Raw genomic sequence first — 140,798 nt, 5'->3', positions numbered from 1 at the left:
CCCCCCCATAAAAATCAAATGGTAGCTCCCTTACAAAAGTATGAATTTTTCGAAATACTAAGGATTTTTTCATCCAAGGAATAGATCACCTGAGCCGTATTTGGCAAAACATTTTGGAATTTTGGGTCCTGAATGCTCCTCAACTTTGTACTTGTTTGGCTTCATAACTACAGTATTTTGATCTGAGCGTCACTGATGAGTCTTATGTAGACGAAACGCGCGTCTAGCGATTAAATACAAATGCTGATACCTTTGATAACTATTTACACCACTGGGTCGATGCCACTGCTGGTGGACGATTCGTACCCGATGATATCATCAGCCCAGTAGTCGGCACCTCGGTGTTGACATGAATATCAATTATATGGTCATTTTTATATATTTCCTGTTGACAAAACTTGAACTGTTCGAAATACTAAGATTTGTTTTCCCCCAGGAATAGATTACCTTCGCCGTATTTGGCACAACTTTTTGGAATTTTGGGTCCTCAATGCTCTTCAACTTTGTACTTCGAAATTTAAATTATAATCCTAGTACCTTTGATAACTGTATAGATTAACATAGACGTATCTGGCACAACTTTTTAGAATCTTAGGTTCTCAATGCCTCAAACACCATATATATATGACCTGTTGTTTATAGTATCTTCGAAAGGATCTTACTACGAGAAGTTATCATTGATCAATGAACCATAGAAATGAGGTGAAGGTCCGATGAATACTGTCAGACAGACATATAAACTTACAATTATTCCATACATCAAATACATATGACATATTGCTTATAGTACAAGAGAAAAACCCTAACCAAGAAAATGTATCATTGACCAATGATTCCTAAAAATTATGTCAAGGTAAAATGAACTCTTTTAAACAAATACACCTTACAATTATTCCATACATAAATATAACCTATTGCTTATCGTATACAAGACAGACATAACCTTGATCACTGATCATTGAAATAAGGTATAGGTCAAAAGAACCCTGTTCAACCAAAAAGTAAACCTTAAAATGCAATTAAAGTTGACAAATAATTAAGTAATTATATCACTGATGAGTTGTAAAACACCCAAATTAAAAAGGATAAGAAACTACATTGTGCATGGTATCCAGAGAAAACATAGAGATATTGATAGATATAATCTGGAAGTCTAAGAAGCAATAGTTTTAAGAATATATTCTCATTAAGTATATAAGGGTAAATTCATAATTATTGTAATGTTTTATTAATAGGAAAAGAGCGACAGAATCAGGTCTGCGATATTAAAGACTCCCACTCATAAATTCAGTAATAATATTCTTTAATAACTAAAATTGCCATCACAATAACTAGAGTTAGCATTTTTGTCACAGGTCAAGGTTTTGCAATAATAAATGTGAGCATCAATTTCTGAATTTTAAGTAGATATTGGCATACACAAAAATGACAAATATGTTTTATTTTCTGTACTTGTTTTATTTCCATTTTGTTTTCAATAAATACATATATAAAGAAACATAAAAGTGATCAACACTGGCTAAAATTTAATTGTATAAAATCTACATTACACTATTACTTTTCATTTGTTTATGGACATGCACCAATTTCTTTTCTGAAACTACATATTGAAAACAATTTAATAAAAAATTACAAAACAATGTAAGTGTATCACTTAATTTCATCTGGATAATGAGCACCAAAGTAAAATAGTTCCCAATAAACAGAAGGAAAACAACTGAATTAATTTTTGTAGATCTACTATAAATAACAATATCACAAAGTAACAGATCTTAATCACATGTTTTGCCCTCTTATTAAATTTACAGAAAGCAGAAAAAACTAATTTTTACAACACCAAGTCCTTCAAAGCTCTTTTCCACATTAAAATCTGTAATTTCTAAAGTTTTTGTTTTCTATTTTGTTTGATTATGTTATTATAAAAAATAATGTTTTTAAACAATTTTTATCATACAATATTTCATAATTAATTTAAAACTATGAAAACGATCCATTGTTTTGTACTAATCACAATACTAAAAAAAACCAAAACCCTAAAACACTATTTTGTATGATAATTTGAGGTTTTTGTTTGACTGATGACACTAAAATAAAACAGAGTTTACCATAAATTCATACATTGATTTCCCTTGATGACTAATAACTCAAAACATTTGGTCCTGTAGGTAAGTGCCTTTTAAAATTTAAGGGATTCATCTCCATAATAAAACTTACAGGTGACTGCACAAATAAGGTTCTTAGTGTCTTTACACTTTCATGGCAGTGCAAAAAAATACAACCAAGCAAAATTAACCATATGGATTTTATAATCCTTTACCGGAAAATGATAGTATCCCAACCAAAAACATCTTATAACATATTCAATTAAGATAAAACAAAAACACATCAGATCTACCCATATGAGGTCTAATTTGATTTGAATAGTAACAGACAATATATTGCTAAGAAATGTCATGAAATGGGTCTTAAACATGAAATTACATATTAAAAAAAACATGATATTTAAACATAATGAAAATGGCAAGTCTTGGTAGCTCTAAATTTAGTGGTTTATTGCTCTCAAATATTTCTGCCTGAAAACAAGACATCATACAAAGGCTGGATTTAAGGTGTATGTGTAAAGAAATTGTTCAAATCCCTGAGGAATTTTTAAAAATTTGAATCTAGTTATCACCAGAAAATAAATTGAAGCGTAATCAGCCATTGTAATTTCCATTTGTGAAAAATAATACCCAGCAAAGATCTTTTAAAAATATCAAACAAGACATCATTATAAACAAAACATGCTTAGAAGTTTCTAACCATTCAGCATTTTATATAAAATAAATAATGAAAAATATGAACAGAAAGTTCATGTTTTGATTGGATTAATTATTAATTTTGATAATATATACAAACTTAGACCATGATGAGTGGGATATGACATTAATTTGATGTCACTGCAACATTGGAATTTATGAAACTGGAATAAAATTATAATTGCCTTGTTCATGATTGACATTATGTTGATTATTATTATTTCAACTTGAACCCTGAAATGATTTCATATTTTATATTTATCTCAATAAATTATGACACAGTTAGTAAACAAAATCTTCCAAAATATTGAACATAAGTTATGGAATTTTCTCTATTCCAAAAAAGATATTCATTAGTTTTGATGAATCATTACACTCTCACAGCACCTCCAAGCATTCTACAATTTATCAAATTATTTGGAACTGATGATTTAATTCAATGAAATGTTAGGTGAAGTTTTTCTGTAGTATTGGACAACATAAAACTTTATTCATGCTAATGTTTACTTTATTTGAAAATATTTCTACACAAGTTTTTAAAAATGGCACTTTAAACATTTTTTCCTTAATGAAACCCAACAATAATTTCTTAATAAACAGTATCCAATAGCAAAGGAAGTGATAATAATATAAACAAACAGGAAATGATAAACAAAATCTTCATAAATAAATAGATCAGGTTCTTGATTCTTTCCCTCACTCTAATTAGGTATCCCATTAATATTTTATACAACAATAATGTACTAATAAATGATATTTTTATAAACACAATGCTAAATCAGAGTAGGAAACATAAGTAGCAGCATGTGTTAACACAACATGGCATTTGATTCTGAAAAAAACAGTAATAAACAAATAATGTGATAAATAGGGTGGGAATGGGGTTTGATAATTGAGCGAGGAAAAAAGCTTGGAATTTAATGTGATAGGTTATAAATACATGCATAATTAATACAACAATTAATATACTGAATTTAAAAAAAACCACTAATGCAGTTAAAATAAAGTAAGAAAAGAGCCATCTGTACCCTGATAAAAGTTGGGATCACATATTAATATCAAATTTCATAACTTATTCTCTCAAATCCCTGCTTGATACAATGTAGGATTAAATAAATCAGCCCTCATGTGAAATGGATTTCCAAAGGAAAAACTTGTGACACATACAATTAAATTATTCTACATGTATTTTAATACAATGTATCTACATAAAAGAGTTGGCAAGTTATGCATATTAAATTAAAACAAAATCATGCAGGTATGTGGTCTAATCGATATAACAATGATAACGTAGGATGGTAAAGGTTTTTTTTTCGTGCAACATGTTTTGCAATTTTATTTCATGTGCAGATGTGAACCAGATGCTCTGCAGGGCGCAGCTTTATACGACCACAGAGTTCGAACCCTGAACATTGGGACAAGTATGGACACAACATTCAAGCTTGATACTTGTGATTAAATAGTTGACACAACACAGGTTTCTGACACATAATGAATGTGGTCTACGAACTTTAACTTAAAAACTTTAAATTTTAAATTGGACATTACCTATTATGGTGCAATATAAACTGGAAACCAAAAGTCTTCGAAAGCCGCCACCGCCGACTAGGGACAACGACGACGCCAACGTGATACCAATATACGACCAAAATTTTTTTCAATTTTTGCGGTCATATAATTGTTTGTTCATTGTGAGATGGCAATTTTATTTCACGTTCATCCGTGCAGATACCCCCCCCCCCCTTTTACGCCTCTCATAATGAGTTCAGACTGTTGTAGGACATTTAGCCAACTACATAAGACATTTGAGGAAAAAATTCAAAGTTTTATGGCCAAAGTAGAACTCGCTTTACTCTAGCATGCTATTTCCTTTCTTGATCTGATAAAATAGCGCCATTGAATAGTAGGTATTTGTCCTGTGACTGTTCTGAAATATGAAAATATTAAAAAAATATAGCGGATTTGTATACATGTAACTAAAAATAAACAAATCTGTGTGATAATAACACATAATGCTGCAGTTTTTATATCATAAGAAGTTAACAACAAAAATGAAAAAGGTGTAAAACAAAAATGAAAAATGTGTTATAAAAAATAATGAGAAATATATGTGATATTGTGATTATGTGAAAAACAGTGATTATGTGGTCATCAACTTAATTTCTCATCTGATAGCAGATACAGCACTGTAAAAAAATCTTGTAAATTAAAGTCCAGAAAAGTTAACAGAATTATCAAACAAAGCATTAAACAAGAATCTGATACACTAATTTTCAACATAATCATCAAACTTTCAAAACAATTTGTTAGGTCAAATTGTAGTGTGCTAAATATGAGTAAATGTTTAACAAAGTAGTCAATCATATTAAAAATTCTGTAGCAAATAATTTCATTTGTCCTCACAAGCATTCATAATTTGCAGATTCCAAATCATTGGAAAATAGACTACATTCTGCATTTTTTGTCAAAATTACTACGAAGCATATTATTTTACAACATCATGGCTACACTTATTAGGACCACTTTGATACTTTATAGATGCATCTGGTTTGTTTTCGTTTTTTTTTCATAATCTTAACCTAAAAATAGAAAAAAAGACATAAATGAAATCATAAAGGGGCACTAGCAGTCAAATTCATGTTCACCGATTCTAATCAAATTCTCATATTTGATTTATAACATTAAACAATATAAAACATTTATCCAAACTATCAAAAGTCTAAATAAAACAATAAACAAAGAACACGCATGAAAATACATAGCTTCGTTTCATGTGTATTTGAGTTTACTTATCGAGTTGACCTCAATAGTCATCCGATGACCATATAACAATGTAAACATGAATAAAGATATAAATAGATTTAGCAAAAAGGTGCTGTCGAATTATTCTAGGGCTATTAAATTTCATATTACAGATATACATTTGTTTTTACCTGTATTAGAATGGTTTATTTGTGGATCAAATCAGTCAATCAAATGATTTACCTTTGTTTCACTTTCAATGTTGACATTCTCTTTCTTTAAATAACTTTACACATACAATTCATATGTTATCCATCTCAAGCTGAGGGGTTAAATTAAGTTCACATGAATACGGATTCAATGAGGTCGAATTATTCACTTGCAAGTGAATAATTCATAATCCATGTTTTTTTGCTTATTTTGACAAAATTGAACCTTATTGGCTACTAAAAAGGAATTATTATTTCAATAATTGTATTTCATTACTGATTGTGTCAAAAAAATATATAATATATTACGTTTTTCATATATCCCTTTAACAAAGTAAAAAGTTTAAATTTCAGTGTTAAAATAGGCCAAAGGAGGCTCTTATCACATTCTGCTAATGGTAGATGTATGATAAATAAAAATACAATAGTAATTCCTAATACAAAAAACTTATTTTTGCTGATAATAAATATATGGTTTGCCCAATAATTTAATACATACATACTTAAGTTGACTAGAGTAGAGTATATAACATGTCATGGCATTTTCTATAACATTGAATTTTTAAAACAACTACATGCATTGCTGCCTATCTGCTTTAAAGGTATCACTACAGTAAAAATATATAGGATTTAAGAATGAAATGGACACAGATCATTTCCAATTTGAATGACCTATTCCATGCCACTTTTCGGATGTTAGATGGCACATCTTTAATTACCTGTTATAAATGGATTAAACTTAAAATTGATATATCAGTAATAAGCATGCATTCATCTTTTTGAACAAAGAAAAATATCATAATAAGAAGAAAAAAACAAATTAATAGAATGAAAAGATAATGCTTTAAGCAATTACATAAACAAAATATCATTCTAGAAATGCAAAGCATTGATAATAGTAGTTAGTCGCAACATTATAACCACACATTTCATTATAAATACAAAGCTAAACAATCAAAGTATGCTATGTGTACACATGGTCTTATGTTCTTAAATAAGTTGTAATTTGAATCAAAACATGTAATCTAACAAAATATATCCTAGTACAGTTACATTCTATTTTAAAGTATTGATTCTTCTATTCAAAATTCATATTCCTACAAATGTCAAACAGACTATTAGAAATTACATATGTTTATAGTTATTTATTTCATTAAAGGGTTATTAGCAGCAGTTACTTATCAATGTAACAACACATTTTCTGCTTTAAAACAATAAAAAAAAAGGTACAAAGATAACAAAATATAAAATTTGACATACAAATACAATGGTTTTAGTACTGTGCAATACTGGATATCTCATTTGAATTTCAGTGAACTCAGCACATGCAGCACTGTACATCAAACCATCACACTTTAGAGAAAGCAAAACATCTAAATGTGAGTCTGATTCTACTACACTAGTATATACTGCTTTTTACCTAACATTTGCTCATTGCATACTTATGTTTTTAACCATTTTTAACATGTCAACATAACGGCAGGATGAGATTCTCAAGATTTATTTTTCTTCCTTTTTCTTTGATTGAATCTCAATTCTAATTGATTGAATAATAAAAGTAGTTAGTGTGCAATTATAAGAGGGAAAATATGTTAAAATAATGTCTTAAATATAATATCACTTGAAAATTAATGACTTTTAAAAAATTTTCAAAAATAAAGTTAATCATACAAATATATATTCATGTAGAACATATATTGTATGTTGTACATGTTGTATATGTAAAGTTATCAAACCATGGCTTATCATTTAACAATGCAAATAAAACAACTCTAGAAACAAATTTTAATAACATTTGCCTATCTAATCACAAAGGAAGAAGCATTAAAAAATTTCAGATATGTGATAGACATTCATGCTAATACAAACTCAGTATGCATGGATACTAAAGATGAAGAGCTATGCTTCGCAGTGGCAGGTAACACCGCAAGATATAATTCAGAATCTAAACAACTTTAAAATGATCAAGATCTGCTCTGATATAATTAATTGGTAAATTTGGTTTTACCAGATGCTGGACAATAATTGAAAGCAAGAAATATGTATAGGTAAGTCAATGTTGAGAGTTAAACTGGTTCAAATAGAAATGAAAGTGATATGGATTGAATATCCATCGAGATTTTTTTCTAAAATCCAAAGGAGACGTTGGTTATTTTACTGAAAATTGAGGGCAACATAAACTTTTCCCTGATGCTTCCTTTCAGCGTAGTCAGGAATCCTAGGTCACTTTGCACGGTTTGGTGACCCCTGATTTATGCAGATATAAAAATTACTAACTATTAGAATACATGCTGCTAGTTCTAATTATTTTCACAGCTGAACACACATCAATAAAAAGTAAGCTTAAAATAATAACAGCACTGGGAAAAGGGATTTCATAACAATGGATACTTATAATATATAAATATAAAATCTCAAATAAATATAATATTCTTCAGTCACAAGATAAAAAGAAATACTAATGCCATAAACATAAGCAACTGTAACTATCTTTTACACTCTGTTGAAGGATTTATAATTGTATCTAATATGTACTCTTCTCTTCTTTAAAAATCTATACATTAATATCATCAAAACAAATATTGTACATGAAATAATAAGATATACACCACTTGGTGAATGTGTACTACTTGGAAGATATTCTCCTTCAGCTTTTGATTCGTTGATCAATTTGACTTTTATTTTATCACTTGCACTATCTTTGTTGTCTTTGTCAACATTGACATCTTTTTCATCATACTCATCATTTGTATAGTCGTCATGTTTATTTTTATCTTCATAGTAAGTATAGTCTGTATCATCTGGTTTTGGCACAACTTTTTTTTCCACCTTGTCTGCTAGGTTTTTTACCTTAAGGTTTTTTTCTTTTTTATTCTCATCGTAATCACCTTCATATCCATTTTCCTCATTCTGATGATCATCAAACTGTACATTTTTATTACCTCCCTTTTCATCATCTTCCTCATTTTCATCTTCATCTTCATCATTTTCATCAGCATAATAATCATCATCTTTATTATTGTCATTGATTTGAGCTGCTAACACATTGTTGTTCATTGCTAGTTTATTTACTAAGTTGCCATCCTGTGCTCCTTTGTAATCAAACTTATCAATGCCACTATCGTTAATATTAAGTAAATGTCTTTGTTGCAGCATTTCTTTGGTATTTTCTGCCAATGTTTTAGGTCCAGGTAAAAGTAGGTAACGTAGATATATCATTAAAGCTCCTGCTGCTACTGCAGTTTTATGAGCCAAACATCCATCTAAAATAGAAAAGGTTTACTTATATGTGCTATTGCATGAAGCATGTTGAACATTTGCAAGTCATAAAGAAAGAGAATGATTTATATGACATCACTATTCATTCATCATTACTGTTTGCCACAGAAAAAAACCTTTTCACAGATGATTTTTTATATATTGAAACTCAATACATTCTTATCATGCTTATCTCAAGGCAAGTCAGCGCTACAAATTAAAGTGTATGATAATTTTTTTCTCTTAAAACTGATTTTTTTTTTAAAGTTTTCTGCTGTGAAGTTCAACAAAATATACATAGAGATTACTTGTGTTGAAGAAAGGTTCTTGTTTCTCACTGTTTTCAGATAATACATATATATATATCAAATATCTACTAATCAACTCTTGCAGATTTTGAATGCAATATACAAATTAACCATAGACTTGTAAAATTACAGGAACATTTACAACACTTTGTATTCAGTATCAAAAACAGTTGTGTCAAGAGTGGAAGATAAACCCATTGTAACGATTTGAACTTAAATTGTTCCAGGAAAAAGATGGAATAGTGTAGAAAGCATTCAATCAGAAGTCAGTTAATTGACCATAAAGAAGATATTGCAGTAGAATATATTAAGGTGCAAAAAAAAGTGTAAAAAAATTGACTGGTAGAGCTTTTACACTCGGAAAAAGAACAATTAACGAAAAAGAACAATTAACAATTCATAAATCAGTTCTTCAAATTACATACTCTCCATTTCTTTTTCTGCTAGAAGCCTCCTCTGTCCATGTAATACTGATTTCTGTTCAATACCAGGTCTCCCTAGTTTTTGTTGAGAAAATGACTTTACAACATTTTCACTACCTTTAGTCACCAAATCTGGTCCATTCTGCATCACAACATTGTTTGTCATTTGAACATTTCCAAGATTTTTATTGGTATTAAATTCTCCTGCTAAGTTAAGCACAGGTGGTTGCACATTAATAGTATTTTTACCAAACTTTGTCATATTCTGAGAAAGTTTTCCTTGAAATTTTAATAGTTTATGAACAGGGCTATCCTCATAATCATAACTCGTTGACCCCAAATATTTTTTTAAACCTGCTGGGTTCTGTTCAACCTTCTTCATGAGACCATAACAACCCACATCTTTTTGCCACGATAAAATCTGATCCAAAAAGTCATCTGATAAAAACTGGTAAAATCCAAGGCTTGGACAAACAAATTCTGAAAGATACATAGGCTAAGTAAATTTAAATTGAAGACTAAGAGAAACAAAGAGAATGTCATTTCCTCTATTCAAAATAGTCACAAAATAAATAACTGAAATTCACATCTTAATACCGGTACTACAAATTTAATCAATAAAAAAACCTAAAAGTAGAAGCCATTATCCAATGAAATTATAGGCCAAGGTTTATGTTATATAAAAAGACATCAACACAATTTATAATAGTTAATTACTATGATATCTAGCATTATTTAAATTAAGTCTAAAACCACTATTTTTACCTGAACATGCTTTCAAAATGTTGTCTTGTTAAGATTTTAAGGTATTTAGAAATTGTCCTGCCAGTAAATTCAACAGTGTTCCGTCACTGTTAATGCATTGTTCAATAATAGCTGTTGAAAACTCTATATAGAACATATCTTTACTGTTCATTGGAGAAATGGCTGAACAGGCTAAAGATATGCAGTAGGTGTGTTTGAATATTTGGTTGTAAAAGACTGAACAATTATTATATATATCTTTATGTAGAGGATTCAGAAAATACAACAATTCTATTTCAAAATCTATGAACTAGTGATAATTCTTTCATAGCTTTAAAAATAAACAAGACTCATTTTTTGTACTCTAATTATGCCGTTAGTTTTCTTGTTTGAATTGTTTTACATTGTCATTTCGGGGCCTTTTATAGCTGACTATGCGGTATTAGCTTTGCTCATTGTTGAAGGCCGTACGGTGACCTATAGTTGTTAATTTCTGTGTCATTTGGTCTCTTGTGGAGAGTTGCCTCATAAGCAATCATACTACATTTTCTTTTTTTATATAAATTTTATAAAATCTTGTCATTATTCCTCATTTTCATGATTTTACAGTTTAATATTATTAAAAAAACAAAAATTCAAATTATCTGGAAAATTATTGTTGATCTCCAACTTACGCTGTTCCATAAATAAATCCTGAAACCTTGGAATGATTTGGCCTTTGAGAGTGCCATGAACAATATGCATCATTTCTAGGTAGTTGTTGGTACAGAATTCTAACTGTATATTATGTGTCTGTCCTCTACCATTTGTTACAAGTAAATTAGATAATTCCTCATAACAACCAGCCTGTAAAATTAAAACAAATAGTTTTTCCTTAGTTTTGTTGAAAGGAAAGCATTAAGTCAAAATAGGTGATACATGTACTGCTTTTGCTAATGAAGTATTGTAAGAAAAGTTTTGATAGGTTTTATGCTTACTTTTTATATTTCTTTAATCTGCATTTTATATTTGCATGTATATGTAGGACATCAACTCCCTGCATTAAAAGAACTAATTAGATTGGTTGGTGTGTACTATAACTTTCAACACTATTGTGCTATCATGTGGTGTTCAGTTTTTATTAGTGCCTGGAGAGAACCACCAACCTTTAGATAGGAAAACTTACAATCCTAGTCAACTAAGATTGGAGTCAAGTGAAACTGCTACACGCTCATAACCTCAGTTTGGACAGTCTAGTGATAGAAGTTTGATTACTTAAACCATGCCGCTACCAAGGCCCCAAAATAACTAAAGAAACTGTTATCAAAATAATGCTGATCAATGATGTACGATATTGAAGTGATCTATTAAACTTATTTACAACTTGTCTAGATTATGTAGATTTGGTGCATTTTAGTTTGACAACAGGTACCTGTATAAACATCTATCTATATAGATGACTGTTTCATTTTGATCTTGTGATGCTTTTTAAAAAAAATTACAATTGGTTAATGACATACCCTCGATTCCATTGTTCAGTTCTGTTTGTTTCAATCTACATTGAATATGTATTAAATAAAATTGAGAAAGGAAATGGGGAATGTGCCAAAGAGACAACAACCCGACTATAGAGCAGACAACAGCAGAAGGTCACCAATAGGTCTTCAATGCAACAAGAAATTCTCGCACCCGGAGGCGTCCTTTCCCTAGTATAAATTTTACAAAGGGGCATTAACATTTCTAGGTTACCAGATTTATATATAATACCTGTTCAGACAGCATGGTCCATAACATTTGATGAGTTATACCATATCCTGTCAAACCTTTCCTTGTCATCAGTTCTATACAGAAGGGACTGACACCACATTTCTTCTTTGATGGCTGGTACCCCATTATCTCCATCATACATTTATCGGATTCTTTCTCATTTAAAGAAGCTGTTAGTAATAATACAAATAAAGTGAATGGAATCCTAACTTAAAGACAATGATCAGGAATTCTGCAATAATTCATAATACTGTTTTTTACAATGTAAAAGTTAAAACAAACATGTTTATTGGAAAATAATGCTCAAATCAACAGATTTTTTTTATATATTATACATGTATGTTCTTTGTTGATTAGTATTAGTCTTTATGTCATATAATAATTACATAGATATAAGAAGATGTGGATGAGTGCCAATGAGACAACTCTCCATCCAAGTCACAATAATTTGTAAAAGTAAACCATTATAGGTCAAAGTAGTCTTCAACTCAGAGCCTTCGAATGCATATAAGTACTGTGAGTATTGCTATGAATCTACTTCATTAATATGAAATTAAATCAGTGCAATGGCGTCAAGAAGTTTTATAAATGCATAACTCTGGATGGATACTTACATACAGAACTTTTTTTATATACTTGTTGATCCCACAGTAACTGGAATTGCAAATGTTTGTAGTCCTTATGCAAAGACCAAGGATTACCAAGAAGAAACTTCATAGATTGAAAATATTCTTCATCATCCTTTCTAACGAAATCTAGAGCATCTTCACATGTTTTTGTTGACACAGTCTTCATAGATTTTAATTTCTCTATCGTATTAGGTTTTAATTGTTTTATTGTTCCATTTTCAACCTTCATAATTATTGCTGCTAAATGACCTGAAACATAAAATTCATTCAATAGATACTTTAGATTATTGTGTCATGTAATAAAATCTTTATATAAAATGTATATTTTGCAGTGCATAGCACAGCAGATGTGTGTGTTGTTTCTTTCGGATACATATAAACTTACACATCAATGATCATACTGTCCTACATTGTACATGTAATACATGTAATATGTACTTTAATAAATAAATGAATCCACAAAAAAAATATTGCGAGTTTTCTAGTGATGACTTCATTAATTCTGCACAAATCTTTTGTCACAGCTATAAGGTTCACCAGAAGCATCTTCCTCTGATTTGGTGGAGAGAAAAATCGTCACTGGTTCTTTCATAGTCATTGTCAAGCTCATTTTTTTTAATGGACATACAAAAGTAATATGGCATTCATGGTATTTAAGTACATAAAAAAAATCACGCCCGTTTTTTATTCATTTGATGCAAAATAATTTTGTTGGAATTTTTTTATTGTAGCAAAAAATTGGGCAAGATTGATTGTTTTTTATTTCAATATATTAAGATAGCCTTACCAGACGCGATTACGACTGGACGCAATTACGAACGATTTTTAATGTTTGCCCCCTGATATTATATTTATGCATGATAAGTTATAAATGTTTCTATTAAATAAAAACCCACAACATTACTTGTGTTTTCATGAAAAAAAAGTTCATGCACAGTTGGTTAATGTTGCAAACGATGAAAAATCCAATTTCGTAAATGTCAAAATAATGACTCCCTCTCTTGGAAATTACATGAATAAAGCACACAAGCTAGTGCAAATTGCCTTCTTTTGTCATTATATAGATAGAAAAATATCTCCTGAATCTGTTCATATGCGTGATGCCCTTTATCTTGCCCAAATAATCCAAAAATGAACGTTTTCTCAGACTCTGGTGATCCTAAGCAGTGTCAGAAGAAAATAGTATTTTTATTGAAAAGTCCTGAGAACTCCGAAAGTAAAGGTTTAATATAAATTAAAATCATAGGTTCACTTACTAAAAGGAGAATTCAGTGCGAAAGAACTTGCATAAAAACAAAAACAAAAACGAAATATTTCCTTTTCAAAGAAGATTTTTGTCACTAATTTCGTCTGCAACTACTGCTGAAGAATTTGAAGTAAAAGACCATTTTACACTTCTTATTTTCTTAGGAAATGTGTTTAAGATAAGATAAATGTATGTTTCACAAATTTAGATTGTTGTCATTGATTTCTTCTGCCAGATATATAAATTATATAGTGCCGTTTGTAATTGCGTCCTACTCCATATTGGGCTTGCTAGACCCATAAAACCAGGTTATGAAAATCTTACTAAAGTATCAGCGGCGGATTTAGAGGGGGGGCCCAGGGGGCCCGGGCCCCCCCTGTTTGGGAAAAAATTTGGTTGCTTATATAGGGAATCATTGAAGCGTGACTGGATCGGGCCCCCTCTTAGGTCAGTCAGTGGGCCCCCACTTATGAAAATTTCTGGATCCGCCACTGAGTATCCCAAAGTAAATAGAAAATTGTGTGTGTTATGATTCAAAATGAAAAGCCTTCATACATCTTTAATTCTATGGTACAAACAATTCAAGAAAAGTATTCTACAATGAAAAAAAATAATTAAAGTTCAAAATCGTTCGTAATTGTGTCCAGTGAGGCTAATGCCAGAATGTTTTAAGGCAAAAATTAAGTCTTAATTTAAAAAAAAAGTGCAAGTAAAGGGGTTGAACGCCCTCTACACCCAATCTGGATCTGCCACTGGATAGGGGCTTGGTCCCTCCACCTTAAAGTCAATAAAGAGCTTCATACATGATAAATGCAGACTTTTTACAAGTACATATATCACTTTAAACATTGGCTTGTTACGGCAGTCGGGGGCTCCCTTTTTACAAATTATGGACCTGCACCTAAAACTATCCTTTTTCAGGTTCTTAGAGGCTCATACGGAGACAAGAAGGAGTTAAGTTTAAGAAATCGGGGGTACATGTACAATGTGCAGCATAATATTAACTTTTTGGGCCTTTTTTGTAAATTATCTTTGGGGATTACTCATTTATTTATATTTATCTTCTTGTATTGCATAAAAATTAAAACACTTCATTATTATGCATGCAATTTAAATTAAAAGTGTTAAATTGTCCTATCTGAATTAATATGAATGAACTATACAGATAAATGTATGATCGTGTCGAAACAGCTGCTGACTGACCCTCTATAACTCTCAAGCCAAACAATCCATCCACGTTCAGGTCTTGATAATTGTTCTTATAATACTCTATCATATTATCCACAGCACCAATAACTGTATCGACATATAAAGGAGATAAAAATGCACATTTAGACAACAGAAGAAAATTTAGCAGAAAAATCCAAACGACCACCGCCATCTTTAGCTGGGCGGTATGTCTGAAAACCGTTACAGCCGCCAACCAACAATAGATTTATATTTTTTAGATCATGAAATCAACAAGGTCTCGAATAAAAGTTTGTAACGGAATTGTTTTAAACACATGTTGTTCAGTCTGTCCGTTCGTTCGTCGTCCAGCTGTCACGCTCCAGGTTAAGTTTCCCTATTTCGATTCTCAATTTTATTTGACAAGGTAGTTTTTGAAGAAGTTGAGGTGGATTATGTTCCCTTGTGTTGATTCTATAGAAAATACAACACAGCCTTTCCCCTTGTACTATCATATTTGGCAATAAGTGGCTTGATAGATAGAAGGTTATTGCATGCATTGCCAGCAATGATTTGGTTTAAAAAAAAATCTAAATGGACCAATTCGGCTAGTAAACCTTCTAGGCACCTCTTCACTGACTCAGCACGTTTTTTTTTTAATTATTAAGAGGTTATTTAGGAACTTTTGTAAACAATAAATGCTAGCACATCATAAAAAAATGCTTGAGTAATCTATGTTTAAAGTTTTATAACAAAAATCTATGTTTTAAAGTCTGTTGATTTTTTTTTTACAAAAATCAAGCTGGGGTTTTGTTGCCATTTTCTATAAAATACAATGAAACAATTAATAATAATGCTTTGCACGAAGTTCCTCCTTGGTAATATAGTATTAATGAATGGGTATTTTTATAATGGCCCTGTTATATGTCCTAGTTCTGTAATAATGGCCGAGGAAGTCTGTAATGGCCCGAGGCAACGCCGAGGGCCATTACAGACGGTTACAGACATCCGAGGCCATTATTACAGACCAAGGACATATAACAGGGCCATTATAAAAACACCCATTTCTTAATACATTTATTAACCAACTGAAAAAAGTGCATGTGTTGCTGCCAACTTGATGTACTCTCATACTCTTTTAATGACAGTTTAGTTTGAAAAAAAAATGTACTTCACCATGATCAAGCTTTAAATATACCAAATATCCAAGATATTAAGGCTATTAAGTTGAAAGGAGTTATAGTGTTGAAAACATGATGAACAGTGATCCCTTTATATGGTTCTTTAATGTTTGTTGCTGGTTACTAAATTAAATAAAATACAAAAAGGTATTATACTCTTTACAGCTTAATTTTATTAACTTTATTAAAAACCCTAACTGGGCTTAATACAGACAAGCTGGGCATTAATACAGGGCCATTACAGAAAAACAGGGCCATTACAGAAATAACAGGGCCATTACAGAAAAAACAGGGCCATTACAGAAAAACAGGGCCATTACAGAAAAAAAACAGGGCCATTACAGAAAAAACAGGGCCATTACAGAAAATATCTTATTTTAATAACCAGTCATTTTGGGCAATAATGTACTTAGTTGGTTTATAAATGTACATAATGGTGATTCCCATGGCGATAGAAGGGTTCATAAACCTTAACTTGAAACTTAGTACTCATGTGTCCCTGTGTTATGGTCTTTCTAATTTTAATGTCAAATTATAGTTTTTACCCCAATTTTACGGTACACTGAACATAGAAAATGATAGTGCGAGTGGGGCATCCGTCATTCATGTTTGCATTTACTGTTATCTGCTTTTCTGCTTCATTAGTTTGTATTATCCACCACTGTATTCAGTGTATGTAAAGTGCGGATCCTAAAATCATTTTTACTGTATATGCCATAAATGTCTAATGTAGAATGATAAATAAACAGACGAACTTTTTTTAATTTTTGAAGAAAATGAAGAAAATTAGTTGAAATGTATATATTCAGAAATACATAATACTAATAAAACAAAGTAAGAGATGCGAGCGGGGTTTTATCGCGCATAAAGCCATCCAGCTGTGAAATATATACCAAAATAGGTGAATATTTAGGACATTTCACGAACAGATCGTGCAGGTGCTTTATAAATAACATGTAAGATGTTGTTGCAGTAAAAAATATTCATTTTAATACAATTATTAAAGTTGTGTAACGTAGAATATGTTTTGTCATTCAGTTTCTTCATATTTAACTAAATTCCACTATGATGATTTCGTAATGCTAGTCATGTTGACTGTCGAATAATGATACTATTCTTTCATTTTCACTGTGGAGCGAATCATTAGTATTGTATATGCGGTGCATTTTTACTGTATACTTTTATTTTTTTTTTTATCTATTACAGCTCATTTCTTTACGCATGTAGAGCAAGACTTTAGTTGATTTGCTTGCCTTTTTTTTTATTGTATAATCATTATGATAACACCCAATTTAATTCAAATATTAAAAATACAGGTTAAACTATGCCTATTCATATTGTTTAAAAATGTCAATCTTATTTACAAAGCTTGTATAAACAATTTTACAAACAAAGCAAGTAAACCAACCAAAGTTTTGCTTTACATGCATTAGGAAATTAGCTGTAAAGCCTTAATTTAGCCGACTTGCTCAAACAATAGATAAAGTAAGAGAAAGAAAGATTTGATAAAATTTAACTTACGGAGGAAAGTTTGGTTTTAAAACACTCTAATAAATTCAATAGAAATAACATTTATTTCAAATGTATTCAATTTAGTTTCTTATAAAGCGTATAGGGATCTTTATCCTTATTTTTTTATTCATTTCACCACTATTTACGTACATCTTTATTTTCCCGTTTAAAAGGTTTTACACTGGAGCCCTTTATAACTTGCTGTTCGGTGTGAGCCAAGACTCCATGTTGAAGACCGTGTTTTGACGTATAATGGTCTACTTTTATAAATTGTGACTCGGATGGAGAGTTGTCTCATTGTCACATACGACATCTATATATGGCTCAAAAACGAAACGAGACGGAATGAAAAGGGATAAAAAAATCCACGCTACTTTTTTAATATATTTATAATGGGCTTAATATGAGTCAAAATAGAGTAAAATAGTGGGTCGCATTTGGGTATAAGCGTCACGCCGGATTGCCGATTTTTTGCAAGCGTGACAGGTGAAAGTCAAATGATTGTGTAGTGAAAAACGGGAAATGAAGTCTAGCGGGACACGGATAATTACAAAAAAATAGAACTGCATAGTATAAGCGGGATACGGGAATCTGACAAAACAATAAGCGGAATACGGGAATCTGCCAAAACAGTAAGCGGGATCCGGGATCAGAACCCCCTAATGAGACGCCAGAATGAGATATTTTTGTATATTCATCCCATTGTTACAGTCATGCCTTCAATAACAAACGTATCCGATGCATGCATTTTTTTTTATATTTTTGGTCCCTTTTTCAATTTTGTGGTGTCCAAATTTATAGACAAAAGTCCTTTAATATAGATATTTAGAATTCGTTGACATGCTGATTCTAACCTTGTATCTAGTTTGGGGATTTTTTGCCTAGTTGCTGAAATAGCCCACATAGAGTTCCAAAGGGTTTAAAATCAACAAAAATGAATTGTAGCATGCATTTTGTGTACAATAACCCAAATGTGCATGGTTTTACCTCTGCGGTAGTATCCATTCGAGGATCTAGAATTTTTCATAAGTAGGGGCCCACTGACTGCCTAAGAGGGCCCGCTGCTGTCACGCTCCAGTGATTCCCTATATAAGTTAAAATCAAGGAGAAACGTAATCTGAAGAACACAATATGACATTTTGAGAATCGCTTTTGTTACAAGTTTGAAAAGCTATATATTTGATGAAGAATGAATGAGGAGTTTGTATTTCAATTTGAAAATACATGTATCATAAATCCTAAAGTCATCAAATAAGTTTTTTTTTCATTTGTTGCAAGTGCATTTATCACATAATTCTACAATAAAAATTCCTCGCATCTTTGAAAATTCTACATTAATAATGACTGCACTAACAGTGATAATTCATCGCATCTATAGTTAAAATGGATCGCTTTCAATAATCGATATGCTATATTATGATGCTTTTATAACACTTATTTGAACTTTAATGCTATGTTTGTATATTATAAAGACATATCACAATGAAAATATGTTAAAACTTAACTTAAAATCCTTTAACTTGATATTTTCAAAACGTAAACAAATACAGTTTTCCCATGATCCTTTATTCTACAATAGACATACCCGCATATAACAGTAAAAATGAACTAGCTGGATTCGCACTTTATATACACTGGTATTGGTACAACCCAAAATGGTTAAACGTCCATTAGTAAAATGTATGGTCACAATATCAATTACACAAGGGTGAAGATGGTTGTAAAAAAATACCTTTATTGAAAAATAGCTGTAACACTGCCTATTTTTGGAGGCATTGCTATTTTGCGTGTAGAGAAAATAATTAGTATTTACAGAGGAAAAATAGTAATATTTCAAATCTGGGCCTAAGAAATTATGTACACCCTTAATATAATATAATCTCAAATATTTATGATTTGACATTCATTCATGTTTACTTTTATTATTTTTTAAGAAAAGGATGATCGTAACATATTTTATGTGCTCCTAATTAGACTATGTGGACTTCGCTTTTCTAGTGAGCACTTCATCTGTTTATAAATTTGAATGATTCAGAATCCGATAACAAAACGTTGCATGCAAACTCTATGACGACCTACGAAGTCTTATGTTGTAGGACTATGTTTAAACTGACACGAACCCCACCTAACTGGGATGCATTCACTGAGGTGCGTCACTAAGTATTTTAGATATACGACAAAAACTAGTATTTGACAATGTCACAAGAGAGTGCTAAAGAACGAAAATGTGTGATATGGCATATGGCATATATATTATGTCCTTAGTCATGCATCAGTGATAAAGTTTGATATTACCTAACACAATAAGGGCCAAATCATGGTGGTGTCCATAAACATTTTTGAAAAGATGACTTCATCTTTACCATGAAAATCCGATGGTGTAATAGCTTCCATGCATGCAAGTCGCGATCTGTTCAGCGGAATTATAAGTCATTCCGTTGTCTCTTTAGTATTGTGGTGTCGGATTTTTGGTTGTTATCAATAAGAAGATGTGGTATGGGTGCCAATAAGATAACTCTTCATCCAAGTCGCAATGTATAAAAAGTTAACAATTATATGTCATGCGAAGTACGTATGGACTTCAACACGGAGCATCGGCTCACACTGAACAGCATGCTATAGAGGGTCTATAGAGGTCTGGGCTGGGATACCATGTTCTTTATATTCCAATTCATAGAGGATATCTTTGATGATACATATCACTTAATTCATGTCAACTCTCATCCATCTGTTCTTTCAGTAAGGAAAGTATAATTTGTTGGGAAAAAACCGTGTAATTACCAAACATAATACTCTGAACGTTTACATATCATATTAAATTAATAATATCCGTGTACTTACACGATCCATACAGTAAGTAAGTTAAAACTTGTCCATTAATATGAGATGATAATGATCTAATTACTCTCTATACGAGAACACACTTTCCTTATCACAGGACCTACAAAATTTAAGTGGTATTTTTCATGATGATCGAAAAGGAAGAGGTGACATACACCGTATTTGTATCTATTGCAGAGAGTTAAATGATATCATTGTAAAAGAATATAACCCTCTTACTTTAGTGTGTTTCACGTCACTGTTAGTGCATGTTCATTTTTTATTTGACTTTTTCGAATAGTTAGTCGACTATTGCCGGCTTTTTTATATCTACTGCAACCGGAATTTCTCGCCAAGTTACAAGGCTGTGCCTATAGCTTATATATGAGTATCACTTTAGTTTTTTTATTAGAATTATAAAATCCATGTTAACCTGAATTGATCACAAAAACTGATTGAAGAATGTGGCAAATGTCTTGCGCGCACACTATAAAGTTGTGTAAATATTTTTATTTGTAGAAGACTTGATTTTTATTTCGAGGAAGATCTAGGATATAATATATATATTGACCGTTAGTTATTTTCTTTACAGGGAAGACGTACCATAATTTAAATGTTCTCTCTATTCTTAATGTCGCATTACTATATAAACAGTCAACTTTTGTTACCTATCACACATACTGTTTAAACATTTTTATATACCTACATGTACAGCCTTTTGAATTGGCTGCCGTTAATCTTCATTCTTTAAATGGTTAAACGTACAGTTGTGTAACATAGAGTTAAAAATCAATGGTAATTTGAAATGCACAGAATTTAAATATTGACAAAGTAATGGTTTCTAGTGAAAATGTATGACAGAACTACCCTTTTACTTGATATTTGCGGATTTATAGCACTTTGTTCCGGTAAGAACTTTCAAAAGTAAATTAGTGTGATATACTAACCGAAGTTTGAATGAGTGAAGACAAATATCCACATAATAATTAGTTTCTTTTTTGGCTTTGCTCTGTGTACATGTCTTTTGTACATGAATCTAAAATGTTTGTGTTAAAATGAAAGGATATATATATTTTTTAAAGAATCTTTATCTTGTTTCTATGTCGATATTTCAAGATTTGCGAGTGTCCATATTGTATCTGTGTGTTTAAAGTACATATTCATATATCGAATAGATATGTATCAGTCTTAGTATGTGTGTTTTATTATTGGATTTCATTATGAAAATGTCATATCTACCCGATTATTGACTGTGGTAAACGTTAGTGATGCCAGAGTTGACATTTTATTTTGAAGAAGACTATGATAATTCATGTTGTGATTTTTATTCCACCTATCTGAGTCACTGACCCTTGAGGATGTAAACAATTTGAACACGAGAATAAAGCCAATAATCCAAGATTAAAACATTTAAATAACATATACCCGTTTGATTTAAGAACATCCTTCACAATTTTATTTTCATTATTTTGGCTATTTTTTCCAGGAGTATCAGCAGCAGATATAGATGGCGATGGGTATGATACAGCCGACAACACGATACCTGTTGTTATAATTAGTATACTGTCTGTTTTGATTTTGATATCATTGGTGCTGTTATGTGCAGGGGATTCCAATGTGCAACACAATGATGCAGGTAAATCACTCGGGCATTGTCAGATTTCATGTTTTCAAGCCCGGGATTTCGGGATCAGGGCCCCTCCGACCACCTCTCAAATGAGCCTTAGTCATTTATACGAGATTCAAATCCTACCATTGGCATGTTAATAGGGCTCCCAAAAGGAAAAGAACTGATGGATTGTCCTAGAAGCATATTTTATAAGAATAATAATGGTCTATTAATTTAGCAGTTTCATTTATTTCATGTTTGAAGCGGTGCATTTTTAATATAATGTGACTTTTACCAAAAAATGCATTGTAGCAAAGGGGAAGAATAATTGTGGTATAAGACCAGAAACACGAAAATAATTGAAGGAAACAAATAACGAACTTTGGAAAAAAAGGGAGAGGGCTTTTGATACATTATATGAAATTCTCGAGTCATAATATGATCTTTTACAAAAATTCATCCTACAATAGTTTTACAAGCTGTATATGCCCGCGATTTCGCGGGTGTGTTCTAGTTGTCAATTATCTAACCCACGTGATCTAACCATCGTAAAGCCATTATAGTTACTGAAATATGGACAATGCCAAACATTAAGATATATCGTTTAGTCAGTATAGCTAAAAAAAGTTAAAAACACTGACTATCATATGCAATCGGTGTAAAACACAAATGACGAAAACATTAAATCAAATCCAAATGACATGACAAATATCATTTTTTTAAAGCTAAAGTAACTTGTGCCATACAACTAAACAAGGGACAAAAGTTTTTCAGTCTATTTGACATTCGGTACTGAATGGTCAATGATAATGTATGTATTTTTGAAATATGTTAACTTAAAAATCACCGATCCTGTAATATGAAATTTATATTTATCTATGTGACCTTTATCTTGTACAAATGCATTTCATATTAAATACGCATCATTTACGTTTTTTATTGCAGGAAATACTCAACGAAAATCAATAACATCTCCTGAAAAAAAGAAAAACAATGCATTTCAAGAAATAGAACTTTCAAAACCGCGTAAAATTAACAACGCACACATAACTAGTGCACACAATGATATAAACAAAAAATCGAGTAATCTTCAACCAAAAGGAAATGATTGGCCACCACTGAACGACAGAAAAACGTCCTTAGAACATCGGTCAAACGATACAACAAATATGACACATGTAAAACAGGAGGCGTCAATATTGGTGGTGGAGGATAATACAAACAAAGCATCTACAAGTTATCATAATGAAAATGTAAACAGCGAACTACGATTTTCTGGCGGAAGGTTTCAGGATGCACAACCGAACACCCAAGCAAGAACACGTTCAATCAGTGAGACACCAGATAGTCATATAGGAAGTATGAACTCAAACAACAGTAGTTCGCAAAGGGAAAGAATTAACACCATTAACAGACAAAATCGTGAGGACACTGCTGATGATATAGGTTATCATAGTGATTTTTCTAGAAGTATTAAACCCGACACAGAATCAAATCCTTTGAGTACATTTAGGTCATCTCAGCCACAATCAAACCCGAGGTCTGCAACAACAGGCTATGGCGTAGACGATGATGATGTCATCGAGACGTATCAAGATGACGGAGAGAGTATAGATTGGGACTGATTATATTTAAAACTACGTCTTTCTTTTAAGTTATTTGATGTAGCGCAGCAGGTCTGTGTTTCTGTCTCTTTTGTTTTAATAAAACACGTTTTTTTTTTTATGTTCTAACAAATATTTTTTGTGGTTTATTTCTAAATTCGGAAGTAAATTTACTACTTAACATATATTCTTCAGTATTGAGCAAAACTTAAATGTGTTTTTTTCGAATTCGACAGTTTCATCACATGTATTTATGCAAAACTTTAGCTTACACAGAACACCATGCTGGTCAGAATATAAAAGAATGTGACAAAGTTCAGAAGAAAGTACAAAATGTAAGATAACAAAAATATCGAACTCCATGGAAAATTCAAAACGAAAAGACCGTTATGCGAACAACCAAAAGATTTTAAAGGCGACATATTAAACATTTTTGAAATATTAGAGATTTATCAAGCACAGCAAAAATTGTCTCTGAAAAAAGGCTGATTTAAACGTATGTGAAACCGACTACAGAATTTCAACAGCTACTGCATTCAATATTACAAAAATCAAATCTTTCACTGTGTTGAATTTTGGTGTCGCTTGATTATAAGACAGAGAAAACTCCATATTTAAAAGAAAACAGTCACATACGAAGGTTGACAGTGGCGGATCCAGAACTTTTCCTACGGGATTCCCTATACAATCAACCAAATTTTTCCCACGAAAGGGGGACCCGCGCCCCCCCCCCCCCCAGCCCCCCTGGATCCGCCTATGGTTGAGACAAACAATATATCATGGCTTACAAAGTTATATATAAAACTCGGGCAGTGGCTAGTTTGCCAGCGCCGGCAATACAGAAAATGTGCTATTTTGTGGGCTCTACTAAAACATTATGTGGCGAATCAATCCTAAATTCGGCAAAATAGCAGATCGTAGGATATTTTCTATTTTGCCAGCCAAATAGCCACTGCCTTATATCAGTAAACCCCGCATATAACCGGGAATTAATTAAGAGGCACATATAATACGTAAATATATTATCAAGTATAGTCCCTCCCACATGTGAAAACAGGTAAAAATTACGTGTATTAAATTAGTCAGTCACTGATGATTACCCATAATTGATCATGATTTGTATAGACACAGCATTACTGTACAGATATAACAACATGACATTAAAAATTGAAAATACCATAGCACGATAAAAAAAAAAACAGCAGTTAGTAATCATCAAAAGTCGGATGGATAACGCTGTTTTTTTGTTTTTTTTAATTAAACTGTTCGAACTCGATTCGTATTCATATATAAATTTTGAACACAAATTCCATGTTACTGTCCCCTTTCTTAATAGAGCCTTTTTAAGTATATTTTTGTAGTAGAGTGGGGCGCTCATATTCGCCGTGGACACAATTTCGCCGTTTTATGATTTTGAGGTGTAAAAACTTCAAAGGATGGCTGAAATGGCAGAAATATGCCGATAAATGATATTTTTATAACAAATATGATTATTTTTGAAAATGAGACCAAATGTCGGTACTTACCGCAAAGGACCGAAAAACGGACTACGATTTTCAGCCAATTTCTTGAATGAAAAAAAAAATTTCAAAGAAGTATTTCTTAGTAATTCTTTGACTGATTGCCCTAAATTTCAGTTTTTTTTACACCTTCCAAGTGTCTGCTATTCATCTATAATGAAATTTATTTGATAAATATTGTTTAAAGCTGCAGTTATTTGGTTTTAAATAGATGTGTAAAAACGGCGAATATGTGTCCCCCGTTGACAACAAATCAGGAAATTTCAAACACCCTTTAATCCAACTTTTCAGATGATTTTTCTCAAAACAAACACGTTTTCAAGCTAAAAATATTTTGCATTTGAAGTTATCTTCATATAGAAATGTCAGTATACTTCAAAAACATAAAGACCTGAACATAAACTGAAGAAAACATGGAAAGATATGGCGAAAATGAGCACCCCACTCTAAGTGCAAACGTCCTTGGTGCAAACATGTCGAACTGAGACCAGGGGCGTAGCTAGAAAGAAACGATGTGCAAGCACTTTTATGCAGAAAAATGTGGTTTTTTTTTTTTCGGTTTTCGGTCATAGGACGGTTAAAAGAGGAGCTCATATGTAGATAAGACTTTTGAAAAATTTATGAATATAAAACTATTAATAAATCTTCTGAATATAGTAATACATAAACAACACATATTTCGATACAGAATTTACTCAAAATTGTCCAAAATCTGCTCTTCGGGTCTAGGCAGAAACAAACTTCTCAGGTTAGGGGAAGGGTTGTGATCCCGCTAACTTGTTTAACCCCGCCACATTATTTATGTATGTGCCTGTCCCAAGTCAGGAGCCTGTAATTCAGTGGTTGTCGTTTGTTTATGTGTTACATAAAATTGAGAATGGAAATGGGGAATGTGCCAAAGAGACAACAACCCGACCATAGAAAAAAAACAACAGCAGAAGGTCACCAACAAGTCTTCAATGTAGCGAGAAATTCCCGCACCCAGAGGCGTCCTTCAGCTGGCCCCTAAATATTTGTTTTTCGTTCATTTTTTTATATAAATAAGGCCGTTAGCTTTCTCGTTTGAATTGTTTTACATTGTCTTAATTATCGGGGCCTTTTATAGCTGACTATGCGGTATGGGCTTTGCTCATTGTTGAAGGCCATACAGTGACCTATAGTTGTTAATGTCTGTGTCATTTTGGTCTCTTGTGGACATGCAGTTGTCTCATTGGCAATCATACCACATCTTCTTTTTTTATATTCTCTATTACTTAATTTGTCAATATTCACACTGAAATCCTGATGAATATGCAGTAATGCTAGTGACTGTCATTGTTTATTGTTGATCGTACATTTGTTTTCAACATACGTAGTACACTGATAGATCCCCATGGTAGCACTCTCGAGATGTTATAAACCATCGTACGTGTTTGGCATAGAGCGACCTCCCAATTGAATTCGTTAAAATTACATGCCAGGTCAGTTTCGTATGTCTCAGACAATGTTGAGATTTGTTCATTTGTTATATTTCTTACCTTAGGATTGCCTACAACAATAAGAAGCAGATACAGCGCAAAGAGGCAATTTTCTGATAATACTAGACGCCACTCCACTCTTCAGTTCCCTTATCATATGGTCTATGAACGCAAAAATTAATGAGACTTTCCAATACTGTTTTGGCGTGTTTGCAGGGTGATTGGCTCCGGTAGTCTGTCGACCACATCGCCTCGGTATATGTTCAACGATATCGAAGGGTTCTGATTATTCTAATGCCGATTGGTACATCTCATTCCAAACTGATAAACCGTACACTGTAAAATGTGCTCCAAAACTACATATCTATTACAAATTCAAATCTTGTAAAAGATACAAGTTACTATCCGATTTTGTCATAATCTCCAATAAAACTTTTATTTTGAAATCAAATGCCGTTAATTAATGATATTTCATCAATAAAAAAAGTTACAACATAGGTGTTTCCTTTAACATCCAATTTATAAATTTGTATTTTGCCATTTTTTTTTTGCATGTCGAATCGATGTGCACGGAACTGCGTGTTAGCGCCTGGAGACTATTATATTATTATGAGGTACTAGAAATCCATTGGTAGATATATGTAAGAATTCAGGAATCGAATATAATATTGACAAAGTTGACTTGTAAACATCTGCATTACTAGTCCAAATAATTATGACGTCTGGCAAGGCTACCTTAATTTTTTTATTTTACGTTGTAGGAAGGCGTCCCAGAAAAAAATAAAATAGCCCTGCAAGACGTCATAATTATTTGGACTACTGCATTACTAGATAAACTTTGTGCTTCTTTGCTAAAACCAGAGACATATATACACATTTTTGTGATATAGGTCAACTGTAATAAAGAAATTCAAAACTGCATAGAAACCTACAAAGGGTCTGGGACTATTCATGTATGAAATACTAAAGAACAAATGTCAAATGCATCAACCCCCCTCCCCCCCCCCCCCTCATTATGACATTTTTTGGAGGGGTGGGCTTCCCTTTGAGGTCTGACACACAAAGTTCTTAGACCTGAAAGTTTTATACATACAGTTAAATATAGTGCATATAACTACTGATCATGTTTATTATTGAAATATGCAGGGGCAACAACTCTTTCCGGTTGCAGGTCCAGTTGAAGTAAAATAAAATAAAAAAATCGAAAATTTCAGATTTTTGGAGGCAAACCACCTTATTTACACTTGGTATACCCAGATCAGTTTCACCCGAACTTAGAACTATTGTTAGAAATATTTACACTGGGGTCCACACTCGAGTCATGCTTCAGTGATTCCCTATATAATCAACCAAATTTTTTCCACAAAAGGGCGGCCAGGGTCTCCCCCCAGGATCGGCCTATGCTTGGATGCATCTATTAGAATCTCTCATCATCCATGAGGTCAAGAAAAAAAATGAAAAAACAACAAAATTAACACTTTTTGCACATTAGGACATTGTGGTAAGTAGAAGATGCCTGCGAAATCACTTTACAATTGTGTTTTAACAAAGAGTTCTAAAATTTTGTCGGCAGTTGGTCTCTGAATTTCTATAGTTTCTCAAAAATTGACATTTTCTGTGGAATAAAGAATGTTTCAAAGACAAATGTCGGAAGTACAAATGTCGGAAGTACAAAACACTACATGTATACGTCATATCACAAATATTTCCAACTTTGTATGGTTCCATAGGGGTTATGGCTCAATAAAATCGTTTCTTTCTTTTGTAGTACATTGTATAGATATATTGGTAAACCGTATCTTCTTTATATTTAATTTGTTGTATTTTTGTTTTTGTTTTTTTTATAGTTTTAAAGCTATATATGCTTGATGTTATGGAGATAAGCAAGAGTTGTTTCCCCTTGATCTTGGAAATCTTCATATGCTTTCAGAAAATTGTAAGTTACAAAACAACCAATCACAAACCATCATTTGTTTATAGACCATAATGTTTTTATGCGTTTTGGTTAATTTGATCTGATGTACTATATGAAAATTACATAACTATTTAAAGTATAATAACTTTATCATTGATCTTCTTTTATTTATGTACTTCTACATATATTTAGAAATTAAAAAAATCCAAATCAGAAATTTGAAGCTATTTGTCATGAAATAATACATTCATTTTTTTTTTATATGAAGTGATGATTTTAACTTGATACTCGTCAGTTTATTTATATTAATTTTAAAAAACAAAGATTTATAGAATTTGTGTAGCTTATTTTCTTGATTAGAATGATCAATTGATTTAAAGACACTAGAAATTAGTTAAAATAGGAATTTTAAATTTTGAATTTAAGTTTATATATGTAATTTGAATCTTTTCAATGGATTGATTTACATGTGTATTAACTTAAATCTATTGATTTGAATGATTCTGATAGAAATAAGCCGGCATATTTTATCATTGTATATATCCGTGCAGTTTTATATAGCAAGATTTCATCAAAGAAATTTAATACAAATATTTATTACTTCTAATCATTACCCAATCAAATATGTTGCATTGATCCCCAAAATTGAACAATTAGTCCAGATTACGACAGATTAAACAAATAACCATAACATAACTTGTGGTAAGGCACATGCTTATAAATTAATAGTTAGAAATATTTGGAGATTTAGATCTAATTTTCGTTGTAGTTTAAAAATCTTGACAATGGATAATCTTTGATCGGCTGGAGATTGTCTAATTGGATTGAAGTACACTATGGCTGAATTAGACCCGTTGTTCACTGTTGGTGTGAAATGAAGTATGCCGTAAGTTTTTTGTTTGGTAAAAGTTTACTTACATAGTATGTCCCTATTGTCTTTTGTCTCAATTGTTTGTATGAAAGAGTTTATTGCATTTAACGTTAGTGAAAAGCTTTGTGTTAAGCAAGTCAAAACTCATTGAAATACTCCTAAGAGAGAATTTTGCATTTAGACACGACTACTGGATTCACAATGTATGTATAATTTCTTAAGCTATTTATAAAGGTTTGATATCAATGAATGTATTTATCTCATTTATATTTTAATATACCTTCCTAGTTTAGAAAATTTTACTTATACTTTAGATGTAAACAAATCAGCCAGAACTAAATTTTTCAGTTTGTGAAATAAATAAATGAGACTTGATCGTATATTAATATTATATATTTTAAGAATAATTGAGTATGCATTCTTGCATAGCCACATTATTAGGGTACATTTAGTATCAATACAGGTGCTGTTAATTGTTTATATATCAGAAGGTACGGTTTTATGGGATTGTTTTATCTGTAATCTTAAAAGTGTGACCACAAATGGGAATTTGAACATTTATCAAGAAAGAAAAAAAATCAAATTCGATTTGGATTTTTGCCATTGATTTTTAAAATTTGTTGAAAGGTGAGTAGCAATTTCTGTTATATTAGAAATCTGATATTTTATAAAACACTTGAGTTTTCATTTTTGTCTAAACAGGATTGACAGTCCTCTATGAAGCATTTATCATTATCAGCTGCAATTTACTGATTGTATCCTGAAATCTGCAAACTACTGTAGAGATAGATTTTAGATTTATTTGTGTAGTGAACAAATATCTTCTCCTGGTATCAATCATGCTTCTGTATTGGTAGTGTATTTTAGAGTTCTCTAGATGATAAACAGCAATAAAAGCACCATTTCTTTGAAATGTTGTATAGCCTAGTATATAATGAAATTGGTGTCTATTGTACATCTTCTCCATATTCTCTTTTCTCTATGTCAGTTGGTTTACTTATTATTCATGGGACTATCTAGATTCCAAATAGTCATGATGTGGTTCATACGTGTTTCTGAATTCTCGTTTTTTATATAGATTAGACCGTTTGTTTTCCTGTTTGAATGATTTTACACTAGTCATTTTGGGGCTCTTTATAGCTAGCTGTTCCGTGTGAGCCAATGCTCAGTATTGGAGGCTGTACTTTGGCTATAATGGTTTACTTTTACAAATTGTGACATGGATGGAGAATTGTCTCATTGGCACTCATACCACATCTTCTTATATCTATAATCAATTGGATTTTACATTTTGTTTTTTCTTACATCAGACTGATGGTTTTCTCATTTGAATTGCTGCAGTGGATGTTCAGTCAAGGCCTTTGATAGATGACTAAAGGTAATGGATCCAACTAAATGTTGAAGGTAACCTATCTCTGCTTACATCCACATAAATTGGACTTTGGTTGATAGTTGTCTCATTTGCAATCATGTCACATCTCCTTATTTTAATATATCAATCAATTGCAGATATATGAATGAGAAGGCTACTAAAGTTTACTCCTCCTGTCCAACAAGATTACCTTGAACTTTCCATCAATTAGCTTGTAGATGAAATGAGCTGACTTAATGTCAATAAGTGTCTAATACTTCTTAGTTTTTCCTATATGATTATATATAAGTGTCTACCTATAATTCTCTCAACTCAATCTATAGCCAATTATTTTGGGAAAATATTTAACAAATTACTGAACAAGTAATAATGATATGAGGCAAAATCGACAATCACTTTATAATGTTAGAGTGATTATCGGCTACAATCAGACCTCTTGTGATACAATACCTTATTGATGACATTTGAAATTTTCACTTTTGAATGTTACAGGTAGAAATCAGCTGATTACACACCTGTGTAGATCACTGTAAAAGTTTATTTACTGTCAGAATTATTGATTTATAACTTATAACCTGTTAAAGTGTTAAAGAGTTATTGTCCAATGGAAAATAATTTAATGGTTTGTGTCATCATAATATAAATTGGTCCTGAGACTGAATTGTAAGTAGTTTTTAAATCTTTGTCATGTAAAGTTACCGCACTTTGTAGTTTAGGTGCCTCAAAATCTACACAAGATTTTTTTTATGATTTTATATCTAAAATTTGGAAAAAATATTTTTTAGTTCAGCTGTTTTTCCCCCAAAAAAACATTGTTAAGGACATTAGATTTGTGTTTTAATTGTTTATTGCTAATCTTTTCTCAATGATATTTCAAGTCAATTTTTCATTATGAAAAGAATTAAGTTACTGAGAAATGAAAATATTGATTTTTTATTTGGACTTCTTCAAAGTGTCTGTGAAAAAAGTGGGGGATATACTGTTTTGCCTCTGTCTGTCCATCCATCTGTCAGTCCATCCCTCCCATGAATATTTTCGTCGCATTTTTCTCAGGGACTACTTGACAAGGATTTCTGAAATTTGGTTCCAGGGTTTATGTAATTCAGTTATACTGTGTGATGCGTTCTCAGATTCTTCAGTTATACTGTGTGATGCGTTCTCAGATTCATCACTCAACAACTTCCTGTTTACTGAACACTTGTATCATTTTACAAAAGATAGCCAAGTTTTTTCCATTCCTTGGCGTTCTTAGTCCCTCTTGTCCTGTGCTGTTGTGAGCTTTGCAGTGTCTGACTAAAATATCTTCTCTGTAACTGCTTGGCTGAATGTAAATGGACTTAAACTGGTTGATCCTTAGTGTGTAAAATACTATTGGGAATTAATCCATCAGCAAATATGGCCACTGTTGCTGAAAACTGACCAAAGGGGTCAACATAGATTGATAGTTTATATCTCTTAAACTATCAGAGAAATAGAAAAAAAAGCTCATCATCTTCAAAAATGATCAAGCAACCCCATTATCTTCAAGTGTTTCTGTTGAATATGTCAATTCTATTAGAGTTATTGCCCTTGAATGATGAATTTTACTCTTTTTTTTTTAAATTTTGCAAATATCTTTATTACTGTTATAGAAAAAGACTTATAAAGTAAAAACAATTTAAGAGGGAAGATCTACAAATATAAGGTCAAACATAGCTTAAATTTGTATTTGACTTCTTGTGTGAGTTAGTGTTCATAAATGATGAATCTCTAGAAAACAATAAACAGCATAAATGATAAACAACACAAGATCTACAAAACAAGTCAAATCTTACTGAAATTGGTGACTGAACCATTAGGAAATATTTTTTTTTTGGCAATTGCAGAACTGCCAACTGTACCTATTTGCAGAGGATTTCCCAGGCTCCAAAATGGAAATTTTGAAAGAGCAATTTTGTCCACAATTTTATTCAAAACAATTAATTTTTTAAAGGGCTGCAGGCTTGCAAAATTTATGCAGAAACCAAAAAAAAACAGATTAAAATGTATTTGAAGGACCCCTTGAATTAGATTTTGTAGGACTGAAAGAGTCATAAAACTATGAAACCCCCATGCGCATTTTGAAAAGTTGGCAGGTATGCAATTGTCTTGAAAGACAATCTCTACAAGAAGAAGAAGTGAAGGGATATATGACTTTTTCATTTTTGTTGGAATTGTTCTGGCTGCTGTGAGCCTGTAGTCTATTTATTTTTAAAGGGGGTGTAACTTGTAATATATCTTAAAAATAGTTTTACTGTTATAATACTCCTCAAGTCCAAAAAGTATAACTCAGATAAGAATTCAAATAGAGAATTAAGATTTTCGAAGGATGTTTAATCATTCAAAAACTAATCCACACATGTGTTAATATTAGTAAATATGAAATTAAAATGTTCTTAATAGATAAAATATGTAGTGTTTTCCATATTACAGTCAAATGATCCAAACCAAAATCTTGTACATACATTCAATTCTTTGGTAAAGACAAACAATTAGAAATCATGTAAGAAAGCTCCTTTAACTCAAAAGAGCTTTTTATGAAATATAGAATTCAAATTGATTGAATATGGTTAATATTTCAAAAGATGAAAGATGAAATAAGATATTGCTATTTTTCTTAATGCATGTATGAGTGATTGAAGAGTACTGTTACATATAAATTCAAAACAGCTTCAATGTCAATCCATTGTTCCAACAAAAAGAAAATCGAGATGGCTGCCAAGTTAAGTTTATATGCTTGTATGAATCAAAGTTTGTGATAGAAATAGGCCCATTTTTTATTAATTCACACCATGAAATAATATATATTCAACACTTTAGATCCCTCAATTTTCAACATAAAACATTTTCCTAACTTTTATTTGTAAGGAATTATTGATCTATACATGCTATATTCAGGTCATATTGTTATCAAATTGCTTTGAAATATTTTGAAATTATCATGGATCTTGGTGATGGATTTATTAACAAAATCAATAAATTAAATTAAAGTACATATTTGATTGTCCTTGTACAAAAATATAATGGTGAAACATTACTTTATAAAGTAATATTTATACTTCTCATTTTGCAAGTATTTGTAATTGGTCATAAAAAGTAATAATATGAATATTTTGCTATAAAGTGAAAGAAAATAATTTCAAATTAACTTTGAAATTTAAAATACTTTTAGTATTTAATTATCTATTTTAGGGATCTTTTCTCTTTGAAAATCATCAATAAGTACTTTGTCATCAAGGTGATTTTACCTGTTTTTATCAACAGGTGAAAGAGACCATCATAAGTACTATAGAGATAGCAAAATGTGCCCATTGTAGTATAATTGAATAGTTTAAGTACTCCATTGGATTTTGATTGTCTGGATTAAATCGACAATAGCTAGGTACTAGTGTCTTATTTTATTTGTTTTTCTTTTAAAATACTAGTCTTTAAAGAATTTAAACATAATTTGATATCACTTTTGTGACAGTTTATTGAATTGAAGTCTATCACATGTACAAATGGTTTATATAAGGTCGGTAATACTTTTAAATTCGTTTTTTAAAGTTTTTGAAAGGGGAGGGACAAGTTCAGTAGATTACTGGAGTTAGTAAGGAAATAATAAATCTGGAATGAAAATCTGGCTTGAAAATTGAAAAAAAAATCTTTAATGCCTAGGTTAAACCTTGGCACCCAGAAATTGTAACTTAAAAATAGGGTCAAGACTAAATCCTTAGAATTTGGAGCTGAAAAGGGCAAGCAACTTATAATCTGACACTAGAGTATCAACAGTAGATAAAAGTGAAAGTAGGCAAGTATTCCTAAATTTGAGAGCTATCTATTAATCAATTTTAGGGATATCTTATAATGATTTCATTTTACATTACTGTTAGTTCATGAAATAGAAGGAGTGTACTACAAAGTTCTAAAGTAGTTTATTTTAAACTACTTAAACTGTACAACATAAATTTAAATACATGTACATGCACACAAAGTATAGTTCACTGAAAATGTTGGAAGTCTTTAGTAAATATTCAGAACAGAAACTGAAGAGGGATCAAAAGTTCAAATCAAATTGTCAATAAATAGAACTTCTTTTGACTTAAAAAAAGACCTGTACCAGCATTTAGTTATTTTATACATTGCAAAGTAAAGCAGTTTTGTAAATTTTTTAGCAATCATTTTTAGAATTTAATAAATTATGCCTTACTTCATGCAGCAGTTTTTTTTAAAGTATTGATTCCAAAAAAAGGAGACCATTTTCAATGATTTTGTGATTCTTAAGGTCTTCTTTTTAAAGGACTTCAGGCTAATTGAGATTTTTTTAAGGATCAAAATAGTGTTTTTATTGAAATTTGACTTGATCAAACCTTTAATATACTTAAATGAACTGTTTACCAATAGATCCCTAGAGAGTTTTGAATAACTTCAATGATGCTAGTCAGAGTTTCATCTGATTGTTAGTAGCATTGATTAATATGAGATTTACCTATGTCACATTTACACAGGGTTAAATGAATATTGTATTCTATATGTTTAAAACAGTTTGTGTTATAGTGAATTTTATTTTGCAGGAAGATAACTCATCAAGGAGTAAAATGACCAACAGTTCAGATACTACTTCCTTCTCTACTACAGATCTATAAAGTAAGTACTAAAGACGCAAATACAACTTGTGTAATAAGTGTCCGTATTTTGAACAATAACACATTGTATTTTGAAGGCATTTATGGTTGGATTTTAACAAACCATATACAAATGTATTGAAAGACACAGAATTGTCGAAGTAAATTTTGGTTATTTGGTGATAATTTTTTTACAATTTTTATTTAGTTGCATGTAGTGCAAACTTCCATACAAAAATTAATGCTTTTGTATCATCTTAAATACAAATGCTTTGCCACAAAAATATGACTATTGAGTCAACCAATAAATCTGTGACAGTTCTGCTTCTGTTGTATCAAGTTGATTAAAATCTACCCAGAAATGACCTCACAATACTTTTTTTCACAAAAAAAAGTTCTATGCCAGAATATGTGAAAGATCTATTTATATTATGTCCATGACAAAGCCTACAGATATGCTCTTTAAGACTTCTGAATTTATTTGTACATACTTGTCAAGGAAAACATTGTTTTGATTTTGCCTGCAATGGTTCCGCTATTGAAAATAAATCAAATTGTTGTATCTGTATTCCATAATTACTCTTACCTTCTTCTTCCCACTTAAAATTGCACTGGTGCACCAGTTTATTTTAGTGTAGGCATCACCATGGACCTAAACTTATATGATATAAGTTAAAAGACCTATGACCAATTGCAATATTTTTAGAAAACCTGATTGAGTGTTTTATTACAGACCTTATTCAGCTAAACACAATTAAATTTACTTTTTCTTGTAGATGTAATGGATACAGATGATGAGACTGAAGTTTACTTACATCAATTAAAGGAAGTGTTTGATAGCTGTGATTCATTTGATAAAGGATATTTAGATAAAGACGAATTATTAAAACTTTGTTATAAATTACAACTTGAGGAGCAGGCAGAGGCTATAGTAGATTATTTAACAGAAGATACAGATGAAGCTAAGGTGATTATAATATTACTTTCTTAATGCTATCGCTAGTAGAAAAACACAGGAAATGGGGTATCCATCCATGACACGAAATCACTACATGCACAGCAAAAAATAGAACATGAAAAGCATAAGAACAGCTCTTTTATAACTGTTCATTGTCTCAACGTCACAGAGAGGCCTTCAACCCAGAGCAAAAAAAAATTTTCACTTCATAGCAAGTTTATGACAGCCCTAGCATTGGCTTGAGTGGAATTCATAGACCTGTATTCAGATAGAATTAAGTTAGTTGTATACTACTGAAAACCTATAGCAGAAGAATATTAGAAAATAACAGACTAATTTTTGTTCATGTTGATGGTAAGAATTCATGGCAATGCAGCATGACTTTATGAAATCTTTTGAAAAAAACTTTATGACATAAATTGGAATGCACAAGTTCTTTTCCCTTATATACATTTGTGTTTTCAAGATGGGGTAAAAGTGTGAATTTGTTAGATTGCATATGGAAAATTAATTTTATTGAATTAAACATTCCCGTAAAGGCAATATCTTATTCTGATTAACCGAAAACCTAGTTGTCCACATTTGAGCATGTAAGGCACAAGGTACTACTACTTGTTAATTAATGATATTGTAGTCAAGTGTTTTAACACATTACAATCACCTATGGTCCGGTTTTGTAAAGTAATATTCACAAAATTATCCCCCAGCAGAGATACCTTTTGAACTCAAAGTCTATTTGTTTCTCTCTTATGACACTCTTTAATAAAAACAATCAAGAATTGCTTTAAAATCTTCTAAGTGATAGAGGCATTATAAATGTTTCTTAAACTGAAAACAGCAGGCATTTCAACTTCTAAATTGAATTGTTATGTCATAACTTCTTAAATGAATTAATATTAAATGATTCTATTTGTTTTAGGATAAATATCAATTGCTAATTTCAGGACAAGGGTACTTCTTGTTATAATTACTGATTGGATAGTTCAAAAAGTATGGTCTTGTGTTCTTTTGAGTTATATTCCATCAGTTTAATACAAAAAATAAAAAGAAAATATAAAGAAAAACATGATGGTATTTTCAGCTTATGATAAAATTTGATATTTTTACAGGTTACCTTTGAGGCATTTAAAGAAAATTTTGTAGAAATCTTATGTCAGTCTACCATAGAACGTGTAGTTGAAGGAGATAAAAATGATAGTAACAGTCTTAATGTAGATGATGATGATAGCGAAGAGGAAAGCGAGGAAGAAACTGATGATGAAGATGAAGATGATGGAGATGATGAGGATGAAGTAATAGAGGAAAAGATCATTAGTGAAGATAACGATGTTGAAGGGTCAGATGGCAACCAGCTAGGTAGTTTTTATTATAATTTTTTTTTTTAAATGTATTGCTGAGTTGCTGTCTTGCTGAGATTTACCACATTTCTTAATAGTGGTGAATGTTTAAGCTACTTTTTGATTTATCAGACATTGAATTAGGCTGATATCCTTTCTTCTTTCTAAAGTTTTAGAAGTTTGACATCAGTGTTATTAGAATTGAAGAAGAATTGAGTTTTAGCTTCAGGAATTTCATTTTTATTTAGATGAAGGATGTCACATAAGGAGACTCTCTGTTGAATAAGAGTACACAAACAATTTTCTAATATTTTTAATTCTCATCAATATGTAATAAAATAATATTTTTCTTTTTTAATTTGTAATATTGTCTCCAAAATGTGACCAATTCACAACCAGTGCAGCTTGAAATTTTCTATGTTAACACAAAAAAAATGCTGGATAAGTTTAATTTTGAACTTTTGAAAAAAAATTGTGTTGTCAGTGTTGTTAAGAATGTTACCACACAAGTGTTGTTTCTATCAATTATGTCTTTTTATAATTCAATTTCTTTCTCAATTTAGATATATTGTAAATTTTAAATAATAATTTGAAGGAAAATTGACTATTTGAAGTATGTCTGATAATTGTTCAGACACCATTCATATGTTATATACTGAGCTGAAGAGTAAAACTGGTGAAAATATTTAATTGAAATAAATTTTTAAATGTCTAGATTTACAAAATGAAATCAGCATTAAGAAATATGGAAGAAAGTCCAAACCCCTGAGTAAAGAAGATTTTGAGGAGCTGAATATTCCAGACATAGAAGGCAAAGCAAACAAAATTGTGAAAGGCAAACCACCCATCAAGCCGAAAAAACAAGTAAGAATTCTTTATGTTGTTCTTGTATATTTATATCCTATTGAAGTCACAAATAAATTTTATGAGAGCACAAAGGTAAGACTTTTGAAATTCTATGGATTCATTTATTTTAGTGGATTGAGGAAAAATAGGTGTTTTGTGGATATTTGATATTTTGGTTTTGCCAAATTCTGCATACAAGCCAATAGAAAATTTGTACTTCGTTGAACATTTACCAAAGAAATCCAAGAACATTGGTATCAAAATAAAAATAAAATGAATCCACAATAGTCTATAAAGGGTATAGAATTATCAGGACTATTTTGATTTGCTGTGTTGAAATGTAACTGATATCATTGAACATTTGTATTGGTGGAAATGGAATATTTGAATTTGACCATAGCATGATTTTGAATCCCTATGTAAATATTGGCTGAGAAAAATATATATGTTGTGTGGGTATGGAATTACAATTGATTGAAATGATGAATGCCCTGAAAACAAATTTGTGATCAATTTTTATTTGACTACATTAAAACTTAAATTTATCTGTTTTCAAAAAATTTGTTTACCATTTTTATTGAGGAATTTAGCATATTTCCGAGGACACTTTACACTGATTTCATTTTAACTCTAGACAAATGTTTATCTATTTTATTGCGAACCCTATCATAGTTTTCCATAGATTCACCTGCAAGTTACCTGTCCATTTAAACTTTTGTAAGTTCTACTGTCCCATTGAACAAATACAACAGGTATTGTTCTCTGTATAGTTTATTTGATGGGACCTTTAAATTTCTTCCAAGAGAAATCTATCACTCATTGATTAATTTACCTGAGTAAAAAAAAATTCTTCCAAATAAATGAAAATACACTTGTAATTGTTCAATATACCCTGGTTGTTGTTTTTTACTCTTCATTCAAAACTTCTTTTTTTTTATGAAAGGATGTCAATAGTGTATTTATTAGGATAGAAATCAATATAATAGATGCCCAAGGTGTATGAATGGGTGTTTTTTGTTTATTTTTTCAAATTCTGTAAACCAACTTATTTTCACAAATAGTTATTCATTTCAACTTATTCCTTTTATAAATGTTGATTTCTCAGCAATGTACCTGAATAGATTAATAATTTTCTTGCTGTTTTTATGTAAGGGAAGACCAAAAAGTAACATTTGTACAATGATTTATTTGTACTCTTATTTTATAAAATCACTGTTATTTTACTTTTGACCATAAAAGAGCTGCAATATGTGATGCAGTTATAGATGGAATAACGCTTGAAAAATCTGAGAACATTTTTAAACACTGTGGATATATTCATTAAAATTATCTCCCCTGGTTATAGTTGAGTCTGACTGTTCATGTATTATGTAGTTCTTTTGATTCATACAAAGTGCAAATTTTGCATTGGATACATTATTTACACATTACATCAATTTAGATAAAAAAATATTTTAAGAATTACATGATTAATTTGATTAAAAAAAAAACGCTTTAATTTTGCATCTTGAATAATTTTGAAATCTTGAAAATGACTTTGAAATTTATTTTGCAAACTAACTTAAATAAATAATAGCAATGCACACTTAATATTTTAATAATTACATGATTAATTTGATTAAAAAAAAAACGCTTTAATTTTGCATCTTGAATAATTTTGAAATCTTGAAAATGACTTTGAAATTTATTTTGCAAACTAACTTAAATAAATAATAGCAATGCACACTTGGCTGAGATTCATTTTACTATCATAAATACTGAAGTATGAACAAACTAATCCCCCCTTAGACAAGCTTACCCTCCTATAGGTTATAAGCTTAAGGTTAATTATACAAAAGTTTGATCAGAAATCAACTTTTAATTTTTGAATCAGTGTTTATATTGAAACTATTAAAAATGTATTATTGATATTGAATAAATACAATGCCACATGCAGTTTTGCAGGAGTTCTTATTTATTATTTGTACATGTATATTAATCATTGACAGTTCAATTTTTTGTTCAGGTAAATTAATCAATGAGTGATAGATTTCTCTTGGAAGAAATTTAAAGGTCCCATCAAATAACTATACAGAGAACAATACCTGTTGTATTTGTTCAATGGGACAATAGAACTTACAAAAGTTTAAATGGACAGGTAACTTGCAGGTGAATCTATGGAAAACTATGATAGGGTTCGCAATAAGTGTTATTATTCAATCATATTTAGGAAAATCATTTACTATCCCTTGACCTTATAGGTGACCTTCATAACAGGTTTGTCTGTACTTTTCATTTGAGTCTGAATTATTTTTACACTTTTTTACACATTTTTACACTTAATGGATTATTCATTGGTAGCTGAATCGAGAGCTGTGTAAACAAATAATACAAAATACATGCTGTCATTCATTATCAGCCCCCCCCCATCCCCCTCCACCCCAAAAAGTATCTTTTTGACATTTATGATGTTTGTTATTTAGAAGAAGAAATTGAAACGACGTGTGTTATTCATTATCAAACACATAATGAAGAAACAAGTGAGTAAAGTTTACATTTGCTTTGCTGACATTTGTTGCTTAAGCTAACAAATTAGATAACAGTTTGCTTTTTAATGAATTTGTCTAAGTAATTTTTTTTTTTTTTTTAAATTACCGGTTTTATACTTCAAAAATTAGTCCTAAAGTGTTTTAAAATGAAATGCATATATTTATTTGATTGTACAGAAAAACACAACTGCCCTGGGATTTTTAAGCAATCAAAAACACCATATAAATGTATGTAGTTTTATATAAATTGATATTTAAAGGAAATCCTGTTCGATAAGTGGGATACTTATAAATATGTGCTTTCACCTATGTGAAATTAAAGAGGATAACACATCTGAGTTTGGTGAATTAGAATTTATAAAAAACTTGTTGAAAGATTTGCTTTAACAATTTTTATATCCTGTCTATTGGCAGGCTGTGTTCAATTTCACAAATAAGTTCAATCTATGAATATAAAAACAGCTCAGTTATAAGTTACCTAATTTATGGTAATCCTTATGTTTGATTCAAAATGAAAAAGTTTATGATGACTTTTAAAAATCAATAAAAAAAATAACCAAGTTGAATAGTTAGATTGTAGATATTATAGCGAACCCTATGATAGTTTTCCATAGATTCACCTGCAAGTTACCTGTCGATTTAAACTTTTGTAAGTCCTATTGTCCCATCTAACAAATACAACAGGTATTGTTCTCTGTTTAGTTTATTCAATAGGACCTTTAAATTTCTTGTAAGAGAAATCTATCACTCATTGATTAATTTACCTGAACAAAAAATTGAACTGTCAATGATGGAAATACATGTACAAATAAGTAATTATGAAACTGCATGTGATGTTGTATTTATTCAATCAAAAACACATTTTCAATTTGTTTGATATAAACACTGATTTAAAAATTTTAAGTTGATTTCTGATCAAACTTCAACATTTTACCTATTAAAATTTGCTTTTTTTTAGTCTGTTCATAAGTAAAAACTTGAAATGATAATGTTTAAGTAAAGGTCTTCATAACTGTTTTCTTTATAACTGAATAACCACAAAAAACATGCAAATTCTTTGAAACATAAATGCATGCAGTAGTTAAAAAAAATCAGAAATAAACTTTTTATAATTAAATCAGTGCTTATATTGAACAGATTGAAAATATATTATTGATATTGAATAAATACTGTATCACATGCAGTTTATGTGAGTTTATACATGTATTTCAGTGAACAAAGAAGATATTTTTTTGGTCAGGCAAATTAATCAATGAGTGATAGATTTCTCTTGCAAGAAATTTAAAGGTCCTGGTGAATAAACTATACAGAGAACAATACCTGTTGTATTTGTTCAATGGGACAATAGAACTTACAAAAGTTTAAATGGACAGGTAACTTGCAGGTGAATCTATGGAAAACTATAATAGGGTTCGCAATAACAGTTACAGTATAAGACAAAAAAAGGTGTATTTTTTCTCATTAAGTTTAAGGTGACTTTCAATTAAAAAAATCAATAAACAAGATACCCTGGTTCAATATTGGAAAAGTCTACATTCTCTTATAAATTGATGAATAAATATTGGATTGGGTGGGCAGAATAAAGTATTAAAATGAATTAATAGATAACATTGATCTTGTTGGCTATGTGTCATTGTTGAGGAGTTTTAAGTCAACACATTTCTTCATTTATATGAAGAGTTACACATGACAAATTTCCTGTATAACTGAGCTACTGTGTAATTGTATCCATTCATAATACAATGAATTTATTCAATATTCATTGAGTTTAAATTGTGGTGTAAAACAAGAGACTATTACAGGTGTATTGTTTATAATCACCTGCTTATCTCTGACCAGGTAAATCGTGTAGGACACACACCTGATGATGTTTATACTCAATCTAAAGTACTTAATGTAGTGAAAGAATTATCATTAAAAGAGGAGATTAATAAAGATAAAAATGTACAGAAATACTGAATGTACCTGTGAGAATTTGTAATGGAAGGAAATAAGGACATGAAGAGGTTATTACACTTTGGATTATTACATCAGGAAGAACATACTGGCCTTCAGGACAGAATCGATGGATTGACATGAAATATTAGAAAAAAACATTTATTTGGACTTACTTGCCAAAACATATGATAATAGAACTTTTAGGTGGTTTTCCATTAAAGAAATGGTCAGAAGGCGATATATCTTACTCAGAGTGCTGCCACCTATGGTCATATTTCTAATAGGAATACTGTGTTTGAAGAATTTATATTTAGGATTTCACAAAAGCAATGAGGATATACTAGATTCACTAGATTCAGATTATGTACCACAGAAACCTCTGGTTAAAACATTTGATTCAAATGCATATGTGCTGGATAACATGATGGCTGATGAAAAGGAGAAACTACATGACTTAAAGAATTCTGGAAATCATTTACAGAACCATAATAGGATTGAAGAATCTAACGTGCCGAAAACTGCTAGTTCAACAAATAAACAATGTCCAAATGAGAAATGCAACTTTGTATTTATTAAAACAATGAAATGTGCTACTGAAACTGTTGTGAGAATACTCCGTAAATACAGCTATGAAAATAATCTCAATATAATGCTCCCTCAAAAGAAAAGACTATATCTTGCATGGCCTTACTTAATGAATGATTTGGATTACCGCCTTTCTGACCGACCATTCAATGGTTTAATTGATCATGCAATATATAACAAAACAATAATGAATCGTTTCTTTCCTCCTGAGACAACACATTATGTATCTATTATACGTGAGCCACTGAAACATTTTAAATCAGCATTTAGTTATTTCAAAATTGAGCAGATAGCTGGAATATTTGCTAAACATCCGCTCACTGAATACCTAGAAAATATCAAATATTACGATTCAATTTATAAAAGTCATGAAGCAGCCCATTATCGATATTGTATTCCTGATGGATTTTCTGTGACAAAAAACTTAATTGCTCATTGTTTAGGGATGCCATTAGGGTTCCCGTATGGCAGACAAGACATCACTAATAATTTACCGGCTGTGAGAGAACATATCAGAAACTTAGACACAGAATTTTCTCTAGTGATGATTGTTGAATATTTTCATGAATCTTTAATACTATTCAAAAGACTTATGAAATGGCAATTAAAAGACCTGATATACAAGTTTGTTAACCGAGGAACTTACTACTTTTCATTGAGTAATAAAGAAAAACATAAGAAATGGGCATCCATAGATTATATGATATATGAGCACTTTAATAAAACATTATGGAAAAAGATTGCTATAGAAGGTCCTGACTTCTATGATGAGGTGAAACAATTTTCTCAAATGCAAAAACAAGTCAATCATTACTGCTGGGGTTTAGACAGAAATTTACATCAGAACTTAAAAATCTCAAGTTCACAATTCAATTTGGATTTTGAAATTTCTAGAAAAGATTGTGAGTCAATGAATATATCATGGTTAGAAAAGATAAAGGAAAAATTTGATCGAGATAATAAACATGTAATTGATACTCGTCCAACACTAAGGAGGCCAACTTGCTAAATGTTGAAATAAAATTTATTTTTTGTAATTTCTTGTTAGTTCTTTGTTTTGTATTAGAGTACTTATTAAACATTGCCTTTATATGGGCAAAAAGTTAAGTTACATAGTATTGTTTAGAGTTATGTTGCAGTGTTTTCAGACAAATGCCATACTAATCTTTAACATTTAGATTGCTATACACTGTGCTTTTTGTTGTGTTTTATTGGGTTTCATGTCATGAGGAAGCAAAAATATGACACCAAAAAATATAGCATATGTACGAAATACCAGTATGAAAAGACAGCCAGTTTATAAGTAATCATATTTTGAACCTTGTTTCAGTATATTTGTGAGAAAAATATGTAAATGTATCCTTGTAATGTTATTGTCTTTCAATTTGGTTTGATCTTTGTCAGTCAAGTCAAAACAATACAATTTCATATAGTCTTTCACAAGATTTAACTCTAATTCTTCATTTGCACTTTCACTGGCATGTTTATAAAATTAAATGTTGTGAACAGAACATATTATTTTTTACATTAGAAAACAAAATTAATATGCTGGGCATGACACCATATTATTTTCCACATTAGAAAACATAAAAACATGTTGAGCAATGACACAATACGATGAGTTGCAGGTATGTGTCATGTCACAAATTTTTACTGGAAATTAGATATCAAGTTGATATGTGACAGTGTTAGGTGCATGTTGTTTATCTTTGTCATGGTCATTCATATATATTTTTTTTCAAATAACAATAAAACAAAAACAATACAAAACAAAATGACAATATAGGAATATCATACTGTTATTACCAGATTAAAGTTACTTCCCTTTGTCTGCATTCTTTCAATCATACAAGGAAAACTTTGTCATGAAATTCTCATCGTAAGTATATGCAAATGCTCATATAAAGCATATGCAAATGGTCCTGGGCTCACTATACCAGACATGTAAACAACATAATACATCATTTTGTCTCATTGGCACTCATACCATATCTTCTTATATCTATATTTTTAGTGATTTTCAAAGAAAATTATGGTTAAAGAGAAGTCTTATGATAAAAACTATTTTTTATTAACAAATGGATTTAAATTATTAAAACATGACAGTGAATTATATTTAAAAAGGATCAAAAGTAATAATAAGACATTTCATGGAAACTAATACTTTCTAGCTGAAGTATTATTTATTTAACAAACATCAGTATTAACCAACTCAATAATCCTTATTGATTTTGTTAGATTCTAATGTTAAAATAGAAATAAAAAATTAAGAGAAAGAGATAAACTTTTTGAATATGCTCATCATTTTATTTTAGATAGTCTGAGATTGCTCTAAAAATCAATTTCCAAAATGACTGTGAGACTAATCAGAGCAATATTCAACTGTTAAGAGAGTGGAATTTTGATAAGTATTCTTTCTGTGATCAATTGAGAGCAGGTTTAATGAGGGTCGTAATACACCTTATCACTATTTGTCCGCCATTACTGGTTATCACAAAGGTTCCCGTAAAATTTTGACGTCATAAAACAAAATATCTGACGCCACACTCGAAAAGTGAATATGATGTCAATAGTTCAAGCGACAAGGTCAGCCGGGAATAGCTATTAGGTGCAGGGAGGTACCTTCATGGTAGCCGAAAATGACTGTTTGAGCCCTAATGTTAAAGCACATTACTAACATCTTTAATGCATGAAAGATTTTGTCAAGTTTCAGTATTAGATTTTTTATTTTACTATGATTATTATACAGCCACACTAAAAGTTGTGTCTGTTTTGTATTTAACTTGTCTATTAATTCATCCTTTTGGTTTCCTAATGGATATTTCTGTCACACTATTCTTAACTACCATTGAAGAGAGTGACTTCATATTTAGTCAGCAACTTTCTAGTGATGAGTTGTAATGTGTGAGCTCTTTTCAGGTCTGTAGACCTACCTCTGATTTTCTGATTCTGATATTTACCAGAGGGGAAATGCTAAGCACGACAACAAGTGCAATCTTGTTATATTTTTTTTTGGACTAGTTATTCGTCCAAGGCTAAACATATTTGCCTCAGGCAAAGTGAATTTTGTGAAGAAATAACAAGATTATATGTGTTGTCATGCTATCTTGTTATTTTACTATTGCACTAGTGAAAGTTCCAAGGCTAAACATATTTGCCCCAGGCGAAGTGGATTTTTGTGTAGAAATTTCAGTTTTCCATCGACATGTCTTTATATAATCAAATTATAGATATTGGCTTTGCTGTCCTTATAGTGATAACAGTATTGTAATGGTTTAACAGCTTGCCATAACATCTTACTGGCATATGGCACAACACTTAGTACAGCAAGGCAAGACATGCTTTGATTAAGACAGGATTTGTGTCGATATGTGCCCTTTCCTAAGGATTTAGTTTAAACATATTTTATTTGCTGAATTAAAGCAAAATGGATAAGACACAAGTAAATCATATTTATGAAGTCTTCTCCATAATATAGTATAAAATTACAATAATAGTTTAATATAATGGACATGCATATAAAGCAAACAGTTTATAGAATATAATTCTAGCTTGCATAGGTAAAAAGAGGAGAGAAAATAAACAGAGAAAAAGAAAATTTGAAAAGTCGTATAATTCTGTGACGATGACGTGTGTATTGATGACGACGATGACATTCCTTGCCAGTTATAATAATGCTCTATCAAGGCATAAGAAATCTGTTTGACCTTTTTATGAAATTTTGAACATGCTTGAAAATTTCAATATTTTGATCGTTCGAAAGTTCCAAGTGTCCGCAAATTAATAGTTTTGTATATAAAACAAAGTTTTCAGATAGCCAGTTAAGGTTATTGAATAAGGTTTTTCTACATAATGTGTATTTTGGACAAACGAAGGAAGACACGTCCACTATCATTTATGTTTTTTTTTACCGATAACTGCTCCAATGTAGATATAATTATGTATGATATGGAGGTAAATAAAAAAATTAACACAAAAATCTTATAAATCCTGATAAATTGTGATGCTACAAAATATATTAAGCTATTAATGTACAAATGTGATATATTCACTACAAAATATCAAGAAGATTATGCGCTATAATATTTTTTATAGTTACTTATACATATGTGGTCATAAATTTGTTGATATAAAGTTAAAACAGATAATCTTTATGGATTCTTCCATTAGAGATCATAGTATCTTCTATAGAAAGGAATATTTATAATTTGTAATAAATATTTGCCAGTAAATAATATTTTACAATAATATTAAAGAGCAATATGTTGCCAAGTCAGAAGGTTCTCTTTGTTTTTAAAAGACTATAAAAATTATGTTTTTGGAGCATTAATTGTACTAGACATGTCCCACATCTGTTGTTGGTTCAGTTTGTTATTTTAACAATATGATGAAAAGATGATATACTATTGATTTGAAATATCTTATATTATCAAATCTTAGTTATGGATTATAAATATAGCTGATGTATTTTAAAAAAAATGATCAACATAGGCAGAAAGTTTAAAAGAAGTTTTATACTTTTAATGAAGGCATTGCTTATAGGTGCTGGTTTTCAAATTCCGTTGTATTTTTATGTTGGAAATTTCACCAAAAAGGATTATATATCCACAGAAAACTCTGTAAGTTCTGAATATGGAATTGAGGTTTGTACTGAAAAAAGGAATTTTGTATTTATAAAGTGTATGAAATGTGCTACAGAGACAATGGCAACCATTATTAGGAGATTTGGATACAAACGTGTGCTTAACTTTGTCTTACCGGTTAAAAATAATATTTATCTTGGCTGGCCATACATCATGGAGAAAAGTGACTATCGGCCATCAAAATGGCCATATAATATCATCTTTGAGCATTCTGTATACAACAGCAGTGTTATGTCAGCTTTAATGCCTAATGATACAGTGTACATCACATCTATAAGGGAACCATGGAATCGGCTTGTGTCATCGTTTCAGTATTTTCGCATAGGAGATATAGCTGAAGTGCCTAAAAATAACTTCACAGAGTATGTTAAAAACATTGAAAAATACGATAAAACTTTCTCAGATCCTAAAAAACATAAATTTCGAGGTTGTATAGCAGATAACTTTTCTCTAGTTCAGAACCTACAAGGACACTGTTTGGGTATGCCACTTGGTTTTCCTAAAGAGAGGATGGATATTTCTAAAAATTTGACTGCGATAAAAGAGTATATCAATCATATAGAAAAACAATTTTCTTTGGTCATGATTGTTGAATACATGTACGAATCATTAATACTTCTAAAGAGAATGATGTGCTGGTCGTTACAAGACATTCTTCACCATTCCAGCAATGTACTAGGTGTCAAACAAACTTATGCAAAGGGAAATAATTACAACATTTATAAAAATTACAGTCACATAGATTTTATTATTTACGATCATTTTAATGCAACATTTTGGCGAAAAGTGAAAGCCCAGGGTCAAGATTTCTATGATGAATTGGATCACTTTAAATTGATACAAATGTTAATTAATCAATTCTGTTTTGTTGAAGGAAATACTAAACCAAATGGCAAGTTTCTAACCATTCCAAAATCTAGATTTAATAGTGAATTTAATTTCACATCTGATGAATGTGGTCTCATGAGTAGATATTTACTCATAGATTTGAGGGAACAGTATGATAGAGTGGAACAACCAAAGAAGGAAGATTTAACAGGCAAATGGGAAGAACCACCTCGTGGATGTTCTTATCCCATACCTAATCACTAAAATAAAATTTATAAGATAATATTCATCTTCATCTTTTTCTGTTACTTGTGACTAAAGTTGAATTGGGACTTATTTGTTATAGAATTTTTGTTTTATGCTTTATTTTATTTCTCATTTTCAGGAATTTTTTCCTCTGAACTCACTTAATTGAATCCAAGCTATGCTAGAACCATTTCAAAAAGTTGTATTGTTAAAGATACAACTCCTGAAACAATATCATAAGCAAAAAATACCAGCACATTTATTTATGTTCATCATCTCATCTCAATGTCACAGTGAGGCCTTCAGCATGGAAAAAGATCTAAATAGATATGAACTGATATTGATTATTTTTCATCTCACTATTTGTTGCAAACTGTGCTGATGATGTCAAGTATTTTTTTTAGATTGAAAGTTGGATGTCTGAAGTAAATATAAGTTGCTTAATTGTTAGAAATACTTTCTGTGGAATGTTTGCTCTTTTGATTCGTGGTTTATAAGTGATCTTGCAAGAGTTTTGTGCTATATAACTTTTTTAATGTATATTAAACGAAGCTGGTTGAAAAGGTACCATATCAAATTAATATAGATTACATCAGTCTAACATACAATTATTTCCAGTCCCTGATAGAATTTTACTGCCCTTCATCAGGGTGGACAAACAATGCAGCACCTAGATATTGGATTGCTGGTCCTGAATATGGGTGAAATAATTAGGGCCCCGCCAAAGGCGGGTCGCCCTATAGTGATCAGTCTGTCCGTCCGTAACACTTTGTGTCCGCTCCATAACTAGAGAACCATTATGATTTCATACTTTATACTTTACATGTTTATTAACCACCACCAGAGGGCGTGTCATGATGTATGTACAACTTCCTAGGTCAAAGGTCAAGGTCAAAAAACTTTGGTTTCAGTTGACAACCCTGTGTCCTGTGGTGAAGATTGTGTCCGCTCTATATCTTGAGAACCGTTATGATTTCAAAATTTATACTTGACATGTATATGAACCAACACTAGAGGGTGTATCATAATTTATGAACGACTGCCTAGGGCAAAGTTCAAGGTCAAAAACTTTGGTTTCAGTTGACAACCCCATGTCCTATGGTAAAGATTGTGTCCGCTCTATATCTTGAGAACCGTTATCATTTCAAAGTTTATACTTGACATGTATATAAACCAACACCAAAGGGTGTGTCATAATTTATGTGCAACTTCCTAGGTCAAAGGTCAAGGTCAAAAACTTTGGTTTCAGTTGACAACCCCATGTCCTATGGTAAAGATCGTGTCCGCTCTATATCTTGAGAACCGTTATCATTTCAAAGTTTATACTTGACATGTTTATAAACCAACACCAAAGGGTGTGTCATAATTTATTTACAACTTCCTAGGTCAAAGGTCAAGGTCAAAAACTTTGATTTCAGTTGACAAACCCATGTCCTATGGTAAAGATACAATTTTTTAATGCACATTATTCACAGCGGGGCCCACAGAGATGGCTCCCATCTCAATGATATCTAGTTTGTACTGGATTTTAAACAAACAATAATTAATCAATAAAAATTGTCTTTTAATAGATGAATTCAGCTTACCCATGGAATTAGAACTTCCCAATTTTCCTATATAAATTATTTATATTACTCATGCAACTCCACCTAAGGTAAAGAATCTCCAAGTTGCTCTGAGCAGCATGATCATTTATGCCTGATTCATTATGACTGAAGTAATTAACAAAAATAATAGAATCATTAATCAGTCAGTTCATGGAAGTAAATTGAATATGTAATATTTAAATATTACTTCCATGGTCAGTTAAAAGTGATTTTTTACACAATAGAATCTTTTGGATATCACATGTAATTGGATAATGATGGACCCTAGAGATTAGGTATGAAAAGTCCTTAGTAAAACACTCTGGAATGTTTTTATTTAAATTTCAATGAGACTGGCATTTAATTTTTAAATCGCTTGCTATTTATTTTCCTTCTTACCAATACACATTAAGGAAACAATTTATTTGATACCTTTATAGAATCTGAATAAAAAGATTGAAGTGACGAGGATTTCTTTTGTGTATTGCATTTATAAACAAATTTAAATATCTCCGTTTGTAAATATTGATCGTTCAGCAGATCAATAACTTTATTTTCCTGACTTCTGTGTCATGTTTGTGTGGGATGTTTTACTAACACTTCAATCAATGAAAATAACATAAACTCTGTTTCGGGAAAAGTTGACCACTTGATTTGGTTTTATTTGGAACTTTGGTTATGTTTTTTTTGTCAACCATCTGTTTTGTTGATAGGTGACTTGATAACATGTTGACATTTTCTATTGAGAGTGATATTTAAAGTAAATTTTGTGATATGGGGAGCCGAGAACAAAGGAGACCATATCGTGAAGCTTATCTTAACAGACAGGTAATAACTTTTATTTAGTGTAGAGTACTTCATAAAACTTCAATGAATGACCATATTCAAATGTACTTGTGAATTTATGGCCATGAAAGGGAGACTACTGTCAATAATATAAGGAGTTCCAGAAAACAAATGTTTCAATGGTAAGATTCTTTTACTTTTGTTTAAATTTCCTGTAAATTGGTTATTTGTAAAAAAAAAATAAACTGAAATTTGTATGGTCTTTTAATAAGATATGTCAAGGATCTAAATCAGAAGATTGTTTTTTTTTAATTCTGTAAACTAATTTCTTTTATGTATTTTATACACTTTAAACTACACATATTTTCTTATCAAATCCCTGTTTTCTTTTTTTGGAATTTGTTCTGAATATATTTAGGGTGCTTTATGTTTCAAAAATAAAAAAATAAAAATTATAGACAAAAGCAAACAATGAAGAAAAATATTCTGGTAACTCAGTGAAATAAAAACACCTTCAAATGTAGTTTAGGAACACAAGGAGGTATTATATACTAGTACAATGTAGTCCAAAAAAATCTGGTCTAAAGCTAGGTCACTGTTTTGTCAAAAATCTTTTAAAACAGATGTTTAGACAGACCTGGATTACCTTTAATAATTCCCCAGCAAGAAAATAGAGTCACATTTACTTCTAGTCAGCATGAATGGACTTCAAATGAATGACAAAAAAACACATATTGGTCAATGTTCACCGCTCAATGTATTGAAATCAAATTAATTAGACTGAAAATGACAATTTTTCAGCAGGGGTGGGTTCCAATCCACAAGAAAACCTACCACCTGCAACCCCTCTCTCCTCTCCCATGCCATTCACCCTTAATATCTCAATACATAGTTTGATAGATCAGCATCAGTTACAGTATTGAAAGTCAACTATTTTCTATATAATTTCAATATGTTTGCAAATTTTTGAAAAGCCTGTTATTCCAGTAATCTCTTGGGGTCAAATCAGTTAGACTCAAACATAAACTTCAGTTTTAACTCCAAAACTCCCCTGAAACCCTACAGAATTTAAATTTAATTTCTGGGTAAGAATAAAACAGATGAATATTTAGAAAGATTATATGGTCAAAAGCATGCCTTTGATTTTTGTGCTTAAAATTTTTATCATTTTGATACATATTTGTGAGTGGGAAATATTGAGCACACCCAAGTACATGTACCAAATGAATATTTACTTTGTGCATATTAGACAATCATAATAGTAAATTTGGTAATTATTTAGTTGGTATTTGCATCTATTTCCCTTCCAAATCTATTTAAATATTTACCTCAAACCTATGCGATATTTCATGAAAATATATTAAATAAAAGGATTGTGTGTGAACAGGATCTGTTTCTGGTTTTACATTCATTAGGTTCACCAGAGAGTTTAGGTGGAACACTTCAATTTTTGGTTCAAAACTTTACCTTAGATTCAATACTTTATTAAAGTCCTAAGAGCATATCTGATGAATGTGATAACAGGTTCACATACAAAATTTGGAAGCGTTATAATGGTTTTGTTTTACTTTTCAAAATCAGAGGTAAATAAACTAAAACCTAAACTTTGAAAAAACTAAAAATAAATTATAAAACATTTGAGAACACAAAAATCAAAAAAATTTAATAAAGGAATTGCAACCCTGGGTTAAGGACAACTATAAGTGGCTTTACCATGACATAATAACAACTTTATTGTGATGTTATGGGTCTTTAATCTTTTCTTAGTTTTGCATTACTGTGGATACTTCAATGCTGAGTGTTTCACCTTCCATGAAAGATATGCCCCCCCCCCCCCCAAAAAAAAAACAAAACCAACTAATCCACAGAAAAGTATGATTCAAACAATAAAACCATATAAATGTTGTATCACCCACTGTTCTTTGTATAACCATGGAAGTATTATATTGACAATATAATACTTCCATGGTATAATTTAGAGTGATAGATTTTAGTGTTCATAAAAGAGACATGTATAGCTAGTGAGTTTTTAAATGGGAAAATCATGAAAATTTTCTGAATGTTTCAACACTGTTTCTCTTTCTTTTGAAAGACTGAATCAGTTATGATGGCATTTCTGACTTTTCAATATCAAGGGTAAACAAACTAACAACACATTTGGCTTTGCTGTTTGTTTGTTAACATAAATATATAAAGTTTTAAATGTCATACCTCTGTTGATGGCATAGATAGAAATTTTAATTTGGATTTTATCTGTAATATTTACCACTATTATGTGGATTAACACCTTGATAATACTATATTTATTGTGCATGCAAATACTAATCCAGTAGACTATGTCCTAAGCATGTAAAATTGTTCAAATATCATCAAGAGCAATTGTTTGAATGTCATGTATTCGGTAGAATTGTGCGTCAATGGTTTTTTATAAGAGTTTAAAAAAAAAATTTGAATATTTAAAACTTGAACTTTTAATGCATTTGTTAAAATTTAATTGAAATAACATGCACAGACAAGGGCAGTACGTAATGATAGATAAATTTAACTTCGTAATGAATAGTCAGGGAGTGCTTTATTTTTAAAGTGGTCTTGAATTAAATTTGTAGATTAAATTTTCTATCAAATTTACGGATCATTCAAAATTAATTTAGTAGTCAGCACTAACAACTTATTATTAAAGGTTATGAAATCTGGATTAGAATAGTTCACCCGAAAGTGAACCAAATTTGAGCTGTATTATAAATGTTTGTCTTTGATGGCATAACACTAATAATAATCACTTTAAAACAGATTAGTAGATCACAAGGTCTTGAACAGAGATTTATATTACCTGATAAAGGGAGTTAATTATGTAACTAATTAGTGTACTGTGTGACTTAATTATGGAAAAACTTATCACAGTTTTGTGTCTATAATACAGTGATGGCTTTTGACAACAAGATTTTCTGTAATCATTAAAATTTTGTGACTTTACAAAGTGCTCTGATTCTAACCAAGACATTTGTGATATTTTTTCTCCACCTTATTGTGGTATCATATCAGACTGTGATAGGATGTTTACATTAGGGCATGTAAGTAAAAACAATTTAGTACTAATAAATATGATTATAGGTGTTTTCTTGCATCTTTTTAGAGACAATTCTTACATTGTTAAAAATTGTTCCATTTTGCTTCAGATGAGTAGTTAGATTTGAGTTGTATACCTAGTATATTTGCTATGCTTATACCTAGTATATTTGCTATGCTATACCTTGATGTAGCAATAAACTCCAAGAACATTCTTCACTTGACAGAAGTAATATAAGAATTGAATCAAACTCATTTGACACTTTTACATTTTGTAAAATAAGGATATTGGAAATATCCAATACATTCAAATGTAGTACATGTATCTGAAAATGTATCTCAATATAAAGAGTATTTAAGATATGATTCTCAGTGTATAAATGTGACTTATTGCAAAGAAAATCAGGAATCACAGTCAATTAACAAGAAAACATGACACATAGAGGAATAGAAAAAATTAGTTGACATTTTTCACAGTAGTAATATCAAAGAGCATGGCTTAGGGCAGAACAAATTTCTATGAAATAACATGTTCCAGAAGCATATCCTGTGTTTCTGGGTTAGAATTCTGAATACTCTGTTTATCTAAGTTTGCCCTTTCAGAATACCAATGGACCAAAACACTTTTTTGTGTAATTTGTATTCATTTATTTCTTATACTACTGTGTCTGATAACTTGTTGTTTGATTTCTCTAAATTCTTGTGAAGTAATTCAGTCAATGAAGTTTGGTGGTAAGAAATCTTTTATAACCATATGTCTTCTCTTATACTGACAACTACTTTTCCCCCCAGCAACATGTTTCCACTGTTGATCAGTTCGATCAGATGAATATTCAAACTGCAACTTGAGAAATTTCTTTTGCCTGTTAACTTTTGCAAAGACTAGGGGAAGCTTAGACCTCTGCATTCTAAACAAGTTTCATCTCATTAACATTTAACAGGCTATTATTTGAACTTGCAATTATTTTTAATTATGGAATTTGCTTGATTTCTTGCTTTTGAATTTTTTTTAATAAATTCCATGTTTATTCTGTACTGAAATGTTCTGTTCTGCGCACAGCCTTTTCTATTACAAAGAAAATAGTATATTTTAAATAGAATGTACTGTGCCGCGCACAACACTATCTTACCAAAATACATTGTATGAAAAGTGTTATTAACCGCTCAAAAGATTATAATACCAAATTAACATGGAATTTATTAAAAAATTTAAACACAAGAAATTATGCAAATTCCAAAATTAAAAATAATTCCAAGTTCAAATAATAGCCTGTTATTTTTAAATTTGAGAAAGATGATACAGCTAATCTCAATAACTGGCTTGAATAAATATCAATTGGTACTTACATATAATAAATTTATAAAAAACATTATTAAATGGTCACAATTCTCAACCTATAAACTAGGGGCCTCTGTGGTCAAGTGGTCTAAGTAGTTACTACTGTGATCCCTAGATAGTCAACACTGAGAATGTGAGTTGGAATCCCGCTCATGCCGGGTGCACTCAAGTCCAATCTTAATTGACAAGAATTGTCATTTTTCCTATAGAAAGTCGGTTATTTTCTCTGGCCACTCTGGCTTCTTTCACCAATAAAATTTGCACACCATGAAATAGCCCAAAAAGCGGTGGTTAAAAGTGAAGTTAAAACACCAAAATTCAAAATCAAAATCAACCTATAAACTTGTGGCATATAATTTCAGAATGAGGCAGAGATTCAAAAAAGAAATGAAGAACAATTTTCCTCTTTAACAGATAACACCTCTGATGAAGAGATGGAGAAAGAAACATTTGAAGATGAAGGTAAGAAAAGACAAAAACAAAAACAGTCTTTCAAATTTAATGTTCATGAGGATTTCTTTTTCGTATCTGTAGTTGAATTAAAATGACTTGTTAAAGTTCAGCTGTTTATACCCTACACAAAGTTAATTTTTTTGTTCATCCTTTTTCTGGTAGTTATATGTACATGTATATGAAAATGAAGAAAAAAAATGTTTACATCAAAACTTAAGTCAGTGCAATAAACTCAGTGCTTAACTGAAATTTCAAACAAGTAACTGAAGCAAGTGACGTTTAGGCTTGATCAAACCTCTCACTTTTGATTTAGTATTCAATCATATGCATATAAACATTTGAGGGAATGGAATTGATTTACTATTGAACTTTTAAACTATGTATGGGACACATATCTCTTGCATGCATACTCATAAATATACTACAGCAAAGTATATTTATCAGATGTAGCTGTTTTTTACTTGAAATTAAATTGACCAGTGTACTCAAAGATCATTTCTGAATTTAGAATAGACATAAAATTCAGCAAGTGGTTTGAAGTTTTGGAACTTCTTCAAATTGTGTTAACTTGAGGATGTCATATATGACCATTGAAAAGGATAAAAACATTTTCTCTCTTTGTTGTCTAATAAGGCTTCTTTGTAAACTTGTGTTAGTTTTGACACCAATATAGAGTTTATGGTTACCATAAACGGATCATATGACGTAAAGAGAGAAGTAACTTTTGACCTCTCATTAAAATGAACTTTTATGTTTTTATAAGATTAACATGAAAGGTCTACATTTTACCTTATATTTTAAAATTGTATGACCTAAAGTTAATTTCATGATAATAGAACCATTTGTAATGCCATTCGAATAAAGGATGGTAATTAAAGTGACAGAAAATATTTCCATATAATTTGTGACTATTTAAACAGATAGTAATTGGAATGTATCGACTGTCCATTTAACATTTTTACTACCTAAAACTTTAAAAAGTGTTTCCAATTAAGTGGTATCCTAGTTTACAAATATTTTTAAAACTATTTATGTTCATTGAGACATTGATTTATAACTAAACTTTGTTACACAAATAACTAAAGTGAAATATCAAAACTTTTCATAAATACTTTGTGACAATTGCAATTTATCAGAAAAGTTAACAGTTTCAAGTGTATTCCCAACTTTTTGGTGTTATGTTTGATTTTGTTTGATTTTATATTTTGTTTCAAGCCAATTCTACTAGACATTCCCTTCCTGTTTGTCATTATATCCATGCCAGTAGCCCAAGGTGGCATTAAGTGTTACCCTTGTCCTTCCATAGGTACTTATGTCCCAAAATTGGTTTCCATTCTCTAATTTTTGTTTGCCTCAACTGAATGTAATGAAACTTATACACAAATGCTTATTACTATAAAACACATAGATCAAGTTTGAATTTGGGTGGCGCCACTTTCACAGTCCTATAATTATATCCCTTTACAACGTAATTTGCAAGTGGTGGCATCATCTGGATCCATAGACACATTCTCCATTTATTTCTTTTGAATTTTACTGTATCCTGTGAATAACATAGAAGTGGAAAGATATCAAAGGAACATTCAAAAAACATTAGTAAAAGGTAAACTGATAACTCTATGGCTAAAAAATAAAACTGACAAACAACAGTACAAAGAACACAAAATAGAAAAAATAGGACTGAGCAACCTGAACAATAAGTTATTATCAATGTCTCAATGAATATAAATAGTTATGAAAATATTGTTTTAAACAATTTTCATCGTCATATTGTACTTTTATTTTTAAAGCTTTTTCTTTATTTGTTTTTTTTTTCAAAACCAGGTGTAATTCACAGTAACCCTTTCTGTTTCTTATTTCACCCTTGCATTCTTTGATTTCATACAATGTTTTGAACAAATGTAGAATTAGAAAATGTTTATTTTACCATTGCATGATACAACATGTCATGCAACTTCTGTACTCTTTGCTATGAATTTGAAACTGTTAACTAAAACTGTTATTTTTTTTATCATTCATAAAATAATTGATGAATTTCTAAAGTGTACATTTTGAAGTTATATGATTAAATTATAAGGAAAAAAAATGATTTAATTTAAATTTACAGGCTTCGTATATGTGTTAAAAGTAGAGTGATCTTGTATTTTAAAATTCACTTTGAAAGTTTTAATTTATTGTTTATTCATCACAAATGCCTGTTTTATTATGTATTGTATGTATTCTACAGAAAATGGTAATATAAAATCATCTTATTAAAAGTTCAATTGTTGCAGTACTTGATAATTTGCCAACCTTTCTAAAAACAGCAGTAGTTATATCATTATTACATACTAAATCAGAATGTCACAAAAGATATTAAAATACTGTGTCTTAGTACAAATTCAAATATTTACAGGTCCAAGTTTGAAAAGATTAAAAGTTATTATTGTAGGTTGCACTTCTGTAAATATAGACAATGCAATTTCTTATAGAAACTTCTTTAACAGCTAAAACTGTGCCACTTTTGTGAAGTTTGGTAAACAATTATATCCTAGAACTTGAAGTTCATATACTCTACAATTTTTTTGAAAGGTTAAAACATAGGACTGTGTGGCATATTTTCAAATTTTTTATCCTTTGAACTTTAAGGAGTTTAATTTTATACTAAAATTTTGTGCTAAACCTCCCTTCACTTTGGGTCTTCATCAGAAATAATATGAATATTAAGTTTCTCCTGAAAAGAGGTATGGTTTTTGAAACAGCTGTATTTTCGAAGTGCAACCTGTAGATATAGTATACTTACAACAACCTTATGTGATAAAATATATTGAGTAACAGTTGTCTGTCCTTGAATTAAATCATGTTAAGGTGTCATCGTATATTTGTTCTGCCTAATAGACAACCTTTTTCAGTGCTTCTTTTAATTTAAGAGTTCTTTATAGCAGATGCTGAAATGTATTATCATTCTATTTTTCCATACCAAATGCCTAGTCCAACCTCTAAAGCTAACCTGTATCACAAAAACTAAAATTGTTACCCGTAAAAAAAAAAACAACCAGAAAACAAAAAAAATAGCGACAGAAATAATAAACAAATTTGATTGTCAGTTTGGATGGTATCACATTGATGTATTCCTTCATTTCTTCACAAAGCAAGGCTATAGTTTTCAGATCTCTTCTTTTGGATTTTGAGTTGTCTGCCTCCATTTTCTTTCAAGTATCAAAGCACTGTGGTAATAATTCATTGGCTTAGGCAATTATCCACTAGACAAGGGTGCTATCCATTGGTTAGCTAGGAGATATGTTATCCAGTGGTTGACCAACAAAAAAATAATCACTGGATATCTTTCCTTGGATAGTTTGTTTATCCATTGGATAACCTTATCTCCCTAACAACCAACGCCTGTCTCCTAAGAAAAAAACCCAGATGTACAAAAAAGGAAAAAAAGAATTCTATATATTCATTTGCTTCTGGGTCACTCCTGCTGTAAACTCAAATGATTTCATCACCCTGCAGATTTATGATATGACCAAAATGCATGACTATTTGAAACTTGGAATTCATAACGTCAATGTATTGTTTTGAAGGGGTGTTAAATTTGAACCTGTCGGAGCTAGAACAAGCCCAGGACTTCACAACAGGGGAGGATTATCTACGTAGTATATGGAAGACAAATGGTATAGGGAAAGATGGTTACATAGGGATAGATGAATTAAACACAGTATGTGCCTATATAGGAATGGAAGAGATGAATGATGAGGTAAGGCCGGTACTTAGACGTTAAAGATACCTGTAGAGAAAGAAAGGTCTTTTACTCATTTCACTAACAATTTTTACAAGAACATTTCAGTATGACTTACTGCATTTTTTTTCATGATTTGTTTTGTAAAAATCCCTGAAATGAAAATTAATAAATCCAAAATTCTAGATACTTATTTAGTTTATTGGGTGGCAGTATATATTTTCAATATTAAATAATACTTAGGTGATTTTCTAAAGTATCTTGAGATGACATGGGTCAGCTACATGATATACTCATTCGGAGAATTTTGCAGTTAATCTCTTAAGATAATTAATATATGCTTTCTAATTCTTTTATATTTATCACTGTACTTTTAAACATATTTAATATAGCAAAGTTATAAATAGTGGATAAAAATATGTTTTTCCAATGTATACACTTCAATTGTAAATGATTCCCAATAATTAATAAAATTGAGAATGGAAATGAGGAATGTGCAAGAGAGACAACAACCCGACCATAGAAAAAAACAACAGCAGAAGGTCACCAACAGGTCTTCAATGTAGCGAGAAATTCCCGCACCCGGAGGCGTCCTTCAACTGGCCCCTAAACAAATATATACTAGTTCAGTGATAATGAACGCCATACTAATTTCCAAATTGTACACAAGAAACTAAAATTAAAATAATACAAGACTAACAAAGGCCAGAGGCTCCTGACTTGGGACAGGCGCAAAAATGCGGCGGGGTTAAACATGTTTGTGAGATCTCAACCCTCCCCCTATACCTCTAGCCAATTTAGAAAAGTAAACGCATAACAATACGCACATTAAAATTCAGTTCAAGAGAAGTCCGAGTCTGATGTCAGAAGATGTAACCAAAGAAAATAAACAAAATGACAATAATACATAAATAACAACAGACTACTAGCAGTTAACTGTCATGCCAGCTCCAGACTTCAATTAAACTGACTGAAAGATTATGATTTCATCATATGAACATCAGGCACAATCCTTCCCGTTAGGGGTTTAGTATCATACCATCATAACATATATGAGAAGAACATAACCCGTGTCATGCCAACAACTGGTTTTTGAATAAATGTGTTTAGTTCCGATGCAAAGACCCTATAAGTGAATCAATATTAAATTGTCTGTTTTAGCAACTACATGATCTGTTTAACAAACTTGATGCTGATGGTGATGGTAAAATTAGTTTTGATGAGTTTATCGGAGGACTGTTTAATCATTCCAACATATCTACCTCGTCACCCCCCAGAGCTCATGGATCTACCACACCCAGGGCAAATACACCCAGGACACACTCAGCTCAGAAGAAAGTCAAAGTTCCCAGTGGTGACGACAGGTCAACACCTTCTATAGTACCAGGCAGTGGTGTCTCTGGTGTATTTACAACTATAGATCCAGAAAATACAGGGTATGTCTTGTTTTGTGGAAGAAAAAAACATTCTATAAAATCGATTGCATAAGTTATTTACTGGTAGTTTATTGTTTTCAAACTTCTGATGATTTCTTGTATTACCAATATAGAAAATATGTGTGTTTGCACATTGGTTAAAACAAATGCCATATGATGTTGTTCGGCAGGGTTTTCATACATTAAGTTTATGGTAAAAAAAAAAGTATGTCTGTCATGTCAGTCTCTTGAATTGGTGGATGGACATTGATGAAACTTTACACAGTTGTAGAACACAAACTGGGGATAATCATATTTACTAACTTGCATTTACGGTACTGATACAGATAGTATTGGAGGTAATTTTTGGGAGTTCTAGTTTCACATAATCTTTGTTACATCTTATGATTTATAAGCATTCTGCAAAATGGGCCAACTAGATTGAAGGGTTTGGATAATATGTAAAAGTGGCAAAAAAATAACATCAGGTCATAAATAAACTACAGACCTTTTCATACAACAAATGTAATTAAAATATGACACTCTGACTCCTAATATGGAGTATAAGATTTAACGCCCCATCAAAGACATGTATTAGGAAAACTGGGTATCAATTTTGAGCATGTGCAAGCATATATTGATTAACAATAGACAGCAGGTTATTTTTCAGAAATTTAGTCTATTTGATTAATTTAAATGTACTGTATGTATGTCATGCATATGCTTCTTTCAAAATGTGTTACATGCATCCATATCACTAAAAATCTATATAGCTTTAAATATCATCCATATAAATGATTTTAGGTAGTAATGCATCCTTGTTATTTGGGTATGAGCTTTCCTTATAAAGGTCACATCCAGAAAAGCCTTTTGGACGTAACAAGTTTATGAAGCGTTGTTTTCAGTTTTATAGACTATGATTAGAGTTAAGTTATGGTATAGCCATTTTCAACTAGCTAATTTTAATGGTGATAGAGAATGATCATTGTCATCACAATTAGAACATCAATTTATTTACTTTTTTCACGTTAACATATGTTGACATAAACACCCTTGATGTGGTCACTTTCTTCCTTTTGAAATCTCATTACAATTTGCGTTTGCATCACTGAAACCATAAATTTACGATTAGATGTATTATAGGTTACTACATCCAGCTGTGTCAGTCATTTACATTAATGATATTTTAAATTCTTTTCCAACAAACAAGCTCAATATGACATAAAATGGGAGACAACTCTAAATTTTATTTGCAAACTTTTTCAGGTTTGCCATGCCAGATACAATTATAGATTTTTGGGAAAAGCATAACATTCCTAATGGTGCTGATATCTTAGTGGTAAGTATTTTGTTGGAAAACTATTGGTCCGATGATTTTCGTTGTCAATGAATATAGTCCCTAGTGTGGACAGTGTGTTACTTGCCCAATTTTTTTTTTTACCCCTTCCAAATGTATTTCTCCATGTTTTATGCCTCAAATACGAAGTAGGCGGAAGATGTCATAAGATTTCAAGACCTCCTTAACATAAAAATTGTCCATATTTTAAGTTAGAGCCAATGAAGTTTTCTACAAATTTGATATAATTTGTCCCAAAAGTAATTTAACACACTGTAAAAATTTTATTGAGAAAGGGCAGGTGGGATTTTTTAAATTTTCATTTATTATCTTAAAAGAAACGCACTACGAATTAATTGTGGTCTCGGACCTATTCCTTCCTTTTTTTTTAAATCTTAGTTTGGTGGATTCTGTTACAACCAATATTTTTGGTAAAACATGATATGAATAAAAATAGAGATGTGTGTTATAAGTTAGAGATGGCAACTAAGATACTTGAAAAAAAATAAACACATTTAGAGGCAAAAGTACAATTCTCAACAAAAGGCAAGTGTCCATTTAGTATGACAACAATAGAAAACTGTGAATGAATTTAGCATTAGACTATTAAAGATCAACCAGCAACACTCTTCCCTAAAATTGTTTTCTTGGTTGTTAATGTCATCCCTGGATATGTTTTTAATGGCTCCGAAATTTAAAATGTTTAATCTATTTTTAGCTCATTCTTATGTTATTTCATTGTAATTTGCATTGTATTTTGAGTTTCTTTTCTTATCATCAAAAGACATGCGTTATCACAATCAAGATATAATATTCTGTAGTTGTCAGGAATTACTGCATTTATAGTTTTCTTAATTACTTTTTACAGGCTTTAGGGTTTGATCTGGTAACAAAAGTGAACCTTTCAGACCTTTCACTGGGATTAGAACAAGTCTTAATCAATGCTGATGAACAGGATGCAGTTTATCAAGCAGCCCTGTGTTCCTGTCAACAGGAAATAAGACAACTAAAGTAAGTTCTAACACCATTAGGTCATGTTTCAAGATCATGATAAATTACAGGACTAAAATGCTGCTTATCCAAGACACTATGACAAGTTCATGATAAACTACATGTTCAGGATACAGTAGAAACTCTCAGATAAATAATATAACAGGATGCTGTTCACCCAAAACACTGAGTTCATAAGGAATAAGTTAAATCACATAAGGTTTCACTATTTGTTAAGAACACAGAACTTGTAGCAATTTCTTGATGCAGTTCATGACTAAGGTGCAGTTTATTGTGCATGCTAAGTTCATAAGGCAAGTTGTGATGAATGACATGACAAGATTATTTGTAACAAGTGCACTGATGTAATGTGGTGAAAAATTGAGGAATTTTTTTTTCCTTTGTATGTGATGAAAACTGTATTTGTGTTTATTTTCCCAATTTCATAAAATTTGTATTTCAAGAGCATTACAATTTAACGTTTATATTTCAGATCTCTAAATGAGCAATATTCTTGGGCAACAGACAAATTGAAACAAGATCTAAGTGAAGCTAATGCTAGAAATTCTATGTTAGCAAAAGAGGTTGACGAACGACATGCTCATTTGGAACAATCGTCTGAGAAAAAACTTGTGTATGTATTTGTCACTTTGTCTCGTAACAAAATAAAAAATTTGCACATTTTTTTTGTAAAATCATTCACTTGTATTTTAACAGTACTAACAATTCATTATTTGTCCTTAATAACTTACTAATTCAATTTTTTTTCATTTATTACTGCCAAGCCTTTAAGTAAACATATTTAGTTGTTGTTTAGAAAATTTGTATTTTATGCTACATTTTTTTCCATTCTTTAGATAGCTAGGCTAGTAATTTGTTTTATTGCTTTATATAGTATTTTAAATGTTCCAATGAATTTTAAAATAGTGATACTTTGATGTTGATAAAAGACACCTATATGTGAGTAAATAAGGGAGATAAATCATCATTAGGCATGAATATTTTTTTTTTTAGTTTGTAGATCATTGCATGTTTTACCCCATTCTATTTTTAAATTTGGAAAGGGACTTTTTATTACAATGATTGTTCCATTGAAACATACATGGTACTTAGGGAAGGCACTTTGAAAAATCAGAAATCTACCTGTACTAGCAATTTTATATTATTATTAATGTATTAATGTACAAAAAAGTATTCAACAGCCACATATGGATGAAATTTTTAAGTGCCATCTCTGATTCCCTTGTTTGTTTCTAAGGGACAGCCCTAAAACCCCTGTCTACTTTTATTGGACTTTTACAAGCTTAGTTGATCCATCTTACACCATAGCTTAAAAAATGTATATTTTTCTTGGTGATTTTGTTTTCTCTATGCAATCTTACATCATATTCCTTCTTTAACTACAATGCAATTTAAAAAAAAGATGAATTCAGTCGTTTTTATGACTTTGATGTTTTAAAAAATGACAACAACACATAACTTTAATCTCCAATCCCAACAGACCATATATATTTATCTTGACCAAGATTTCATTACTTATTCAAGTAAACATAGATTTGTTTGTTTTGATTTATAATTTTATGACTTAAGGCCACTTAAAACCAAACATTACAACCTTATCACGACAATGGTTTAACAAACGGAGAAGAAAATTTGACATTGTCACTTACAATAAGTCAGATAATAATTAAATTTATATTAACATTGTGTGACAATGTCCACTATCTGTCATTATTAAATCAATTTTGTATTATATTTCTATAAGGTATTGTTGTCTATAGCATGACCATTATTGATTTAAGGTTCATTTATAGCCATAATTATAAGGGAAATAAGTCTGTTCTTGTAGAAGACCATAAAAAGTTATTACTTATGAGGGTATTCTTTGAGGAGAAGGGTTCACTGTTTCAATAGGTAGTGAATGAAACTATTTAACAAAGTCATATTTTCATTAGAAGTGTGTACACATTTTGTTTATGTTTAATTTTCATGCCATTTGGTAAAGGATAGTGCTTATGATTTATTCAATTTTATAGAACTGTGGAACGTAAATACCAAGAGCAAATCAAAAGTTTACAGGGTCAGTTAGATGATGAAAGAGAACAATACTCAGCTCACACCTCTAAACTAAAATCTAAGATAAATACAGAAATGGAAAATCTAAAGCATGAGGAAGGCAGACTCAGGGAAAATCTCACACTAGCACATAAGGTAAGAAACTAGTTATCTGAAGCAGGCTGACTCATAGAAAATCTTTCGCTAGTTCATCAGGTAAGGAATTAGATATCTGAGGAAGTTAGACTCGGGGAGAATCTTGCACAAGCTCATAAGGTAAAAAAAGATATCTGAGGAAGACAGACCTCGGGAGAATCTTACACTAGGTCATAAAGTAAGGCACTAGATATCTGAGGATGGGCAGACCTCAGAAGAATGATGTACAAGCTTGTAAGCTAAAAACTAGATATCTTGAGGGAAGGTAGACTTCAGAAGAATGTTTCACTAGCTCATAAGGTAAGGACCAAAAAATCCAAGGAAGGCAGGCACATGGAGGATCTTACACTAGCTCATAAGGTAAGGAACTAAATATTTTAGGAATGTGAACTCAGGGAAAATCTTACACTAGCTCATAAGGTAAGGAACTAAATATTTGAGGAAAGCAGAGTATGAGAGAATCTTACACTAGGTCATAAAGTAAGGAACTAGATATCCGAGGAAAGCAGACTCAGGGAAAATCTTACTATAACCCAAAAGGTCATGAATTAGATATCTGAGAAAGGCAGACTCCTAGTGAATCTTACACTAGCCCATAAGGTAATGAATTAGATATCTGAGGAAGGCAGACTCCTAGTGAATCTTACACGACCTCACAAGGAACAGAACTAAGGAATCAAGGTGCTTGTAACATCTTAGAGCCTATAAAAACTACAGTAATGTTGAAAGGAAGGTCATGGAATGTTACACACATTCAAAGAGTATTAAACTAATTTAATGAGAAAATTACCTTGTTAAAATTTCAAAGCAGAAGGAAAAGAATTGATAATATTATGTAAGCATGAAAAGCAAAATGCAGTCATGATAATGGAGGCAAAGGCTATCTTATTTAGTTCTCAGAAAACAAGAAACAAACTTAGGTATAAATAAACATTGAGATGTCTACCAGATGTGTTCTGTCACTGAAATACTTTCTTTAATTGTCAAACTTTTTGCATTTTTAGCTCACCTGGCCCGAAGGGCCAAGTGAGCTTTTCCCATCACTGTCCGTCGTCGTCCGTCGTCGTTAACTTTTACAAAAATCTTCTCCTCTGAAACTACTGGGCCAAATTAAATTAAACTTGACCACAATCATCATTGGGGTATCTAGTTTAAAAAATGTGTGGCGTGACCCTGCCAACCAACCAAGATGGCCGCCATGGCTAAAAATAGAACATAGGGGTAAAATGCAGTTTTTGGCTTATAACTCAAAAACCAAAGCATTTAGAGCAAATCTGACATGGGGTTAAATTGTTTATCAGGTCAAGATCTATCTGCCCTCAAATTTTCAGATGAATCCGACAACCCGTTGTTGGGTTGCTGCCCCTGAACTGGTAATTTTAGGGAACTTTTGCTGTTTTTGGTTATTATCTTGAATATTATTATAGATAGAGATAAACTGTAAACAGTAATAATGTTCAGCAAAGTAAGATTTACAAATAAGTCAACATGACCAAAATGGTCAGTTGACCCCTTTAGGAGTTATTGACCTTTATAGTCAATTTTTAACCATTTTTCGTAAATCTTAGTAATCTTTTACAAAAATCTTCTCCTCTGAAACTACATGGCCAAATTAATCCAAACTTGGCCACAATCATCTTTGGGGTATCTAGTTTAAAAAATGTGTGGCGTGACTCGGCCAACCAACCAAGATGGCCGCCATGGCTAAAAATAGAACATAGGGGTGAAATGTAGATTTTGGCTTATAACTCTGAAACCAAAGCATTTAGAGCAAATCTGACATGGGGGTAAAATTGTTCATTAAGTGAAAATCTATCAGCCCTGAAACTTTCAAATGAATAGGACAACCGGTTATTGGGTTGCTGCCCCGAAATAAGTAATTTGAAGGAAATTTTGCAGATTTTGGTTATTATCTTGAATATTATTATAGAAACAGATAAACTGTAAACAGCAATAATGTTCAGCAAAGTAAGATCTACAAATAAGTCAACATGACCAAAATTATCAGTTGACCCCTTACGGAGTTATTGCCCTTTATAGTCCATTTTGACCAATTTTTTCGTAAATTTTTGTAATCTTTTACAAAAATCTTCTCCTCTGAAACTCCTGGGCCAAATTTAACCAAACTTGGCCACAATCCTTATTGGGGTATTGAGTTTAAAAATTGTGTGGCGTGACCCGTCCAACCAACCAAGATGGCTGCCATGGCTAAAAATAGAACATAGAGGGGAAATGTAGATTTTGGCTTATATCTCTGACACCAAAGCATTTAGAGCAAATCTGACTGGGTAAAATTGTTTATCAGGTCAAGATCTATCTGCCCTGAAATTTTCAGACAAATCAGACAACCTGTTGTTGGGTTGCTGCCCCCGAATTAGTAATTTTAAGGAAATTTTGCAGATTTTGGTTATTATCTTGAATATTATTATAGATAGAGATAAACTGTAAACAGCAATAATGTTCAGCAAAATAAGATATACAAATAAGTCAACATGACCAAAATTTTCAATTGACCCCTTAAGGAGTTATTGCCCTTTATAGTCAATTGTTAACAACTTTTTCGTCATGTTTTTAGGAAACATTTTCCACTGTAATTACTGGGCCAAGTTCATTATAGAGAGAAATATTTGTAGCAACAAGAATGTTCAGTAAAGAAAGATCTACAAACACATCACCATCACAAAAACACCATTTTGTCATGAATTTATCTGTGTCCATTGATAATATGCACATAGACCAAGGTGAGTGACACAGGCTCTTGAGAGCCTCTAGTTTGTCTATACTATATTATTGAACTAAGGTTTATCATGTTTTTAATTGTTTGTTTTTAATTATTTCTAAATAGGAATTAGAGAAATTAGAATCAGATTTGTTTGAAACAACAGAAAAACTTGCAGAAACAGAAAAGCAGAACAGCAGGTTTCAGAAAGAACTTGAAGCAACAGATGAATTACAAAGAAAGGTATATTTCAAGATTACCTATTGAGCTTACCACCATGCATTCAGTTGTCTTTCTTTGTCATGATACATTTTTTGTTGTTATGTATGTCAAATATGTCCCAGAAGCATGTATTTCCAATGGTATTGGATTGGGACCAAAGTTTTAGTCTCATGACATTTGATTCTGACATATCTTCAAAAGTAAATACCGGTAATAACTGCTTGTTGCTTTCCATTTTACTGATATGCATCAACATGTTATGCAGACTGCACGGTTAATTAACAAGGTCCTTCAAAATAGCCTTTGTTACCAAAATTTAACTTTTTAACAGCAATATCTAGCCTAAAACAGTTAAAACCAATGCTCCAGGGTCATAATGATGACATGAACATGAACTTTAAAAAAATATATAATCATCAACAACTAAAATTTTGGCCAAACCTGGAAACCTTCATTGTTTATTAAATAGTGTACACTTCTATAGTAATGACAATTTTGACCAAACACTGTTTGTTTATATTTTCCAGTTTGATGAGCTAGAAAGTAAGGGAATTTTCTTACCAAACCAGCACAGTTTACTGGACAGAATGAAGGAGATGGAAGAGCTAAACAAGGTAAGTAACTGTGGGAAAGCAGTTTTAATCATAGGAAAGTTAAAAGTCTGTACTATTAAAATTATTAGATTGTGTTTTCTTGGCTATATCTGTTATAGTTCTGGCATTTTAATATTTGAGAAACAATTTGTTAAGTTGACAATCTGAATCTTTAACAAGAATTTCATTTGGTAATCTTGTATGAAGTGTAACTACTAAGGTTTAAGAATTTCTCAATAAAAGTAGTCCTAACTGGGTTTAAAAAGAATGATTAGATTTATTGGATTGTTATATAGAATTTGAAAGACAAATTTGTACATTAAGCCAGTCTAAGAGTGTACAATCCATGCAGAATGTTCAGTTAAGAGAATTAGCATAAGATTTATTTGTCTTAATTTCTAATATAGGTAACAAAGTCATTGTCCAATAGTTTACAGGGAGTCAAAAATATACTTAACAACACAATTTTTGCAATTATATAAACCTAAGAAATAAACTACATACTCATTATTTTTGAATAAGTGCAATTATGTCCAATAATATTCTCATGTTTTTTTTTTTAATTTTCTAGGATTTAAAGGACAGAAATGATGAGCTAACAGCTGAAATGGAAAGTGTAAAACATCTACTACCCAGCAGGAAATCAAAAGCATCTCATGATTGGACATCAAAGATACCAGTTAAGGATGGAACATATCTGTCTGATTATATAAGGACAAAGAGAGGAAGTGCTAGGTCTAGTGTTTCAGGTAGGTCAGACAGGAATCCAGTCAATCACTTTAGAAAGAAACTTCTAAAGGGCCAATCACATTCAATTATTTGTAGATAGGCAAATTATCAAAAAGAATAATGATTTGATATTTTCCATACGACAAAAAGAAGAGAGACATCTTGTACTGGAATTCATCAAAAAAAGTCAAATTTAAATTATTATGCTTTTAAAAAATTCTTCATGACGATTGAAGTTTCGTTAACAAAAATCGCCATAAATTTTAGTTAAGAGTAAGATTGATGTTTATGAATATGTCTTGTTTTACTCAATAGATTTCTCCGATGATGAGAGTGTGACTGGTATCCCATGTCATCCTGGACGTGTCAGAAGACGACTTCCCACAGCTCCTGATGATGATGATGCCAGCAGTAAGTACAGTTCGATCTAATACCAGACTCTGTAAAATAACTGTTTGACTCAGACAGAATCCCTATACAAATGCTCTCTATAAAGCAGTCACTGCTTAGTACAAGCACCTGGTATGTTTTTTACTGCCAAATATTTCAATATGAGCATGAATTTTCCTTCTAAACAACACATTTACAAACCAAGTACAATTAAATTACACTGACACTGGTTGATATAAACATATGTCAATATTTATTTTAAATCTTGATGAAAGAAACACAAAATAAAACGTGAAATATATACCATATGATTTTGAAATATATATATATCATGCTTTCCTTTGCTCATATCACCCTGCTGAGTTGCTGTGTTATTTTCGTATTTTAAGACATGAGCATAGCATATCAGTGATGTCAGAATGTGTGAAGTGACAATATTAAGCTTTTGTGAAGTGTAAACCTGTCAAAGGGTGGGAAAAAAAAAGACCAGAAATAACAGTTTGCCAGATTATAGGGTATTTTGTGTATAGAGAATTAAGATCTCAGCAGCTCGCCCCCTTGTGAAGCTTTTTAGTTGTTTCCTTTACTCGTGCGTCAAAAAGATTCACATAATGACTCAGATATCAAATCTGTTGAAAAAGTACAAGATATCCATGCACTTAATGTAAAAACCATTGGTTGTTAATATTCCCAACATAGAACCCAGGCATCAATGGTTTAATTATTTTCCAGGTGTATGTAGTAGCATGCAGAATGACAGAGACTATATTGATGTACTAAAGAGAGAGTTATATGATACTAGACTTAACTTTGATAGAGAGAAAAAAGAAATAGACCAAGCCTATAAAATGGAAATTACAAAGATAGAAGAAAAACAAGATCAAGAGAAAGCAGATTTACTAAAGAAAGTCAAAAATGATCAGGTAAATTGATGTAAATTAATTCATAAATCTGCAACTGGAAATTTAAGATAATGAGTTTTTGAAAAGTTCTTCATACAGTAAATGAAGCAATTTTTCTTTGATATATGTTTTTTATTTATTAGGGTTTCTAACTGAAAATAAACTGAGGTAGATTGAAAATATAATATTTAATTTATATAAAAAAAGTGGCACACCCAGTGGGAAATTGCTTTTATAGTGTTAAAAAGCTTCATTGGAGTAGCAACAATTTTTAAGATCCATAGAGAATATTTGTAAAAAGGTTTTCTTTACTACTCAAGGAGAAGATGAAACAAGAAATTAACAAGAAAATGTTAGACCAGTTAGCTGAGCATCAAAAAGAATTACAGACAGAATATGTAAATGAGAAACAAGACTTGATCCAGAAATATGAGTCACAGATCAATCTACTAAAGCAGCAGTTTAAAGAAGAGAAAGACAGGTAAATGATGAAACTTATTTTTATCAAATCTTATTTAGTCTTGCTTTTGGTATTGCAGTAAAGGATTTCCTTTGAATTGATTTTTTGACTGTCAAGTAATTATTCCTGCCTTAAGAATTTTATTATTTTAGGCCAAGATGATTCTGCTGTATCAGGAATTTAAAAAAAAAATACTCAAGAAATACCAGAATTTTTTTTTATCATTAAAATGGTAAACAATTTTTTTTCCCTTAAATTATGTCAACCATAATGTTTACCTTTTAGTCCTTTTGTTTTTGTTTTGTGGTCAAAGCTTGGTATCATGAAAATGTATTCTTACAGGGAATACAGATATATTTGAGGTTAATACCTAAACACTTTAATCCCCTTTAATTCCTCTTTAATTGGATAGAAAAGAACTGAATGTAGGATAACGACTTAATAAGTTCCAATTACAATTTATTTTTATAAGGTATTACATGTGTTACATTTTTCAAAGCTTTGTTTGTATGTCATTTAACAGTATTGAATCAAGATATCAGGCAGAACTAGATGGTCATGTGAACAAAGTGAAGTCTGAGTACCAAAAAGACAAGTCAGAACTGGAGACGTACCTGACAGGACCTACCTCAGCCTTCCAGAGAATGCAGCAGGAGAACTCAGAACTCAAGGAACAGGTGAACTTCATGAAGGAGGAGATGGAATGTCATCAACAGGAGATGAACGAGGAGCTGGAGACAGCCCTCGCCAATACAGAAACAGCACTCAGACAGCTTGAGAAAGAGAAAGTAGAACTCAATATACAGCTCAATTCTCAGAGAGAAGAATATGAACAAAAATTAAAAGAGGAGAAGTCGAGTCTTGAGGAAAGGTTTGAACAGAAACTGAGAAAAACAGAAAAAGATCATATGAGAATACTAGAAGAGGTAAATTGATATTAGGAGTTTGAATGAATGTATTACATGTGTAAGCAAAGTTATCTAACAATGAACTTTGGTTGAAGAATAATTACCAAGATATAACTGTAAATACAAAGAGAGAATAATTAAATTATAAGGAACTAAAAAATGTTTTCTATGGTGCATCTTAACCAGTTAAAGTGAATACTTGGTTGAGACTTCATTAAATATTATACTATATAATGCTACAAATGTATTCTTTTATAATTCAGAAGCTAGAAGAACAAAAAACATACTTGGATAAATCTCACAAAAAGCTGAAAGACCAACTTTGTAAGTTTTCATTTTAAAAATATCCTTTTGAACTACATAGATATCTACCTTGACATACAAGGTTAACAGTTAGGTTGGGAAAGTTTGCATGTCATATTTAATAATACATCAACAGGCAAGGTTGGGAAAGTTTGCATGCCATATTTGATAATACATCAACAGGCAAGGTTGGGAAAGTTTGCATGCCATATTTGATAATACATCAACAGGCAAGGTTGGGAAAGTTTGCATGCCATATTTGATAATACATCAACAGGCAAGGTTGGGAAAGATTGCATGCCATATTTGATAATACATCAAGAGGCAAGGTTGGGAAAATTTGCATGCCATATTTGATAATACATCAAGAGGCAAGGTTGGGAAAGTTTGCATGCCATATTTGATAATACATCAAGAGGCAAGGTTGGGAAAATTTGCATGCCATATTTGATAATACATCAAGAGGCAAGGTTGGGAAAGTTTGCATGCCATATTTGATAATACATCAAGAGGCAAGGTTGGGAAAGTTTGCATGCCATATTTGATAATACATCAAGAGGCAAGGTTGGGAAAGTTTGCATGCCATATTTGATAATACATCAAGATGCAAGGTTGGGAAAGTTTGCATGCCATATTTGATAATACATCAAGATGCAAGGTTGGGAAAGTTTGCATGCCATATTTGATAATACATCAAGATGCATTATTGTGTGTTTTAAAAAAATGAAAACAACAATGAATTTCATGCATATGAAGTGTTTTTTCCTGAATTTACCTTAATGAGGAACACTCAAAGATTAACGTGTCTCAGTTGTAATAAGAAATATAATTGTCTCTTGCTAGTACTTGTAACATACTATATAAAAATAAAGAGATATTTATGTGGTATGATTGTCAATGAGACAACTATCCACCATAGATCAAATGAGGTGAATGTAAGCATTTATAGGCAACTGTACAGCCTTCAACAATGAGAAAAAACCCATATCTTATAGTCCACTCTTAAAGGCCCCGACTGAAAAGATATGAAACAATTCAATTGAGAAAACTAACAGCCTAATTTAAACAATAAGTATATTATGATGTTATCAATTTATATAAGGAATCACAAATTGAATATTTTAGGTAATGCGTATGAGTCAGAACATGAACATGTGGTTCAGCGATATGAAAGTGATATTAAAATACTGAAACAAACAATAGAGGGATTACAGAACAAAACAGATGAAGAAAGGGAGATAATCGCCAGGAGGTTTGAGGAGGATAGAGAAATAATGCAAGAAGAGATTGCCAGAGAAATTAGACAGGAATTAGAGGTAAACTGTTCAGAAATGTTTGATATAAAGATTGTAATTTAAATCCGTCAATTTTGAAGATACCACTTTGCATCTGTTTTTGGAAATGCTTTAAGTTGATCACTATAAATCTCAATTAAGCCTTAATTTTGTTTAATATCAGAATAGAGGATTTTCAACAACTGCCAACTGTTTGGTTTTTTAAGTTTTGGATTTATTTGTTTAAATTTGGATGTTTCCTAACACATTTGTGTTTTATCCACCAGTAAATTCTACCAGCATATAATTATTTTCACACAATATTAGAGGTTGTGTTGAATAAAAATTGTCTATTAATCAGAGGCATAAAACACTCTTGTTCTGAAGTACTGCAGATTCATTTAGTTTTTGTGGGTTCCAGTTTTTATGGATTGATGAAAAATTTAAATTTATGAATATTTGATTTTGTGGTGTTGCTAAAATCTAAACAAGTCTAGAATAATGTCACTTTGATGAACTCTTAAATGTGTGTTACACCTATTCCCTAAAAACCCACAAAAGTTGGTACCCAACGAAAAAATAATGAATCAACAGCAATAAAAATAAAATACATTAAAAAATTGATTTTTTTTTTTGTTTTGACTGATTTTAGGAGGAAATTATAGGTCAGATGGAACAGGTAAAGGAAGCCTTTGATGAGGAGAGGAGTAAACTACAACAGCAGTCTGAGATGTACCAGAATGAGTTAGAGGATGCACAGCAAGAGATAGACAAAAATAGAACCAATCGTAAAAAGACAGACGAAATGGCCAAAACTATTACCAGTCTGCAAAGGGAGAAAAAACTGGTAAGTTATTTTATATTATATTGAAATGATTAACTGGCAACTTCAAAAAAATGTTTGCCTTAAAAAAAAAGGCTTTTCTGAATCATTCAAATATCAGAAACCTCCAATACTCATGTTTGAGATTTTGAATGTTTGTAATGGATTTGATAAATATTTAAAAAACAAACATGTAGTTTTATTTTTTGATTTTCAACAGTATTTATATAGAATTTAAAGAAAAATATTGTATGATTTGTTGTTTCCATAGATGCCACCTGTATTATAGATTGTAATAAACATTTTCAACTCAGCTGATTTAAATTGAGGCAATGTTATATTGACAACATAAGACTAAATCTAAACTTAAAGATTTAAACCAAATTTATTACTGATTCTAATAACACAACTCTCTTTATTCCAGGCTGATAAAACAATTGAAGATTTACAGTCCACTCTAAATACAACTAAGATGGCAATGGAGAGAAGGATAGGAGAAATAAAGGTAGAAAAAGATGGTGCAATATCAGCTGTTAAAACAGAGTTTGTACAGTCAGCTAAACAATCAGGCAAAGATAAGGTAAGATAATGTATAAATTCAAAGAATATAATTAAATCAATATGTAAATTAGCTAACAAAGTACTTGAACTAGTGGTACCAGTTTTTATCGATTCAATATCATTGTTTTTAGTTTTTTGGGTTGGTTTTTTTTTTGTGATTTTATATTTTGTGAACAAATAAATGGAAAAAAAATATTTGCTATGCCATTTTTACTTTTCTTTTGTTTGACCTCAATACCTTCAAATATAGCAATACATTAACTGTGAACTAATATAATTTATATGGTAGATGTTTAAGTTTGTGATATCATGAGTTATCTCCCATTAAATCTTTACTCTGTTTTGTCCTAAATGGTCTCTTTAAAAAAATTCATTATGCAAATCATATTATAGAATAAGTTATAGTTGTATAGTAGATAGCATTTTATCTGACTTCATTCATATTTCTTATCTTATATTGATTTACAGGCTGCTTATGAGGAGGAAATTAATATGTTAAAGAAAAATTTGACAGACTTAGAAAAAGAAAACAGAAAAATGCTAGAATTACAAGTGAGTTTTTTTTTAATTAAAGATAATCATAACTTGAGAAGTCATATCTTGGGGACTGAAAGCTTTTTGAAAATGTTAAATAAAAATTGATATCACTGGATTACTTTTCAACTTTGGAATCACACAATATAGTCAATGCTTATTTATATTTCATGGTTGTATTTTGAAAATTCTTTTTCATTCTATTTCAGACTTCACTGGAAGACATTGAAAAGAAATGTAACCAACAACAGGACTTTATACATAACCTGCAAGGCCAATTAGATGCCTATAAAACTAAAATCATCCCTCCACATGCACAGGTAGGTCTATGTTGTGTCAATGTGTATTTGATGTTTTGCATGTTTTAGTCTGTTGTTTTACTGCATGGGAACTTGCACTTAAAATGAACCAAAAAATCTACCATTCCAAAACATTCTCTGATCTGTAATAATTGCTGATGAACATAAAGTTATAAACAGTTGATTGAATATGCAGACAAGAAACATTCATATATTTACTTGTTAGTCATTTAACTTAATTTAAGTAAGTAAGTAAGTAAAACTTTATTTGGAGTCAGCATATTGACAAACAATACAAACATAAGCTCTAATGAGCTTTTCACCGAATATAAAACCATACGCAATAACAAATAAAACAAGGCATGCAGCATGCAGTAAATAATAAAAAGAAGCGCCTAAAATTAACTCTAGGCAAATAGCATATACATGTATCTTGCAAAATACCAAAACATATATATGAAGCACTAAAAATTTTTAAAATTTGCAGTTTAAAAATTATTTTAAAATTTTTTTTGGATTTATAAAGTAAAAATTTCAAATCTTTCAAATTTTAAAATGTAAAAAACAAAATTTCAGTATGTAAAATCAATATGTTTGTTCTGGGTTTTTTTTTACATGACCACCATTTATTTTGTTTTACCCCCATGTTGTGTATCTCTTCTTTATGTTGAAACCTTTTAGTAAATATGTTATAAAATGTCAACACAGATAATATTTTTCTAAGATTCCCTTTCTGTCTCCTAATGAAATATATTTGTGGTGATGTTTATCTGATTTGACCTATTTTTTTGTAGTCTTATACCATTTATTTATTATAGAATGATTTTCACAACAGCGTGGACTACAGCAATACTTATGCTGGTCAAAATTATAATCATTTACCTTTAACTAGTTTGTCATTGACTATCGATAGCAGTGAATATCACTCAATCTGTCATAGGCTTTCCAATGGGTATTTAAATAGAATAAAATAGTAAAATACATGCAGGTGCACGAGAAGAAGAAAAAAGAAAGTTTAAGTATTTAACATTTAGTTATTCATATTACTTGATTTAGGAATTAAGAACAATTGGCGACCCCACAGTTTAAATGTCTATTAGACGCACTATATGACAAGTGTGTGTTACAGGCGAACATTCAGCTAATCTGACACAGTCAATTGATATGATAACTGAGACTGTCAAGAAATTTTCTTGTCCATGCTGTTTTGAAAATGATTCTATTTCTATAATTATTAAACTGAAAATAGTTTATTGTAAGAAATAATTTACTTACCAGGGCATCACAATTTAAACCACAGATATATTTTATTTTTGATCTAAATAGATTTTTATGTTTTCATGTATTTTTACTAGCTGGCAAATAAGTAGGGGTCAACTTAGATTGTATTCTTACAAAAAAGAAAAAGCAGCAGATTTGATGCAGTAATGTCATGTACATATAATGACACTTCAAAATTGACCTTTCTGTATTCAACCAAAAATCACATTTTTACTTATGTTTATTTTATTTATTTATTTATTTTTTTGGAGGGGGGGAAGGTGATATAAACTGCCACCTTACCTAAAAAGATATTTTACTCTCAACAACAATTTTGTATAAGACATTGTGGCACAAAAAATCTGAGACTTTTTGGTTTGAAAAAGAGTACTCTGCCATTGTTAAATCATTACATAAAAACTCAACATTAAGTGCCCTAGTTTTTCAACAGCTAGTACAATTCATGAAAACATAAGATCTAATTGTGAACTATTAACATGTTTATGTGTAGTTAAAAGCACTGTTTTATGTTTTGTTTGCACATGTTGTTTTGCACAGAGTATAATCGATGAATTGGTAGAACAAAGAGAACAATTACAAGATTCATTGAATTCTGCACATCAAAAATTAACTGATGTTGACCATAAAATTGAGAACCTTACTAAATTACAGGTAAAATTTGATAGGAATATTAATACTTATATGGCTGGGGTTAAGAGTGGATAGGGTTTGAAATTGAAGGGAAATAAACAGGAAACAAATTCTTAAGTTAAGGAAAGAGCACAAAGTGCAACTGTTGCAAAGTAAAAAACTGGTGATATAGTTTAATTTTTAACTTTTGTATAAAGATTAAACATTTTGAGGAAAGAAAGGTACCGACACTGTTTAAAGGAAATAAGTGTCTCCCCCAGACCACTGATTTTAAGTTTATGATAGTGGCTCCTCTCCCTTGATTATGGTCTAATCCCCCCTCCCCCCTAGGTTATGGACTCTTATCTGAGAAAATTATACATAGTTTACATGTTAAAGTTTGTGTTTAGGTCAGTTTAAAGATAAGTAAATAATATTTGGAATGCAGTTGTTTTACAGCTCTGGAATTTCTCATTTTCATGAAAATTATTTGGCTGTACCCTCTTAGTAATAGTCTATTGACATTAAAACTTTTGCTTGGTTTACATGTTTAAAGTTGGGATTAGTTCAATTTAAGTGGAACTTCTAGTTGGTGAGTCAATGATATTTGGTATGCAGCTTTATTAGCATTCACACATCTCATATTTATTGAAAAATGCCCCCACCCATCACCATGGTTTATTAACATTGAAGATCATTGAATGTGTAACAGTGCTGCATAGTTTACATGTTAAAATTTTGACATTTTAATTTCAACAGTTTATTTTATTAAGTGCAGTGTAAAATATCCAGAGTTTTCAAAAAAGTTACCTTTAAATTAACACAAGTAAAATCCAAATTGGATTTGTCAAATTATAACCTTGATGGAAAGGAAATTGAAAATGTTGTAACATATTACATTATATAATCCTAATGCATTTGAATAGATTATGAAATTTTACTGTAATTATATGGTTGTTTTAAATATTTTTTTGGTCAAAATTTTTCCTTGTTTTTCAGGATTTTATCTAAAACTTTATTGTAATGTTTCAAGCGGTTAATAAATTCAAGGAAGTTTAAAAAATTTTAATATTCAGGAAAATATTTCTTGGTTCTAAATATATTGCCGGGTACACCTTAAGAAAAGTTCTTAAAGATTATTAAATTATAGCAGACAGAAATATTAAGGGCTATCCCATTAGAGTTGGGTTATATATACATTGTTATCTAATGTACTTGCAGAAGAAATACAATCACAATGTGGAGAAAAACAACAATAATACTGAGGCTCCTGAAGATGATCAGCCTGAAGGTCTTCAAAAAGAGAAGGTTAGTAGATGATTTCAGAAACATGTTGATACAAATGATGGGAAACTTTTTTTTTAAACAACCAGAACAATACATATTTAACATTCAAAGTCAAATTTTTTATATGACTGCAAAACATTTTGCTATATATACAGATGTCATAGTTGTCATCTAAAGACACATTTGGTTTCTGGACAATAACTTTAGTTAAAGTGTATAGATATCTATGAAATTTAATCATACAGTTCAATACCACAAAAGGAAGGTTGGTGTAGTTTTTGGGGAAAGGAAGGTTGGTGTAGTTTTTGGGGATGATGTAGCCAACCGTTTAGGAATTAGGGGCCAAAAAGGGCTTATTCCGTACTTTTCATTAGTTTATCCTTTTACAATTAAAAAGCTGCTGTCATGTCATTGTGCATCTGCTGTAGCCATTTTTTGTTTTAAATAATTCTGCCATGGGAATTTATTATGACATTTAGTTGATGTTATTTTGATACGATACATGACCTATTTGTATTGATATGATCTAATTATATCCTATGACATTTATGTTGAATTCAAATATGTATTGATGTGGTATATTTGAGTCCTACAAAATATATTGAAAGTGGAATGAAATAAACTAAAATTAACACTGTCACTCTTTAACCAACAAACTATTTATTTAAATATGAAACTTTGTCTTTGTAGGAAATTTTGATGGCACTAAAATTAGAGCGAGACAGATTAGAGACAGAGCTTGAGAATGTCAGTACTAAGGTTTGAATTATTATCACATCATTTGGACAGTAGAAATTATTTACTGTAGTGTGAATAACCATAGAGTAGATTAATGCATGGATTGCATAAATATATAATCATATTTGAGAAAAATAGACAATTACATATTTCTGTTTCAAAAGCACTCAAACTGTTAAGAAGCTTTTTAAAAACAATTATCATAAAATAAGATTGAACAATAGAATAAGAAAAATTGATTTATTCATTTGATTTCTGTTGTGTGTAGTATTATAACATGATTTTACTTCAACTTCGTACTTTATTTTGCCTTTTAACTTTTTTGGATTCGAGCGTCACTGACGAGTCTGTTGAAGACGAAACGCGCGTCTGGCGTATATACAAAATTTAGTCCTAGTATCTATGATGAGTTTATTTATATGTTTTCAGCTTGTAAAAGCAAACAATGATCTAGCCCAGAACCAAACACAACATGCAGAAGAGATGAAGAAGTACCATGTCAGTAATGGTATAGATATAGATAACTTTACACGACTACAGATAGATCTGGTAGATCAACAAAGACAACTCAGGGAGCTACAGGAATTTATTGAAGCTAAAGAGAATGAAAAGAATAAAAAGTTCAAAGGTAATTTATGACCAAAATTATAGTTTTGCAGGTTTAAAATGATAGTGTAAGAGTTTAAGAGAGTATGAATTAACTGAATGACTGTTAATACAAAAAAATCATTTTTCCAAGTTTTGGAAAAGAAGGTATAGAAAAAGCTGTTGACTGTTTGGACTGTTTGTGAAACATGATTAACTTTGATACAAAGTACCTAAAAAAATTTGATTAAGTCTCTCAATTGGAATTCTAACTAGTACAAACATGGACACGTCCATATAATTTTTCTTTCTTTCTTATTAGTTCATTCTTTCTTGATGAAAAATATGTTTATGAAAGAACTTTTCTATGAATATATTTAAAATATAATTAAAACAAATGAAGCTATTAGATATCATCAATCTTTTCATTAAATTTTTTAATTGAACTAATTTATAAAACAATTTTTTTTTATAGTGAGAGAAGAAGAGATGAAGAAAGCCATTAAGGAACTAGAAGAAGATAAGAACTCATTACAGAGGAAATTAAGACTAACACAACAGATGCTGGATGAACAGATTGAGAAAATTAAAAATCATGTAAATAATTATACTAAATATGTATTTTCCGAACCATTTGAGTAAGACCATATGGGTATATACTTATATGGTCCAACCATACGTGTACAGTAATTACCACTCTGTTACACGTTTTCTTTAATACTTAGCTCTTCATATGGTATGACCTTTCTAGTTGTCGTGTCATTAAAAAGATGCTATCATATAGGGAATTTTATTATAATATTATATTAATAAGATTAACCAAATAAAAAACAAGCAGTTTCACATAGATAATTTTACTTGCAAGTCAAAACTATAATAAACACATTTTATACCGATGGTCATAGCAATGTGTCGACTTAACTTCCAAAAATTTCTTAAAGAACTGTTACAAAAGAAGTCACTGACAAGGAACACCATTTGTTTTAGTTGTCTTGTGAATATGGTGTACTGCAGTCATATGTTATATTTGAGATCTAGAGCTTTTTAAAAACACTGTAGACACATCAGAATGGCCAACCTCAGTATTACTGCACGCAGCTGCTAAGAAGGCTAACTTTTCACTCAAAGGCAAAAGGTGTAACTGAAAGAATCATGTAAAACTAAGATGTATGAATGCAAATAAGCTCTATGCCTACATGCAAGAATACAAATTAGCGAGGAAAACTAACTATAACATCCATATCTAATTTTTATTTTGAATTATAAAATTAATACATTTTTTATGCAACAATCATTGTTTAAAATTTTTAGATAAGTTTATTGTATTATTGGAATATTTGTTATACACATTTGAAAAAAAATAACCATATGGTCTAAATAATCATAAGGTCCTTCCCGTTAATAACCAAACGAGAATAATACTCATATTGTCGACCATACACATACAGTTGGACCATATGAGTATACTTGTTTGGTCATGAGCATACACGTATGGTCCAAATACTCATATGGTCTGGAACAAATATATTCTATTTTCAATACCAATATTTTATTTCTTTTCCATTAAGTCTTTTGTTTTAGACAAAATATGTAAAAAAAAAATACTGAACAAATAGGAATAGCGATTCTTTATAAAAAAAACAACTGATTTAATCATTTTTTCACTGAAATTTCAACAGACATCATGGAGAGAAAAAAGGAAAAGATATATAGTAGAAAAAATTATAAAAAAAAAGAAATTTGAAATAATTACGATTTTAGTTCTGCTTGTGTCCTTGAAGTTTTACATATGTATTTTTTTATTTCACTATTTCTTAGAAGATTTTTATGTTCACAATAAAAGGGAAAAGTTTTATTGATAAATACATTTTGTTATATTTTTAGTATGGTGATTGTGAAAAGAGAAATGTGTTAGTTGTTGATTTATATAAAGAGAACTCAGAACTCATGGAAGCTTTGTGTGTCATGGAAGAGAGGAAGAAAGATGCCGTCAGTCGATGTTACAGAATGGAAGACCAATGTCGAGCTTTGAAAATGATGCTTAAAAAAGTATATCATGTCGCTGTGACGTGAGAAATGACGATAACTGTCATGCTTTACCCACCAGTATTTAAGGCAGCAGTTATACTCATTTTATGGTGCTAATCTCAGAGCCATGATTCTGAGATCAAAATACTTATAGTGCCTTGCAGATGAGTGCTGTTATTAATAAAACAAGTAGTCAGAAAATAGTATTTTCCCACTAAGTTAGTGGATGGTATACTGCATTTGCCATGTTTGTTCCTCCGTCCATTCATCTTTCCATCTGAAACTTTAATTGCATAGTACTTTGCTTCTGCAGTATGGAATGATATAATATTTGATCTGGAACATTAAAATGATGAGTTTTACTGTGTATAAGATTTTTCAGATCTGTCAGGAAATTATGTATATCCATATTTTGAATTTCAACGATTCCTTCTGAGGATGGAACTTTTTGTCAATATTTAATTGCAAGTTGGAGAGTACTTTGCATGACATTATGCATTGCACTTTGTTTGTCATAAAATGACATTTTGTGATAGTGCTACCTCTGAACTTAAATTATTTTGAATATTTAAAACAAGTGTTATTATTTATCTTCTGTGATTTTAAAAAATGTTGTTAGTTAATGAAATGTTATATTGTAAAGAGAATATTTATGTTATAAGATCATTCATTAAAGTCATTAATATTGAATGTAATAAAAATGATATGGAATAATCTTCCTCTACTCCTGAGAGTTATGAGTATATGGGAAAGATTGTTATTTAAATATGTAGAGATCAAGCTGATTCATATTTTATATTTGAATACTGAAACTTTTCTACATATAAAATTGCAAAATATGATTTAAATGTGTTCATGTTTTTAATTATGCCTACATGTTTATTTAATGCCTAAAGTAAATGGAGGTGATTTTGACCCTAAAAATGTGTTTATGATCAGATTATAGTACTTTTTGTATTATAATAATCAATTAATGAATAACAAAGCACTGCCTTAAGAGAAATATATGAATATAGAAGTCAATGCGACTACTTTGTGATGAAATTGCCTTTTCTATAAAAACACCCTTTTTGTCATGCCTTGACAAAGTCAAAAAGAGAGACTTTTCAGTGGCAGCATCGCCAGGGATGTCATCAATTTGTTAAAATTTGTGGTATGGTCAGTTTAAGAGAACCACTTATAATAAGTCATGATATAGGATGTGCAGTTGTATAAGCATTGTCACTTCTCATTTCAAGGAGAGGATTTTGCCCTGCTAACTCAGTAATGGTCTATGATTTAGAAAGTTTTGCCTAGTTTACATGCTAAAGTTTTGTGTTTAAGTCAGTTTCAAGGGAAGCCAATTATGAAACTAACTTCAGTAATATTTGGTGTGCCATTGTATCAGCATTGGCATAAATTATTTGGCCTTTAACCTCAGTTTGAATATTTTGCATAGATAACTTTTTAGGTATTGTTTTTTTTAATTTCAACATTTGCATTTCACTTTCAAAATTACATACAGGCAAGCCAGGTCTCTGAATCAACAATTTGTGTGTTAAGGATGTCTGCTGGTCATGTTTTTGAATTCTTGTCATATTTTCGATTTTCTCAGGTTTTATCCATACAAATGTATTAAAATTTTTTTTACACGAGACCCCTATTTTGTCTTCATAAATCTGTTCAATAGATCATTTATGACCATTTGAATTTTTGTCATGAAATCCTTGTTATTTTTTCTTGGTTTAAAGGGTAAAAAACAATTCCAATGTTAACAAATAGTAAAGTCTGAAGAAAACCCTTTTCCCGCCATCTTCTAAATGTCTCGTATTTTGAAAACTACACACGAGACTATCGATTTTATTACTTTATTTTGTTTAAATATCAAAGTTGTTTTCATTTTAAGCAATCACATGAAATCCTTGTTATTTTAAATTAGAGCAGCAGACATCCTTAAATCAGATACTTTCTTCAATTTAAAAAACAGTGATTTTCTTTTATACATGTCTTCTTTTTATTTGAATTTTGCTGGTAGCTCACCTGGTTTAGAGGGCCTAGTTAGCTTTTGTCATCACTAAGTCTTGGTGTCCTTTGTCCATCTGTATATCTGCATAACCTGTTTTTTACCTCTTCACCTCAAAGTTACAAGTATCGAATAAACTTAACATGTTTCAAGAAATGAGGTCATGGTCAGATAAACCAAATGAGAAATACATGTACATCTTACAATCATTCAATACAACAAATATAGTTGACCTATTTCATTTAGTTTCTAAAGAAATAGACTTAACCAAGAAAACTAAACATTGACCAGTGAACCATGAAAATGAGGTCAAGGTCAGATAAACAATGCCAGACAAAATTTATCTATGCATTACACATAGTTTACCTAGTGCTTATAGTATCTAAGAAACAAACGTAACCATGAAAACTTAACATTGACCAATGAACCATGAAAATAAGGTCATGATCAGTCAGACATACACACCTTACAACCCTTCCATACAACAAATATAGTTGACCTATTGTTTATAATTTAGGAAAAACAGATCAAAACAAAAATAACACTGAGCAATGAACCATGAAAATGAGGTCAAGGTGAAATAAAACCTATGAGACTGACATGTACATCTAAATATAATTCCAAACACCAAATATAGTTGACCTTTTGTATAAAGTATTTGAAAAAAACAAAAAATCTATGTACAAGGTATGAAGCATTCAGGTCTTCTAGCTGCTAAAATATAAAACTTTAGAGAAGTTACCTAACGTCGCCACAGCCAGATCACTATCCCTATGTCCAGCTTTCTGCAAGCTTGACAACTGAATAACAATAATAAGACGAAACTTGGTACGATATATCATAAAGCTTTGACTTGTATATAGCTGAGATAAAATGAAAGAGATGTTTTATGGACAGACAGCGATAGGAGCTGACCTAGGAAAACTAGTATACCCTCTTCTTTGAAGAGGTGGTGTTAATACAAAATGGAAGTGATCAAGATGTGATTGTGACTGTAAACTTACCTTTCTCTCAATAGTATAAAGAAGATGTGAGATGATTGCCAATGAGACAACTGTACACAAGAGACCAAAATGACACAGACATTAACAACTATAGGTCACCGTACGGCCTTCAACAATGAGCAAAGCCCATTCTGCATAGTCAGCTATAAAATGCCCCGATTAGACAAAATAAAACAATTCAAACGAGAAAACTAATGGCCTTATTTATATAAAAACAATGAACGTGTTCATTTCGCATTGAACATTTAAATGTCACAATTAAGCTTTTAAAATGCTGAAAGATCCATAAGAAAAAATACTAGTGTTGGAACAGTTTTTTAATCTTAATTGAAAGATAAAGTCCACCTTTAAAATTCTATTAACATAAGAATCTTATTCTTAGCAGTCTTAATTTATAAACCAAAAAGTTCCTTGAGATCTTGTAACAAAAATCTGGATTTTTTTGTTTGACATCATATTTCATTCGCACTGTACAAAGAGTACTACGTTCCTGATCCACTGGTTGTCTTTTTTGAGGAAGCCAGGGGAAACGCTTGTGATAAATAGGATGATATTCAAATGGTTCATTGTAATATTTCGGTTTGTTTTTGACAACATTTGTAGTACAAAAGGTATATACAATTTTAGTAATGAGATCGAGAAGTTTGGCTTTTGCCTTTTTTGAAAGCAAGTCATAAAATGCAAGAAAATGAGATTCTAAACCAGTGATTGGGACAATGTCAACTGTTTTTATAAAACCTTATATTTTAGAAGGTATAAGAATGTTGCATAGTATACTACCTTGTATACAGATGTCTTATGTTACAAAGTTTCCGTCTGTCAAATTTCCCTGGTTCTTGACATCAATTTCATCATTAAGAGACGATTTGTACAAAAAAAATCCAACATTTATAATTGTTATAAGTAATAGTTTCAACTTCAAGTTTTTTTATGCCCCACCTACGATAGTAGAGGGGCATTATGTTTTCTGGTCTGTGCCTCCGTTCGTTCGTCCCACTTCAGGTTAAAGTTTTTGGTCGAGGTAGTTTTTGATGAAGTTGAAGTCCAACCAATTTGAAACTTAGTACACATGTTCCCTATGATATGATCTTTCTAATTTTATGCCAAATTAAAGTATTGACCCCAATTTCACGGTCCAGTGAACATGTAAAATGATAGTGCGAGTGGGGCATCCGTGTACCATGGACACATTCTTGTTTATATATGCTTATGTTCCAGACCATATGAGTATTTGGACCGGACCGTATATGTATACTCATACGGTCCGACCGTACCGTATGAGTATACGCGTACGGTCCAGCTGATCATACGTTTTGGGATCATATGGGTTAAATTTAAACAAACATTTATCAAAATCTTTATTTTTAGTTATACAAATTGTTATTATAACAAAATAGATGGCAGATGATAAAGTGAATAAGCGAACAATTGAAATTAAATATTTGCTTAATTGTATATCCGTGAATTCACTCTGGCCGAAGGTGACACTTGCTTCTAATAAGTACCACGTCGTATTTTTTACATTTACATGTTTTGTTAATGCATGTTCCTTTGCGTATGCATTTCTTTTGTAAAGTTCATAAATATTCTAAAACAATTGTCCTCCCACATTATGTTTACTTTCGATATCTTCAATTTTAATGAACATATTGAGCTGCATAACCGGCCTGCAAAATACAGGAGATTAACAGATTAAATAAGCGTGATCTTTTTAAATAGTTAGTCTAAGAATATTAAGTTTTTATGTCAAATGCTGTTGAACTTTTTATATTAATTGGAGATATAAGTCATGTTGGTATGTTATATACATTTGTATCTAATAAGCTTGACCAACTTCTTAATATCAGTCAGACCGGGTCTCACTAATTAGCGACAACAAGCGTCAAGAAGCGACAACAAGCGTCAACAAGCGACAACAAGCGTCAACAAGCGACAAGAAGCGACAACAAAAATTATTTTAGCGACAACAAGTGACAAGAAGACTATTTAGCGACAAGAAAACATTTTTTTTTATTAGATATAAAAAATTATTTATTAGAATAAAAAACTTATGTAACATTTTACACAAATAGTGTTGGATACTTGAACAGTTCATGATTTGTATAAATTTACCGTCCATATCAAGATTGCTAAAGTGATCAATATATTTAGAGCATTCGGAAAATAAATTATACCGTAAGTCACTATAAAGTTCACATTCAAGAAGGAAGTGTTTTTCATTTTCTACATAACCAAGGTTACAAAACACACAGAGTCTTTCTTCTATCGGAATAGGCGGCCTGGAGTACCTGCCGATCTCGTAGGCAAGGGGTAGTGCACCGGACCGAAACAGAGCCATAGTTCGTCTTTCCGGCCTGGCCATATTTAGGCAAACATAAAAATAAATTATACCGTAAGTCACTATAAAGTTCACATTCAAGAAGGAAGTGTTTTTCATTTTCTACATAACCAAGGTTACAAAACACACAGAGTCTTTCTTCTATCGGAATAGGCGGCCTGGAGTACCTGCCGATCTCGTAGGCAAGGGGTAGTGCACCGGACCGAAACAGAGCCATAGTTCGTCTTTCCGGCCTGGCCATATTTAGGCAAACATACGGTTCAGTTTTTACATTGTTTTTAAACAGTCTATATGTGTGTAAATAGTGAACACCTGTTGAAAACTCAAGATTGTCATTAATTTCCTTTCATCTTCAATCAATATGCATAAACATGATAGATATCGTTTAATGAGGCAATAAATAAATAAAAAGATGAAAACATTCACATTTCAATTTTCTTTTCCTCCTGTTTGGTTTCAGTTCTTTGTATTTCACAATTTGTGTCACTGATATTTTCAGGACAATGATGCACAAGTAATTCATTTTGCGAGCTTAATACATATTGCACGACAAGAGTTTTAAAAAACAAATTATAAGATAAATAATATGTTCTAAAACACAAGGAAAAGTAATCTCATAATACAATAATTAAACGTAATACTGTCTGTTATTCATAATAGATGATAAAATATTATGTAAATAATGTTTCATTTTTTTCTATCAATTTTAACTTTCTTGTCGCTAAAATTATTTTCTTTTGCATGTTCTTTTAATATTTATTGCAATAATTAATTTTAATTAAAAAAAAATGGTTTCTTGTCGCTAAATAGTTTCTTGTCGCTTGTTGTCGCTAAAATAATTCTTGTCGCTTCTTGTCGCTTGATGACGCTTGTTGTCGCTAAAATTCTTGTTGTCGCTAATTAGTGAGACCGGTCCGACCGTATGCGTATTTTGAAAAAGTACGCATACGGTCCAGACCGTACGCGTACGGTCCAAATACTCATACGGTCTGGAACACTTACATATCCTATGTCAGTTATCACCTGACCTTGACCTAATATCATGGGTCAGTGAGGATGGTTAAGTTTTTGTGCTTGGGTAGTTCATTTGTTAATATTAAGATTTTGTGTTTTGGTCGGTTTCTCAGATTCAATTAGCGATGGGCCAACTATATTTTATGCATAACATGATTGTAAATTCTGTCTGGCAAGGTTCATCTAACATTGGCTTTATTTTCATGATACATTGGTGAACATGTGTAAGTCTCAACTGTAATGTCTGTTTCTAAGATGATTTAAGCAAAAGGTACCTGTCATTATTTTTGATGCATAGAATAATTGTATGGTGAACGTGCATTTGAGTTTGACTTCATTTGCTGTATGGTCCTGAACATCATGAAATATTTGCCACTGGACAACATTGTATTATTCTTAAGTTATCAAGATAAACATACTGAAAGTTGACCCGGAGAACTAAAGATGTAAATGAAATGTTATAACAAAATTTTAATATCTATCCAAAAATTAACAAACAATGATACAGAAGAATATTCTTAACCAGCATTAATATTCAATCGGAAGTCAAATTAAGATCTTTCGGTTATTTGAGAATTTTAAAATTGTTTTAGTTATTGTATGATGTCCTTCCGTGTTTTTATTTGTTGATAAAACATCCCAAAATGATTTTATTGCATCAAAAGTAACTAAAAAAAAGCTGAATGTGTCTGAATAACATCTTGATTTTATGGCGCGGTTGAAATCATTGAACAAACTTTTTTTTTAATTCCGGTAGTTTTCAACAACCTTCGGATAATTTATCCTGTGAATGAAACAGAAACAGTTCAACTCGCTTCTACTCCTTTTCTTCATTTGAACTGACTAAAAACTCTGTAGACCATCTCTAAAGTCTATCTTTTGTTTTAATTTAAAGGGTAGGTATGGTCCCATTAAAAAAAAAGTGTGGACACAGATCGGTGTGAACGACTATTGAGTTTGTTTTTTAAAAAAATGAATACCTACCGGCACTGTTATCCACAAGAAGCTAATATGAACAGGAAAGAAAACAAGAAACACAACACCTACGTTCGCCACTCTTTCAACAACGGCCATACAATTAAAACTGTGGGGAAATTCTATCTGATTAAATTTTAGATATATCGCAACTCGCATGTATATAAGCATAACAAAATCAGAGATCTTTATTCAAATATGATTGGAAGAAACTGATCTGTATATATAGAAAATTCAAATAGAAATATATGTACAATGTGAGGTCATAGAATAGTTGAAGATACGGTGTATTTTTTGGTACATTCAGGAGTAGAAGACACTGTACCTTTTGTTCCACCTGATATTGATAAGTTTTTAGTAGTTTTGTTTGGTTCCAATGTATGTGTCTACGTGAACTGATGATAATCAGTATGCCTAGAGAATTATAAGACATATCAAACAGATAGATTGTATTGTACATGTAAGTGTATCAATATTTTGTGAAGAGGCATACATACAAAAAAAACCAGAACAATAAACCCACTGTGACAACTTCATCCGATTTTTCGAATTACATTTCTTTATGGTGGTCAGAATGTTTTAATTGAAATGTTCATACTAGTAAAACCTAGTGTCACAATTACATGTAATTAGCTTTAAGATTTTTTTCTGGAAGCGAACATCAATTATATTATCAGACTTCTTTGTTTTCTTTGTAATATTAGAAAAATAACATTGATACATTACTGAACAGTTCGATCAATTTTTGCAGATACATAAAATCTAAAGTGTAGGATTGTACTATAAAGCCCATTGCACAATATATTATTTTCACTTCTTTTTTGCACTCGTCTTTTTTGATGTTCCAGATTCTGTGGTTTTCTTCGGTTTGGACGTAAACCTTCCGGCCGGACTTGGGGATTTTCCACCTCGTTTTTTAATTTTAGGGGTCGCTATATGGTCTACATGTACTTTAAAGTTTGGAAACAAGTTTTCGTACTGTTCTAATAAAGGAGTGTATTGATAGTTCTTTGAATCTATTGGAGAACCAGAATCGATCGATAAGTTGTCTTGTAGTTGTTCTTTCTGTACTAAAATGTAAGTTTCGTGCGAATTCAAATATTTCGTTGCACTGTCATACTTGTGTAGATCTAGTTCCTTCACAAGACCTGAAAAAAACAAGATACCATTTTGAATTGTTTATAGACATGTCCAGTTTTAGTTAATTTTCGACGAGTGACATATTTCCATGCATGCATCTTGGTATTGTCATTGTCTGTCAGTAAAAAAATAGATAAGTGTCATTTGAATAACGGTTATTCTCGCCCCGGCATGTTTTCATTGCGAATGTGTGCTGACGCTTGTCAAATCATGAGTTATCAAGCAAACGATTTAATCTTTCTGACTGCGATTCATTTCTCAAGTTCGTGTTATGTCATACAGGTATTATATGATTTGGTTATAATAAATTTTAATCGGAAAATACACGATAAGTACGCGAACTTTATGATTCTTCGAGATTCATTTTTTAGATAGCAGGGACTGATAGATATTATTACAGAAATAAGTAAACAATTAGTATCAGGGATGTTAATGCTTACACTATTGCACTTTAATAATATACTTGTTTGTTTCCACGCTCTTTGTTTATATTGTAATGCCAACATTTTTAATAAGTTGCCAAAGAAACTAACTGCATGTCTAGTGCCAGTTCGTTAAAGTATGTTGGTTGTAATGTCACCATTGGTTTTTCTAAAATTGAGGATGGAAATGGAAAATGTGTCAAAGTAACAACAACCCGACCAAAGGTCTGGCTATTGTTTCCTTTTACAAGGAGGTCAGAATCACATTTTAAACGAAAGTTTTGATTCTGAATCGGATAGTGATTGACGTTTGTTGTTTTGTCTATTGATGTCAATTTGTCCGAAAGAAGTGGGGTGTTGTTTGACCTGAGTCATTGTAATGTCCGAAATGATTGGGCCGATGTTCGTGTTTGACTTTACTCGTTGTGATCTCCGAAAGGGATTTCGATGTTCGTGTTTCACTTATTTAAAGTCGTTGTGAAGTCTGAAAGGAGTTGGGTTTTCGTGTTTGCATGACTTTAACGTTGTGTTTTCAAAAGGAGTTGGCTGTTCGTGTTTTGCTTTGGTAGTTGTGCTGTCCAATAATTTATGTAAATCCAGTTATCATTTGTTCATGATAACCCATACAGTTCTATATGCTTTGATAACGTGAGTACTATAAGACTACTTGTTTTTTTCGTTTGTTTACTTTTAAAAGCAATTAAACCCAGTCGTTGAATAAGGGCACGGCTAAATAATATATAGGGACAATCACTACATTCTAATCGATGAAAATATATTGAAGATATGATGAAAAGTTAAATAAAGTATACAAAAGCTAATGGTGTGACACTTATATTATTTTAAATACCACGTAATATGTTTTAAAAGTCCACTTTCAAGAAGGAGTGAATAGGTTTGAAGAAAATTTATATTACCCACGTCAGATTGAGAAAATAACCTGCTTATTGGACCTATTAATATTCTTCAATTCGTAGACCTAGGTAATATTTGACAGAATGTCAACTTTGGGTTCTTAACAAATTCAATAACCTAGACTTGCTTCACTAGAAGTCATCTTAACATACGATAATTTTGTGTCAGTGTTTGTGAAATGAAGAGTTTTAATCATAAATGATCTATGAATGATTAATGTAAGATCCTGAATAGTTTTATGATTAAAATAATGTTTATGTGCTCAGATAATACCAACCGTAACATAAGAATGGAAACTCTTTTAAATGAACAAAGTTGGCACTTCAATCATTGGTGTTCGAAATAAGATTTTTTTATGTTTTAATTAAAGAATGTATTCTTGTGGTGATTTGTTAATGTGAACGTTATCAAGGAAAGTTTCATACAACAAGAAACTTTTAGAGCGAACTAGCTCATAAGTGATGAAATGGGTTAAAGTCGTTACATTTTCGAACTCTTCCTGGGTGCCGTTTGCTTTAGAGATCCATTTTCATTATCAAGGTATAATCATAGGTAAAACCTACCTGTTCCCCAGCATGATTTGCCCAACAACATAAAATGAAACACCACTAATATACAACGTGATAATGTTACATAATGATTGATAAAAGTATGTTTTACTATGTGTTTCTTTATTCTACATTGGCTAGAGGTATAGGGGAGGATTGTGATATCACAAAACATGTATAACCCCGCCGTATGTTTGCGCCTATCCCAAGTCAGGTGCCTCTAGCCTTTGTTAGTCTTGTATGCTTTGGAGGTTAGTGTGAAGTCCATTTTTACTGAACTAATAGTACACAATATTATGCAGAGGCCAGATGAGGACCACCTCTGGGTGCCGAGTTTTCTCGCTGCGTTGAAGACAAATTGGTAGCTTTTTCTGGTGTCTGCTCTTTGGTTGGGTTGTTGTGTCTTTGACATTTTCCACAGTTCCATTCTCAATTTTATTTTTAACATTTTTAAATTTATATAAAAAAAATAGTCATTATTGTATTTTCATTAAAACAAATATAAAGCGTTTAAAGATTGTTAATCACATGAGGATAACTACAACATATTTTGCGTTTCTTATGGAAAGAACAAATTTACAATGACTGTGCAAAACAGTGAGACTACAATATCATGATGAACACCGAATTGAACCAATAAATGCACTGTCATGTTTCTTTTGTTTCAAGGCCTCCTACATTTTACATTAATGAAAAAATTCCAAATTATGAAACATGACTCCAAGCCAACTAAAATCAATTAAGGCTACCACCCGGGGTCGCCCTTTAAAACAAAAGTACATTTAAATTGCAATAGGCTTATCAGTAGTTGAACTGATAGCCTTTTGACACATTCCCAACTTCTTACCGAGATAAAATATTAGTATTGCACTTAATACATCTACTTCAGTTTGTTTAATACCCGGTTTTATGATATACAAGGGTAGACAGCTGAGATGAAAATGTTGTCAGATAAATGGTAGTTTAACTTTCTATATTCTAAAAAAAGAAAAGCCAATTTTAAGTTTTATAAGTCGAATTCACAGGTAATGACGAAAATCAAACGTACGATATCTAAAACAAGATATTCTGTTTTTTGTATAATGAAAATTTATACGGAGGAGACCAAACATTAAGATTTAGCAGTCAGCTTAGAAAAAACCCTGTTGTCGTACACAGTCGTTATAGTCGGTGACTTTCAAAGGGTTCCAACATCTCATCTGATGATTATGTCCTCATATGGCGATTGTAATTTGGAAACTTCAATCTTATGATGTGCCATCACGAAACGTAAAACTTTTCAAATATATATATGAAATTATATTCCCCTCCATGACAACTGAAATATTCGGGCATGTACATTTGCATATAAGGAAACCTTTTACGCTTATATCATACTTCGATCCGTACAATCTCGGACAGCACGATTCGGCTGTTACAACACCAGAAAATACATGAATAGCAGTATGTATATGAAAATAAAACAATACCTGTTTCGTCTGACAAATCAACAATTACATTGGAGTTGCCATATCCCGCTCTCTTCTTTATACTGTTCAGTAGATTGATAATAGCACACATAGGATTGCACAATAATGTCTCATTCTGTCCATACTTAACTATAATGAACATGGTGATATATTCCTTTTCAAATGGTTTGACAACACAGAAGTTGTAGATTAATCCTTATTCAAACAACAATTTCATTCCAAATTTCATATTTACATTTAAAAGTTACAGTTGCTTTGTTTGACAACGGTAAGTCTTTTTTTAAATGAATACCATGTTATTATATCTATCTTGTGGTGACACGATCCTTTGCGTGTAATGAGTATGGCCTTCCACTCCTCATATATCTATCCCTATTAAAAAGTTTAAATGAAACATTTAAATCAGGTCGTTTGTATATATATGTTTATTCCGATCGAACGTCGCCCAGATACATTATGTACGTAAGTTGAATTAGCCCTACTGAACATTTATCTTCACTATTGGATCAAATGGAATATATTAAAGTTCGCATTTGTTAAGGGTTAAAGTTTATTTACTATGAACTTCAAAAATCTTTTCTGCTGTTTTCGAAACAACGATTAATATTATAAATGGGACTGATAAAGCATTCGATTAGTTTTTATTCTGCGTCAATAATTATGACGAGGTAAAATCAATTTAAAGGAATTAACTGGAATTTAAATGAAGTAAAGCTTTATTGTTCATTGCCTTCATACAAGAATTGTCAATCGGTGTTATATTAAACAGTTTCATTTAAAATGATTTTAACTAAATATTGATTCCATTTAATGGACATTTTCTTTCCGTGCCTTGCATTTGTGATCAAAAGCTGGCGGAAGTTTTATATTTAATAATGTATAACCCAATAGCGATTTTTGCAACCACACGTATACTTATAGATCAAATTGTATAAGAATTTTCAACAAAGATGAATCTACTAAGGTATTGGTGAATTTTTAAAAACATGTCTATGTTTTTCATTATTTTTTATTATGTTTATTGATTCATGAAAGTGGATATGCGTTCTTCTCTATGCAATGGTTGAATTTGCGCAAATCAATGCACACCTTTCTTTTGATTTTGTGTTTTACTCCTTTTTCACATGTCTTATGTATTGGCATGACCCTACTTTCAAAATTTAGTGGTTTTTTTTTACAGAGGATGACCTTGAGGTCACTCCGATGTATTGTTATCGCTTAAATTTCCGTCATTCATAAATTATAGTCAAATTAGTTTTGGGTTGTCAACACCAGTGAAAAAAGTGCATTTTCATACCTGCGATTTCTGTTCTCCGGTTGTACGATGTTTCGACAAAATATGGAATCATTTCAGTTGTTGATTTAGTGGTGAAAATTTGAGGCTGAATTATATCTTAATAAATACGATTTTATATGTTTAATTGGTGTTTCAGAAAGAGGTCAGGTGCTCTTGTTCATTCATAAAATTATCGTTCATTCATAAATTTATCGTAAAATAAAAATCACTACACAGGTTATACGTGTAGTGTAAATGACCACCTGTAATCTAAAAATAGCGGTCTCACTAATAACGACAAGACGAATTTTAGCGACAAGAAGCGTCAAGAACGGACAAGAAGAATAAATTAAGCGACAAGAAGACTATTTAGCGACATGAAAACTTCTCGTATCGCATGAGGATGACACATATCAAATGAACAATTATGTGTGGGACTTAGTTTTAAGAAATGATGTCAAAGTAACACTATGAAAATATTTTTAGTAAGCTGAAATATATATTTATTTTTTACATGTTTATGTCTTGTAAGTTATTTTATTTCTGTCCCATTTTTCAACATTAGCGTCTCGAAAGGTGAAATGTTTTAACTGAATGGTTAATTTAAATTACTTATGAAAGTTGTTAAAATTAAATAAATAAAAGTAATTATTGCCCAGTTACAAACACTACCAGGGGATAATCCATAATTACCCCCAACTTTAGCCTGGTAAACTTGTTGTCTCCTTGTGAAATATAAAACATATTAAAATGATTTCCTGCTTAAGTCTTTTATTGATATAAAGTCAAAACCTTCTTGCTTTTCACTAGACAACCATGTCCTGTCAGGTTTAATTCTTATATATGTAGATGAAAAATAAAAGTCCCCAAAACATTAACATGGCAGCAATTGCTTTTACAGCCTTTAAGGCTTTGATTTTTTTACAGAAGAGTGTCCACCATGCACTTGCACTGCACTATAATAATAGTAGAATAGAATTATCATATAAATAGATGAAAATTATATATACATGCAATCGTAATATTAATAAAATATATAACAACAAACCAGTGTATTCTCTACGACTATTATTATATAAGTATAATAGTCCAAGGTATACTGATTTCTTGCACTACAATATAATAGTTATTACGGTGAGGTTGAATTTTCTGTCATTTATTCATCATCCAAGCACGAACTTCTATCAGAAAAAAATATCTCTGTAAATTAACCCAAGTTTCAGGTATAGAGATGTGATCTGTTTCTGTGACATGCGCTTTTGACCATCCACAAGAACCTGCGGTCATCCGATGTTCAGTACTTCAGTACTTTGATTTCAATTTTCAATTCAAGGTAAAAATTATGCAGGTTTTTTGTTGCGTGTTTGATTTAAACTGGACACATACTGTCCTGATAAGTATGTTTTTTTCATTGCTATTTATTGTTTGCGCGTCAATTTTTCAGTCAATCGAATGTTGGTGGTTTTTGTAGTCTGATATACTGTTAACTTTTTTTTTTAATTTCCGTTATCATTTAGGAATTTTGGGTTCTCAATGCTGTCAAATTCGTACTTTATTTGGCCTTTTACACATTTTTTTATTCGAGCGTCACTGATGAATCTTTTGTAGACGAAACGCGCGTCTGACGTAAATATATAATTTTAATCTTGGTATCTATGATGAGTTTATTTACAACCTCTTGGTCGATGCCACTGCTGATGGAAATTTATTTCCCCGTTTCCCCGAGGGAATCACCAGCCAAGTAGTAAGCACTTCTGTGTTTACTGAGTTATCATTGATATGTTCATAATTATAAATTAACTGTTAACCAAACTTTGAAATTTTGAAATACTAAGGCTTTTCTACCTCAAGAATAGATTATCTTAGCTGCATTTTGCAAAAAGTTTAGGAATTTTGGTCCATAATGCTCTTCAACTTCGTACTTAATTTGACTTTTTTTGACATTTTTTTATTCGAGCGTCACTGACAAGTCTTTTGTAGACGAAACGCGCGTCTGGCGTAAATATGAAATTTTAATCCTGGTATCTATGATAAGTTTATTTATTGAGTACATTAATAGGTACTGCTAATATTTATAGGTCACATCTTGACTGTAAAATATATAAATTAATTCATTTACAAATATTTGTGAGATAGCATTTGACTTTTTAGAAAGACGTTTGTGGTCCATATGCAATATAGATGTGGAAAGTGAATTCAAATTTGTAATAATGTGTACACCAGTATGTTTTTATTAATATTTTTATTTGTGTTATTTAGAAACAATCTTACTGTTTAGAATAGTCATTAAAGGTACCAGGATTATAATTTAATACGCCAGACGCGCGTTTCGTCTACATATGACTCATCAGTGATGCTCAGATCAAAATAATTATAAAGTCAAATAAGTTCAAAGTTAAAGAGCATTGAGAAACCAAAATTTTAAAAAGTTGTGCCAAGTACGGCTAGGCTTTTCTATCCCTGGGATAAGAACATCCTTAGTTTTTCGAAAATATACAAATACTTGATTTTATCTCATCTTACCATATCTTTTTAAAATAAAATGACATGATATGCTTTTTTATAATTAATCCAATGCGCTTGCTTTGCATGAAGTTTCTAGTCAGAGGCAACCTCCAACTGGTAGCAACAAATAACAACATGTCGCATTACAGACACACAGTACCGAATGAAATTCCCCAAAAGAAGACAGATATAATACTAGAAGTGTACTAGTAGATCACAAGATCCTTCGAATAATAATTGTCAAGCACAATATTCGACCGAACACTTAAAACAGAACCATCATAAATAAAGGCAACAGTAGTATACCGCTGTTCAAAACTCATAAATCTATGGACAAAAAACAAAATCGGGGTAACAAACTAAAACTGAGGGAAACAGCTATCAAATTATTATACTAGGGGCGGCGGTCGTGTTTTATGCGGTTGCGATGGTCATTATTTTAAATGACAACATAACCAAAACGTCTTTTTAGTGACACTACATTAACACCAATCTTATCAATAAAAATGCTTCAAATATGCAATTATTTCAAATTTTAACAAATCGACGACTGACAAATGTATTTTCAATAAGATTTGGTTCGCTTCGTGCTTACCTTTGAACATTTGCTAAGAAAAGGTCGAGACTAACGGTTCAAAAATCAATGGGTATTAAATATTCGAAAGCATATCAACACAAAAAGCTCATACAAATAAACTATTACTCGTCTGCTTTGCAGCAAAATCAATACAGTATTACTCACTGGTATTAAAGAGATAATAGTAACTGCAATTACGATTATCCCAATATGGCGACGGTAGATATAGGTAAAATCTTTACACTCGTTTTTCTTAAATGTAGCATGGTTTTGTCAATAGTTACTCAGCTGCAAGGTTTATCTATACAATTACATCATATTTGAATCGTAAAGGTGCACTGGATTTGATTAAGCGCTTTGAAAATTGCCGTCGAAAAATTCGGGATGATAATCGTAACTCGGAAAAAAAGATAATCGTAATTATGGTATTTAAAAATGGAAAGATAATCGTAACTGGAAAGTGTTTTATTGATATTGACACTAAAAACATATATCTGATAGCATATAATGAAGTTATGTCGATGAATTATTTACGAAACGTTCCAACATCTTAAGACATTTCTTTTTATGCATATATTATTAACAGTTCTTAGGAAAACAGCTACATATGTGTATTAATTTATGTTTTTTGATTGAGTTAAGTCTGCCAATTGATATTTTAACGTGTGTTTTTCTATGTTGTGATGTTATGCCATTGTTTTTTACACTAGTAATTTTGGGGCCCATTATAGCTTGTTGTTCGGTGTGAGCCAAGGCTCCGTGTTGAAGGCCGTACATTGACCTATAATGGTTTACCTTTTTATAAATTGTTATTTGGATGGAGAGTTGCATGTCTCATTGGCACTCACACCACATCTTCCTATATCTACATACTAGTATATCATAAAATTTAGTTTTTAATAAATAATGCCGTTAGTTTTCTCGTCTAAAGTGTTTTACATTGTCATTTCGGAGCCTTTTATAGCTGTCTATGCGGTACGGGCTTTGCTCATTGTTGAAGGCCGTACGGTGACCTATTTTTGTTAATATGTGAGTCATGTTGGTCTCTTGTGGAAAGTTGTCTCGTTGTTAATCATACCATATTTTTTTTGCATTTTAGCTACTTCATGACTGTCACTGAAATTTCGATATCTCAGAAAATAACTATAAACAACACAAATTTAATTTTGAATTATAACAATATGACATCCTTTAAACATTTAATGCTATATAAGAATAGAGAAAGGTTCGGATTTTTTTGTGTATTATGAAATTAAGTAACGTGGAGTTCTTTGACAAACATGGATTTGTGTTCTCTTATAGTTTGGCCAAACGCACGAAAATGAAGAAATGAAGTTGTAGTGATGTGGCTTTAAATTGTCTTACAAGAAATACTTATTCAAAGAATGACTGCAAAGTGGAAAATAAAATAACGCATATTCCGCAATATTAGAAACAAACTAATTCAAAAATTCATAAATACTCGGTATATGAAAAGTATGATGCATACATATACATGGAAGATATTGTAGAGACAAATATTGAAGGTATTAAACAAGGAACCTTTTGTATTTGCATACTTGCCATATAATAAGTTATTTTCTATTAAATGAAAACAAAAATTAGCCTAACCTTATTGTCATACATTTTTCTGAAGCACAAAATATTTGTTGTAAAATCTATAAAAATCTTTGTAATTAAACAAGTTCCGACTGTGATGATGTACATGTTATGCCTTCTGATGTAATTTATCAATATACATATTTGTGTGTGTTTTTTTCAGTCCGTCAAGTGCTTCGTATTAAGACTACTTTAACCTATAATGGTTTACTTTTTAAATTGTTATTTGGATGGAGAGTTGTCTCATTGGCACTCACACCACATCTTCCTATATATATATAGGTAAGGCTAAAAAAAAAAAGTAACTTTAAACAAAAGTAACAATAAACAAAAGTAACAATAAACAATAGTAACAATAAACTGTAACTATTTTAGATCCTTTACCATCCACACTTTTTAAAGAAACTTCCTAAAATACATGGGTATTTGATCAAAACATTTCAATTAAATTTTTAAAATCAATATTATATCAGTATCAAATAGAAAAAAAGGAATCAAAGTGGAAAAAAATGGACGGCTATATTTATTGAATTATAAGGAAAAGAAATATGAACATCATATCTACCGATAAAAGCATCAACTGTTAAATCCGATAATGCAGTTATAAAGTTATTGACGGAAACTTTTGTTCATTTCGCGCAGAATTTTAATATAACGTGATATTGGAGGCAAAACATATATATGACATATGAAAATGTGGTATACGTGACTTTCATTTTGAGCAATGAATTGAAAGGATTGCACTTTTGGGATATGGGATATAGCTAATCCATCCTCCCCCTTCCCCCTAAAAAAAACCAAACAAAAACGGACTTAAACGCGCACACAACATTGAAACTTTGAGAAAAATCAAAATATCTACTTACCACAATAGCTGACTCGACAGCTGCTTCATTTTCCTTATCTTTAACAGGTACATGTATAAAAAGGTTCACCAGCTAATAGAAATTTATTATAGGATATGATCGCTGTATAACATCTCTTATATTATGTGATACCTCGAAAGCTTTTGATAGGGTATGGCATAGTGGCCTCTTAATAAAACTAAAAACGTATGGTATTGATGGAAATCTGTATAAATGGTTTTAAAGTTATATTTCAAATAGAAAACAAAGCGTTTTTGTTTCAAATGCCTATTCGCCTTTTGATAATACTAATGCAGGAGTTCCGCAAGGCTCTGTATTAGGTCCCCTACTATTTCTTATTTATGTAAATGACATAGCTGATAATTTGACAAGTCTAACTCGATTGTTTGCTGATGATACATCTCTTTCTTATTCCAGCAATAACCCTTACACTATATAGGATGTCTTAAACAGCGATTTAGAACAAATTTCAGTATGGTCTAAAGATTGGCTTATTAACTTTAACCCTAATAAGACAATAATTTCTCCTGCCATATTTCCCCCAGATGATATTGAAATAGAATTTCAAAACCAATTAGTAGAATTTGTCTCCTGTCATAAACACTTAGGGATTACTTTTGATTCCAATGGTAAATTCCATACACATATAGAAAATATTTTAAAGTGTGCAAGCACGAGATTAAATGTTCTTAAAAAAATGAAATATGTATTGAATAGAAATTATCTTGCTCGTATATATTTAACTTTTATAAGACCCGTTATGGAATATGCATGAGAGTTATGGGATGGTTGTACTCAACAAGGAGCCGACAATTTAGAACATGTTCAGTTAGAAGCAGGGAGGTTAGTAACTGGGTTGCCCGTGTTTGCTAGTCGGGAAGCTATATATTTTGAAACTGGCTGGCAATTGCTTGTGGACAGAAGAAAATCCAGAAAGCTCAATATGTTTTATTCTTTACATAATGTGACTGCCCCTGATTATCTCTGTGATTTAATGCCCCCGCTTGTTGGTCAAGTATCTAACTACGATTTGCGAAACAGTAATAATTATGTAGTACCCGGTTATAGACTAGACATAACTAGAAAATCCTTTTCCCCATCCACTACTATTGAATGGAATAGCCTTCCCCCCGACATACGTACGTCCAAAACATAAATATTTTTAAACGAAAGATGAAGTCCAAATTGATACAGCCACCTTCCTATTTTAGTTGTGGGGATAGAAAACTTAATATTATTCATACACGTTTGAGAAATATGTGCAGTTCTTTAAATTCAGATTTACATCGTGTTAATATTAAACCCAGTCCCGCATGCAGCTGTGGCCACCCTGTTGAGGATAGTATACACTATTTTTTAGAGTGCGCTCTTCACAACGAATTTCTAATTTTTGTTTGAAGTATGTATTACATGCATTACTACTATGTTGTGGTTTTTTTTCGCCATTATCTAATGTACTTTGTGTTTATATTTATATTGGGAGAGGACGTCTCTAATGTTGTTATAACTTGTGTCCAATCCCTTTTGCTACTTTTGCAAATAAAATATGTTTAAACTAAAAGGTTATGCATATTGTTAGTCAAATGCGTTTTGTTTAAATATACTTTTTCACTTTTTTGGTCTTTTGGAAAATGTTGTTTGTGCTATTTTTAGACCCTTCTACAACGAAATTTGTTTGACATGCACACGTATAAAAATTGCGATTTTTATCCAACGCAATCATAGGTTTGAACGTAGTTTTCAATTTAGACTCGTTTATATATATATGAGTTCGAATCCCGGCGAGGGAAGAACCAAAAATTTGCGAAAGCAAATTTACAGATCTAACATTGTTGGGTTGATGTTTAGACGAGTTGTATATAAGTCATATATATATATATATATATATAAGTAAATTTGTCCTAGATATTAACCTGTAAGTTTCTTCATTAATTTTTATTAGCGTTTATGTCATCGTTAAACTTGACATTTGTATTTTTAACACATAAAATACCATTGAAATGCTGAAAGACACATTTATTATGTTTCAGTTACTATTATCCGATAAAGAAAATTACGATTATCAAAGAAAAAAAATACCATAGAGTTACGATTATCATACCGAATTTTTCAACGGCAATTTCCAAAGCGCTCAGACGTTTCCTGTGCACCGTTACGATTCAAATATGATGTAATGGTATAGATAAACCTTGCAGCTGAGTAACTATTGACAAAAGCATGCTACATTTAAGAAAAATGAGTGTAAAGATTTAACCTATATCTACCGTCGCCATATTGGGATAATCGTAATTGCAGTTACCATTATCTCTTTAATACCAGTGATTACTGCATGTATATGGAGTGGATATATCTATATAACTAAATAATAAGTAAATACTTCTGAAGCTTACCTGTACAGAATTTTACACTGAACAGTGAAATTACTTCAAATTCACTAGATATTTTAATGTTACGATACTCCCAATTTATGATCGTTTCAAGTACTTCGATGTAAAATTCCATTATGACTATGGTGCAGAACCGAAAATACATATTGAAATAATTTCAATGCAGCCCATAACACACCAAATATTAATGGTCTGGTAAAAATACTTCTTTAAAATTGCGGAACATCATTGTGCTTTCAAAGTGGAACTAGAAAAAGATACCAAAGTGATATATTAACTTATAAGTCGAAAATAAACTGACAATGACATGGTAAATCATTAAGATGATGAACCTTTAGAGACGCATATGCAGACAGTTGCGATGCATGACTGCTGATATTGCTCAACACCAACAAATTGAAAACAACACGTGAATATTTTCTTGCGTCCGAAGCGCTTTTCTGGATTTACCTTCATCAGGAACACTAAAAGCCAAACATTTGAAATCCGAAGATGTATAAGTATCGAAACCGTTGAAGACCTACGTATAGGTAAAAAATAACTAAAATAAATAGCCAAATTCATCTAAAGCAAACTTTGCCTGAGGGAGTTGAAACCTTAGTTTCTTAATAATTTCAAAATTTATAAACGGACAATTTTAGTAAAGTTTGTTAAATCATGTCAGTACCGAAATACTGACTACTGAGCTGATGAAACCCTCGGGGACTGATAGTCTACCAGCAGAGGTATCGACCCAGTGATGTTTTAAAAATAACAATGAGTTTCTATTAGACCAAGCCAGAAATTGTAAAAGGGTGTTGATGACGTCAGACGGGGATATTTGTTACTTGCGAGACAAAAAAAGAGAGACTCGGAAAACAATAGAAAATATGCATGTTTTGAATAGATAAACAGACATACTAAAATATATAAATATTTAATCAAATTGAATAAATGTCTCAATATAGTATGAAATTCAAAACAGTGTAGCTGTGGCCATTGATTGACCCATCAAAATCATCCATTGACTGGGACAATTTACGTGAACGTTTGTCTGTAACAACCACTGTTCATGACATACCTACGATAGACATTTAAACTGTGGGGTCAACAAAGGTTTCTTAACGCCTTTAATTATAAAATAATTCGAAAAATTAATCAGGAATAACCTTTGTGTTTTGATTTATATAATTGATATAAATCAAAATATCGTGTTATTTCTGATTAATTTTTCGAATTACTTTATTTAGGTGTCGAGAACCTTTGGTGACCCCATAGTTTAAGTGTCTTTAAAAAGTACATAGTGAGCATTGGTCGTTACATACAAACGTTCACCTAAATTGTCCCAGTCAATGAATGATTTTAATGTGTCAATCAATGGCCACAGCTACACTGTTTTGAATTTCATACTAGATTCAAGCGAGTAATGGGCTAATTTCAGCTTTTTTTTAAATTAACATGCACCGAAAATGCTTAAATCTTCAAGTTGACACTTGATTCAATCTTGTCCCAGGAATTCTAAATGCATCAATGATATCACTTTGACTTAAATCTAATCAGTTGTTCAAGAAATGTTTTGATAAGACCAATCTGTTATAGGTGGCTTTGCTTGAATCCAGTTTCTAGTGATGCAAACGATTTGCTACATGAGAATTGGGTCTTCATCACGGATTAAAGATCAAGAGCCTCCCTGGGAGAAAGAGGATTAAATACAGAAACACATGCTGCAAATCAGTTTCCAGCATTTATAGACGTATACAGATACTTTTATAAAGAATTGATTAATAGAGAAAAAGAGGCAAAAGATACCGATGGGACATACAAACTCAAAAAGTCAAACTGACAACGCAAAAATTGTTTCTTTACATCCGTTGGAAAATAGTTCACGAATAATCCAGACGAGAACAAATCAACATAAATCCAGAAAAAAACAAAATATCAAAATATTTGAAACACTGATGTTTTGTTCTTCTATTTTCTAAATTAACACCTACATATGGATCACCTTATCGACTTGCCGATACAAACATCAGTGAGAAGATATGTTCTGTAAATAAGCAGATTAATATACAGATCACTTACGTTTGAAGTAACGTGTCAAAGGCGTATTCGTAATTCGACTTTAAAAAAATTGCTATTACCAAAGTCACTTTACTATTTAAAACAATCAAAATTGAAAATCACCTAAACGAATACAAATCGTTTATCATTTGGAAAATCGATTAAGGCATACTACATTAAGATGAGCATCCGAAGTTCACCATTCTCTTTAGTTTGGTAAACTAGTCGCTTGATTTTGCCAAGAGTAGTTTATAAATGTTCAAATGTCTTTTCTTCTGATCTGAATCTTACAAGCTGTATTATAGAGGATTACACAAATGATTAATAACACTTGGAGTTAAACCAGAAAGAAACATGTCTTAAAGCATTAGCATCATTTATATGAGAATAACAAAATTTGTCTAGAAAATGTACTCATTAATTAAAATTAAGAATAATTATAGTATTTCAAGAAGATATTAGTTTACCTGATAGTTTTACGGGTAAACAGGGCAGGAATAGTATATGTATTTTTAATAAAGAAAATGCTTTAATATGTGTGTTTCCATGGACAATTATACATGGATAACAGTTAAAAATGTGTTGTTACTCAAAAGAACGTTCATGATTGATTGTTTGAAGGGAATACATTCATTTCTAAAAGTGAAGATGAACAGTTTTTCAATGAAATATATTTGGTTGTAAGTTTATCGGGGAAACTAGTCAGGGATAATAGAGGAAAATTTATACGTTACCATTTCTGTTATTGGTTTCCTCGGGAAAGTAGTCAGCGATAATAAACGAAAATGTATTGTTTCCGATAAATATCATATTAGTGATTTCTTACCTGGAAAAATAGTCGGGATAATAGTTTATATATTTATTGTTTTCTAGGGAGTTGTTTTATTGTGACGTGTTTCCTGGGCAAACAAGTCAGGAATAATAGATACAAGTGTATTGTCTCCAAAGTCTGGTTAATCCTTGTTATAGTATTATTTTTCTAAATAGAGGCAACAGTAGTATACCACTGTTCAAAGTTGTATAACGGTTGAGAAAAAACGGTTACAAACTGAATCCGAGGAAAACACATGAACTATAAAAGGAACACAAAAGACTAACAGAAACAATGATGTTCAACAAAAACAAACGCCAACATACATAGAAACCTAATAAGACAGCAGTTGGCATATTCTTGACATGCTACAAGACATTAAAAAAGAATGATGGATTGAACCTGGTTTCATGGCTAGCAAAACCTCCTGCTTATATGGCAATTTTACAGAAATATCGCTTAATGACATCGTGAAAGAAATACAGCACAATCACGCTTAAGAACACTCATTACAGAGAAACGGTGACGTATTTTTGTAACGAATATATAATCATTCATATGGTTATTCTCGCTTTACTAGTTCAAACATTTATCATGATAATGACGGAATTGAAATGCTATTTTATAATTATTTGCACAACAAACGATAAGACGTAACACATGATCTAACCGAAACCACAACAGAAACATCACGAATGTTGGATTTATAAAATAAATTCGTCGTATAGCAATCCAAATGTACGCTCTGCAAAACAGTCATACTCGTGAATACGTCACGTTCGGTACTTAACAGACAGACGACATAGATCAACCAACCCCTGATAGTGTCCATAACATTTACGGAGTGTCACTTTTAATCTCCCCTTCACATAACTCTGTTGGAGCAGTTTGGCGTAATGAGTAAATTCCTGGAGTCCGTTTCACCAAATGAAAAAACTTACGACTAAGATTTATCGAAAATATACTGAATTGTTCATGACTAATGATCACTCTTAATCGTAAGTTTTTAGGTTAAACCTACTCCTGTGTATGACGTCTGTATAGTGTGAACATGCAACAACACAACGTATCAGTTGAGATATGCACCATGCGAGGTAGCAAAAGATATGTTACTGCTGAGAAGTGGGAAATTGATAATTGGGAAGTTGAAATCATCCCGTTTGAAATAGATTTTAGTGTGAAGTCGTCCATCTGTCTCAATATTGAGGAAAAGATCAAGGTAAGAAGCAGTATTCTTGAATCAGTACAATCCTTAATTTCAAGTTCACTAGGATAAAATGAGATGCAAGTACTACTTCCTGAAATATTGATTAGTAAGTGATAGGACATCATTAATAACTCTGAAAGAAGAAAATTCTTCGGCCAGAAGAAGTGCACAATTTGTACCCATTGGAATAACGACTGTCAGTTGAAATGTCAATCCTCCAAACTCAACAAATATACTGTAGAAAAAAATGTCCAGCATTTTGATATTATCAACTTCAGTGTAATTTCTCATAGAATCAGTGTGGATCTTCAAAAAATAAGAATTATTATGACCTAGAACAATAAATTTATATCAACGATTCACAATTGTATAGAAAAAGCTCTGTTTATGAGATAGTGAAGTCGATCTTTCAATTGAGCATGGGGAATATTAGTGTAAAGCGTAGAATATCAAAGGTCTTAATATTTTACTGCAAAATTGCGGAAATTGTGATCTAAGATTTAGCAGTAGATCTTGAGAGTTTTTGAGAATCGACATCAGATTGACACCACTGGTTGGATATATCTCAGTATATTTTTGAAGACCAGCTTTACTGTAGAAAGGAATAGTAGTCAACACTTTGGAAAGATGTTTAGTCTAACATCTTGATGATTCAGCTTTGTATCGTTCTTTATACGGAGTTTTGTGATTTTTTGGTATCCTGTACGAAGCAGGTAGATTTTCTTCGTTTTCTGTGATGTTAATACCAAGTGAAAGAAGGATAGATTTGCGATTTTGAAAAAAAAAATCATCCTTCGAAAATGATGTTAATAATATGTAGGATTACCAGTTGTGCTGTTTATTACAAGCTCTTTTGTGAGATATTACAAGTAATGGTTTTTAAATATAAAGACACTATGATTGAAGGCTTTATCTGTTGGAACGACATATTAGTCATACTAAGAAGATAAAGCATCCACAACCTCCGGGTTCTTGGATGGATTAGAAACCCTTGTGCTAATAGTACATCATAGTAACTGTTTTTTGAATGCGCTTCTGAATGCAAGATCGAATAGTTTTGATCCATTCAGACAAAGTGGCCAGTTCTGGTTCGTCTGGTTCGCACTTTACCTATTTTCTAAAAACAAATCCGGGTAACAAACTTAATCCGAGGTAAACATATCAACTATAAGAGGACAACACGTCAACTATAAGAGGAAAACACTTCAAATATAAAAGTAAAACAAAGGAACAACTGGAACACTGAAGTGCCACAAAACAAAACAAAAAACGCCAACATACAAGGAATAAACTATTCGATAATAGCATTCATATTTCTGACTTGATACAGGACATTTTTAGAAAAAATGGTGGGTTGAGCCTAGTTTTATAACTAGCCAAACCTCCTGGTTTATGACAATGTTAAAAATATTGCTAAAATGACAACAATGCGTGACAAAAATAAACCACAAACCAATGAATGATCATTCATCGCAGAGAAACACAAAAACAAATTACATAATAGTTGACAGAACAGGCACATCGTAGAACAATAACGAACATATTCCGTCAACGACAAACACCACAGGATATTACAGCGACGCGCTTATGTAACTAACAAGCAATCTCAAATTATTTTCACAATACTCGTCCGAACAATTTTCATGACAATGATGGTGTGGAAAGGCAATAGTATAATTAGTTGGACTACAACAGATAAAACATGACACATTATCAAACCGAAACCATAACAGAATCATCAAAAATAAATGCATGAAAAATAGTCCCGCTGGTCATGTTATAACTGGACTCGTAAAAATATAAAAACTTAAATTCCTCAGGCCATCATCTGGATTAAAAACTCAACAAAATACTGATGGATGCAGTTGAAGACTATGCAAAAATAATCCGTTAAGTGCGTGTTAGATGAACAGAACTGAAAACTTATATTTCGACGGACCAACGTTTTTCGGTAATGAATCCGAACCCTATCCAATTTCAATGATAAACAATAAGCTCATGGGTTTACGACACTTTCGATGACCGACGTTGTATGCATACTTTACCCTGTCTTGACGTAAGATACGTTTATGTTTCAGCATTTCGATCTATATGACTCAAACAATATTGTTATGTTTGTAAAAAACATTATTTGGAGTTTTCATGGTCTAGGAGATATTTAGATATAAGTTTGTATATATTTAACATACTAGTATTGTGTCCTATTCCCAATATTGACTGAAACTGAAAGTGAATTAGCATGACAGATGAGGTATGCAAACGAGACACTTTTTCTGTCGAACCAACCTGCTTTTTTGGAGTTCATGCAATTTCTTCACTTAGTGTTTGTTATCTTTATTTGTCTCTGTATTTGACAAAACTTTTCCGAATTTTTGGTCCTCAATGCTCTTCAACTTCGTTCATTATTTGGCCTTTTAAACATTTTTTGATTTGAGCGTCACTGATGAGTCTTATGTAGACGAAACGCGCGTCTGGCGTATGTATAAAATTTTAATCCTGATATCTATGATGAGTTTATTCCTAAAATATTTACGAAATTGGAAAATCTGTTAACTACTGTTGCTTTAATTCCTGTAACATTCAAAACAATATCCAGAATACTATAGTAAACAATCTAGCACAAAAAGGGGGCAGACAAGCAGAAGATCAAAAAAATTCTTTTTGCTAATATACATTCATTTCTTGCATTGAGAAAACTAGAGGCTCTCAAGAGCCTGTGTCGCTCACCTGTTAATGTGTTTACTGATGTCGGCCATCTTTGTTGGTAGGCGGGGTCATTAGACACTCTTTTTAAAAATAGATACCCTAGTATTATGATTGTGGCCAAGTTTGGTTAAATTTGGCCAAGTAGTTTTAGAAAAGATTTTTATACAAGTTACAAAAATGAGGAAAAGTTGTTTAATATTGACTCTAAAGGGCAATTACTCCTTAGGGGGTCCTCTAACAATTTTGATGACTTATTTGTAGATATAACTTTGCTGAACATTATTGCTGTTTACAGTTTATCTCTATCTATAATAGTATTCAAGATAATAACCAAAAACTGCAAAATTTTCTTAAAATAACCAATTTAAGGGCAGCAACCAAACAACAGGTTGTCCGATTCAACTGAAAATTTGTGAGGGGATATATCTTATTCTGATGGACATTAAAATCTTCAAAGATTTGCCCTAAATGTCTTGGTTTCAAAGATATAAAGCAAAAACTGCATTTTACCACTATGTTCTAATTTTAGCCATGTCGGCCATTTTGTTTGGTAGGCTGGGTCATCGGACACATTTATTAAACTATAAACCACAATGATAATTGTTGCCAAGTTTGATTAAATTTGGCAAAGTAGTTTTAGAGAAGAAGATTTTTAGAAAAGTTACAAAAAATGATGAAAAGTTGTTAAAAATTGACTATAAAGGGCAATAACTCCTTAAGGGGTCAACTGGCAATTTTGGTCATGTTTGACTTATTTGTAGGTCTTACTCTGCTGAACATTATTGCTGTTTACAGTTTATCTCTATCTATAATAGTATTCAAGATAATAACCAAAAACTGCAAAATTTCCTTAAAATAACCATTTCAGGGGCAGCAACCCAACAACAGGTTGTCCGATTCGTCTGAAAATTTCAGGGCAGATAGATCTTCACCTGATAAACAATTTTACCTCATGTCAGATTTGCTCTAAATGCTTTGGTTTTTGAGTTATAAGCCAAAAACTGCATTTTACCCCTATGTTCTATTTTTAGCCATGGCGGCCATCTTGGTTTGTTTGACGGGTCACGCCACACATTTTTTAAACTAGATATCCCAAGGATGATTGTGGCCAAGTTTGGTAGAATTTGGCCCAGTAGTTTCAGAGGAGAAGATTTTTGTAAAAGTTTACGGACGACGGACGCCAAGTGATGAGAAAAGCTCACTTGACCTTTCAGGTCAGGTGAGCTAAAAACCAGTGTCAATCTTTGAGTTGAGGCTGAAAATGCTTACTTTCTGTTGTTTCTTCATTTTAAACATGAATTATTTTAGAACTGTGCAAGAGAAAGTGTGTACAGATATGAAAATCGATATCAAGATGGTGCATGTCATAAAATGGCTTCCAAGTAATCTTTTATAAAAAAGTGTAATAAAGAGGCCATGGTTATGTAATATGTTACATTACAAAGAATGGAAATATCAAATATTGAAGACTATTATGAATAGGTACTGGAAAACATGCCAACATTACCGGGTCATGGTCAGAATGCATGAACTGACCATTGTAGTGAATATCTCTACTTTCATGGTGTAAAAAAATGTAAAATTAAAAATTTCAACTCTTAATATGCTGAGCAGTGTGTATACCTCACTTATTTTATTTTTTGGTAGCATGTTATTGTCAGTAACAGAAATGTAATGTAGTTTCTGTTCATAAAGTAATCGATCATGATTGATAACATAATTAAATTTGAGTAATTGATTATAACTTGATTACTTTTGACATTTGTCTTGCCCATCTGTTATCTTTAATTTTGTTTTTAATTGTGTAGCTCAAGAATTGTGCAGGAAGATTCATATTCACACAAATAATAACAAATTCAATTTTTTTTATATACTTTATTCAGTTTGTAATTAATAATCATTCAAGGAAATTACTTTTTTAACTATTTGATACATAACAAAGGAACTGTTTGATTTCTGACATAACAGTTGAATGAAATACATTTATAAAATCCTTTTTCACTGTGGAATGTCTACAATACAGTATATGATGACATCCGATTATAAAACCTAAGAAAAACACCCTTAAAAACTGAACTAACCAGGTTGCATAGAATTCCTTTAAAAAGCAATTTAAACTACTAAATGTCAACATTTTATATGTTTAACTATCAAGAAGTGGAGAGTAACAAAATATTGGTTTATATACAGATTAACAAAATTGGAACACTCCATTCTGCTAGTTCAAAAAGTTTTTTTGTCATTACAGAGGTAGGCTACAACACCAGGTTAAATTGCTGATGTAACTTTTTGCAGATTGAAGGGGGGGGGGGGGGGGGGGGGGAGTCTGATAAATTTATCGGTTGTATAAAAAGTACATATATGTTAATAGGTTGAAATTGTGTTACTTTATTAGTTATATCATATATTGTCATAATTGTGTATGGCAATCTTCTACATTGGTAAAATGTAACAAAGTTGAGTGTTTTTTGAGTTTGGAGACAGATATTGCAACATCTGTAACAGCCTCTTATAATATATATTATTATCATCTTTATACAGTTCATAATAAATGAACAAATATGTTTTAGTGTGCACGACACAGAAATCTGTAACCTAAATGATAAGGTAAGATAAGATCCAAATAAAATTAAGTAACCCAAAACATCAAAATTATTTAGAAAAATAAATGTCAATAATCTTATTTGAAAAACCTAGAAATTTTTCAAGTAAACTTAAGCATGTTAAGAGCAGAATTTTTCCCCAAGTTTTATAGTTTGTAAACAGTTTGGTTAAAAGCATACATTTAACACAATTTATCATTATGAACCCATCTAGTATAATATGTAAGTCTGTGAACAACTCATGTGAGCTCATTACATAGATTAGTAGCTTGAAATACCTTGAACTTAAGATTTCAAATACATGTAAGTAACTTGCAATACCTTACTTTCAAAAGTTAAAAATCAAACCATGACTTTTGTGTCATTTTCAGATATGTTGTCTAGCTATTTGTTACAATTTAAAATACGTCTCATTTTAGATTACTAGATTTATAAAAATTTTGTACAAAACAAAACATAATTTCACTGTCAGAAGGTCATTTACAAATAAAAATGTCAATATAGGAAACAAGTCTTTTTTTAATTCCGATAGACCAATGGAATATACAATAATTTTTAGATACCTGATTCTAACAGAATATTGCAGATTTCTCAGATACCTAATTTCACGAAAAATCTTGCAAGGACAAGTCATGAACATATCACTTCAACTTATGATCAATAGTTGTTTTGTGAAAAGAGCCCTTGATATTTCATGATATTTGTATTATGTCTGCAAAAATGTTCCCTTCAGTCTCAGTTTTGGTTTAATTTTAAAATGTTCATTTAATCAACTATCAAAATTGACTATAGCCAATAAACAGACACCATTGAATTTAATTTTATATCCATACCATGTAACAAGTAGGATATTCATTATCATTTCTTAAAATTGTCAATCAAATAATATTAATAAAATTAAAATAGCTGTATCATAATCTTTCATGATAAGAAGTATATAAACTGTAAAACTAAAATAAATATCATTAATAACTTCACACAAAATAACAGTTTATGATTAATCACAGAATTCAATAAAGCCCTAATGAATGAATAAAACAAGTGAAATCATTTAACACATCATACAAATTTATGAAATAATCTTCCATGTACATGCTATCACACATTGAAAGTTAACCATGGTTTACACAGGAACAACTCTCAGCTATTAATATATAATTTTTGTCTTTTAGCAAAATTTGTGGATAACAATAATTTTTACTGACTAGTTATGAAAAGACCGACTAACTGTCACATGTGATGAATAAATTTCACAGTATCAATTAGGCCAGGTCAGTAAAACAGGAGATATAGAGCTTTAAATCAACCAAGAGAAACATTGCTTTATATACATATATTTAATTCTCAATTTCCTGCAATTGCATTAGTACATTATAGGTAAATAAAATCACTAACAACTCAAGTCAGATATTGACTAAATACAATTCATAAATATAATTTCATAAAGCATCAGCGATTCCGAAACTGTCAGTGGTGGATCCAGGATTTTTAAAACAAAGACGAGAAAAGAAAAATGAGAACTGCTATGCAGTGATTATATTTGTTTCTTTATAATATGACCTCCTCATAATCAGCCATTGATTTAAGTTAGTTAACGTTGCAACCACGACATAATGGTGATACAGCTGTTATATTGGTAGTTTATTCATCTGTATAATTTGTTTTTGGGTCTATTAAGTTTGAGCCTAAATGAGGCCTGAAGGAGGATCTGATTTGGAAAGGGTAGTTTGAGACACATACCAAAAAAAAATACACCAAAAAATAAATGATAATGAAAAAATAAATTTGATATAAAATTTCTAGTCATCCTGTGACCAAGATTAAATCACATATACTTTTTGAACAAATATGTGTCTAGAAAAAATATTATTTAAACATTGACCTTTCCAAAAAATAATACTCTATTTAAACTCTATCATGTCTGTATATAACAACTAAAAAATGTCACAATATATCAAGTTACATAAATGTTTTGCAATATCTCTTTGGTTTAAAAATGAATGTTCTATCAACTGAAAATTTCTTTTTCTGTCTCAGCGTTACTTACATTCTTTTATGTTCAAATAATTGCACATTCATACATTATACTAGGTCTTGGAATCCATAGAATGAAGATGTTTGGCTGTATTTTCAATGAATTGTCAATGAATTTCACAAGCTGATAATATTGATAAGTTAAATGCAATAGAAGCACAATTCTTCCCTTAGCTTTGCAAATGTTCATTTCTATACATAATTTCAAAATGCTACATAAGCTAAACATTTGAATAGAAATAAAACAAGTTCAGAAATGGAAATATTTCTTACTAGCTCATTTAAATGATCTGCAATTGTAGATACTCATTTTATTTTTGATAAAGTAATTATTCTGCCCTGTTTTTTTTATTATCAATTGTTGATTAAAAATAATGGAAACAAATATGCAGCCTTATTACAACAAATGTTTGGAAAGAAATTATTAGATATTTTTTTTTCTCTGAACACATTATCATTACTATTTGTTTTTACTATTAACTTTACAGTTAATGAGATTTTAACACTATATTTTCATCAAAATTTAAATGTTGCTCAAATTCATTATTTAATAAATACACCACATTTAATTCCTCAGAAAAGGTGTGGCTGAAAATGAAAGTGATGACTCACGTGGCCACTGAGGTCTTGTAACCTTAAACAATATGTGAAGTTATAAAAGGCACTTAAACATTAGGTTTAAAATGCATAGAGAACTAATAAGTGGAGTTGGTAAATATCGGAAACTCTGACAAGTATAGTTTCTTGCAAAATGAAATTTTTCATTTATTGAATTAAAATTATGATATTTTTTTTGTTTTAATATGCATTATAGGTAAATAAATATACATCTAATTCTTATCTCAATTAAAAATTTCTACAAAGTGTGATACAAATCAATTTGTTTACAATCAATTATCTTGGATATTAAGTTAAGATCTACAAGCATACAGAATTCGTTAACAAGACTATCACACATTCTGGAGAAAAATGATTATAAGAAACCAATAATGCAGGTACCATTTGTTCAGCGATGATATTGGCAGGTGGTAAAAGAGACATACTATATTGGCAATTCCTCGTGCAAATAGAGATCTTTGTCACATTCAATTTATCAACGTTTTAACATCATATACATACAGCAATATATACATCCAGCATTCATCACTTGTCTGTCACATTATTATCATTTAATATTGCAATCACTCTGCACTTGGTTTAATTAATTATATAAATATGTACACCTAAATTGGTTTATATAGTAATGTTGTCACATATTTTTTCCTAAATCGATGAGTCGCACTCAGTACCATAACTCCATCCTGAAATAAATAGCAAACTTAATTAGAAAACTTAAAAATTTGAATAACATTAATTGAAATATTCATTAAACAACTTATTATGGTATTTTTAATACCAAGAGGTGATGAAAAACTGAAAATAAATGGGAAATGTGTACATGGGACAGAGATTGGTCAATATGATTTTACATTAAAACAGAAAATATCTAAAATTATGAACCCTGGAATATGGAATGTGTCCATGGGACACAGACACAGATGATGCCCCTGTTATAAAGGGACATAACTCAAACACTGTAAAAGTGACACCACACAAATGTGTACTTAAGTTTTGTGGTAATAAGCAATGTGCATTTGATTGAGGCAAACTAAAAATAGTGAATATAAACCAAAAATTCAGTACTTTTTTCTTGGAAAGGGACATAACTCTTGAAAAGTATAAGTGAAGTCACCAAAATATAATCTTGATCTGTGTTTTGTTGTATAAAGCAATGTGTATATGTTTAATAACATTTGGTTGAGGCAAACTTATGTTAGAAATGGAAACCAATTTTTGGATGTACATACGTACGTACAGACAGACAAGGGTAAAACTTAAAACTTACAGCAGGGGCATAATAAAATTACTAACCTTTATTGATAAGGCATACAAGTGATTCAACATAACATGATTAGGTTCTGGTAATAAGGTTGGTTCACACTGAAAATATATAAAATCACAAATCAGTAAAACTAGATACTATGAGGCAACTGCAAAACACATCTGAATAATTATACATGCAGGGCACTAGTCTTACGGTGACCCATAGTTGTTAATTTCTGTGTCATTTTGGTCTATTGGGGAGAGCTGTCTCATTGGCAATCATACCACATCTTCTTTTTTTATATTAAATGTGTAAATATGATCATTAATGATTAACAAGCAATTAATTGAGTTGTCACAGTGTGTATAAGAGTGAACATATTTAGAAGTTTGTAATCTAAGAGAACACTTTTTTTTACAGTACTTTTAAATGTTTGTTAATAAAATTTTCAATTGATACATTGTAGTAACAACAGTCCTATTAGTTGATAAGATATTACCCAAGATGTGGTTGAAGTTGGATAAATAACCAGTAGTCAGAATAAACTCTTGTGCAATGATCATATGAAATGTCATAGTTGTCATAGAGTACAGACTGTTTCATTGAAAAAATCCAAAATTCTGATTTTTTTTGGAAGATTTTTGACTAAAAGTGGTCCCCAAAAAACACAAGTAGCTATTACATTGTCCTCATTTTCCGAAAATATTTACCATGATGCATTTTCTGCATGTTCACAAACCTACCTCACTGGCTATATATGAACTTGATAGAACAGGTGAACTATATACTATACCTAGTTGTGTTTGCATGTTGGAATTTTGTAATTTAGGATATTATATAAGGACATCCAAAATTCATTGAGCCTGGACATTTTTATGTAGATTTAGGATATTCAATGATCAAAACTGTGTGTAAAATTTCAAGTTTTGTAAAAGCCTACTTTTTTTGAGACATTACCCCGTACTTGTTACATTAAAGTCCTATAACTCTAGACAAACAGTTGAAAGACGACCAATCTTATTTTTAGTTGATCAAATTTGAAGTAAATTGTCATGTTTGGACCAGGGCTTCCAAAATGGTCATATATTCCGGTCATTTGTATAATGTCTGGTAAAAGTCCGGCTGGGCAAAGCATGAAACGGTCATATACTTTTTAGGTTTCAAGGCTTTTTTCGGTCATTTCAACATAAATCACGATCTTTTTGACCCAACCATTTGCCTTTAGTTATCAACACATTTCCGGTCATAAATGTGACATGATGATTTTTTACTATCAAAACAACACCTACTTCAATACTTTATAATCTCAATCAAGGCTAATTAGTAGTTGGACAGCTGAAATCTACCTGTTCAGGTGACAGGTGAACTATGTTCAGTACCAGACATCATATAAATTGATCGGTTTATTCACAATTATTTTCTTACATTTCAGCGGTTTTTATCTAATTGATTTAGTCCAAAAGATTAAAATTATAAGAAATAAGTTTATCAACATGAATTGATGAAAAATTAAAAAAGGTTTTAAATGAAAAATCGTCAGAACTACGTCGTATGAACTAGAACACCTATCTGCACAGGTGGGAAATTTAATTATGCATCCTACATTTCTTCAAAAATGCTAAAATTATCATTGATACCTGTATCTAATGGTCATTTCAAGTATTTTGTTGAAGAAATAACTCGGAAAAGAGAGTCGTGCTTTGTAAACGTACACGGATTTTACGTATCCGTTTATGGTCCATGTATTACCATTGACAAGTCAACATCCGGTTAGAAATGAAAGTAAAGTTTTTGACAATGTCATTTTGCACAAATTAAGAGTCTAAGGCAGATATGAGCACGCTGATGTGCACACTTTGAATGATGCACTGCCAATTTAACAGTTTACATCCAAACATCAAATTCATATCATATCAAAGTTTTTTTTTTAATGTAATGTCAATCATTGGAATGGCCATCTGATTACCATAATTGCCTTTTGTGACTAAGTATTAAGGGATTAAAATCGGGGTCAGATATAAAATGTCCAGCTGGCTCAAATATTTTTTGGAAGCCCTGGTTTGGACCAACTTGTGTTAGTTTTTAACAAGTGAAAAGTGAAAAATAACACTTTTCAAACATTGTGTGTGCATGTGTTTTAAATATCCTAAACCTAAAGCATATTGCTGAATACATACATGGGCAGGAATATCTTTATTAAGTATGACTTGTAACAAATGAGGAGGAAGAATAGGTGGTCCAGTGACTTTCTCTCCTGGTTTCCTGACTGGTACTTCCTGTCCGTATTCATCATCTAAACTTTCTCCTGTAACACATATCTTTCTAATAATTCATTGTAAATAGTGACAATTATGTTGAATCATGTATGAATGTTTCATTTTTCTTATAAATGATTCAGATATCGAAGTAAATATTAAGAATATAAATGAAGCACTTAATTATAGACTAAGAGAGTAAAAAACAACCAAATTGGCATGGCGAAATATTTCCCTCTTGACAACCAATCAAACAAGACTAACTGAAAAATAAATGCACAAATATATTTTAAATGATTATATTTCCCCTTCAAATTACAACTTTCAATAATTAGGGCTGGTATAAATGATCAGATAAGAATAATTTAACAATTTTTGAGTTATCATGACTGAGTCTTTCCTATATTTTTTTTCGCATAAAAACATTAAATATGTTTACATTAATTGGGGTGACAATTCTAACATAGTGGGAATCGGCCTGAAAAAATAGATATTTAGGTCATATGACAAGAGTTGATGAAGTTTTACATTTTCATTTAAATCTATAAGAAATATTACATTGTACTAGTACTACCACCATGACCACAGAGTTCTAACAGTTAAACACATGTCATCCCATAACATACGTTTTTTTACTTAACAACTTTATCCTGCTTATAAATAAATGGGGAATTTGTCCATGAAAAAAGGAGGTTGCCCAAGCTTGCTTTTCATATCAAGTGATAAAGGGACAAAACTGAAGAACAGTAAAAGAGATGCTACCCAAATTTGTACTTGATCTGAGTTTCGTGGTAATAATATGCATATAAGTGTCATACATTTTGGTTGAGGCAAACTAAAGTTAGAAAATGGAAACATAAAATAAAAATTCAGCAATTTTTCCATTTGTAAAGGAGCATAACTCTAAAACTATAAAAGACACCGAAAAATTCAAACTTGATCTGTATTTTGTGGTAATAAGCATTGTGTATTTTAAAAGTTCCATCACATTTGGTTGAGGCTTACGTAAGTTAAAGAACAGAAACCAAAAATTCAGCTCTAGAACAGTTAAAGTGACACCACCAAAAATGAAACTTTATCTGTATTTTGTGGTAATTAGCATTTGGATAAGTTTCATAACATTTGGTTTAGACCAACTAAATTAAGAGAACGGATACCAACTTTGGGACATAGGTAAGGATGTACGAACATGTACGTTCGACGTTTAGATGAACAAGGATAAGACTTAATGCCCCCTCCCATAAATGTGGGGCATAAAAAACTGGTGTTTTGTGGAGAAGCAACAAATACCAATTAAATGAAGTCTAATTCATTTGGACCAAGCATCTCAAGCGGTGAGCATGCAACCTGTAAGGCAGTAAGAAGCATATGTAGATAAACCTCTAATACCACTAATGAGCTGAAGCCATGCCTTTAAATCCTTTAAGTTTATAATTAGGAAAGGGGAGACTATATGTATATTTCACACTGGCACATAAATTGCAATTGTTCAATACATGAATTTGTGCATTCAATTGGATTTGTAGATTGTTCAGACCATCTATATGCATGTTTTATATACTCATCATCTTCAGGCAAAGTACACATAATTAAGGGATATTTCAGGTTTCATAAAATTTTGTATGTGTTTAGATCTCGTTGACCTACATCTGAATGAAGAATAAATGATATATGTACATGTAGCTTTTAACAATACTTTTAGATATTTGGATGATATATTGGCTCTCAATAATGACGACTTCAGTATGTATACTAAAAAAAATTATCCTGTTGAACTTACTTTAAATAAAGCTAATACTAACAATGACCACTGCCCTTTCCTCGATCTTGATATCTATATCATTAACAGGAAGCTTAATACAAAAATTTATGATAAAAGAGAAGATTTTTATTTCCTATCGTTAATTATCCATTTTGTCCCTTGTCACCATCTTATGGTGTTTATATATCTCAACTTGTATGATTCGCTCGTGTATGTAACAACGTATTAGATTTTAGCGAGAGAAATTTATGTATTACTGAAAAATTATTACACCAGGGTTTTCGATATCACAAACTGGTCAAAACATTTACTAAATTTTATCACCGGTATAAGGAAATAATTCATAAATATAACTCAACATGTAGACATCTTATAGGTTCAGGTATTTCACATCCAATCTTTTATGGTAATATTCTTTACAAAGCACAAAAATGTCAGTATTCACCTCAAAAGCTTACAAAATCTTTAAACAGACTTTAGGATACTGTTGTCAGGTCATTAAAGATTGCATATTTTGGCTTTAATATTGATTCACTTATAGGGTCTTTGCATCGGAACTAAACACATTTATATTTTTTTAAACAGTTATTGGCATGACATGGGTTATGTTCTTCTCCTAACGGGAGGGATTGTGCCTGATTTTCATATGTTGAAGACATAATCTTTCAATCAGTTTAATTGAGGTCTGGAGCTGGCATGTCAGTTAACTGCTAGTAGTCTGTTGTTATTTATGTATTATTGTCATTATGTCACCCGATCGACAATGTCGGGTGACATATTGCTTTTCCTCTGTTTCTTTTTCTGTATTATTATTATTCTTCCACCTATTTTGTCCGGCAGTTTTCTCGGAGCCAATGGAACCCATCTTAATGATAGTTAACTATAATGAGGAACACAAAATTTCTCAAGACCATAAAAAATGGATGCCGTTACCATGGAAACAGAACAATTGTGAAAAATTCCAGTTTTTGGTTTTAATGAATTATTTGGAGATGCTTTAACTTAGAATCATAATATTTTGTTACAATGTAGGTGCCGGGCATATACTGGTTTTGGATGATTTTGGCAATCATTGGAACTATCATGTTGCCATGGAAACTACACCAAAAATTTCCAAAATATCAAAATGCTCCAAATTTAATAAAACTTAATAGTAACGATGAGCAACATTGATATCGGTGGAATTTGGCGTTGGAATTTCGAAAATGTCTGCCGTTACCATGGAAACAATGCAAAACAGGTCAAAATGATCCAAAAACCTTAAAGTGGCATTTACTTTCTTAAAATGGTACGTCAAATTGATCGAAACTTTGATGGTATGGTCCCTCCCATGTACCAATGTGCTATATGCCATTAAATTTTGGGAATAGTCTCTGTTCCCATAGGAACCATCACAAATGGCCAAAATTTCAAAAATTTCAAAATGCTCCAAAATTGATGAAACTTTATAGGATTGTAGACTGGTAAGTCTGGATGAGACTTTTGATGTTTGAATTTCCCAAAAGACCACCGTTGCTATGGAAACTGCAAAAATGTCAAAAATTTTCAAAATGTTTTGAACTTTATGAAACTTGATATTATTGTGAACTGGCAAGTATAGATGAGACTTATGACTTTGAAAATTTCAAAATGGCTGCGGGTGCCATGGAAACAGCAGAAATGAGATTTGTTTTAAAATGCTCTAAATGAACTAGAAAATTTTACAGAAAAATGTATAGCCATGTATATTTGTGCATTCACTGTTAAACATTTTTTTAAATGGCTGCCGCTTAGTGGCAATAAAGGGAAGGGTGACATCTGCTATTGCTTGCAATGGCAATTCTTGTTTTATTTATTTTCTTTTGTTACATCTTTTGACATCGAACTCGGACTTCTCTTGATCTAAATTTTAATGTGCGTATTGTTATGCGTTTACTTTTCTACATTGGCTAGAGGTTTGGGGAGGGTTGAGATCTCATAAACATGTTTAACCCCGCCGCAATTTTGCGCCTGTCCCAAGTCAGGAGCCTCTGGCCTTTGTTAGTCTTGTATGATTTTTAATTTTAGTTTCTTTTGTATAATTCAGAGTTTAGTATGAGGTCCATTATCACTGTACTAGTATACATATTTTTAGGGGCCAGCTGAAGGACACCTACGGGTGCGGGAATTCTCGCTACATTGAAGACCCATTGGTGGCCAACTGTTGTCTGCTCTATGGTCGGGTTGTTGTCACTTTGACACATTCCCCATTTCCTTTCTCAATTTTATTTAAACTGTTTTTAGTTAATCAAATTCCTGTGGACAGATTCAAAAGAATTCACAATTCAAAGTGAAAATTTTCTGCTTTTCACACATTTTCCTTTTCATTTACAGACCTATAATATATAACAAATGTTTCATTGACTGTATTTCAAGGGCCATACATGGGACCAAGGGAAAGCATTTCTAAATCTCATCTATGGGTGTTGTCATCTTTTGTTTTTGCATAAGGGAAATGAAAATGAAATCTGCCTCTAAGGGTGGTTACCCCATTTTTTAAAGTGCCTTCCCTGGGTATCATATATGAATTAATGGAACAGCCTGAAGTATGACAGCTACATATACTTTTTATTAATATTCACATGCAGTTAATTAAGTTCTAATTACATACAGTTTCATAAAAATCCCAAATCACCCAAATATATGTTCTTTGCTAGAAGTGGCATTGCTGAAAGGTTATGCATGTATATAGACTAATTCAGTACTTACGGCCTTTGTCTTTTTTAGAATTTTTAACATATAGGCTATCTAAAGCTAAAGCTTCAAACACTTCAAAATCTGCTTTCCTAATTTGTATTGAGTTGCTTACACTTCCTTGAGTATCTGTCAACACAGGCTGGAATGTATTTAAAATTTGGAGATTTGTACTACACACATTACGTATATAAGTATAGACTAATTCAGTACTTACGTCCTTTGTCTTTTTTAGAATTATTTACATTTAGGCTATCTAAAGCTAAAGCTTCAAACACTTCAAAATCTGCCTTTCTAACTTGAATTGTGTTGTTTATATTCCCTTGACTATCTTTCATTGTAGGCTGGAATGTATTCAAAATGTTATGTGTGCATTGTGTACAGTGTATCACATGTAAGTGTATACATATACATACAAGTCTAACACACTGAATATCATCCAAAAACAATACTTGCAATACATATTAATGAAAATTTTGATAATGAGTGGTTAGATTTATAACATGATTCCAAACTCTATATCTACCTAACAATGACAAGATGAACAACTCTGATCAATTAACTATAGATGATACTCTAAAGTCTTTGTAATGCTAATGAACTTGGTGATGAGTTTCATTACTTATTCAAATGTACCTTTTTCAACAATGTAAGAGCTAAACTTTTACCTTCAAATGTATGTAATAACCCAAATGTTTTAAAATTTTAAGAACTGATGACTACATCAGATCTATTTACACTTACTGGAATAGCAAAATTTTGCAAAAGTGTTATTAAAACCTTTTAATAGATGTGCTTAATCATTTTACTGTTATTTGTCAAATATCAATATTAATTATATATACTATTATTGAACCTTTATTTACAATGTTGTTCTAATGTATGTTCACACTTTTATTGTTTGTTAAAAAATGTTGTACTAGCATAGCCCATGTGGGGGCTTTAGTGAAATAAAATGTCTTATGTCTTTTAAAAGTTAGTCATTGAAGGACAATCCATATCAATTTTTTTCACAATGTTTCTTATCAGAATATACATGAAAAAAAATCTTCTTTCAATGCTTATTGTAGGTAGGAAGAAACATCAGACATCATTTTTGAGAAAAAACACAAAGTTTGTGCTTTATATAATTGAGGGATAATATTCTGTAGAATAGATCAACATTAAATTGTTGAAAGTACATGTACCCTCAGAATGATTCATCCTCTGTCAGGATGTCCAATGAATCAATTAGAAACATTCATATTATAGTGAATGGCACATTAACACTTGATCCTGTCATATACATTTTTTTGTAATTTCTAATGAACATATACCGATATAAATGTATGTACACATTGAGATTTTTTGGGGGCAAACCACCAAGAGTTGGTTCACAAAAAAACTTACAACTAAGATTGATTGTAAGTATACTGAATTGTTCATGACTAACGACCAATCTTAGTCGTAAGTTTTTTTGTGATACCGACTCCAGCACTCTATCATCTGTGTGTAATTTTAGGCTTGGATAGAACTAGCTTTGAAAAAAATCCAATTGCTAAATCAGTATTTTTTCACAGAATTAGAATGTCCTGTTGATTTTTCTGCTTTTTTATCCTGTATATACATCAATATGTACATGTATATCTTGCAGAGATTGTGCATGCTGCAGTCTTAAACTAAATGAAGGCCTTGTTATGGTTATGAATATTAAATAGGTTATATCATATACATGTTCATGTGACATATCAGTACCATGATGATTAAAAGAAACTGAAAAATTAAGTAGATATACCTCTGAAGGGTTGTGCTGCCATGACCCATCAACAAAAAACTTGTACTGATGTTCACCTTCTGGTAATTCTATAATTGTTAGAAAATCACCATGACTGAAATAGAAAAAAGAAATGAAATATGCAATATGCAAGGTGGCATTATTCTTATAAGTTATAACACATCTAGCCAATAAGCTGCAGCTAGCATTAACAAATGTCAATCGAATCTAACATGCCAAGCCACCCTTATGAAAATTATAATCATACAGTTGTACATGTATGGTATACAATTTTTACTTTTTTAAAAAGTGAGACATGTTAAACTAGCTTATATTCATCAAAATGACTTAGGGGTCCTGATCGTCAAGTGGTATAAGTAGTTCATCAGATGTATATATACTAATTAGCCTGTTAACACTAAGGTTGAGAATTTGAGTCCCATGTGTAGCAAGTATGTTATATTTTAGACTCCAATCCCAATAGAATATGATTGTTTGTTTTGCTGCCAAAAGTCAGACAACTCCAGATATCTCCACCAATTTAAGTTGTCCTCAATGATAAAGCTTATAGTGCTGAAAAATTAAACTGCCAACAATCAATAATTCAAAACAATTCCTTTTTTGTTGTTTGCATGGTGTTTTGTGAACGTATATACATACGTACCCCACAAATCCTTATATTCATACAAATTATCTAATTATATAACATATCTAAACAATCAATAATTGTTTACCACAATAAAAATTGTGTTTGTGGTTTAAAAATATAGTTTATACATGTTACATGTACCTGAAGTTATCAAATAATCACCTTTTTACTTTCATTACAATAAACATGATAAATGACTTTCTATTGTTTATGAGTCATCAGTTATCCCACATGGGTCTGCTCAAATGAAGGCGATATGGATTATGGTATATTTTTGGTGAGTAGCTTTATTCCTCTTCATGTTACACCAATACAAACAATCTAAGATACCAGATAATATGCACAGTTTGTCCTGGTGTACGGTATATATAATGTCCTGAATAACTGAATAGTTCAATCTTTTTCTTTACAAACCTTTTGACAAGAGGTATTTTGGCCCATTTATTAAAACTTCCAGCTAAGTAAATATCCTTTCCGCCACCTTCCCATTTGAATACTGCTGGTAAAAGTTTAGGCGTCTGGTAAACCATATCAGCTCCCTGACTCAGTGTTGTGGCGGCTCTTGGTCGCTAAATGACAAAAAAAACCATTTTTTGATAAAATTATTGCCCTTCTACTCTGACCTGATAAATTAGGAGAATTATATATTCTCCAACATGTAAACCAAATTAAAAACAATCAAGCAACAGGGAAATATTAAAGAATTACATCTTTTTTCAAACTTACCATAAAAGAGTGCGGATAAAAAAAAAATTGGCAGCATCTATTGAATGTAGTTCAATGTACATGTATATATATATTTTTAAGCTACATTTTGTACAAAGATACATGTATTATATCATGTCATCTAATGACAGATTGAATCCACAAAATTATACATTAGATGAACCGTCCCAGACAGACTTGTACATTATGAAAGTTGATCTTGTATTGCTGATCATTTTTTTTCTCTTTGCAGTTTCTCTCCAACTTCTTTAGTTTTTGACCTTTTGCCAAAAACACAAAAAGGGGGGGGGAAATATTCATTGATGGGCAATCACTTTATATTATAGCATGCCTACTATTGATTTCCGCATAAATTGATTACTTGTAGAGAAGATACATGTACATACAACAAACAATGTATGTAATGTATGTCAAGAGGATTACTGTACATGTACATTCTGTTGTTCAATGAACAATAAAATTACTGTAGATCAATTCCAAGTGACTAATGTCTGACATGAACAGGTACACATGTACATACATGTAGTCACTCAGGGATTGCAGCAGATAAAATCAACATTTTAAAAAATTTATTTAACAGTTGAAAAGTTTTGCAAATGGAAATACTATTGTTACGAATTTACTGTTTAAGAATATAATAATAGTTCTACGGTTATATATTTTCCGATATCTATATTAGTTTCCCATATCATCTTTTTATCGTTGAAAACTGTATCTAAAATCATCCCTTTATCCTTGGTTGCTATCAGACGCTTTACCTGTACAGTTGTTGCTAGGGTGCTCTCTTCGAGGTCCGCGTTAGAAGTATAAATAGTGGGTAGCTATTCAGTGTAAATTGTCATTTGTACCGAAGACAGCAGACAGTAAACATCGGAAAGGAAGTAGTTTATAGCAGGCAGAAGGTTTAGTTTAAGTAAAGTGAAGTGCTTGGAACCTGCGGACAGAATAGAGAATGGGCTGAGACTGTTGGTTCGGTACAAATTGTCCAAACAGGGCTGGTGCTAAGGTTTTGCGTCTCACATCTCTCACTATTGCAGTGAGTGTTTGCTGACATACCATGCCTTAGTGCTACCCTGTTGTTCCGACAGTTATAGACATGTTTATTAAATAAAGTTTTATACCTTTTAGGTTCAGTCCCGTTTTATACATTTAGGTTTCAGCCCGTTTGATACATTTCGGTTTCAGACCAGTTCCAAACATTTAGGTTTCAGACTAGTTCCAAACATTTAGGTTTCAGACCAGTTCCAAACATTTAGGTTTCAGACTAGTTCCAAACATTTAGGTTTCAGACCAGTTCCAAACATTTAGGTTTCAGACCAGTTCCAAACATTTAGGTTTCAGACCAGTTCCAAACATTTAAGTTTCAGACCAGTTCCAAACATTTCGGTTTCAGACCAGTTCCAAACATTTAGGTCTCGGACTAGTTCCAAACATTTAGGTTTCAGACCAGTTCCAAACATTTAGGTTTCAGACCAGTTCCAAACATTTAGGTTTCAGACAATAGTTCCAAACCGTCAGACCCGTTCCATACATTTATGTTTCAGACCTGTTTCATACATTTATGTTTCAAACCAGTTCCATACATTTAGGTTTCAGACTATAGTTTCAAACAGTTGGTTTTAAACGGTATTGGACTGAAAGGGTTTTAAAACAGTTTTTTAATTCAACAAGTTCGGTTCAGGTTGATAGGTGTTGAAATTCGTTTTATGTAGTATAGTATTTGTTTCATATTTGATAGTGATAGTGTAACATTTTAATTGACTTTCGAACTTTTGAATTGCTTTTCAAATCCCAGGAAACTGGTACGAGCCCGAGGATAAAAATATCTAAACGTCCCCGCCCGGTTACACGTTACACTATTATACAAATATCTATTTTTTAAACTTCTAAAATTTTACATATATGCTCAAAATTCAAAGATGGTGCTGATAATATAAATAATGCATTGATTAATATATTGTATACATTTGTATATGCAATAATAGACACATTATAACCAGCTTCATGTACTTTTGTAGGGACAAACTAATACAATAGAGTGAAATGTCCAAAGACTAACAATAAAAATATGAAAAGGGGCATAACTCTAGAATGGTTAAAGTGAGGCCAACCAAATTCAAACTTGATCTCTGGTTTGTGGTAATACATTTTGTGAGAATTGTGTACAAGTTTCCAGGGGTTAAAAAATTTAGTTACAGCTAACTAGCCCAGGACTTATTGGCAGCAGGATTTTACTAGCCCTGTTGGAAGAACTGCTAGTCCATCAAAACTGACCTGCTAGCCCTAGTATGCCTTAAAAATCAAGAGTTTGCTGCATAATACAAATTGGGTGTCCTTTGTTTTGAAGGAGACATTATACACTGTATTTAATTATTTTTGTTGATCTGTTATTTATTCTTCTGGTGCTTAACCTAACTTAGTTGTTCCCACATTCAAAGCAGACTTTTTTTGTGTGCTTGGGGCAACTAACGGCAATATTCACAGAGCATTTTCGTTTTTTTCATCAGCAACAGCCAACCTTGCCAGGGGAATCATTGTGTCCCAGTTCTACCAACTTTTCAGGAAGTGAATGTGTGATTTTTTGGCCAAATTGTAAAGATCAAAGAGAAAAAACAATAGATCAAAGGAAAATGACGCCAAATAAGCATGAACATGTGTGAGTCTCGCGCTAAAGACTTGGCAGCCCTTCTGTCCTGGACACTATTAATTTTTTTCCGCGGCTTTTCCCTGTCGTATTTAGCATTTTTGGGGGATGAATTTTCAGCCTTGTTACTCCTTTCATCTACCGTTTTTCGTTTTGAAACTGACGAAGTTCCTTGGGTTCCCGTACTAAAATATTAAAAAATATTTTGTTGCATGGTTTCGTGCTCAAGAGCTGTGCAACAAGACAGGTCAATACCAATCAATACATCATACCCCCAAATACCGTTAATTGAAAATCTCGGCACGATAAGCAATGTACAATACCCCAATCCATGGTATGAGAAATCGATATTTAAAGTATGAGAATTGCAATCAACACATGATACCAGGCCACCAGACATGCCAGAGTTGTTTCTTCTATTTTTAAAATATGTACAACAGGACCTGTACAAACCAGTTCAAATTCTTGGAATCCGAAATGATTTAATTGAATCGAATTGGCTAACATAGAATAGTGATGAAGGGATTTTTCACTTTCTATTTTGGAAACGTCAAGAATTTTTTGTTACTAGTCCGTCGGGCATATCGGATAACACATTTTAATTGTCCGAGGCGTAAATGATCTAGTCCCGGGCGTCGGGCTAGTGGATTTTTTAACCCCTGGTTTCATAACATTTAATTGAGACAAACTAAAGTTAGAGAACGGAGAACAACTTTTGGACATACGGACGGACAATAAACGTATGTGTACAAAAAATGTATCTGCCAGAAGCTGCACCTAGAAATACATATAAAGTCTGGAAAAGATCAGAAGACAAACACCAAACTCTCATGTCTCTTTATAAACCTTTATTCAATCAAAGTCAAAATAATTCAGACATCAATGATGTTTTGAGTAAAAAATAACTCACAATAAAATTATGAAAAGGGGCATAACTCTAAAATGGTTAAAGTGAGGCCACCCAAATTCAAACTTGATCTGTGGTTTGTGGTAATACATTTTGTAAGAATTGTGTACAAGTTTCATAGCATTTAATTGAGACAAACTAAAGTTAGAGAACAGAAAACAACTTTTGGACATACTGACGGACAATAAGCGTACATATAAAGTCTGGAAAAGGTCAGAAGACAAACACCAAACTCATTAATGATGTTATGGGTCATAACCAGTGACACAATGTTCATGTACATGTATATACACTTGTATGTTGACGAAGTTTGAAGTTATTAATTTGTAACATATCAAATAAAATCCTCTCTCAAAAATGCTATTGTTATATTAAACGTTTATTCATTCTCATCACTTAAACAGTTTTTTTTAAATTCACTGTAGTCAGATCAGTGTCTTCCCTAGAAAATTCTTGATGCATGGTGGGTCTAAGATGAATTTGCAACGTGATGCGCTGCGTTGTTTTGTAGAATTATTTTTATTACACTTGTGAAATGAATTGTGCATGTCTCAGTTTAAAAACTTCACATAAATCTGCAATACAGTCAGGAACAATACTTAACATTTTCTCTCAAGGCCAGCCTGGATCCAAAAGTTTTTTCAAGGGCCCTGTAGACAAGAGTAAAACTTGTTTCCCCCTCTGCTATGGTGGGGGCATAAAAAAAAACATCCTAGTAAGGATTCTGTACATTTATTGTGTATACATTGTATTAACTTAATTACTAAGTACATGACCAGTTTTCATAGCCATCACAGGAGCTGTTATATATTTATAAAGTACAATCACAATGTACAAATGGCATCAATTTACTTGTTGTCACCTGATTAGCATACATGAACACTTGTAAATAATCTAACCTTTAAATTAATATATATAGAGTAAGGATTGAAAAAAAATTACAATTTTACAACACAAGTAAATTTATTGGACCAAATAAACTAGACTGCAATTTAACAGTTACATCTCTATTTATGGGACCATATATTAAATAGAATACATCATAAACATGTATCTACAATACTGTACAATTCTAATTTACAAATCTATCAATAAACAATGTACCGTTGTGTCTAAAGGTATATGTATGATTGTAAACAAAATATAAAGAAAAGGTCATCTACAACTTACACGCACATTTGATGCAGGTCATTCTTTTCAAAAGTCAAAATGTTATTCTACTTTTATATTTATATGGTAAATGGTAACCTTCCTCAATGTCAAATAGTACACATTTCTACTTGGGGCTACATGACACAATTATCATACAAATGTCAACTTTATAATCTAAATATTTTTTTTCAATTTCTTACTGAATAAATTAGTTCATGAAATGATTCACAGTTTAAACTTATACAAAAATATTTGAAGAAAATCTGAATCTAAAAAAATGAGAAAGATAAAAATTGTTTTTAATCATTGGGCATATGACCTTCACCTTCAACTCAAGACATCAAGTAAATATTTACATGTTTACTAAAAAGACTAGAAGGAAAACTAGAAAAATAATTTTAACAATTACCCTAATGTTAGGATTGATCACTTGAATGTGATCAAATTCTTTTTCGCTATATCCATATCTTCCAGCTACAAGTTGAGGTCCAGATTCATCGCCAGACACATGGCGAGATTTTTGTGATGTATTGCCCATTCTTCTAGATTGTAGTGTCACATCGGATTTAAAAATGTCTCAAATTAATATTTTACTATGACTGATACATTAGGTGCAATCAATAGTTGACTTGTAAATTATATCCAAGAATAGACAAAAAATAATATGACCGACACTTGTCATGTGGTGGTCGATTACCTCGTGTAGTGTATTTATAAAATTTAGAACGACCTAATCCCAAAATTTAACTTCGTTTAAGTTTTAGGACAAAATCCGATGTTCCTTGCCTAATCTTTACGTCATTTTAACTTTTCTGAAGTCAACATTTTAAAAAATTTGATTGAATCGACTGCAAAAAGTAAACAAATATGGTGGAATCCACGGTACGCATGCCAGAAATATTAAATGGTAGAACAAGTACGGATTTTTTAAAATCCGTTAAAATTCTATTTGAACATTCTTTCATTTATCAAAATTAGACTCAGACATCATTTTATTTCAGATCATCGAAATCAGTTTTTTCATGATTAATTTTTACGCCCCTTTACTTCCCGCAAAGTAGGTACTCCACGATTTATCCACAGAGCCGTGAATGAAAGATTGCATTCTCGCATGTCTGCCTCGATCTGCTCATCAGTGACGTTTGCTAGCCGTCCGCATCACTTCAATCCTGAGATCGTAGGGCATTATATTGAACCTCTTTTCAGTCTGAGTATATAAAAAAAAAATGTGACGGAGTTCCAATATCTAGAAACATTTAGATACATTTTGCCTCCACCTCAATTTTCAAGTTTTCCGTCTCCAAAATCCGTTATTCACGTTTTTGTTTGTATTATAATGTTCCTGTTTTAAAGTATCATACTTACATTTATTTGTACATAAATATATTCGAAACAACATTTGTTTACAATTTACTATCAATTGTTGGTTTACTATCCACATCGGTCATTGATAATAGAATACTGTAGAGCATTGACCTCTGTAATACTGATCGAGTAAAAGATAGTGTAGATATTTGGTTGGAGACTTTATTTCATGCGAAATTTCGCTAAAGGTCACATGAAGCCACCAGAGACCACATATATACACGTCATGTATGTCTCGGTAGTCACCAAAAGTCTATTAAAAGTATAGAAACAAATACATATATATTTATACATTTTTTGACTCGTTCAAAATTAGAAGATACCGACGGTCTAAAAATGGATAATGATAAAAATTCTGTTGTTCTCTTATTAAAAAAAAAGACAATGAATATTATATTTAATCTTGTACAAAAGCCAATATCAAAATAACTTAACTCTCGATGGATGGCTTTCATTTCATTTACTTTTCGTTCAAATGGTTGTTTCCTCTGTCACGGTAACTAGCTTAAAAAATAATCACGAGCCTGAGAATTTTGCATGAATAATTGCTTGAAAAGGCCAATTTACCTATATCTTTTGTCAGTATTGTGTTTATGTTCCTTCATAATTATATAAGTTCCAAATGGGAACATTATTCTGGAATACAAGTTATTTCCACTGGAATATATATTACAGTAAATGTTCCTAACGGAATAAATGGTATAGAAAATTTGTTCAAATAGGAACAGATATTATGACAGTGTTTATAACAAAGTTTCCACTGGAACTTCTGTTAGGCGGAAAAAATATACGTTGACAGCAACCCCAAGTTTCTTTACGAGTCCAATCACACTCGAGTCTCAAAATAACAAAACACATTTTTAAAATTTACAGATGTTCAATTATTATGAGAGCTTGATTTTTTATAAGGTTGGTATATACATATCATACGATCAATATTTTCCATTTGCAGTAAAACATCGATGATCTGACTAATTCTTGTTCTGATTCATATATAGCAGCGTATAGATTTTCCGCTTATTTTGTCTGACTGACCAAGAAACATTTGCATCTCAAACAACTACCGCATTTATTCCACCATACTGGTACTGATTTAAAGCTTAAGGAGAAATACCTTTTGCATGTTGCATCAATTTCTGAACAATTGTATGAACGACTGACTGCTTTTTTTGTGTTTTTTTTTTGCTTAAACTATTTACAAAGTATAATGTACACTACACTTTTACAGTGAGACTACAGAGGATTGAAAATGCACTGAGTCGGACCTTTCATGACTCTTTCATCATGACATTATGACTATTTTGAATTAAACGCGTTATATACTCTCGATATTTTAGATAAAAAAAACACGATATTTTAAATTAAAAAAAAAACCGAAAAGCCTCTTTATAACTAAGCTATCGACTCAGTCTACATCGAAAAGTGATTTTGAACATGAAAAACATTGAAAATATGATTTATGTAATCCGTCGCATTTCGGGTAGCTTTCAAAAAGATAGAGTCACAATGCCACCATCACATATCAGCATGATCGTCACGCATCGGAAAGGATCCCCTTCTATACTACTCCAGGAAAACATGTCTTGTGGACCGAATTGTATTTCAATATTAGTGCGCCTGTGTCGATGCTGATAAACAGATCGATCCCGAGGATCCAGTCCGCCAAATATAGCTATTGACACAAAAAATGTTGCACTTCCGTCAAATTTGGCCATCAACGATTTGGCTGTTCATGAGTGGCTAGACAAAGGTTACGATCCGGCCCCTTCATCGTAGCCGGATCATACACCCTTGCCTAGCAATGCTGGGTTTTGATGTGTTTCTGATCTTTTATATGAACAAAGGTTTTGTCACAATCGTGCTGCTTTTTTTCTGAACGTTTTCTAGTTCGTCCCATGTAAACACATTTGATGAGGGTCCGAACAATGCTCGCATGTCCATGAAAGGTCGAATGTATCCTTTGTACGTCCGTATCTTTACATCCATAGGTCATAATGGCAGATTTCATTTAAACTGAACCCAAATGTCTATAATATTTGTTGATATAATTGACTATTAGAAACGGTGAATTGTATACATTTAATGTGTCCCCAATATAAATCGTTTCTGATGGTCAATCCCAGTAGAGACATAATTGTATACATTTAATGTGTCCCCCAATATAAATCGTTTCTGATGGTCAATCCCAGTAGAGACGTAATTGTATAATATTTATATGTCTCTGATCCCAGGTATTAAATTGATTATAGTTCGCATCGTTTTTGCATTTGATATACCCCCACGACACTTACCGAGGAAGGATCCTTGATAATCGTAGGTCTATGGTCTATGGGATTTCAACCAAAGATGAAGAACAGTAGCCCTTTTCACAAAAAATTTTAAGCGTAAAATTTATCTTACGATAAAAATATTTAGCTGAATTGTTAGGAATATTTTAGACTTACGGTGAATTTACGATTAAAACATGATCCTAGCTAATAAAATATGTAATTATAAGTATTGAATGCTTCTTTTTGTAACTTCATAGGGTTGTAAAAGCGTTGACCGTGCGCATATTTTTAGAATGAAGCGCTTCCGCGCTTCATACAAAATGTACTTCGGTCAACGCTTTTACACCCCAAATGAAGTTACAAAAAGAAACATTCAATTCGTAAATGAATTGTGCGTGTTCGGTTATATAATTACATTAGATGTATGTTTCATAATAATATACGTTATTCTGATTGGCTACACTGCAATCTCGCGTTATTCCTTAATCAACTTCATTACACAATAAAATGTATCATTCATGATGACACGAGTTCTCACAATAAAGTGCACAGGTATTTAACCGTAAACTAAATAAAAACTTGATAAACATCGTGTTTTCATGATCCTAGCTAAAAAATGTAATCATAAGTATTGAATGCTTCATTTGGAACTTCATAGGGTTGTAAAAGCGTTGACCGTGCTCACATTTTTAGAATGAAGCGCTTCCGCGCTTCATGCAATATGTTCTTAGGTCAACGCTGTTACACCCAATGAAGTTACAAAATGGAGCATTCAATTCTTAATTTAAGGAAAAGAATGAGTCAAAATTTAAAGCGAAACAAAGGTAAATCATTTGATTGACTGGTTCGATCCACACAAAAAAAGAGTTCTTATACAAGTAAAAACTATGATTAACATATGTTTTTAATCTATTATATGAAATTAAACAAACCAAGAAAAAATCCAATTCAGCACGAGCTTTCTATTTATAATATTTTTGTTTATATGTTTATGTTATATCGCTTATATGATCATTGGAGGTCTTCGGAGTTCAACTGGATAGTTAAGTAGACTAAAATACACACGCAACGAGCTCATGTCCTGTAAATTGTTTATTTTTAGACTTTTTATAATTTGGATAACTGTTTTTATGGTTATAAATCAAATATGAGAATTTGAGTCAAATCTGTGAACATGAATTTAACAGCCAGTGCCCCTTTAAGACAAAAGAGATGATTTGCTAATTTTCAATTTATATGTAGCAACATTCTAGCAGCGCCTGCATACTGATCATGCATCTCCAAGTTGATACGATATTTCAGGGCTTGTATTTTCTATAATGATTTCCTTGATAGAGGGTTGCTGCTCACAAGAAAACTATTTAACAAAGAGTTCAAAGTCGTGAAGTTGAAATCATCCCATCGTAATTTTCTCGGACGCCATTTCGAGTTGGTCACGGGTAAGACGTTTCAACTGAGGCACTTCACAGGCGTCAAAAGCCGTCATTATGGAGGAAAGTGTTTAAGTTCAGTTTAATTGGGTTTATTTTTGCGAAAAAGAACTAAATTTCCAGATCATAGTTTACATTTTCTTTATATATTGCTGTATCAAAATGACCTTAATATAAAGGACAATATATAGACTCAAAAATGGTATATCACATTCTACACATGGGATTTTAGCAGGAAAGACTGCCATTGGAGTATTTAATTATTGCAACTTTTTAATTTGATCTCCTCCACAAATTGAAGTAGAATATTTAATGAAGGTTTGTCCACATTTTGGAATATGTTTATACATGTATAGAAATAATGTTGAGCCTGTTTCTAGATGCATGAGATAGACTTCAATATTTATTATTTATTGAAAATAAATGGTATCATCTTTCAGAAAACTTTTATTCTATGGAAATGTATCCCCCCTCCCCTTTTCATCAATTGAAAAGGTTACATTTTCCCCCTTATTTCAAAACCTAAGCTTGAATGTAGTGCCCATACATGTACCTGCCCCAACTGTTCATGGTTCAACCTCTGCGGTCGTATAAAGCTGTGCCCTGCCGAGCATCTGGTTGTAACATGTACAACAATCAAACATCAACCCACACCAAACTGAATGTAATTGAAAGACATCTAGAGGTCAATATACAGTCTCAAACAGAAGATAAAAAAGGGAAAAGTATAGTGAATTTTGGAGAATTTATATTATTAAATGTACATGCATTTGAAATATTTAAGATATATTGTTTCAAATTTTTTAGTTCTAGGTTCCACAGTGACCTAGCTACCATTTTAGAAAACTGTGATTTAAATGCTAGACTATTAGAGAGATATTTCATTTTCATTGGTTGTAGATATGGAATCTTATTTTATCATGAAGTCAGATTTGAAAATGACTTTGGGAATGAAGATGTAGTAAAGACTGAATGTCAGTTTTAGTCTTTTATATGTACTTTATAATTTTAGTCTTACATGTATATAATTATGTGTACATATATCACTGATTCAGTGTCAATGGTAAAAAGACATTGACAAGTCTTCAGTGGCGGATCCAGAACTTTTCATAAAAAGGGGGGGGGGGGGGGCTGCTCCAGTCATGCTTCAGTGATTCCCTATATAATCAACCAAATTTTTCGAACGAAAAGGGGGGGAGGGCCCCTACTGGATCCGCTTTAGGTCTTCGATAACATTTTATAGTTCAGAATGTTTTGTCAGTTGACTAAAACTAGGTGGAGGTGTGTGTGTTCTTATTTCCAACAGAGGGCCACTCAACCTATATCAATATGTGCATGAATCAAATTGATAGTTGCTAGATACTGAATAATTATACCACAAGAAAGTTTTAACCTGTGCATATATACTTAAAATATGATTAAAAAAATCATGTCTTTTTCAGGACTTCTGAATCCAACCATGTATAGTATGGAATGTTCTTGAGATATGGTTTTGGTCGATGGATGTTCACTAAGGACCTGTACTACAAAGTATATCACTGGATTTAGCTCTTTGTCTAAGTGTATTATTAAAGTACTTTGCTTTGAGCTCAGTTCATTGTTATGCAATTCATTCTTTGTGAAATAAAGATTTGACAGACAACTCTCATGTACAAGGATTTGTCAAAGTAGTATCACCTCTATGTACAATGTAAGTATTAGGGAGATAAAAGCATTCTATTTTGATTTGAACCAAACATATTGTATAAAAAAAAAAATATTTACCTGAGAATGCTAAGTACTCCAGCTACTAGCAATATGATGCTAGATTGTTTTAATACATCTGTACTGCCTACTGATGACTCGGTCCTGAGTGTAAATGGTCCTTCAATTATTTTTAAAAACATTTTTATAAGGCCTATCTAGGCTTATCGATTTCTAAAACTATATTTCATTGTACATGTTTGAAATTTTTATACAAGCGCAGAAATTTTTGCGGTCGTAAATAGGTATTCTGTCGTCATCGTCCGAAGACGGATGGTTTCCAGATAATAACTTTAGTATGAGTAAAAAGAAATCAATAAAATTATAACGCAATGTTTATAACCACAAAAGGAAGCTTGGGATTGATTTTGGGGGTTAATATAGTCCCCTAGGTTTAGGAATAAGGGTTCCAAAGGTGCCCAAAACAAGCATTAATCTAGTGTCAGTACAAAAAGTTGTGTATAAGTAATTCACTTGTTCTGAAATTGTACCATAATGTTTAATATCATAAGTAGAAGGTTGGGGTATATTTTTTGGGGAATGGGGCAAACAGTCTAGGAATTAAGGGCCAAAAACAAGCATTTTTGTAGATTCAAGGCCATAAATTGAAGTTATCTTTCTGTGTCCAGAATGGTTGTTGAATTACCTAAAACCAATATGCTTTATGAAATCTTCTTTGAAAATTGGAGTTATCTTTCTCTGTCCAGAAAAGTAGTTGAATCAACTTAAATTAATGCTATATACAATATACAATGCAAAATTCACTTTACTACCAACTGATAAATTAAAGCAGTCTTTAATAACCATTCAGTGATTACAAGCACTTTGATTATCATTCTAGGGTTATGCCCTTTTACAAATGGAAAAATTGAAGAATTATTTAGTTTCTTAAGTTTGTCTCAACTAAATTTAGTGAAATGTGTATATATTGCTTATTACCTCTAAACTCTAAGTTCAATTTTTGGCAGCTTCACTTTTACAGTTCTTGATAACGTTATATGCTAGCGGGGGCATCATCACCATGATTGTATGACTTTTTATATTTTAATATTTTATGAGTTTTGATCCAAAGGAATTAGGGACCAAAAGGGTCCAAAATTAAACTTTGTTTGATTTCATCCAAAAACGAATTATTGGGGTTCTTTAATATGCCAAATCAAACCGTGTATTCAGATTCTTAATTTTTGGTCCTGCATTCTAATTGGTCCTCATTAAGGTCCAAAGGGTCCAAAATTAAACATAGCTTGATTTTAACAAAAAATGAATTCTTGGGTTCTTTGATATGCTGAATCTCAACATGTATTTAGATTTTTTATACG

General features: G+C 31.3%; 5 protein-coding genes and 1 long non-coding RNA gene across 15 annotated transcripts; 3 read left to right on the top strand and 3 right to left on the bottom strand.

Annotated features, from left to right (window-relative positions):
- Positions 1-1,437: 1,437 nt before the first annotated feature.
- On the bottom strand, positions 1,438-15,631 carry LOC143068220 (uncharacterized). Its single transcript, XM_076242110.1, has 6 exons — positions 15,306-15,631; positions 12,842-13,105; positions 12,228-12,397; positions 11,156-11,327; positions 9,741-10,217; positions 1,438-9,012 (listed from the first exon to the last, which is right to left on the bottom strand). The coding sequence occupies exons 1-6, from the start codon at positions 15,481-15,483 to the stop codon at positions 8,243-8,245; spliced, it is 2,031 nt and encodes a 676-aa protein (XP_076098225.1). The 5' UTR covers positions 15,484-15,631; the 3' UTR covers positions 1,438-8,242.
- A 5,858-nt stretch (positions 15,632-21,489) lies between these two features.
- LOC143068219 (uncharacterized) lies at positions 21,490-24,120 on the top strand. Its single transcript, XR_012976141.1, has 3 exons — positions 21,490-21,690; positions 22,269-22,418; positions 23,337-24,120. It is a non-coding gene; the product is annotated as an uncharacterized LOC143068219 (long non-coding RNA).
- Positions 24,121-29,701: 5,581 nt separating this feature from the next.
- Positions 29,702-84,651, top strand: LOC143068216 (uncharacterized). Of its 9 annotated transcripts, none has more exons than XM_076242103.1 (33): positions 29,702-29,773; positions 35,702-35,774; positions 36,529-36,719; positions 37,820-38,066; positions 38,763-38,911; positions 41,356-41,412; positions 56,801-56,900; positions 60,458-60,630; positions 61,774-62,048; positions 63,294-63,366; positions 64,232-64,374; positions 64,847-64,987; positions 65,281-65,313; positions 66,390-66,564; positions 69,410-69,526; positions 70,033-70,119; positions 70,670-70,847; positions 71,143-71,238; positions 71,950-72,140; positions 72,440-72,600; positions 73,103-73,505; positions 73,751-73,811; positions 74,916-75,106; positions 75,717-75,911; positions 76,312-76,467; positions 76,917-77,000; positions 77,192-77,302; positions 79,100-79,213; positions 80,393-80,479; positions 81,149-81,217; positions 81,626-81,824; positions 82,257-82,378; positions 83,666-84,651. In XM_076242103.1, exons 3-33 carry the CDS (start codon positions 36,534-36,536, stop codon positions 83,852-83,854), a joined length of 4,563 nt encoding a protein of 1,520 aa, XP_076098218.1. In that variant the 5' UTR covers positions 29,702-29,773; positions 35,702-35,774; positions 36,529-36,533; the 3' UTR covers positions 83,855-84,651. The 9 variants fall into 9 exon arrangements, with proteins under 9 accessions (XP_076098218.1, XP_076098216.1, XP_076098214.1 ...); XM_076242101.1 differs by lacking the exon at positions 29,702-29,773 and adding an exon at positions 29,890-29,961; XM_076242099.1 differs by lacking the exon at positions 29,702-29,773 and adding an exon at positions 31,711-31,793.
- LOC143068217 (galactosylceramide sulfotransferase-like) lies at positions 48,328-49,742 on the top strand. Its single transcript, XM_076242109.1, has one exon. It carries the CDS (start codon positions 48,423-48,425, stop codon positions 49,677-49,679), a length of 1,257 nt encoding a protein of 418 aa, XP_076098224.1. The 5' UTR covers positions 48,328-48,422; the 3' UTR covers positions 49,680-49,742.
- Positions 84,652-91,678: 7,027 nt separating the features above from the next.
- Positions 91,679-96,104, bottom strand: LOC143068215 (uncharacterized protein CXorf65 homolog). The gene is made up of 2 exons (XM_076242098.1): positions 95,637-96,104; positions 91,679-92,290 (listed from the first exon to the last, which is right to left on the bottom strand). The coding sequence occupies exons 1-2, from the start codon at positions 95,776-95,778 to the stop codon at positions 91,953-91,955; spliced, it is 480 nt and encodes a 159-aa protein (XP_076098213.1). The 5' UTR covers positions 95,779-96,104; the 3' UTR covers positions 91,679-91,952.
- Positions 96,105-113,978: 17,874 nt separating this feature from the next.
- Positions 113,979-133,554, bottom strand: LOC143068224 (5'-AMP-activated protein kinase subunit beta-1-like). Of its 2 annotated transcripts, none has more exons than XM_076242116.1 (7): positions 133,081-133,554; positions 127,657-127,811; positions 126,615-126,708; positions 125,058-125,184; positions 120,289-120,416; positions 118,159-118,227; positions 113,979-117,548 (listed from the first exon to the last, which is right to left on the bottom strand). In XM_076242116.1, the coding sequence occupies exons 1-7, from the start codon at positions 133,207-133,209 to the stop codon at positions 117,471-117,473; spliced, it is 780 nt and encodes a 259-aa protein (XP_076098231.1). In that variant the 5' UTR covers positions 133,210-133,554; the 3' UTR covers positions 113,979-117,470. The 2 variants fall into 2 exon arrangements, with proteins under 2 accessions (XP_076098231.1, XP_076098230.1); XM_076242115.1 differs by lacking the exon at positions 125,058-125,184 and adding an exon at positions 124,856-124,982.
- Positions 133,555-140,798: the final 7,244 nt, after the last annotated feature.

The sequence above is a fragment of the Mytilus galloprovincialis genome, chromosome 3 (genome assembly GCF_965363235.1).
Source record: "Mytilus galloprovincialis chromosome 3, xbMytGall1.hap1.1, whole genome shotgun sequence".
Classification (NCBI taxonomy): Eukaryota; Metazoa; Mollusca; class Bivalvia; order Mytilida; family Mytilidae; genus Mytilus; species Mytilus galloprovincialis.
This window is presented reverse-complemented; position numbering and strand designations above follow the sequence as displayed.

Bases quoted from the DNA above. Each gene is read 5' to 3' on its own strand.
- LOC143068216 (XM_076242103.1), top strand. From the start codon at position 36,534: ATGGATACAGATGATGAGACTGAAGTTTACTTACATCAATTAAAGGAA. The intron at 63,367-64,231 runs GTAAGTATTTTG...TACTTTTTACAG, and splicing joins ATGGTGCTGATATCTTAGTG to GCTTTAGGGTTTGATCTGGT. The intron at 73,812-74,915 runs GTAAGTTTTCAT...TGAATATTTTAG, and splicing joins AAAGCTGAAAGACCAACTTT to GTAATGCGTATGAGTCAGAA.
- LOC143068217 (XM_076242109.1), top strand. From the start codon at position 48,423: ATGATCAACATAGGCAGAAAGTTTAAAAGAAGTTTTATACTTTTAATG.
- LOC143068220 (XM_076242110.1), bottom strand. From the start codon at position 15,483: ATGGCGGTGGTCGTTTGGATTTTTCTGCTAAATTTTCTTCTGTTGTCT. The intron at 13,106-15,305 runs GTCAGTCAGCAG...TTTATGTTTCAG, and splicing joins TGGCTTGAGAGTTATAGAGG to GTCATTTAGCAGCAATAATT. The intron at 9,013-9,740 runs GTATGTAATTTG...TTTCTATTTTAG, and splicing joins AGCAGAAAAAGAAATGGAGA to ATGGATGTTTGGCTCATAAA.
- LOC143068215 (XM_076242098.1), bottom strand. From the start codon at position 95,778: ATGTTCATTATAGTTAAGTATGGACAGAATGAGACATTATTGTGCAAT. The intron at 92,291-95,636 runs GTATTGTTTTAT...TGTTTTTTTCAG, and splicing joins TGATTTGTCAGACGAAACAG to GTCTTGTGAAGGAACTAGAT.
- LOC143068224 (XM_076242116.1), bottom strand. From the start codon at position 133,209: ATGGGCAATACATCACAAAAATCTCGCCATGTGTCTGGCGATGAATCT. The intron at 127,812-133,080 runs GTAATTGTTAAA...TTTGTCATTTAG, and splicing joins TGATCAATCCTAACATTAGG to CGACCAAGAGCCGCCACAAC. The intron at 126,709-127,656 runs GTTTGTAAAGAA...TTTCTATTTCAG, and splicing joins AAAATACCTCTTGTCAAAAG to TCATGGTGATTTTCTAACAA.